Source organism: Haliotis asinina, chromosome 12 (assembly GCF_037392515.1).
Source record: "Haliotis asinina isolate JCU_RB_2024 chromosome 12, JCU_Hal_asi_v2, whole genome shotgun sequence".
Classification (NCBI taxonomy): Eukaryota; Metazoa; Mollusca; class Gastropoda; order Lepetellida; family Haliotidae; genus Haliotis; species Haliotis asinina.
In genome coordinates this window covers 6,245,724-6,383,046 of record NC_090291.1, presented here as the reverse complement: position 1 = coordinate 6,383,046, position 137,323 = coordinate 6,245,724, and the positions used below count along the sequence as shown (strand labels likewise).

The following is a 137,323-nucleotide window of genomic DNA, read 5'->3' as shown; positions in this document are numbered from 1 at the left end:
GAGACCAAGACTGGAGAAATACCACACCATCTTGGCCATACTGTTTCGAGCACGGGTTTTTTTATGAATATCGCAAACATGCCAGCCAGCAGCAGCACGTCATATAGAGGTCGTGGTAGTGGCCCACAGTTTTGCAGCCCAGTGTGTCCCACACTGGTTGGTGGTTTGTGGATCACTTTCAAGCTTCAGGATGCATGCAACATTACAAGCACCTTGGTACTGAACGGTAACGTGGCAGTGATCTCTCATGACATTCCCGTTCAAGGGTTCGTTGGACAAGTGACCTGTTGTGAGCTCGCCATTTGTTCGAGGGCATGAGAATGGAGACTCGAATGTCCGAACCCGTAAGCTTTGTGTTTCTGCATCTTGTGTGTGAAACTTCGTTGAGGGGAGGCAGCGATGGTGTCAACAAGTTCGATTATGACACAAGGCACTGGTATTTGATGTTTGTGGTTGACGAATTTTAATATATTGTTGTCATTGTTGGGCATGTCAATTCGAACATCCGTCTGTCACACGCCGTGGCAGTCCTCCAGGTGTAGACATCTCTTTCAGTCTTTCAATTGGCCGGACAACAGTTGGCTAAGACTTTTGATCTATGCGTAGTGAAACAGTGTCACCTTTTTATATGAGCACATTGATCGTCATAAATCCAATCGTCGAGCTGATCCTGTGTTTCCTTCGTGTCCAAAGACGTTGACGTCTATGTGGGCATTCTGTTTGTTTCAGTTTTGGTGATCTAGGAGAGGGGTGCGTTGACAGGAGGTTCGAGACATTTGCAGGTGTGCAGGTAGTATTCTTCCTTGTTGATGCCGTCGGTGGCAGTGCCAACAGTGCTGCTGGTGCCGGTTTGAATTTGTACAGCAACGTGTTAATGACAGTGATGCATGCTGCTGCGATGGTGTACGGGTTCCATAGAAGAATATTTTTGTTCCGCTTTTTTACCTAACCAGGCTTTGCGACCTGAAGCTCCTTTTTGAGGATTTTTTTTTCAGGTGACGGTATCAATCACCGGTCGCGATTGTTGCCGATCCCACTCAGTTGATGCTTGGTGTACCGGTAGAACCTCTTACTCCATCATCGTCGTCGACCTGTTGTCTATTATGGTTATTATTAATTTTTTCTATAACTCGGCAAAACTTCGCCATGGTGAGTCCTGCTCCACCACTAGCATCCCGTACTGGTGGAGCAGGTCACAACTGACCAACGTCAAAGCGTCGTCGATGAATGTATCTTTCTCAAGGTCTTTACACCTGTACAGGCAACGTTCTGGCAGAATGAGAGGGAAATACGACGCGATGCCGACGTAGACGTACGTCATGGCCAATCCGATGGTTTTCGTCATTTCGGCGCCTAGTCTGGCTTCACACCTCGCGTACAGCTTGTTGATGTCCTCAGTGGACATTTTGTGAATTTTGCAGGAAGTGAGGTTCCCACCAAAATAATGTTTGGCTTTGCTGCAGATTGCCAGCACCATCAGCCTCTCCCGCTTGCCTTCCTTAGGATTATCCTCCATTGTTTGCTCGAGCAGTTCGTTGCACTCCATCTTATTATATAGCAAACAATATTTAAACTTAATCAAGTAAAATCCAAAACGTGCAATACACACTGATATGATACTCTGGTGACAAGCCACGAAACATGCTTCAGTGTAGCAGTTATACTTACATGTGCTAAAGTTGTGTTTGAATTTTGCTTAAACTAGTGGATTGAATGCTATGGGTTGGTCTGTTTTCATCAGTAGTTTGGCGTGTTCCAATTCAGCGAGTTTTGTTTTCACATGGTCTCATTCTTAGTTGCTCAGAATCACGTTGTTTTCTCGCAAGCATTCCTAAAAAATACCCCGTACCTGCAGTGAAACAAGGCGACCCATCCCGTCTGTGAACGTCAGCAGCCAAACCCTGTGCTTCATGTCCCGGCCCGCGAGGCCAAGTATGATAGCACGTCTCATTTTTCACGATTTCTTTGCGAGCGCTGCAGTCGACCAGGATAAACAACACCGACTCTCCTTCAAACTTTGTTGTAAAGATGCTCGCAACCAGTTCTGCAGACGCGTTACCACATCCACTTTGTGCACACCCGAGTTCATCATCACTCATGCTTTATCCGTGTACATCTCGTTCACTTGCAAAGTCAGAGAGAGTATGATGATGTGGTCGAGGGGTCCCAATAGCAAACTCCAGCATATCCAGCATGAAAGCCATTATGCCGCATCTCGTCTGATCGCACACAGTGGTGCAGTACAGGTCATGAGGTAAATCAATCTCATTCGAAAACGTCTTAATGAATGGCTTGAACAAATTCTCCATTGTCTGCACTAAACTGCGCATCCATACATTTAAATAAACATAAATTTAAATTACCAGCGGTTTAAGCTTTCTTGATGATTTGGATGATGGTCCATTCCTTCATTGCTGTTGATGATGCATTGTATGCTGCCATGCAGTCAATTGTCCAGCCACAACGCATGCTTGGTGGTCACGTATTGCCCTAGCGCAATTGCAGCAAATCCAAATGCATTTGACACAGCCTCGTACACGAACTGGGCTACCCAAATACTGGTGGTGAATCAGCCGAGTCAGTTTATGATACCTGACCTTGTCGAACTCCAGTGAAAGACTGTCGATGGTGTAGTCCAGCACGGCTTGGAAAAATGGCAGTTTTAAATAGAGTGGACTGCAAAATTGCTTCCAGAACGTCTTGGCGTTATGTGTCTTCTCTATAGCAGAGAGATCAGCTTCGCTGAAAGCATACCCCACGTGCAACCGAGTGCACGGTCATTCTGCTGGACAAATGCCCAGCCGCCATATCGTTGGAATATTGCTGTGTTGCGGCGTAAAACTAACTCATCCTGGTATTTCAAGTTTTCTCACACACTTGCAATTCTCCAGAGGTCCATGTAACTGAAAACTATGTCAGTGCTCAGGATCTCGTTGCCACGGCTTTTGATGGTGTTCTTTTTGCAGGATAGCGTGACCCTGGTTCTATACGATTTCTCTTTCAGCATCAATATATTCCAAATTAATCTGAAAAGACAGGCGATTCTTCCTAATGGTGTTCTCGATGCAAATACAAATGCATATGTCTATTAGTCCCTTACAGTAGGCACTGGTTATCGCTCTCATCCCTTTTATGTGTGTGTTTTAGGTGATCATATTTCTTTGCTGAACTTGTTTAAATTGTATGCCTCACTGTTGTATGAACCCCCTTGCTCAATGCAAAAACATAGGCGATACCCTGTTAAAGACGACCGTGGATGATCACTTCAGACCATAGATCAAAAGGAAAATCTCCACGCACCTCCCACCTTTACCACCGTATACCTTCTTCATCTGTGACCAGTTAAATATTATCGGTTTTCAAAACTGGTCTATCATTCAGACATTACAAAAGGTGCGGGCTGAGGGGAGTCCTGCGGCGAGTGTGACCAACCGTAACGATAATGTGAGAGACTCACATTGCACTGTACTCATGAAGCACCTTAAAAGATGCCCCATTTAAAACACCGGAGCTGGAATTTACAGTTCGGGGACTCTAAGGGCTAGACCGTGAATGATTATTTCCATGCCATAAAGCAACAGGAAAATCTCGCTCCCCTTCACCACAATTGTTCTAGTTTTTAAATCGATGCTAGGGAGATATCGTGACTGAAAAGTCCTCCAGACCTCAATCTCACAAATTAGCCTTAGCTGCAGGTTGCTCGGAGCCATGTATAACCTCATGCCGAACATGTAGTCGGGAGTATTGCAACATGCCTTGGTATTGCTGGATGGCAGTAAGTAAATGCACCAGTCTGGCGATGGCATCCTTCACGTTGGCCACGAACTCTGTTTGCGCATTGTAAGCCATTCCTTCACCAAACGTGTTGGATGGCATTTGTGCATGCACACCCAGGACAGCACGTTCGAAATGAATCATTCAACCGTGTCGTACCTGTAGTGTATGGCACCTAAGAGTATATAAAGTTAACAGTCTAAGGGAGACAACTCCGTAAGAAAACCCCCTTGACGAATCCAAAATAAATATTTTCCAATTTTCTTCAACGTATTGAGACCGTCCCACCTTTGAAATGGTGAAAGCGACACCACCTTTCAAATTCACAGACCATCTCACCATTCATTGCTCAACAGAGCAAAATCCCAACCCAGTCAAAGCCAGTGATTGCTCCACCACATGGAATCCCATACTCATGGTTTGTATCCGGTATACGCCAGTCCATTGATGTCAAATTCACAGCAGATCCATTCGTATGAACGACGATCAAAAGGATTGTTTACTGCATTCCACTCTTTGTCCCTTGGAAGCGGTGCACTGAATTCTTTCAGGATGCTTCTGATCTGGTAGTAGATGTGAAACGAAACAAGGATCAACTCATTGCTATGAGTTCATCACGAGGAGTGTCATTCAACGTCACAACACACCCGGTTGTCATGCGCCACACAGCAAAATTTAAATGGTTTGTCAGAACTACATCGGGTTGTTAAACCAAGAATGCAGGACTTTCACAGTCGTGACCGAAAGCCTATCCCTTTGAAATAAATTTATATCAATAAAGTCGAGCACGAAAGTGGGAACCATCACTGGCATACACCACAAACTTCATCCGCGGGGGTAGACAAATTCAATATATATGGTACTGTCGTGTATATGTGTAACATGTACATCACGCTCCCAGAATCACGTGTGGTGAACATTCCACTGCTGTATGTGATTGCTAACACGCCGGGGGAACTCAAATTCGCTTTCTGCGATCTCACCTTCTATCCCGCGATGTGTAAATATCGCCCATTGTCCCACCATCTATTCATTGATGGACGTGGCCGTGAATTATTACATTTTTAAACCTATCAGAGCCAACCGCAAACTAACTAATGGAACGCTGACATTAACGGCGGGTGAAAAACCCACCAGTCTCAGGATACCCTTGGCGAGAACTTTCGGGTTGTTATCGAATGAACTGCAACCTTGTGACACCATCATGGATTCAAAATGACCGACCTCGTCATCTATCATGAGCGGTGCATTCATCTCAATCAGTTAACCACGACTCACGTTCAAGGCGAACGTTGAACGTCGAACACGGAACTCAACATAACCTTTTTAGACATAAACCGATGTATATGGTGGTGGCGAGTGGTCCTGTGCGTAGTGCTCAGGTCACCATCAGTTGAAGTTAAGCACCGTCGAGCTCGGACAGTCCTTGGATGGGTGGCCGTGTTTGGCAGTTTAACTCCTGAGAGTTTCTAGGACTTCGGTCCTGCCCCACAACGAAACCACATGGGAAACATGTGGTCTCACCTTAGGCAAGTGAGTTTGTTCAAATTTGCCTCTGTTCACCCAGCAGAAAATGGGTACCCGGTGAGATAGAGTCTTGTGACTATAACCTTCTAGCGCTTAAGAGGGCAGCTTGGGTTATCCGGGGTAATGATAATCAGATTCTGATTAGAGCGTCCAGTGAGCAACTGGTCAGATGGATACTAGGCGCTATATAAGTGAATTATTATCATTATCATATCGGGAATATCTTTAACGATGTTTGAGACCACGGTCATTGCCGGAAACAAGCAGTACACAACAGGATCAATGGCCACGTTTCCAAAGCACTAACGGACTGAAAAATCTCTAACGGAGAATTTCGTCTAGTGTCAGTATCACAAAATGAAACGAGATTCGAACCAGCACTCGGAAAAGTTCAGCGAAAGTCAGTTAAGGGGCCGGAAGGGTGCCTATGCTGAAAATTGCACCGTATTCATTACCTAGACCCCGTCTATACTATCGCAAAGAAAGTTTGGAACCAGTGTTACAATATGCAAATGAGGTCGCTCACTTCAAAAAACGTTTGTTGCATTTTTAGCTCGAATAAAGGTCTAATAACAAACACGATACCTGTAGGTAATTTCAACAACGCTATTCACGATGTGTGGGTCCATACACGCTGAAAACATTTTTAAAAGCCACAACCCATTATTTCAGAATACAGCGTGTCAGCCAGTAAGACAGATATTTATTACACCACAGAAGAAACAGCCAGTGCGCTGGTGTAAAGGAAACGAACTGGAATTTGGACAGGCTTAGCGTTCCAATCCTTTCAAACCAAATCATATTTTCGTACTGAACCAACAGGTTCATCTTGCAGGAAGACTTATTTTCAAAAATATAAGCCTTGTTGTGATCATCGTTTACGATATACATTTATAATACACCTCACTAGACAGTGTGGGGTTCACGTCGCAGGTTTTCCGGGCATCAATCTGACAGACCAGCGAAGAAGACGGTATTTATGTGGGCCATCATCTCATATAACGGTAAAATGGATTTGGTGCGTCATACCGTTACACAATTGAAATTCTGAACACCACTCTTGCGTTTCTTTTTTGTAGAGTATACATTCATAAAAAGACAGAATATTGCCACTCGAACATACATAACAAAACCGCTAACTATTTCTGTAATGTATTGCTTTCCTTTTCAGGATCTCGGGCAAAATAAAACAGCTGGACTCATTTATTCTGTAATAAATTGATGATTAAAATTGCATACATCCTTATATTGTAATTGAATCGTTATTAATGTGTTTCGGAACAAAATGGAGAATGAACAGCCATGAACGTAGGGTCAACAAACTCAATCCAGCATGAATTGTTATTCGATATACTTAGATCATCGAATGAATGGTGATATCTCCATGTGGTATAATTTGGTCTTTGGACAGAATCATGGCTTTGTTTTGGACTAGTTTCAATAACACTGCGGAAACAAAAAGTACGACAAAGCAAATCGTTTAACATCGTGTTCTTACTTAGAGCTGTCAGAAACACCTGTGCTACAAAACGTGATAATACACGAGGGAACGATGTGATTAGTTTGAAGGTGTCGACGGGTCGTTGGATGCCACTTTCATCGCTGATCTGTACAAAATTGTTGAAGTTTTTTGTTTTTGTTTTTGTTTTTTTGCGTGTGTGTTTTTTTGTTGTTGTTTTTGTTTTTTTGTTTTTTTTTGGGGGGGGTCGTTTTCTTTTAATTGTTGTTGATACAAAGCCTATGTACCGCACAAATTATGGGCTTGTGAGTGTGAGTTATGACTGAATGACTTTATTTAGTGTGAGGCCACAGACCCCTTATACAGAGTAATATATATCAGAATACTGTAGAAAACAGCAGGAAGCGCCAGTATATAAGAGGTACATGTGCAAATGACAATATGGGTAATAGCTGTCTATGGAAAATATCAACACGCGAAGGGATCATGGCGATAAACATATTCTGCAATTTAAATGCAAGAAATGTGTACTTTCCAGGATTAGTTATATTTTCATTATTATTAGACAACAGCAGCTGCTTGATCTTAACGAGATGGAAATTCCCACAAATGCTTTTGAATAACATGTTTGCTGGGATAAAAATGCACCGTTTTTATCAACAAACAACGTTCATCATAACATCGCAAAATGAGTAAAATGTAACCATAAAAACATGACTACTAATCCGATCTAACGTAATCTACGTATTTCATTGAAAGATTGTACAAAAACTCTTAACTTCTCCAGATCTTCCTCATGCTGTTCTTCAATGGAATAGGAACAATGTGAGCAGGGCGTGTGCGTACCTACCGTCATATAAATCAGCAGCTGACATTCTGGAACGAACGACAACCCCTGTGACACCATCATGGGTTCTGGAATCTGGATTCACCCGCTGTGTCAAATAAGTGCTCCCCTGTTCGGAATTCGGACAGCGAACCTGTTACTGACCTGTCAGCAACGAGATACAAAAAGTTATATATACCGTTTTTTTTAATTCAGGCAGCGAACCAGACAAAAAATAATCCATAGACAACAGAGAACATCTTATGATAGGTTAGCCTGTCATTGTGTTTCACCATAATTCTGCCAAGCTAACACCCATTCAGTTGTTTTGAGGGTACCCTCCAACGTGTAAATGACCATTCACGTGGATTGCCCAAAACCTTCGGCGTTACATAAATCATGCAAGACGCCATTTTGAAACATTTTTGTGTATTTTTCTATCGTATATCGTTTTTCGATAACACTGACCAACTGACGACAGGGTAATTGCCTTACTGTGGTTCTCTTACCGATTCGGACAAAATCATCCCTGAGTAAAACATGCGCTGAGGAACATCAAATCATGTCCCCATGCCTGTTAAAGCATGATCACATGACTGCTCTTAGTATACCAATCATTCCACCTGAAGAGCTGTCCCGGGGCTGGTCAGTCGGTGGTTGCTGAGTGTCCGATGCAAGGTTTCGATTGAGACGACACCATCCCACAAGTCCACTTGTCTGGGGACTTAGGATTAGTGGACCCGTCAAATTTGCGCCTGTTGTCCCATCGGTGATAAGCTGTGAAATCTGGGCACAATGTTGTTTGGCATGTTTAGTACCTGAAGACCTGCTTCGCCAGCAAAAGAACAACGACAGGGCGTGAAGTGTTGCCAACGTATCACAGGTCAGTCAAATGCCCATGGACAATAACTACACTATTCAGAGTTCGTCATCTGTTCACTGAACTAGAACATTAAACATCCCAGGTGACAGACGTCCGTGGGCAGGAGCTTCACTCCGTCAGCACTACATGGCCTGCGCTAACTCCCTCTGCATATGTTTTCTACCAAAACACTCTGACACTCACGCATGTGAACTCGAAATCACCAACACTGACTTACAAACACCCCAGTTTTCATTAAAGTCAGACTTAGAAGGTATTAACGCTTCATATAATCAATACCTAGTCAATATTGCTACAGATGGAACAGCCAGTACATCAAGGGCTCTCATGTCCAATGGTTCTCATCATCTACCCTGAATATAGCGAAGTCTGTGTTGCAGACCAAAATGCGGTGTGTCCCGATGCTATTGACACTATTAGTGGTAAAAGTGGTGATGTTGATAAAATTATTAAAATCGATAACAAAATGAAAAACATCCACAGAAGTGTAAGCAAAGATGTTTCTGAAATTTATGGAAGAATGAAACACATCAGCAGAAGTGTAAGTAAAGATGTTTCTGAAAATGAAGATGTTGACACAAATGGTGTAGATGATCATCTTGATATAGCCGATGAAGTACTGATGATGATATTTTGAACTTCTTAAGTATTAATGTATGTGGCCTAAGAAAAAGAGCATTCGGATCAGTTAAATCTGGTTGCAGCTTTTATTGCTACTTTACGCTGATTTGGTCTTTATCCTAATGCCTTGCAAAAGTCTCCTGATTCCTTTTATGAACATTGCACCACTTTGCAACTCAACGTAAATGTATCAAAAACAAAAGGAACAGCATCTGGTTCAGGCCCAGCGGCTAAATCGAAAATAGTGTATAAAACTACATAGACAACAATGCAAACCAGCGTATATGAGTTCTGACATGCTATATACCAACGCATTTTATCCTTTTGGTGCAAGCTATCATATACTGATACACTCAAATTATCCCATGTGCTAGATAATTACAGCTACAATGAAAACTTTAAGTCCGGCCCTTGGATTCATTTTTGCAAAGGTTTATTAGATAGCACTGGATTATCAGAAGTGTGTGTAAATTCCCCGGTATTATACGACCTCCTTTCAAGTTTTGAACGCTAAACACATTTTAACATGCCAGTGTATTCAACAGTGAAAGGAAAGTATCCAATGACCCGCGAATGGAACGTACTATTAACATTATAAACAATCACATCCTTTTGAAAAGTGCCGCTTTTTACCGAAATATGTTTCTATTCCTGAATTCCTGAAGTTGGAAGCTGGAATTGAAGCTGGAAGATGGCGAAGATACTGGAGACTTTGTTTATGAACTACACAGTGACTATATTCTTAAATGTCGAGCACTAAATTCACATCGTGAACAATCAGGAGATAAACATCATATGTTGGCCGATTTGAAGCTCGGGAATTCATTTGGAACCGACGGCGTCAGCCAGAGGTTTCAAATGAAATATTCCCGTACTTCACATACTCAATAACACCCGGAAATTGGCCCACACATGATATTTATTGACATTGTAAACAAAAAAGTAAACCAATGGGTTTTACTGTCCGCACTCGTTTACATCGACTACGTGTACAGTAGTGAAGTGTCATCAGCTGGCCGTTTCAGCTGATTCCCGTGGTAGCATCTGGAGTTTGTCATTTGTGACGTCATTCCTACTTTACGTGACAATATGATTTGGATGACGTCACCACTGTTGATGACACAACTAAACAATTGTTTGCGATTTTTCTATGTGTCAATACGCTGTGAATAGTCTTGCAATGTCTGCAACACAGAGCACAGTGACTTTTGGTTTACAACATATACCAACACAAAATGTCTTAACATCAAAATTAGTCTTTGTTCTGTCGCCAGTTTTGTCAATTTTTTATCAGACACCTACAGAAAATGCTCAAATCTTCAATAGGCATTTGTATTTATCCACCTGTTAATATATGCACCGTTTATGTATAGGGAACTGTATATAAGTATGCGAAAAATTTACTGACTTGTCAACAACGCATGCATATGAACTGACGGATGACCTGCTGTTATTATATGATCTTTTACCACCGCTGCCTGTTTTGATTTGTAATTCTCCTCTGAGAAACATTTTTCCAAGCATAACAGATTGTTTCTAATACCGTGGAACCACCCATCGGGTATTCTCGAGGGTTGACTGACCATGTTCCTTTACATGTAATATTTTAAAGCGTTACCTATCTGTCTTCAGCACGGTTTATCAAACATACATGCAGTTTACAGTTTACAAAAAGTTACAGTATTACATATATGCGAAGAACGTCAGACGAACATGATACTTAATGACTAAACATACACACACTTTTACCAATACTTATTCCAGTGTTCATAATAGTGAGTGATTAAGTGAGTAAGGATGTACGCCGCTTGTAGCACTATTCCAGCACTATCACGGCCTGGGAACACCTAAAAGGGACATCACCAATTGTACTCATGTGAGGAATCGAACCCGAGTCTTTGGCGTGACGAGCGAACACTTTAACCGCTGGGCTACCCCACACATCGTAATACAACAGTAAACAATGTAATGTAAGCAAACAGGATTGGGATAAGAGAATGTAGACCAACATTTGACATGTTCCACATAGGTCTGAAGGTGGAATCATGGTTCCCATTGTGAATACTGATTGCCTGACGTCCGGAAATTATTTCTATCACACTTAAAGGCTGATCAAACTGAACATAGGGATTTTACCCGACAGAATTATGTAACTGTTTCGATCTCAGCTTTTATTGAAATTTAATTTATTAGAATTTAATTAACTGACAAGTTGTTAGCTTGCAACGAATGTGCCCTAAGCCGACAAGGCAGGAAAATAGGAGATATAGATAGCAATAATGTATTGCATCATGGATCTGTTATCTTAACTGTATCTGACCAGCTCATGATCAGTTCGAGGTACTGTTCTTGAATTATCACTTGTGATCAATGGCAGGTTGAAGATAGTAGAAGATGACGCCTGTATCTGTAACATTTAGAACTCCCAATCGCTTATAAAGTAACGGCGAAATGAAACGATACCAAATCGAAATCCCTGACATTGCAAAACGACAAAGCACCATTGTGAAACATGAAAGTGAATTTTCGCAACATGGATGTGGATATCAGTGATTTCGACTTGATGCCCTTATTTATTTATTTATTTATTTATTTATGAAAAATAAATGATGGTGGAGGAGGGGTAAACTTTTGTCGATCGTCCCCATGTCCATACTTTTATGTAAGTAATAACAGGATCTGGCTCGCATGCCTATTGAATGAGACGATGTAGTATTGTAACAATTATCGTTTTCTTATTTGTTTTCTAACAGTTAGCTATAAGTTGAGTTTTCCGTTGGTTTTATAACACACAGCAACTGACACCTGGTGTCTTATATGTATTTCTTAATATTGGATAGGAAGTTCAGAACCAATCTCAAGAACGTAAATAGAGACAAAGGTCTTTCTCGTTGAAAGAAGCAGGCATTACTCAGAACTGCAATATATTGCGATTCCCAAAGCAAAATGTTATCTGAATTCATGATCCCGGACTATTTGTAACTTTTTGAAGTTTTCAGAACAGGATATTGAGACTACACTGTCAGAAATGTCATCAAACTGAAACAGAAGCAACTAAATCTCTCTCCAAAACCACAGGACTGATACAGTCTGTTGTAAAATGACACCATGACTTTGTTATTCACTTTCAAACAGTGACTATACTAGATGCATGGGTACGAACCCGTCAATGGTATAACAAACCCTCAGGTCTCTAGTTCACCAGAAAACGCAGCCATAGTTCACCAGAAAACCCAATACTCCTTGGGCTGTTTCTCATATAAGACTTAAATCTAGAGTTGCTGCACCCCTACTCCAACAAAGGTTTCATTGTGTGTTCTTCTAGTTTGAACTATAAATTATCGATTTGAAACTTTGACCAAAAACAAATCTGCCCGTCCTGTTTAAAATCCGTGTTTATTTTTGTTGGGTGTCGTAAAATTATCAAAGATCAGCAATGCATAAAATGTGCAAAACAAAAGATGACTTCATGACAAATGTTTCCTTAATATCATGTGCTTCATATCGAATATAGCTGACAACTATTATGCATTTACTTGTGCTTCTATATTATGATATTTTTATGTTGGTATATATAAATGCTATCAAAGACAACACCACCTCGTGATGCTAATACTGGCTAATGTCGTGAAATTTTATGCCATGCTTACTCACAAAATCCGGAAAAATTGGAGTGACTGACACCAACATCATGGAAAGACTCTGTTTACATTAAGATGAAGTAGTATGTTGATGATGAAATTGAGTTACCCAAGGCTGTGACTGTGTTGGTGATGCATCACGACTGTTACGCTGTATACACCTACAGCAAAAGTATTGAACTCTGAATAGAAACACCAACAACCACTGAAACAGTCAAACATCAAAGATTAGCTCAAGCTGTGTGGCTTATGTGATAATAACACCATAGACACGATCCAGTGTTTCTCAGATATATTGATGTGTGTCATTTGCCATAAGGATAAACGTCTGCGTGGAGACAGGCGCAAATCAGAACGACTCAGCTGTTTTAACATTGCGGCACGCTGCAACAGTTAACATTGATGAAAGGGTCCTCATGCAGTTGTCAGGAGGTGCAAGAAATGGAACCGACAGTAGTGTTGGTGATGTGAGTGAGTTTAGTTTTACGCCGCAATCAGCAATATTCCAACTATATGGCGGCGGTCTGTAAATAATCGAGTCTGGACCAGACAATCCAGTGATCAACAACATGAGCATCGATCTGGGAATTGGGAACCGATGACATGTGTCAACCAAGTCAGCGAGCCGGACCACCCGATCCCGTCAGTCGAATCTTACGACAAGCATAGTCGCCTTTTGTGGCAAGCATGGGTTGCTGAAGGCCTATTCTACCCCGGGATGTTGGTGATGTAATTGTGCATAGATCATGTCGTAGTTCGAGTGGGGAGATGTCAATAGGTGGTGACCCTCACCAAGATAATGACGTAAATGCAGCCGTCTTCATGTTTTAATTTTCTACATACAATATCTGTCAACCTCCGGCAAATTGGTTTGCTATCTACCAGCCTCACGATCCCCATTTTGTTTGACTTTATATCTGGGTACCCCCGGAAATCTGCAATAAATGCATCACAAACTTCAGGGAAAAAATGTGCAAAAAACATTTTGTGTGCTTGAGGTAGATGGACGTCCGCTAGATCAAACTTATATGTTAAAGTGCGCAAAAAAGGCTTGTTTGACTTTACTGACAGAGCTTGCTTTGGAGACACTGCCCACCTCTTACTAATGAGTTCATCAGGACATAACTGATCCTAATGTTTTCACTGTTCATACATGATGCCAAGGGTTTAAGTTACATACTGAATGGCCACACAAGCACCACTTCTCAATACTATATTATAAACGGTGCCAACTTGAGTATGTGAACACTATGTTTGTGAAAGATCAAAGTAGGGCTGTCCTTAATAACAAACGCTGATTAAATCTAAAGCAAGCAATCAAATATCTTGGGCTGTTGATTATGACGGGAATTCATCCGATACCATTCTGAACATATTTCATGTGATATTAGCTGAGGACATACCATTATCCAAGAACTACCAAATGACATATCGGTTTCTTTTCCTGCGATTATTTTGCAAGATGTATACCCCAATGTGATGTGATGACTCATATCTAGTGGACTTCAAGACAAAATGGAAACTCTACAAACATTGGACATCGAGAATATAGTCAGGCTCATTACATTTGATACATCCCCTGGCACACCTAAAAGTCTTACCTTTGTCCAAGAAAAGACGTCCATAGACAATACCTATGATGAGTCATTCAAATGTTTTTCAAATGAAATTAAAAAAGGAATCAAGGATGGTTCTTTCAGTTTGCAAGATGTCTGATGGCAGAGATAGATTTATTGAAATTCTGCAGGATGTGGACATCGCTCAGCCAAATTACAGGTCAGAAAAAAATCAGGAAACGTGTAAACTAAGGGGTCTTAGATGTCAGAGATTAGCAGAAGCAAGATATAGAAGATAATGTTGGACTACATCTTGATGAGAAATCTGAATAAATCTGTGCATCAGGTATACTTAGTATAACAAAGTTGGTTCACCATGAGGTACAAACAGTAAGAGACATGTCTTGGCCACCATCACTTTAAGGCATTGCGCAGTGTGGTTCCTGTGATTCTATTCAATCTTTTGGCATTGAATATTTTTGGAGCCGTAGATGATAAAATTGACACACTGGTTATGTAACATCGCTGTAAAGTTCCAGAGAAAGTCAGGAGGCACATTCCCGCAACAGGACATTACAACCGCATAGATAAAATACGTCACGGTGCTATTTCAGTGCACCATCTCACAGGTAGTATTGAACTAGTGTCTACATTAAACCACTTCGGACACTGCATTTCATAAACAAAGATCCAAGAAATTGAAAGTGCTCTAGCAGAAATGCGCCTAAAACATCAAAGGGTTGCAGTGGTGCCGGCAAACATGTTTTCAAATGTGCAATAAAAGAAACAAAAGACAAAGAACAAGAAACACAAATTGTCATGAATTGTCTTTGCCTAATTATGTTAACTGCCTAATCACCAAGTGAGACATAGTCCACTCGAAGAAACACAAATTGTCATGAATTGTCTTTGCCTAATTATGTTAACTGCCTAATCACCAAGTGAGACATAGTCCACTCGAAGAAACACAAATTGTCATGAATTGTCTTTGCCTAATTATGTTAACTGCCTAATCACCAAGTGAGACATAGTCCACTCGAAGAAACACAAATTGTCATGAATTGTCTTTGCCTAATTATGTTAACTGCCTAATCACCAAGTGAGACATAGTCCACTCGAAGAAACACATACAACGTAAAACACAACTTTGCAGATTCTGATACCTTTCGGTATGCACTTACCGAAACAAATCATCAAAAATGCCAATTCAACCTATAAAGTTGAAAAAAAAGCGAGGAAGAAAAGCCCGCGAAATCAGAGTTCAAACGATTAACTAAATTTGCGGGGGAAAAGTGGTTTCAAGAGCTGTGCTGCGCTGCGCCCTTAACGCATGCGCAGTGAATAGGTTCGCGGAGCTTCAAACAGAATGCATGCCCGGAGTATGAGCAGTAGTCTAATCTCGGTTGTGCACACAAACAAGTAAATAATCTAATCGTTACACAAAAAAACTTGTTGATTGTGGTAAGCAGCCTCTGTCACAGAGAAAACTCAATGTCTGGTTTATTGACACCCTTATGTCTGCCTTCCTGTCTGCTAAAGACAATTTGCAATACCAGCTTCAATCATTGACCACGGGCAATTTGAACGTAACACCTATCAGGCTGTACGCCTTAAACAAAATGAATTGATTTATGACTCGTGCACCCGAGTCCTGTCTCTGCCACATTATGTAATTAGGCAGGTGTGATACTTGTACACATGACGTGTTTTTATGTCTGTGGGTTTCAAACAAACTACATCCATTTTTCTCTGATGACTGGATCTGACGGAAACTGGTACAAACTCTTGTAAGTTTCAGGTCCTGCTTTGTACTTGGACGAATGACAGTTTCCAGCCACGCAGTAGTTCACCATCTCTACTGAGATGATTTTTGATTGGATCGAACGCAAATTCAGAGAACATGTATTTACAAAACCCAACATCTCTATATACATTCTTTATGGATAACAACTTCTTCTAGTTTATATGATTTTGTTTGACAACAGTATATGAATCCATACTGAAACGACACATCAAGTACAATAAAAGAAGTTGTTATCCATGAAGAATCTTACATACTTCTAAAATGCCCATCAAACACATCATCTTTCTGTAAACACAATGAGCCCTCTGCGTATCAGCAAATGAAACAGCCAATCGGAAGCCGTCGTTACCCGCTATGACTTGGTTCGGTCTTCCTCTTCGAGGAAAGTAAGCCCAAGTACACAATATTGCACTTTTGAATCGCGATTGTACGCTTAGATTTGTGTTTATTTGTTCTTTTACAAGCAGCAATGTATATTATATGTCGTGGATAAGTGATACATGTGTTTTAATTATGTTTGATTTTTTGGTTGCATGTGACCTTTAACATCAGATATATTTGTTCAAACTCTTTATGGCATCACTGGGTCCATTTGGAAAGTTTTGGTCATCATAACTTGTACTTGTCTTATTGCATATGCAATGTCTGCAAGAGATGATGCTATGATTTGTTACATATGACAGAAGAAATTATGCACGACACTTGCTTGTATACGTCCTGAACATGCTAACACTTCCGAAATGCCACCCAGATGCACATGCACAAACTATGGAACGGGAATTTGCAGTCCATAGATCAACAGGAAATGCATTTGGGCGTATTCAACAAGACCAAACAATTGAAGTGACTGCAAATCGTAACATAAAATATAGGGGTGGAATATTTGGAATCTCGCTGAATCCTGGGGCAGTCCTCAAGTGGGTGGTTCTACGATCTGATCGTGGTGAAAATTTGCTTGCATGCAGTGGGTAGACTGAATCAGATGTCAACCAAATACCAACTGATACTGGAAAAAGAGTGATAGAGATGACGAAGTTGCTTTACAAAGGATTGAGGAATGTATCAGTTATTGGATCAATCCATTACTAGCACCTAAAATGAATCGTTGTCATCTTGTACCTGGGCGAAATTCTAGGCACTTCTGTGCACCTCTGCCAAGACGAAGCCTAAAATCTTTTGCTTTTTTGGACAAGGAAACAAGAAAGCCTAGTGGAAAGCTGCCAGCCTTGAAATTAATACGTGGACTTCTCGGACGCTTGGTAACGATTGGTTACCTCTAGCCGAGCTCTTCGTGTTGGTACCACGTCCTCTTTCTAGTGCAACACCAGCGGAGAAAACAATCAAATCCTCACTGCTGAGAGAGCTCGAGAAAGATTCTGAACCTGTCCATGTAGTACCGTCTGATAGTAAATGATTTATGGATGCAGTGGCCGTCCTAGAGGCACATAAACTGGATACAACTATGACCTACAAGGAGTTTTACAGATGGTTTTGAGCTATATTCTGAGAGATGTTTGAGTCTCATTGAGGATTGACTGGTTTGTGAACCCATCTCTTCCCATCAACAACGTAGGGAGAACATAGAACTGCATCTAACCAATGATAGCAAGGGTCATTAAAAAATCACGGAATCAGAACACCGATCATCAGTTCAAAGGTTTCAAAAAATATTTTTCAGATATTTAAGTTAAAACATCTCTGTAAATGTTATTATGTTGCAAGCTTTCTGTTAAGTTCTCAATAGATTGTTAGTAAACTGATTTATGTTTTACATATGATATAGTGGTTGTTTTTCGTCAGTTGGTGATTTGTACTGTACCTTCGATAATAAAAGTTGTTTTTTTTAAACAGAACAGATATTATTTCTTTTGGGTAATGTTTCAAAATCATATAATATTTACACTCCAAATATTATGAAAATGTCAAGGAATGTCATATTTTCTGGAACAGCCCTAGGACTAATATAAGCTGTATCATTACAGGGATCGGTCGCATGGCGTATTACTGTCTTGTGAGTATGCGATTGCTTCATCTTAAATAACGACTTCTGAAATTCCTCAGACGATGGGAAAAGGAACCGCTTTATAATATGTGCGAGTTTAAAAAGGCATTTAGACCCGAAGTTGAAAATACTACGTTAAACACACGATTACCACAACGAAAACGGTATGATGGGGTTCTTTATAGGGGTCCTGTATGATTGCAACTTGTATAACTGGGTTGCCTTTTGTCTGTATTTATTACGGATATTCCCCATGGTATCAACCTCTTAAACAGTTGCTATCATAACTATATCCAGAATAGTGCTTTTCATAATATCAGTTATCATACGATTCTGCGACACTGACAATCAAAGGACAGTGATCGACTCAAGTGAATATAAATGCGGACGTTGCCCGATGCACGACTGTGGATGTTCAGCGTTTAAGCACGTGAAGTATCTGAACCACATTATTGACCTCAAAAAATCAATAATCCCTTTATCAAATCTTGCCTTATCCTCTAATCAGTGCACATCTGCCTTCATTGACTTGAAGGAACATTCATCACGCACAGATTAGTCGGAGACAGATAATGGGAAAACTTATATGCACTGTACATTTCTATTCCAAAGACAGTTTTGCAGAAGAGAAGGTAGGGCATCCTTATCACACTTAATGAAATATATGATACCTGTTTGTTTTCATCAAGAACGAAGCCATCATAGATGCTCATTGCAACACCTGCTAAATCATGCAGAGTTGAATGAGTTGAGAGTAAATTTGATCTTGTTACATTCCGTGACCATACACTACAGCAGAACGTATTTGATCTTTGACAGTGATGGCAGGTATATATCAAGGATGGAAAAACCTGTTGTTGCTGTTGCTGTTGCTGAATCAGGCCCAGGACGTCCACACAGGTAAGTATATTTACCTCTGTATATTTTACAAAAATAGATAGAAGCGACAAAAACATTTCCGCATTCACTGGAAGTCTCTGATAGACGTAGAGTCGATTGTACAGTTGTTTATACACAAAATGGATCTAAACCAGTCAATTGGGGGATCGCGATGCAATGTGATACTTTGGCAAAATCTTCATCCACGATATATGATTAGAGTAATTATTCTCTCTTCAATTAAAACTGGGTTAAACGTTTTCAAAGGAATAGATGTGGCTCTGTTATGAATTCGTGTGCATTATCAGACATTATCACTTTAGGGCGTGGTTGCCGTCAAGGTGACCGGGTCAACCTGTACATCTTTCTTGATTTTGTCGCATTATTAGGCATAATTGTAATTACATCAAATAAGAATATAGAAGGAGTTAAGATACAGGATATGGAATACCTCATTTTTACTACGCAGATGATACCAGCTTACACTTGAAGTACCTGAAAAGGGATCTTCTGATCTCATCTTATGTATGATGTTGAAAAAATTAAATCTCAGCTTTGATAAAACCATAATACTCTATATTTTCATCTTCAAACAGATCTGTAACTTTGTAGAAGCAGAATTTTGATAATCAAATCGCAGATTATCCTCCTTTTTACACACCTTTTCATGGCGCTTCCTAACCCATCTAAGCGCTCCTTTAGACTTTTGAATACGATCCTTTTTAAGTTTATCTGAGGCGGCAAACGTGATAAAATTCAAAGAAATGTGTTCATATAGGACTCTTGAAAAGGGGGCGGGGGTGTGAAAATGATAGATGTCATATCTTTCTGCAACCATGAGAAGATTAAATGGATCAGAAGCCCTTTCAAAGCAAATGGATTATGGCAGCACTTGGCATTTCAAACACTATCGCCTTTGACGGGACATTGATCATTTTAACTTTCAAGGAGATAAACTCTAATCCTACTGCAAAACCTTGAATATTAAAACTTTTTTTTTTTGAAGATGTAATATGCGACAATTTTATCAGTAAAGCACATATTGAAAGCATTAGAGAACATAAATTCCTACCAATTTTGAATTTTGCAACATATACTGGTATAGCTTTGTTTGTCTCGTGGTATAAAAAAGGAATGTGAAATATGTGAGATATTATGACAGATATTGGTGTTATGAAACCATTTCTAGTACTGAAAGGTCTCCTACATTACCGATGTTTGAAGTACATACCTAAACAACACCTTAATCTTCCTTAGGCAACGCCTCGTTATGATGAACTGGTCGAAACCGTTGTACTATCCTTAAACAAATATGTAACTCAGGTGAAAGTAAATTTGTCTATTCACTGCTACAGGACAATCACATAATATCATTGGATAATCTTTAGCTCAAGTGGGAAACTAAGCTGTTGTACGAGATACTTATCTTGGTGACTGTATTAGAATGATTAACGCTGTTATCATAGAGAATAGAAATTGTCAATTTAAAATGATGCACAGAATATTTTCATCGAAGTCAGTTCTTTGTAAAATAGGTATTAATCAGGACGACCGTTGTACTTTGTGTGGCAGAGAAACAGAAACACTCGAGCGCTTATTCATTTTATGAGAAAAACTAAATATAATCTCTTAAATTGCAAACTGGTGTTCTCCTCGGTATCGATATCGCAAACTTTTTACTGGGAAACCCTGAAGCAAGTGTATTAAAAAGTATTTGTATCTTTACCAAGCAATACATCAATGAAACTAGATATACGTCTGCGGAATTAAATTTCGATCAACTTCACTATTTCATTAAACATTACTACCATTTTAAAAATATATGTTTGGTGAAGATCACTCTGATTTCAAACGAACATGGTTATGTCTTTCTCGAAAGGACTAAACCAACAAATTGACATAGAGACTTTTTCTTCGCTACACCCTGCAGTCTCTTATCATTCCTTGTATCTCTTTCCTTATCTCTCCTTTCCTGTCCATCCTTGTAAAAATAGAATGGCTTATCTTGTGTATGGTTGCTAGATACATAAAACACAAACAAAAGAAAACAACAGGATACAGACTTCCGCCATATAACATGCACATGAATAATGTAACCCATGAACATTCTGTTCTGTAGACGGAGTAAATTAAAAATTAAAAAATAAAAAAAAAATGCCCGGGACCCATCAGCATGTCAAAGTTCCAGAAACAAAGATTATAAACTTGATTAACTTATAAACGTTACAGAGATTCACTTTCAAGGATGGTGAATTCGTTCTGTGAAGTAGAACTGACAAATTGTTGTCATGGAGAAAAACATGCCTGTCCGGACTCTCTCCGAACACCCGACGAGTAGGAGATCATTAAAAGACTAAATCACTGCTTCAACGAGTCTATGCATGCAAACTTAGGAACATGTGTATGTGAACACATCTCTCACATTGTATTTACCATTGAAATATTTGCAGCGCTGTTTTTGCCGACTTCGACATTGTACATAATGACTGGCCCCAACTTCGTCAGGGAAGGTGACGGATCCTTAGATGTCACAGTCTCGCGATTCGCACTTTCATTAGCACAGTCTGCAACGATCCATTACTCCATTGCAAGAACCGCGACAGCTAGTAGCAACATTGTCCAGACATCTGTGGTTACCAGAGGCAGCGTCATGGCAGTCTTCCCGCCAATGATCTCAACCGTCACTATAAGCGTACCCCTCATTGACGACTCGGTGAGGTCACTGTAAACAGCAGCTACATACCTAGTTAGCGGTAACAAGTACTGGAAGGGTTGTATTCTCAGAGCCTTTTGTTTCGACAATAAGCGTTTTCACAAATATATAATACATGTCTACCATCCATCAAACGTTTGAACTCACTGGTGTAAATGCAGCCACTTACTTCAGTGAAGGATTCTACACTAGATTTTGCAAAATATTTGATCCTGTTAAAAGGTACTGTTTACACATTCGTAACAGATTCGTAAAGTTGAGAATAGTATTGCAATGATTTCAGTAAACTCGAAATTGACGAATTCTTAACACAACTTTATACCAAAACGCATCTGTTCACATGAACGATATTTGCACATGTTTTTCATTAAGTTGATGCATGTTCCTCGTGCAGTTTATCTGCATTAGGTTTGCTCTTAGTTTCCCCATGTTAGTGGAGAAATTTATCTTCGATGTAACCATATGTATGTACATAGCATATAGTGAGTACTTAAATTGAATCTAAACTTTTGATGGAATGTATAAAAACCATAGAGGTTTTACTTACATGAATATGTTGAGATATGTTTTACAGTCTAAGTGCATTTTCAATGTTAGCCCTCCTTGCCCTGCAATACATGTCTGTATGAGCCGAACAAAGTTTGCAGTAAATCATACGACTGCGTTCTCCGTAATTCGACCACTGTTGTGCCTTTACTCTGCCACTCACTGGCTCCCATACATTCTCAATAGGGTTAAGGTCTGACCTGTAATTGGACAAGTCTAAAAACTTGAACACATTGAACACCAGTGTGTTTCGGGTCGTTACCATGCTGCAAAATCCAACTGTCATACAGTTTCCGGCCGGTGGGAGGAGTTGACCGTTTAAGATGACAACATACTGTTATTTCGTCTAATTTTCAGTGAAAATACCAAGCGTGTCTCCATTATGACATCCCACCCCACATGTGAATTTTTGGGCTATATATTGGCATTGGCAGCTAAGTTTCACTGTATCTTTATACAAATTTTCACACCAAGACAGAACTTTCATCATAAAAGAAAACATTATCCCGTTCTTGATTTTCATTACCACTACACGTCTCAGAGGACAGCTGCCCTTAGTTTTACAGATTACTTTTTATGCATCAAAGTATTGATATAATACTCCTTTAAAGTTGAGAGTGCCAACCCATCCCTATTAAGAAAAACACGACCTTGAACATAACTCAGATGGAATTACTGAAGGTAAAATTAATCATTTTACTGACTGATCATCTTTGCAATAATGCCGATGGTTATGCAACAGGATCAGTCCAGGCAGAAGAGACGCATTTAACCTATTCGCATTCAGTCCCCAATTTTAAGTAATTTGCCTCTTGTATTTTACAGACTGCCCAAATCTTTACAGACAGAGAAGTGACTGTATCTATTGCCACCTTGTGTGGTATCAAATGCCAGGCGTTTAGCCAACAATGTCTGTTTCGCTTAAGCTAGATAGGTTGCAAAGATTTGGATAGTATTGAGAGCTTGCTCCACATTTCTGGCAACAATCGTGTGTAAGCTCTTGCTTTGTTGATAATGGTAGCTATGGGCCTGAATGCCCCTCGACTAATCCATATCCCAACCTGACGAACTACTGAATGTTGACTTGAGAGCCACCGTTGTAATAACTTGTTGCATACAAGTCCTCAAGGTAATGTGACATTACTACCGTCTGCTATGAATTCCCCACTCTCGGTATCCGGGGTAAACTTTATCCCCAGTACACCGAAGTTGGTCGTAAATGACACAGCACTGTATGTGTACATGTAGTTATTATGTACAGGAGATACATGAGATTTTATTGGGCAATTTATGAGTGTAAGTGATTGTCGATAGGTACTGAATAGTAAGAGTAAGTTGTCACATACAAAAGCCTGTACAAGTCCATTCTGGTTCACTCTGTTGTTGAAAAAAAAGGATTGCAAATACCTTTAACTGTTCAATTTAAACAATATCAGGTTTTGCATCTGAGACCGAAATTTCTATTTGGATGTTAAAGCAGTGCAATGATGGGTAGATGAAGCAATGGTAATATGGTTGATTTGTGTGTCAGATTTTCGAAGGCACGGAATCTTTTCACATCAGGATCTTGACTACCAGTACAGGAAGCCCTGGGCCTGAGGACACCTTCACGTTTACCGTTATCGATGATGATGGAAGTGAGTGAAGTAACATCCACCGTTGATATCGGTGATGTGTATGTTATCACTATTGTCACTCTTATTTCGTGGACGCATACATCTTCTCCGTTAGCGTAGGGTGAGTGAGTCTTAGTTCTACGCCACTTGTAGCAATATCCTAGCAATATCACGACGGGGGACAGCAGAAATGGGCTTCACACATTGAACTTATCTCGGGAATCGATCCCGTGACGAGCGAACGTTTTATCCCTTGTCCTATGGAGCGGGCTCTAAGCGGACACCAAGGCTATAAATGTTGTGACAGAATCGCTCGATGGTAAGGGATCTTAATGGGACGCTGGGTAAACTTCAACTTACCATATGTCTTTTAGAAACAATCAGGTTTAAGATTTTAGAAAGAAGTTCCATTATAAACCAGTTGATGTGTTCTTGCACACTCCCTACTGACGACTGATCGGGTCCATGCAGAGCCCACTGACAACTCTTTGATCAGAATTTAGAATTGCTCAAGGCAATCAGATTCATTCAACCTTTTTGGGTTGACTTGTGGACCTAGAGCACATTCTAAATGGATTATCAAAACTTATTTGAACATATGTAACGGGGACTCTCTTTTGAAAAGTGATGGTGGATATGTTGAAGATTATCAACCATCTCACTGATCTGAAAGCACAGATTCTCACTGTGACCCAGAAAATGACGGTATTTCCTGCTCTGTATGTGAGACTGATGTACAATGACAAACACCTGGCAAGTATTACAGCAGTTATGGAAAGCACAGCAAGACACGTTCAAGGACCCAATGCCATTACCGCGAACGCATCAGAGAAATATTATTTGCCAGCTGAATGGAAAGGGAGAGTAGTTTCACCTCCTATTCCACCTATTGGTGCCCTTTATTTGAAGATTCAGCTTCACGCAATATCTTAAAGTCATGTCAATATGTGCTAGAACCATTATGGACAGTTGATGCCAAAACGTTCTACCCATTGAAGGCGTACCCCTATATTGGTAGTGTACAAGGTGGCCTTGGGGAAAATTTGTCATGGATCTAGCACAACCATATACCCATTCTGGAAGAAGTAGCACTGTGGACCACTATGTTACTTACTAATCAACCTCGGGCCACGAACCTGCAGAAGGAGCAACCTACTCTTGTAGCATTTGTTCCAGCCGAATCTCTGCCGAAAGGTGCACGAGAGGTGGAATCTGTTTTCGGCTCTCAGAAAACGACGACTATAGTGTTGTATGTGCAAAGGAAGTCCAAAGTTGTCATGGAAATGATACTGTTATACACTGAAAAAACCAGGTGTGGATTCCGCAGACCAACTTGCACACAGATATACTGTCCAGAGAAGAATCAACAGATGGACTATCGTGTTTTTCATCAATATGGTTCACATAGCTGCCATTGCCGATTGAAATCCTCTCAGCACTAAATGCCGATCTCAGTTTAGCTTCCATGATTCACCGGGTATATGCTTTGGAGCCAGGAACAACATGAACTATAAATCTTGGGGCTTTTTTCAGCTGGGGCCCAAACCAACGTTATGTAACGTTTGGGCTTCCATTGGACAAGGACTAAGTGCTAGGTTATCCCACCGCCTCCGAAACGCGGGATTTCTGAGGAGCCGCATAACAGCTATGTGTGTTTGCAGTTCCACGCCACACTCAGCAAAAGTACAGCTATGTGATGGCGGTCTGTAAATATTTGAATCTGGACCAGACAATCAAAGAGCATCGGTCAGCTGGGTCGTGATGTCTCAGTCAAGTCAGCGGGTCTGATCGCATCATACTTGGTAATGGTACTTAGCATATCCCAGGTTTTAGCACCATGTTTTGGTTTTCATCAAAGTAGGTAAACATCCTTGAGCAGCATTTCGGGCATTACTGCTGACTCCGCCGTGGCTGAAGACTATGAACTCCATCAATCTGACTTAATGTGTGTATGATGTTTTAGGAATCACGGAGTGGACAGAATGGGTGCAGGGAGAGTGTACGGGGGAGTGTGGGATTCAAGTGAGGGAGGACACAAGGACAAGGATGTGTGACACAGAGCATCAGGATAATATCCGTATGTGTCTGCCATTCGTCCCAAGTGAAACTAGAACAGTCAGTTGTATCTCACTTAGGTGTACCACAACAACAACAACCACAACGACTACGATAAATCCAACAACCACAACAACAACCCCAACAACAACAACTACAACCACAGAGATACCAACAACAACCACAACCACAGAGATACCAACCACAACCACAGAGATAACAACAACCACAGCGATACCAACCACAACCACAGAGATAACAACAACCACAGAGGTACCAACCACAACCACAGACATAACAACAACCACAGAGATACCAACAACCACAACCACAGAGGTACCAACAACAACCACAACCACAGAGATATCAACAACAACCACAACCACAGAGGTACCAACAACAACCACAACCACAGAGGTACCAACAACAACCACAACCACAGTGATACCAACAACAACAGAGATACCAACAACATCCACAGAGATACCAACAGCCACAACCACAGAGATACCAACAACAACCACAACCACAGAGATACCAACAACAACAACAACTGCAACCACTGAGATACCAACAACAACCACAACCACAGAGATACCAACAACAACCACAACCACAGAGATACCAACAACAACAACTACAACCACAGAGATGCCACCACCAACAACAACAACTACAACCACAGAGATACCAACAACAACTACAACCACAGAGATACCAACGACAGTAACGACCACAAAGATACCAACAACAACCACAACTACAGAGACACCAACAACAACCACAACCACAGAGATACCAGCAACAACCACAACTACAGAGATACCAACAACTACAACCACAGAGATACCAACAACAACAACTACAACCACTGAGATACCAACAACCACAACCACAGAGATATCAACAACCACCACAACAACAACTGAAATACCAACAACAACAACCACAACCACAGAGATGCCAACAACTACAACCACTGAGATACCAACAACAACCACAACCACAGAGACACCAACAACAACCACAACTACAGAGATACCAACAACTACAACCACTGAGATACCAACAACAACAACTACAACCACTGAGATACCAACAACTACAACCACAGAGATATCAACAACCACCACAACCACAGAGACACCAACAACAACCACAACTACAGAGATACCAACAACTACAACCACAGAGATACCAACAACTACAACCACAGAGATATCAACAACCACCACAACAACAACTGAAATACCAACAACAACAACCACAACCACAGAGATGCCAACAACTACAACCACTGAGATACCAACAACAATAACCACAGAGACACCAACAACAACCACAACTACAGAGATACCAACAACTACAACCACAGAGATACCAACAACAACAACTACAACCACTGAGATACCAACAACTACAACCTCAGACATACCAACAACAACCACAACAACAACCACTGAGATACCAACAACAACCACAACCACAGAGTTACCAACAACAACAACTACAACCACAGAGATACTAACAACAACAACTACAACCACAGAGATACCAACAACCACAACCACAGAGATACCAACAACAACAACCACAACTACAGAGATACCAACAACAACTACAACCACAGAGATACCAACAACAACAACTACAACCACAGAGATACCAACAACTACAACCTCAGAGATACCAACAACAACTACAACCACAGAGATACCACCAACAACCACAACCACAGAGATACCAACAACAACCACAACCACAGAGATACCAACAACAACAACAACCACAGAGATACCAACAACAACAACTACAACCACAGAGATACCAACAACCACAACCACAGAGATACCAACAACAACAACCACAACCTCAGAGATACCAACAACAACCACAACCACAGAGATATCAACAACAACCACAGCAACAACCACTGAGATACCAACAACAACAACCACAACCACAGAGATACCAACAACAACAACAACTACAACCACAGAGATACCAACAACAACAACTACAACCACAGAGATACCAACAACAACAACAACCACAGAGATACCAACAACCACAACCACAGAGATACCAACAACAACAACTACAACCACAGATATACCAACAACAACAACTACAACCACAGCGATACCAACAACAACAACAACCACAGAGATACCAACAACCATAACCACAGAGATACCAACAACAACCACAGCAACAACCACTGAGATACCAACAACAACAACAACCACAGAGATACCAACAACAACAACTACAACCACAGAGATACCAACAACAACAACTACAACCACAGCGATACCAACAACAACAACAACCACAGAGATACCAACAACCATAACCACAGAGATGTCAACAACAACCACAGCAACAACCACTGAGATACCAACAACAACAACCACAACCACAGAGATACCAACAACAACAACTACAACCACAGAGATACCAACAACAACAACAACCACAGAGATACCAACAACCATAACCACAGAGATACCAACAACAACAACCACAACCACAGAGATACCAACAATAACCACAACTACAGAGATACCAACAACAACTACAACCACAGAGATACCAACAACAACCACAACAACAACCACTGAGATACCAACAACAACAACCACAACCACTGAGATACCAACAACAACTACAACCACAGAGATACCAGCAACAACTACAACCACAGAGATACCAGCAACAACCACAACCACAGAGATACCAACAACAACAACTGCAACCACTGAGATACCAGCAACAACCACAACCACAGAGATATCAACAACAACCACATCAACAACCACTGAGATACCAACGACAACAACCACAACCACAGAGATGCCAACAACTACAACCACAGAGATACCAACAACAACCACAACCACAGAGATTCCAACAACAACAACAACAACCACAGAGATGCCAACAACTACAACCACAGAGATACCAACAACAACCACAACCACAGAGATACCAACAACAGCTACAACCACAGAGATACCAACAACAACTACAACCACAGAGATACCAACAACAACTACAACCACTGGGATACCAGCAACAACCACAACTACAGAGATACCAACAACAACCACCACAACAACTACACTGATACCAACAACAATCACAACTACAGAGATACCAACAACAACCACAACCACTGAGATACCAACAACAACCACAACCACACAGATACCAACAACAATAACGACCACAGAGATACCGGCAACAACCACAACCACAGAGATACCAACAACAACCACCACAACAACTACACTGATACCAACAACAACCACGACTACAGAGATACCAACAACCACCACAACCACAGAGATACCAACAACAACCACACCCACAGAGACACCAACAACAACCACAACCACTCAGATACCAACAGCAACCACAACCACTGAGATACCAACAACCACAACGACACCCATTACAACTACGACGACCTCTCAAACAAGCACAGCAACATTCCCTTCATCAACAACATTCCCAACACTACCAACATGGACAACGTGGTCAACACCGTCAACGTGGACAACGTGGTCAACACCGCCAACGTGGACAACATGGTCAAGGCCACCCCTAAGCTGGACACCATGGACTAATCCACAACCCGGTAATTTAGGATTCTGTTTAGAATAAAGAGAATACTCTTGAGGTCTCGCTACATATGAATTACACGGAACGAGTGTCTTTGCTATGGTATCTGACAGAGCGTCACGAGTTTCGTATAATTCGCATGTAAGAAAACCGAATGTTGTATTTCATTCATTACCCACATCTTACACTAACAAAATAGCGAATTCTTGTTATTTGTGTGGTTTCAAACCGAAACCGGTTCCATAAAGAGGTTGCGGTGGAATTTTGTACTCCTGTGCACTTTTTACAGACGTCACACTGTAATGACGTGGGTACGCCTGCACTTTGGCTACTACAGTTACGATGCATGTCACTTGTCATCGCTTCGTACAGCCGCCTGCAGTAAACAACTTCGTAGCACCCTGTCTCTTTTACAGTTACTATTCTCGACTATCATCTTGATGTTTTTTGACGGATATAATGTCACACATTTAAGCGACACGGCAACGTTCGCAATTGTTACATTCTCACAATGCATATAAGTTGTAGAATGAGTGAATTTATGTATTTATTATGAATGAAAAATTAGTTCCGTCACAACGTGACCTAAGTGAGAGATCACCGGTTATACAATAAAATCTTTCGAATCTCAGGTCAAGTCGTTAAGACACAGGTCTGCACGATATGGCATTCGTGTGACGTACGAGATTACTATACTACTGACTATACGGTGACCACGTGGGTAACAAATCCATTAAACCCATACCAACAATGTTGTGTCAAATTATGTCATGTTTACATAAACAGAACGTGGATCGTGGAGCGACAGCGCCCACCAGTTCCCGTATAGGTTTTTGTAAAAGCCAACAAGCTCTGTTGTTCTTGTTAGTGCCCCTAGACAAATGAATCTGTGGCCTGGTTCTACATGCAGAGTATCTTGTGGACGTTTACTTCTTGTGGTGATGAGTAATGGGTTTTTTAATATTCTCAAAGTGTTTTTTCGAATAAAAAGTTTTGTGTTACTATTGCTTAACGATCACGACAACGAATAGCAACATGTCTAAAATATTGCAGATGTGACTGTCCTTTTAACTTTCGTCTTTTTAACTTTCGTGTACATGTATCAACCATGTGTGATGAAAGGTTATAACTGATTTGTATAGAAGCGGGGGAAATATGTGTGTCCCATATAAAGTGGGGGAAATCTTGAGAGTGACAATAGCATGTCATTCGTCTGTTTGATATTGTATAATTATTAGAAATTCATTCCCAGAAAACATACCTGTTTACAGAAAACAGAGCAGCAGGCTCTACAAGACGCCTTGAGTAACACCTTCGTTAACTCTATCGTTAAGATGTCGTCAACAGCCATTTGCATTGATACAGACTTGGCGGTGGCATACCGTTGAAGACTCCAAATGACAGTCTTCTAAATGGTTTCCCAAATGTCAGCCAACGGTTGGTTCTAGTGATCTATCTGAGTTAGTTCTGATCCAGTCGTGGTGGTTCTACCATCTAATGCTTGGCATGTGGAGGATAGCTGCAATGCAATGCAATGTTTCTTAGCCTCAAACCCTCGCACAATTACACTTCCAGTCCGAAAGATTTAAAAACGTAAACGTTTCTTGAATCTTGGACTCATCTGAATCTGTGGATGATGTCTAGTTAGGCATGCCTGACAGTGACGTGAAACAAAACTGTGTGTATAGATGGACGTTGACCTCTCTCTACCAGCTGACTACGACTTGAGTATCAATCCAAGCCGCAGAAGCTGCTGAAGAAGCAGTACATCCATCACGCGATGTCAAACGTGGACAACGAGCTAGTGTCTTATGATAGGTTTTGCCGTGCCGAAGAGAACATTACCAAAGACATAATATCGAGGAATAGTAAAGTGTAAACTTCTTTCGGCGTCATTAACACATAGCATTGACCATGTTCAGCAAACCATGGTCCAGCTTTAGCTTCATTTACAAGAATAATTTTTAAGCGTTTCTGACGTGTAAACAACGTGTTCATTAACATGTGCGTGCCAATTGTGAATCACAATTAAAAACATTCAGACAATATCGTCATGAATAGGTTTTACGTTCTGAATAATTTGTTCCGTGAACTTGAACGTACTATCGGTTAGCATTAATGTCCACTAAATTCTATTGGGTTTATTATTTCAATTTCTTTATTCAGGGTAATGAAGAGGCCACGGGTCTATAGTACAGTACAAGTGTGTGCACATATTATTTCAAACAGATTTTCTTTTGTTGATCAAAATGATAGTTGTATACTGATAGACTTTTAACAATTTTCAATAATAACTTTAATATATATTCACAATGATTAATGCGGTAGAATGGAGGGATACATAACAGCCTTAATTTGTGAGAACTATGGACAAACTAATATAAAATGATCTTCTAATCACATGACATCCGCAGTCTTGTTGCTAATATAACATTATGATATCTACCATTTTCTATATTTGATTATACATTTAATTCGTGGAATGTACATTGTAAACTGTTCTACTGTTTTTAATGTCCACGTCAAAGAGATAATGCTTTGCTATAAGATCTGATTTAAATGTGCCATATAATGATGTTTGTGGTGATAGAGTTAACGAGGCAGTCCGAAGTTGCAAGTACATATGTTTTAACCTTTGTGTTACAGATTTAATAAATACATTTGGCAAGCTAATGTAATCAAGTTGAAGAGCATAATAATACCAAATCCACATGTTTCATGCACATTTCTCACATTTGTTACCCAATGTATCTCACCATATCTATCATATCTATCTATATGTATCTCACCATATCTATCATATCTATCTATATGTATCTCACCATATCTATCATATCTATCTATATGTATCTCACCATATCTATCATATCTATCTATATGTATCTCACCATATCTATCATATCTATCTATATGTATCTCACCATATCTATCATATCTATCTATATGTATCTCACCATATCTATCATATCTATCTATATGTATCTCACCATATCTATCATATCTATCTATATGTATCTCACCATATCTATCATATCTATCTATCACCACATCTTACTGTAACATTTTTGGAATATCGTGACTGTGGCATATTTACTAACCTTATCTAATATCTTCAAATGTATTCATATGCTTCAAAATATAAAGACTAACGTCCACATTCCCCATAAACCACGCAATTCGGAGGACTGACCTTAACACCTAAACATCTTTTACAAACATAAAGATGAACCCTTTCTAAAACATTAAAATGTGTAAAAAACCCAAACATCAGAGCCATATAACAAAGCAGGTTTCTATTTTAGAGCTAAATATTTGAAACAATGTATTATAATTTACTTCACCAACCTTCTTAAAATTATTAAATGCTCCCATACGTATTTTCTTACTGTTATTTGCATGCATGTTCCATGATAAAGGTTTTGGAAAATATACACCTAAATATTTATCACCCTTTGTTACTTCTAAATAAATGCCATTTGATGTCCATTTCTCAAACTTGGATAATTTTCAACCATTCATAAAAGCCACTATCTTACTCTTATCTCTATTGGTATTTGACACAAATGTGTCACAATGATCCTCTAAAGAAACAATTTGACGTTGTGAACCTTTAACAGTACTAGGAAATATGCTAATGTCATCGGTAAACAATAGTTAGAATAACTTCACAGTGCCAGTATATGCTTGTATACCATCTTTACAATTTTGATCCAGATTCTCATTTGTAAAGAATGAAAACGGGAATGGGCTCAAAATACACCTTTGGCAAACACCAATATCACAATCAAAACTTCCGTTAATTCGAATTCACGCTTAGAAAGTGCTGCTAATGACACCCATAGTTTAATTCTATAAACAGAACCAAAAGCTTCAGAAAAATCGGCAGAAAGGACATGAGACTATGCTAACTGCCTCCAGGACAACTGGTCCCCGCACAACTGTCCCACATTCTCAAAACGCCCTGACTCCAGCTTATGTATGAACACATTTGGTTCAGTATCATCCCCCTAAACTTATAAACAAATGCTTTGGATTCCGTATCTCCATGACACTATGTATGAGGAAGCGTACGTAATGCCACCCTGAGCGGGAGATGTGATGATGGTGTGCGTGAATTCATCAAATGTTTTACAGTCGGAAAATATGGCGGTGGAGCATATTGCGTGATCAGTTAGACTGGCCCCTTTATGACCAATGAAAATATAGTCATTTAGGCCCTGATCACCACATCTACCATTCATATCCATGTATATGGGTATTTAACATTGGACACATGTTCAATACACACCTACCAAACATATTCATATAAATATCAACTGAGTATCTCTTCAGAGAGAAGTTCTCTAAAAGAAAATCACAAAGACAGCTTTTATTATTTGTAGAGTGGTCTGACTGGTCACCTGTCGGACCTTGTTCCACTACTTGTGGCCTGGGCTGCGTCTCGCGTGAACGGACAAGGCCTTGTCCAAGTAATGACCCTACCTGCAATGGGCAGCAAGTTCAAACAGAGTCACTGGAATGCAATCTTGGAATTTGTCCAGGTATGTAGATCATTATAGGTAGTCATGACAACGGTCCAGGTGTAGTGCAGAACAGGCTAGCTTTAACACTTGTGCATGTGCGTAGTACACGACGAGGTGTCAATGTCCCTTGTCTTTCGGTCAAGTCTATTAGAAGATAGCCAAGACAGGAATAAGGCGAAAATGAATTGTGTGTTGGTTATTACAGTGTAATCTTTATAGTCATCCAGGCATGCAATCTATAGTCAAGGTAACTGGTCTAAGAATTATGAGTATGAAGCTTGGCACACATTGGCATCACATATGTTGCTAGTATATAACATCTCCAAACATGTATATAGTGATTCTAGAACAAGGAGTCAAGATGCAGAATCATAACACCTCTTATTAGGTCAGTGCCGCTTGCTAAGGAAATTGTTTTGCCTAGAACCGTTGTTACGTAGCACTGACATGTGAGAGGTTACACCGCTGATATTATTCAGTAGGTTCTTATGAGTATTCGAGTCACGTTTCAAATTTTTATCAACTTGTTAGCAACTTAACGCAAAGGGCCTATGCTGTTTCAGCCATATGCTCATGGTATGTGTGTTGTGTGTGTGTGTGTGTGCGTGTGTGTAGATTGTGAAGTCGTGTAGTGTATTACAGGATGAAAATTAAATTTGTCTGGTCACGTGGTCAGTTACAGGTTAGCCGTGCTATACTGTGTCCATGTGTGTTTTAAGATAAGACAAGGAAAGGATTTACTCTCAAATTTATGGTTTTCTTGGGTTTGGTTTAAGAAGTAGTTACAGGGTTCATAAACGGCATTGGAAGCAGATTATTAATACTGAAAGAACGATCTTCTTTGTAAGTAAATTACCTGAATATTCACCAAGGTCTCCGTTTTAAGGTGTGATTAATAATGGACACTGGTACAGTTTGAATAGTGCCTCCGTCCACAGTAACTGTTGCTTTGTCTTAAGTCTTCAACGCACTGGAATATTTCGGACTCACAACTCCAGCGTTTGTGTAAAAAACAACTACATCACAGATATACAGATATTTAATTCCATACGTTGACATCGCTTGGGATGAAGAAGGAGGATGAGACGAGTGGTGTCTATCAGGACATCCATGACACCAGTTAGTGACTGGGTTAACGTTTTACATCACATCGGCAATATTACAACCATATAGCGATGAAAACAAGGTAATCAGTTTAAAATATCTGTCGACAAAGGGCAGTAAAACTAACTAGACTATCACAGATGTAAACTAGTAATGGAATCTAAAATACTTTAACTGTAGAGGACGATACAAGGTTCGTTACATTTTGTGCGTGTGTGTGTGAGCGTGTGTGCGTGTACGTGTGTGTCTGTTTGCTAAGATATGAAGGTAGTGGTACATTTTCATAACCGGTCTACTAATAGCTATTATCTTAACAGTCGTAGCCCTTCGAACTTGTTAAACCCATTCTTAACGCCTTGACTACGATGAAAGTTAAGAATTCATAAAGCTACGACCTTTTCGAAACTAAGGCCCCAGATTTACACATTCTGTTGTACAATAATGCAAACTTCAATGCATACATTTCCTCGGCGCATATAAGATTACTTGGACACTTTCAGAATGGGGACACTGGCATGAGTGGTATCTTGATGGCTGTTGCTCGGTAACCTGCGGTGTGGGCGTGATACGGAGACAGCGACAGCGAATCTGCGATACCACTAACAGCTTGAGTGGTGCCTGTGATGGCAGCGACACCGACAACGACACACAGTCTTGTTTTGAAGTCGGTTGTTAACTACCATAGCTGGGTCTTGTGAAGGTAAACTAGCAGGTGGTATCCTGGCAACAGGGAAACAGGGGAGATGTCACCTAAACGTTGGCCATAATATTCGTCACGTTGTCTGATCTGCTGAACATAACTTCCATAGGCAGAAGTAGATATCTGTAATAAAAACACCAAAACATTCTCGTTGTGAAGTGGTCAGATTTGAATGATGACTGTTGCGATATAGAGTGAGTGAGTGAGGTTGTACGCCGCTTTTTAGCAATATTCCAGCAATATCACGGCGGCGTGCACTCTCCATATATGAGAATATATGATGTTTCATTGACTATTTCATTAACAGATGTCCGAGGTTCTGCCAACCCTGCACCCAGGTGCCCGATGTAACGTAACCCTCAGCGGACATAAACACACTTGATGCGATGTGCAGTTTTGGGTTTTATTCACTTTTTATAAAGCATTTTTGTTTCTGACTGATCAGGACGTATATGGGTGACGCGGATCACATGCTCCCGTCATAAAGGTAACATTTAGTATCAACAAACCATAAAAGCTGGACATCCTTTGCATGTTTAGTATAAACAGCTCACAACGATTAAATACAAGCAATATAACCTATCAAATCCATTTAGCTGGGATAATGAATGTTTCAGTTACTTTGTCTTCGGTGGTTAGTAATTTATTATTGGGTTTGCTGTTAAGAATACCTGTGTTGGGTGCATGTAAGTTCCTAAAAGAACAATTCCTGGATGCACCGGTTTCTCTTAGCCATTTTACAGCACATGCACTGTGGTGTCTCCAACAAGAACGAAAGCGATAATTTTAAATCGTCGTTTTCATAGTACAGCAATAGCTTTGTAAACTTGGTGTCCGTCATCGCTGCATCTTAAGTCCCCTCTTGTTTAACTTATTTATTAATGAGTTAGCTAAGGAATAATAACCACAATGATTAAAGACAACCCCAATCAACACTAGCAAGGGTTACAAATCATGAGCAAATATACATGTTGATTAGCTGAGAAAGGCCATAACTGACAGTTGAGACATTTCTCTGCAAAGACAACCGACACACTAAGTCATCCCAGACCCACCATGGGATTTGTTAACTCAGTATGATAGTCCATAGAGCGAGTAATGCAGGCTTGGGAAATGCGAGAGAAATGCGACGGATTTACTGTCAAAATATGTCTCTAAGAAACTTCAGGCCGAGCGAGAGCGCTGACAACCTAGTCTTACAAAGTAAAATTACTGGACTGGAAAAAGAAATTCCAGTTTTCTAAAAGATACAGGTACTTGTTTTTAAGTGTAAATGTAGATCAGTCATTATCAGTATTATCAGTTGTCTCCTGTTACTTAGTTCATTACGAAACCAAATGACGTAAAGACAGTGTTTGAGTGAATTTTGTTTTACGCCAGACTCAACACTATTCCAGCTGTATGACGGCGGCCTGTAAGTAATCGAATCTGGACCAGGCAATCCACTGATCAACCACATGAGCATTGATCTGTGCAATTGGGAACCGATGACCAGTGGGAAACCTGACCACCCGATCCCGTTAATCGCCTATTACGACAAGCATAGTATGGCAAGCATGGGTTGCTGGGGTCTATTATACCCCGGAACTTCACGGGTCGACATGAAAACGCTTTGCGATTACAACAGAAGTTGTTCAGTGGTCGCGACGGGGGCATGGGCTCATGTACCCTCAAGGTGTGTTTATGTTCCCCGAGCCCATGGACCCCGAGGGACCAGTGAACAGCGTATTTATCTTGCCGAACACCTGAATTTTAATTTTGAACTCTTTAAAGCACTTCTGTTGAAGACGACACAAGGTAAACAGATTTAGAGTTATCTCCCTTCCATCGATTTTCAATCGCAAAACATCGGTAAGTTCCGTGCTTCATACGTGATTCAATGTTATTCGAGATAAGAAAAACTACTACCATGAAGCACCTGAAGAGTTCGGAATTCCCAGTGGTGTACATTGAAAATAACGCATCCCCTGTAAGCGGGGTACATTGAAATAATAGAATAGGGCTTAGCCAATCAGAAAGCGACATTCATGTGTGATGTAAAATAAACACACTTATACAGGAATACACCTTCACATTTTGTGAATAAACACCTGTAAGCAATACCTGTTGTGAGAGTAGCGGATGCTACCAGCTTCGAGAAAACGGTGTCAATAGCAGAAATTAACATTTTTTATGCTACTTTTCCTTTCGCGGCCAATGTAATTCGTTTCGTCGGATAATATCGACACGTTTTCCACTGACGTTGTCATTTGATCGCCATTCAGAAAGGAGAGAAATAAATGTGTTACTGAAGGTCTTTATTCTAACCATGACCTGCAAGATTGCCCTTAACTAATCTTTCGGGGTTGTATATAAGTGTTTCATTGAGTCTCTTTTGTTCTGATGTTTAGTGTGTAATTTTGTGATTGCTCAGGATACAAACGTCTTTTCACCAGCGCGTGGTCACAGACGCTCGTGTCATCGCTAGGAGTAAAGATTTGGGGGTTTTATACGAAAGTTTTGAGATGACCCCTGACTTGAAACGCTTCACAGTGCAATATATCTAGACAAGGCCGGACACTTCGGTGTATCCCACCCACCTGCTTTGACGATCGCTACGCCACCATCGCATGGAATCGGTTAAAACTTCATCTAAACTTAGTCATGGATGATAGGACTATCGATCACCACTCATAGCACTTACTTGTTCTTTGTTGTTTCCTCTGCCAGTCCACTGACGGCCGATTTTGACCTTCAACTAAACGATCTTGACACAAATGGCGGACGATAGCAAGGACGTAAGGCTGCATAAAAGGGGTGTGTGGTCAAACCAAGCCCTCTCATTGGTCGACGCAAATCGCTTGACGAAGGGTCATTATTGATTATCGTGTTTATATATCGCTTTTCATTCACACTTAAGCACCTTGATCTGACCTTTCTTTATTAATGGGCTTGCGTCTGAAATACAGAAGTTGTGCTAGGTTCTGTATACGATTACACTTGCTATGTAAAATGCTCCAAAATGATATATACTGAACCACAAAACAAACGTCACTTTTCAAAACCAAATGCAAGATTTTGTTCCTACAAAATGGTGTTTTTGTTATGATTTTATCGGTTTGTTAACATGCATTCGAACCAGGTTGATAGTTATTACAAACATTCATGAGCTTAAAAAGCATATCCACCAAACGCGCTCAAAAAGCAGGCGTGGTAAAAGGTTCCGTATCATTTCGTGAAAATAAGAATGCACGTGCATATCACGACAACCCTACCAATGAAAGGAATGAATCACCTGAAATCATTTTTGCTTTGACACAAACGCCATGACACGAATTTCTAGAGATCAGAGCAACCAAGCCTTGAGACGATAACAAGTTGGCCAGACTGCCAGTGATTGTAATTGTTCATGTTAGGATAATCTACTGACTCCAGGAGCGGTATCAGGTTACTAACAACATCCTAGACCTTCAACGCAGGTCCTTCAGCAACATCACAACGTCATGACCGACAGATATCCTCCACCATTTGCAGGCTCGCTTCCCTAGAGCGACTGAAAGTGCACGACAGACAATTGGAACTTACAACAGATCCATCAGTGCTGATACAGTGCACCGACGTTTACACGGAAGAAACCTTTGCTGCCACAGACCATATCGTAGTCCTGTCCTCACCGCTTATGGCCACCCCCCATGGACATTGGAGACATCGACGCACAGTGGAGAACTGTACTCTTTTTCTCATGAATGCGTTTCAACGGTCAATGACGGAGAGTATAGCAAAGGAAAGAACTGTTTTCCAAACAGTCTATTGGTCAGAGACTTGTGGGATGGTTCAAACATCACGGTGTAGGGTGCAATCGATCTGAAACACCTAACTGGCACCGTAGTGTTCCAGAATCTCGGTTCAGGATGAGGAAATGACGTGACAGCTGTTCGATATACTGACCAAGTCATAAGACCCCACGTTGTGCCAGATTTTGGATATTACAGGTATCGCAACTACGTATGCCATCCAGAGTAACACTGGACGACCAAAGACTACATGGCATCCAAACCCTAAAATGGTCTGCACTCAGTCTTGATCTGAGTCCAGTAGAAAGCATTTGGGATGAGATTCAAAGAATGACCTCCACCCAAGGCCGAGAACTGTTGTTGCTGGACTCGATCAGGCATTTCACTGAATGTGTACGCAAGTGCCTATGGCCTTCATCAACCGGCTAATTCTTTCCATGTTCCGACGATGAAATACTTTTATCGATGCCCACGCACAATACTGACTTTAGGGTATCTTCATGGTACCACTTTGATTATTCCCCAATATATCTTAATCCTAACTGTCAAGTTTGAATACGAACTTCCGTTTCGATACTGAATCGGAGTGAATAAAACTCCATCAGTGTGGCATTTCTTGTGTTGTTCAGTATATAATTCCTCACTGTCCATGCCCAGGTTACATGACTTCGTACTATCAAAAGTGACAGATATCAAATGATTCTGCATTCTGCACCGGAGGTACGATATGTGTTGAGCAGGATGTCACTGAGTGTGTATGTATGAATCACCATAAACAGTTGTGACTGTGCTGTGTGTGTGTCGTGATTGACATGCACACAACTATCATTAGCACTGATACACATGTACCCAATAAATGCACCACAGCGATACTATATAGATATACTAGCTCACCATTTACTCACCACTAGTATGTGTGAATATGATACGTTACAAACAGGAATAAAAGCTTCAAGATTCCATCAGTAGTACGCTACAACGGGTGAAAGAGACATCGCCTGCTTCTATGTCTATGGATGTTCGGTCCTTTGGTTTTCTGGCCTACAATTCTCAACATATCTTGATGTATCAATATACATCATCTTTTGCCTAAGTAGATCCGTTGGGCGAAAACTGTTATTTATATATTCTGTTAGATTGCTTAATTCACCCATCCGGTCTTGTCGTAAGAAGAAACAAAAGAGATTGTGTGGTTAGGATAACTTACTTTGTTTATGCTTGTCTTCCTATCATGTTTACTTTGGCCGATGCTTATGTCAAGAAGTAGGACAGACTCGTTCACTTACATTCATTGGACTATTGCGTATCATTGAGCAACAAACATACCAATAATACAGGACATCCTGTTGTGAAACACATTTGTTGCAAAAAATATTAAAAATTTATTAGACATATTTGTAAAAAGATCTGCTATAGGCAAAAGTGCAGCACAAACAATATGCAATCCTTATCATCAAATGCCAGGAGAAGAAGATGCCCCGGCCAGATCCGACATCATCTAGCCACTGTAGCCACAAAAACCTTAATCCAATCCCTTGTCCCTTTCGTGGCTAGACTATGCCAACAACCCTCTCTTTGGGCTCAAGGAAACGTTACAACACAGCCACCAGAAAGTACAGAACACTGCAGCAGGGGTGGCGTCAAGAGTGTCCAGATTCTCGGTCATTACGCCAGTTCTGCAATCACTGCACTGGCTTCCTGTAAACTCCAGACTGAAATTCAAACTTCTGTGCCTGACAAACAAGTGCTACCATGGATTGGTTCCAGCATATCTACCCTGTCTACTCAATCACTAATCCCAGCGTTCACTGCTCTCAGATAATCTCCAACTTACGTCAATTCCTTACTACAACTTCGCAACTTTGGTGATAAGTTAAAATTAAGCATTAAGAATCTGGAACAGTCTGCCTCTACACGTAAACCACTCTCCTTCATTTGACTCTTTCAGATCCCAACTGAACATCTTTGAAATATGTGCCGCTTTGAACACGAATGAACGGAGTGTAGCGGGATGCAAAACTGTTTCATTGTCATTATGCTTTGTTTACAATTTGAAACTCAATAGTTTCAGGGAACGTCCATAATCAATGGTTAGGGGTGAGTGATTATGAGCTTAGTGTAGAAGCATGTACGATGTGAATGACACAACCACCCTCACACCCACCCCATCCCCTAATAGTTAAGTACATAGTACGTGACACCCCCTACCCACACCACACCCAGCATGTTATGTACACGATCACTAACCAGCACCCATCCCCCGCACTCGCATAATATTTAAGCATTAACAAAATTGCTGACCAGCTAATACACGTGTACATGCTTCTCCATGAAACTCACACACACACCCCTCCCTCCCTCCACATCATCAAACATAAGTCATAACTCCAACATAAGTCATAAATCATGAACGACTCCTTACCTTTGGTGCTTTTGTCAGTATGGGAATAGGCGAGAGTGCAGGAACCTTCATACACGCGCAAGCATATGTAACACGTGCCACTTTGTTCCGTTGTCTCGGTAACAACTATTTCAAACAGTCTGATATAAACGTATTTCAGTATATAGTGAAGTGTCCAACATACATGGTTCACAGCTTGCGTAATAATGATATCGTTCCGCCATTGGCAGTCACCCTGCACATCATGCAGAATCATGACCGTTTTGGTAATTAACATGTTAAAGATGGGGATCTTCTTGAAAACCTGAAGGAGGATTGAGCCAAGTTGTTGATACTGCAGGAAACATATGGGTATAAAGATGTTGTGTGTATTAACAAGTAAGTGTAAGGCTATCACAGAGACAAGATGGGACTTTTATTCAAATATCTGAAAAACATAAATTGTACAGTAAGTCCTTGAACACTCGCTCAACTTAATTTCCATCTTCCGAACTCATAAAACTCGTCCCATAAAATTGTTGCCCACTGTGAAAATGTTTGCATCTAATTGCATCTAAATACGATATGCCAAATAAGTATTTGGGCGGGACGCCACACAGAGGATAGACTCACGGCTGAATTAGCAAGGATGTGCAGTGACACAATGTACACCCCTGCTTCTGGTTTTCACAGAGGTAGTGTTTATCTGCGCCTTTTCGACTTGTCATGTAAATACAAGATTTGTATGGGCTACACATGGGTACATGTGTTTCAGGGTGTCTATGGCAGACTACACATAAAACACAGATATAACAATAATCTTGCACAATATCATGACTTCGTGAACGCATGTTATGGGACGCATTACTCTATATGTTTCCACAGCTGATTACAACACTGACAGTTTTGGAGGTTAATTAACAATGGGGACGAAACGATTTTCAACTCGAAAGTGGCATGCCCGAATGGTCGAAACGGTCCTCAGCCAATTGCTTTGGACGACCGGGCCTAAACGTGCCTTCTTCAAGGAATACTATACTTGGAACACCTCTAACAGTTTATCATAGCAGTGATAAGTCTAAGATTATAATTACGGATCCTTTTGATTTTAACCCGGAACTCGACTTGTCCAAGGATAAAAGCATGGTCACAAAAGGCTTACGAGCGGGTTTTAATGGTACAAAACATTGCATAACGATATGCAACAAATACTTCAGAAAAAAATACACGGTTTGACTTTTTTTCATTATGATAGACGTCCTGATGCAAATTACGTCCCTTCGTCATTCTATGTTGTTACTCGTCATGACTCGTCAAGAACAGGAACAGTGCACGTCAGGTTGGTATCGACGATTCATCCAGGAAAGGACTTTGAGCCTAAAGTCATATAAAAAGGTATTATATATGAAAAACTTATCATGTGTGCAATCACTCACAACCATTACTCACAACTATAACTCACAACCATCAGTCACAACCATCACTCACAATCTTCACTTACAGCCATCACTCACAGCCATACTCAAAAACGTCACTCACAAACACCTCTCACAAACATTACTAACAAACATCACTCACAGCCATCACTCAAAACCATCCCTAACAATCATCACAACCATCACTAATAACCATCACTAACAACCATCACTAACAGACGTCACTAACAGACACCATTCAAAACCATCACTAACAACCATCACTCACAACTATAATTCACAACCACCACCCACAACCATCACTAACGCCCTTCGCTCACAACCATCACTAACAGACGACACTAACAGACATCATTCAAAACCACCATCCACAACCATCACTCACAACCACTATTCATAACCATGACCCACAACCACCAATCACAAGCATCAATCACAACCATCACTCACAACCACTATTCATAACCACGACCCTCAACCACCAATCACAAGCATCAATCACAACCATCACTCACAACCACTATTCATAACCACGACCCTCAACCACCAATCACAAGCATCAATCACAACCATCACTCACAACCACTATTCATAACCACAACCCACAAGCACCAATCACAAGCATCAATCACAACCATCACTCACAATCACTATTCATAACCACGACCCACAACCACCAATCTCAAGCATCAATCACAACCATCACTCACAACCACTATTCATAACCACGACCCACAACCACCAATCACAAGCATCAATCACAACCATCACTCACAATCACTATTCATAACCACGACCCACAACCACCAATCTCAAGCATCAATCACAACCATCACTCACAACCACTATTCATAACCACAACCCACAAGCACCAATCACAAGCATCAATCACAACCATCACTCACAACCACTATTCATAACCACAACCCACAAGCACCAATCACAAGCACCAACCACAACCATATACACGGCATCATACACCCGCATCGCTCACAAGCACAGTACGAGGCATCCCTCACACAAGCATTCCAGTACAATAAAGTCATTCCCTCTGTTTGGTACCTGTTAACCATTCACATGGCCAGGTACTAAAATCAATCTCCAAAGTTTGACCTAATACATAAATATGTATAGAACGAGATACGTGTCTACGAATTTAATACAGTAAGTGATATTCAACAATTTCTACAATCTATATACCTTTCTGTTCTTCTCTGTGATGAGAGAGTCACGGTGAAGCATATCCTGCTTGACTGTGTTGAATCTTCCATCATAAGGGATGAGCATTTTACTGTAAAAACCGTTAAGAATCTTTATAACACAGTCACAGCTCATTTATTTTTGTTTTTTGTTTTTTAAAGGAAATTGATTTTATTATTGAATTTTGAGTAATATGTTCTGTAGGTAGATTGTTTTAATGAGTGGTAGTTTAAATTAGTAACTAGAAATGTCAGCGGCTGTACCCTCAAAGGGGGTTGAAGTATTGTAAACTCATTGTCTTCCTGAGAGAGTACGTAAGTCCCAAAACTTTCAAGTCAATGTAAACTTACCAGGCTTTTTTAACGTAGTAGTTTCGTTGTTCTAATTTTGGCTAGCATTCTATACACTCGCCGCCGGCTGAAGGGATGGTATAAATCCAACCAGGGTTTGTGTAGGTAGCAAATGTACTGAAGTCCCTGTGGTCCCTAGTATGGTAATCTATTGCCTGTTTTTATAATGATATTAGCTTTAACTTTCCACGCTAATTTTAATGCTAACTGTGACATTCTAGTTGTTTTACTGTCCTTTGTGGACAGTTTTGTATAATACACATACATTCCATTTCAGTATTAAATGTTCTGAAATATTGTCGATTGTGACGTTAGATATTAACTCACTCACTCACTCTGTTCTTCTCAGATATTTTCCTGTAATATTGATATCGTCAACAACTGGAGTAGGCAGGCTTCACACCGAAGCACACATTCGGCGACCCGTTTCGTGGCGTATTCAGCAGTAATATGCACGGCTTCACAAAACCAGTCTGACTTGTAGAGATGGTAATTTTCAACAACAATAACAACAACATGCTACCCATACATTCGCTCCAGTGCCCGCCCCACCATGTTGTCAATGTGAAGTCGACGTGACACGAGGGGCCTCGCGCATCACATACACCCTTACATCATGCATGGCTGGTCGTCAGCTCCAGTACGTGACATACACAAGATGGCGCTGGATCTCCGTTCACTGTGTGTATGTATGTCGCTGTTATGTCACGTGTATACATCCGAGCCTGCCATTCCCCAAGGTACGTGTGTATATTTTGTCAATATTGTGTGGGCTGTTATTTTAGGGCAACACTGCACAACATGTGACAGCTAACTACATTGAATGAGGTACCTGTTTACATTGCTGGATTCTTACGTCACAACAAATCAGTGCTACGTTGAAATTCAGGTGATGCCATTAAAACTGGAATATATGGGTGTAGATGCCCTTTGCGAAGGGGGTAGTTTATGGTCGTGTATATTCCGAATCAACAACAGGTAGGCAGATCTACTCCCACCACCCCAAGTCTGCCCTGTGATACCAGGCCCCCCGTAGAACTCTTGAATGTCTGTTCAATAACGTTGTTCCTATGTAGGGTGGCGAGGTATAGCCCAACTGGTTGGTGATCCAGAACTAATTTGAACATGAGTGTGATGTGATCATAATTATTTTTTTTCATTCAGGCGGAGCTGGTCTCTACTTTCAAAACTGTCATAACTGTTCGCCTAGCGAATGAAGCCTATGATACACAGTCACTGACAAGATGACACATGAGATCAAATAAAGTAACTGACAAGATGATACAACAGTTCAAAAAAAGTCACTGACACAACCATAGATCGTATTGTAGTTAGCAGTGAATATTACGTAATATTCACAGCACCGTGAACTGATGGCGGAGCAAACCATTATATGATATTTCGTATTCATTAGCAGACATGGTAAGCATTTCACTGACGAGATGACACAACAGAGTGAGTGAGTTAAAATTTATCGTCACATCGGCAATATTAATTATAAAATACATATTAATTAATGGTACATTGTAACAACCTGTCAACAAAGGAGAGTAAAACTAACTAGAATATCACAGAGAAGAATGCAAAACTAGTAATTCGATCTGAAACAGTTTAACTATAAAGGATAATACAATGAAAACAATGGGCTATAGATTACCAACTACTGAAGATGGATCACCACGCTAAGGACTTACAGGACATTTGCTTCCTGCATGGACCCAAGCGTGATTTACATCATCCTTTCAGCTGTCAGCAATTTAGATATATCAAGACAAACATTAAAAATACACATATTCTACGATCAAACAAGGAAAGTTTCGAATTTACCTGTTACGTACTTTCTCAGGGGGACAATAATTTTACGGTACTTCAACTCCCCTTGAGGATACAGCCACTAACAAACTTAGTTATTAATTCAAATGACACAACAGATCAGACAAAGTCACTGACAGGGTGGCACAACAGATCAGACAAAGTCACTGACAAGATGACACAACAGGTCAGACAAAGTCACTGACATGATGACACAACAGGTCAGACAAAGTCACTGACAAGATGACACAACAGGTCAGGCAAAGTCATTGACAAGATGACACAACAGGTCAGACAAAGTCACTGACAAGATGACACAACAGGTCAGGCAAAGTCACTGACAAGATGACACAACAGGTCAGACAAAGTCACTGACAAGATGACACAACAGGTCAGGCAAAGTCACTGACAAGATGACACAACAGGTCAGACAAAGTCACTGACATGATGACAATTAGACAATTATCATGGAATAGGGCTTCCTGGAGAGACTAGGGTTTTCTGAATCTATAATTCAGAATGTCTGTTTGAAGACGCATATGAAAAGAGAGCACAAATCCTAACCAGCCACGCCCATTCCGCACTCTCTACACATAGCACGTTCGCTATCCTATGTTCAAGGGTACCATGACAATGTACCATGACAATGTATCATGACAATGTATCATGACAATGACAATGTACCATGACAATGTATCATGACAATGTACCATGACAATGTATCATGACAATGTATCATGACAATGTACCATGACAATGTATCATGACAATGTATCATGACAATGTACCATGACAATGTACCATGACAAACTTGTAAATATTACACGACTAACATCTAGATACACAGGTTGTCACTTCACGTTGATTGTCCTGGCCTGTCGGTATGGTCTGCAATGAAAGACATATACATAGAAGAGCAAAACATGTATCAATGGTCTAGTCTACAAAGAAAAATAAATTTGTCAGACGCGATGGCCTTAAGTGTGGTTTCTTGGGTAAGTTGTTGCCTCGCCTCGCTCCAGTAATGATTGATTCGAGGACACTGAAGACGCCTTTAGTGTAGTAACAAAGCAGTGTGCTTTTTCTCGTGCTGGGCGTCCCGACCGGTGGAGCACAACGTGACGTCATGTGCCGAGTCATGCTGGAGGCGACAGACGGTTACGGGTGATTTTCTCTTAAGCGCTAAATGATAATACTACAATATATTCAGAGTCAGGTAAATATGCAAGTCAATACACAGTCATCAATACGTTTGAAAAATCGTAGAATTAACCGTTCTGTCCAGTAAGCATACAAGTAATTATACGGGTACAACGTGGCTTGCAGTATTCGGTACAGATACAGATACAAGTACACCGACAATAAAGGTAATCATACAAAGACAGGTTCAAGTAACGGTATGAGCATAGGTACTTTAAACATGAAAATAAACACACAAGTAAAGGTACTCGTGAAGGTACATTAACATAAAGACAAAAATACAAATGTGGGTACAAATACAACCGTATGTAAAGATGCAGGTAAGCATAGAAGTAAAGCACAAATAAAGGCAAGAGTAAACATACAAATAATGGTAAAAGTAAAGCAGATAAATAATGGTTCAAGTAAACATAGATTAAATGTACATGTAAACACAGAAGTAAAGGTACAAGAAAACATTGAAGTAAAGGAATAAATAAGCATGCAAATAAAAAGGTACAAGTGAGCATACATGTAAACGTGCGAATAAAGATGCAAGTATACGTGCACGTATACACTTATATTTCACTTTGTGGGACTGAAATTACAATGAATATTCCCAAGGATTCCATCGAGTATTCAGCTACCAGGACGATCACATGTATGTCAACCACCCCACCTCCTGGACCCTCAACCCACCCCACCCCACCCCGGTGTTCAGACTGTTTGCCTGTAAATGATATCTAAAGACGCGTCGTTTCCTCAATTAAACCTGTCACGCAACTTCTTTCGAGACACATTTTTGTTTGTGAGATCATACTGAATAACTGAAATGGCTTACTATACAGAATGGTGCCGTTTATCTTCAACCTGTATACACAGATACAGGGAACTAGAGAACAATCCCTTTACACACCCAGACTGTTGTGGCAGGGAGATTGTTGAATGAGATTACGTCCAATGATCCACGTGAACCCTTTATATAAGTTTCCTCACTCGCTATAACGCAGTCAATCAGCAGACCTCTAAGACTTGTTATTCTATGCTGTTGTGTTGTGTTGCATGTCCGGGATCTTGCTGTAAATGTTTACATGATCATCTCATGCGTGCAAACATGCAAGTCCCATAGTTCGAATCCCATAGTTAGAGGCTCATGCTTATCGTGGCACTTGAGAATTATTAATCCAATCTGATCTTAACCTGGATTATCATAACAGAATATAAAATAAGAAAGCATTTAACATGTTAATTAGCTTCTGATTAAGAGATACGTGTTCTTATTTCTGTCTAAGACACACTGTGTTTTTTCTTACCTCAGTTGCCATGGATGAGAGATGTGGAAGAAGGTTGGTCGTGGAGGAACCGTTTGTGTTAGCACTGACCGAAAAACTCTACTACCAACCGTCAATGAATTGTGACCTGATTCTTCAAGCTAGGCCAGGACATCGGTTCATGCTACGCTTCATCCATCTACAGATTCACACAAATAGCATGATGAAACAATGTGAAGACTTTGTGGTCATAAATTACGGACAAAAAGTCCCTTATGCATGTGAGTTCATCTGTCAAACTTACAAAATTATATCGTGTTCCCAATTACATATGCGGGACATCCAAGTTCAGATGCAATCCTGCAGGAACTCAATTTCATTTACTATGGCACTAGACTGAGTGGGTGAGGTAGGGAGGGTCAGGAAGTCAATGTCAATGGAATATTGTTGACGTGCACATATGGTAGTAATAATGGTATTCATCATATCCGTGGCGACTGAATCATACTGCAAACAGGTTCCAGTGAAAATTTGGGTAATTAGCAATACCTTGTGTTTTCGGTTAACATTAAGCAGGAGTACCATGTAGGTAGCATAAAAGGACACAGGGCTAATCGTCATGATTGCCTTGATTTTAGCAAAGTCAGTTTGTTTAATGCGAGTATAAATAGCGTTTTCCTTTTAAAACAGACCAGAACAGACGTGTACTCTACGTATTTGTATTTGATAGATTTCTACTTTCAGCCGGCATACCGGTTATCTGCCGCACAAAGCCCGCTGAATCACTGGTCACCTCAAACACCACCGCTGTGATTCACTTCTACAGCAACGCATATGGTGAAGATCGTGGATTTCGACTTCTCGTAACACCCTTCCACACAGGTTAGTACACTCACTCATTCACTCACGAACAATCATCACTAGCAACAATCACTCAACACCATCACTTACAACAGTCACAAACAACCATTATTCACAACCATCATCCACATCCATCATTCACAACCATCACTCACAGTCGTCATTGACAACCACGAACAACAATTATCACTCACAACCATCACTGACAACCATCTCCTACAACCATAACTCACAACCACCACACACAACTATCACTCACAACCGTCACTGACAACCATCACACACAACTATCACTCACAACCGTCACTGACAACCATCACCTACAACCATAACTCACAACCACCACACACAACTATCACTCACAACCGTCACTGACAACCATCACACACAACTATCACTCACAACCACCACACACAACTATCACTCACAACCGTCACTGACAACCATCACACACAACTATCACTCACAACCATCACACACAACTATCACTCACAACCGTCACTGACAACCATCACCTACAACCATAACTCACAACCACCACACACAACTATCACTCACAACCGTCACTGACAACCATCACACACAACTATCACTCACAACCGTCACTGACAACCATCTCCTACAACCATCACTCACAACCACCACACACAACTATCACTCACAACTGTCACTGGCAACCATCTCCTACAACCATCACTCACAACCACCACACACAACTATCACTCACAACCGTCACTGACAACCATCACACACAACTATCACTCACAACCGTCATTGACAACCATCACTCACAACCATCACTCACAACCACCACTCACAACCGTCACTGACAACCATCACCTACAATCATAACTCACAACCACCACACACAACTATCACTCACAACCGTCACTGACAACCATCACACACAACTATCACTCACAACCGTCATTGACAACCATCACTCACAACCATCACTCACAACCACCACTCACAACCGTCACTGACAACCATCTCCTACAACCATAACTCACAACCACCACACACAACTATCACTCACAACCGTCACTGACAACCACCACACACAACTATCACTCACAACCACCACACACAACTATCACTCACACCAGTCACTGACAACCATCACCTACAACCATAACTCACAACCACCAAACACAACTATCACTCACAACCGTCACTGACAACCATCACACACAACTATCACTCACAACCACCACACACAACTATCACTCACAACCGTCACTGACAACCATCACCTACAACCATAACTCACAACCACCACACACAACTATCACTCACAACCACCACACACAACTATCACTCACAACCGTCACTGACAACCATCACACACAACTATCACTCACAACCACCAAACACAACCACCACACACAACTATCACTCACAACCACCACACACAACTATCACTCACAACCGTCACTATCAACCATCACACACAACTATCACTCACAACCATCACACACAACTATCACTCACAACCACCACACACAACTATCACTCACAACCGTCACTGACAACCATCACCTACAACCATAACTCACAACCACCACACACAACTATCACTCACAACCACCACACACAACTATCACTCACAACCGTCACTATCAACCATCACACACAACTATCACTCACAACCATCACACACAACTATCACTCACAACCACCACACACAACTATCACTCACAACCGTCACTGACAACCATCACCTACAACCATAACTCACAACCACCACACACAACTATCGCTCACAACCGTCACTGACAACCATCACCTACAACCATAACTCACAACCATCACACACAACTATCACTCACAACCATCACACACAACTATCACTCACAACCACCACACACAACTATCACTCACAACCGTCACTGACAACCATCACCTACAACCATAACTCACAACCACCACACACAACTATCACTCACAACCGTCACTGACAACCATCACCTACAACCATCACTCACAACCACCACACACAACTATCACTCACAACCGTCACTGACAACCATCACACACAACTATCACTCACAACCGTCATTGACAACCATCACTCACAACCATCACTCACAACCACCACTCACAACCGTCACTGACAACCATCACCTACAATCATAACTCACAACCACCACACACAACTATCACTCACAACCGTCACTGACAACCATCACACACAACTATCACTCACAACCGTCATTGACAACCATCACTCACAACCATCACTCACAACCACCACTCACAACCGTCACTGACAACCATCACCTACAATCATAACTCACAACCACCACACACAACTATCACTCACAACCGTCACTGACAACCATCACACACAACTATCACTCACAACCGTCATTGACAACCATCACTCACAACCATCACTCACAACCACCACTCACAACCGTCACTGACAACCATCTCCTACAACCATAACTCACAACCACCACACACAACTATCACTCACAACCGTCACTGACAACCACCACACACAACTATCACTCACAACCACCACACACAACTATCACTCACACCAGTCACTGACAACCATCACCTACAACCATAACTCACAACCACCAAACACAACTATCACTCACAACCGTCACTGACAACCATCACACACAACTATCACTCACAACCACCACACACAACTATCACTCACAACCGTCACTGACAACCATCACCTACAACCATAACTCACAACCACCACACACAACTATCACTCACAACCACCAAACACAACTATCACTCACAACCGTCACTGACAACCACCACACACAACTATCACTCACAACCACCACACACAACTATCACTCACAACCGTCACTGACAACCATCACCTACAATCATAACTCACAACCACCACACACAACTATCACTCACAACCGTCACTGACAACCATCACCTACAACCATAACTCACAACCACCACACACAACTATCACTCACAACCACCACACACAACTATCACTCACAACCGTCACTATCAACCATCACACACAACTATCACTCACAACCATCACACACAACTATCACTCACAACCACCACACACAACTATCACTCACAACCGTCACTGACAACCATCACCTACAACCATCACTCACAACCACCACACACAACTATCGCTCACAACCGTCACTGACAACCATCACCTACAACCATAACTCACAACCATCACACACAACTATCACTCACAACCATCACACACAACTATCACTCACAACCACCACACACAACTATCACTCACAACCGTCACTGACAACCATCACCTACAACCATAACTCACAACCACCACACACAACTATCACTCACAACCGTCACTGACAACCATCACCTACAACCATCACTCACAACCACCACACACAACTATCACTCACAACCGTCACTGACAACCATCACCTACAACCATAACTCACAACTACCACACACGACTATCACTCACAACCGTCACTGACAACCATCACACACAACTATCACTCACAACCACCACACACAACTATCACTCACAACCGTCACTGACAACCATCACCTACAACCATAACTCACAACCACCACACACAACTATCACTCACAACCGTCACTGACAACCATCTCCTACAACCATAACTCACAACCACCACACACAACTATCACTCACAACCACCACACACAACTATCACTCACAACCGTCACTGACAACCATCACCTACAACCATAACTCACAACTACCACACACAACTATCACTCACAACCGTCACTGACAACCATCACACACAACTATCACTCACAACCACCACACACAACTATCACTCACAACCGTCACTGACAACCATCACCTACAACCATAACTCACAACCACCACACACAACTATCACTCACAACCGTCACTGACAACCATCACACACAACTATCACTCACAACCACCACACACAACTATCACTCACAACCGTCACTGACAACCATCACCTACAACCATAACTCACAACCACCACACACAACTATCACTCACAACCGTCACTGACAACCATCACCTACAACCATAACTCACAACCACCACACACAACTATCACTCACAACCGTCACTGACAACCATCACCTACAACCATAACTCACAACCGTCACTGACAACCATCACCTACAACCGTCACTGACAACCATCACCTACAACCATAACTCACAACCACCACACACAACTATCACTCACAACCGTCACTGACAACCATCACCTACAACCATAACTCACAACCACCACTCACAACTATCACTCACAACCGTCACTGACAACCATCACCTACAACCATAACTCACAACCACCACACACAACTATCACTCACAACCACCACACACAACTATCACTCACAACCGTCACTGACAACCATCACACACAACTATCACTCACAACCACCAAACACAACTATCACTCACAACCGTCACTGACAACCACCACACACAACTATCACTCACAACCACCACACACAACTATCACTCACAACCGTCACTGACAACCATCACCTACAATCATAACTCACAACCACCACACACAACTATCACTCACAACCCTCACTGACAACCATCACCTACAACCATAACTCACAACCACCACACACAACTATCACTCACAACCACCACACACAACTATCACTCACAACCGTCACTGACAACCATCACACACAACTATCACTCACAACCACCACACACAACTATCACTCACAACCGTCACTGACAACCATCACCTACAACCATAACTCACAACCACCACACACAACTATCGCTCACAACCGTCACTGACAACCATCACCTACAACCATAACTCACAACCATCACACACAACTATCACTCACAACCATCACACACAACTATCACTCACAACCACCACACACAACTATCACTCACAACCGTCACTGACAACCATCACCTACAACCATAACTCACAACCACCACACACAACTATCACTCACAACCGTCACTGACAACCATCACCTACAACCATCACTCACAACCACCACACACAACTATCACTAACAACCGTCACTGACAACCATCACCTACAACCATAACTCACAACTACCACACACAACTATCACTCACAACCGTCACTGACAACCATCACACACAACTGTCACTCACAACCACCACACACAACTATCACTCACAACCGTCACTCACAACCATCACCTACAACCATAACTCACAACCACCACACACAACTATCACTCACAACCGTCACTGACAACCATCTCCTACAAACATAACTCACAACCACCACACACAACTATCACTCACAACCACCACACACAACTATCACTCACAACCGTCACTGACAACCATCACCTACAACCATAACTCACAACTACCACACACAACTATCACTCACAACCGTCACTGACAACCATCACACACAACTATCACTCACAACCACCACACACAACTATCACTCACAACCGTCACTGACAACCATCACCTACAACCATAACTCACAACCACCACACACAACTATCACTCACAACCGTCACTGACAACCATCACACACAACTATCACTCACAACCACCACACACAACTATCACTCACAACCGTCACTGACAACCATCACCTACAACCATAACTCACAACCACCACACACAACTATCACTCACAACCGTCACTGACAACCATCACCTACAACCATAACTCACAACCACCACACACAACTATCACTCACAACCGTCACTGACAACCATCACCTACAACCATAACTCACAACCACCACACACAACTATCACTCACAACCGTCACTGACAACCATCACCTACAACCATAACTCACAACCACCACACACAACTATCACTCACAACCGTCACTGACAACCATCACCTACAACCATAACTCACAACCACCACACACAACTATCACTCACAACCGTCACTGACAACCATCACCTACAACCATAACTCACAACCACCACACACAACTATCACTCACAACCGTCACTGACAACCATCACCTACAACCATAACTCACAACCACCACTCACAACTATCACTCACAACCGTCACTGACAACCATCACCTACAACCATAACTCACAACCACCACACAGAACCATCACTCACAACCGTCACTGACAACCATCACCTACAACCATAACTCACAACCACCACACACAACTATCACTCACAACCGTCACTGACAACCATCACCTACAACCATAACTCACAACCACCACACACAACTATCACTCACAACCGTCACTGACAACCACAACTCACAACCACCACACACAACTATCACTCACAACCGTCACTGACAACCATCACTGACAACCATCACCTACAACCATAACTCACAACCACCACACACAACTATCACTCACAACCGTCACTGACAACCATCACCTACAACCATAACTCACAACCACCACACACAACTATCACTCACAACCGTCACTGACAACCATCACCTACAACCATAACTCACAACACCACACACAACCATCACTCACAACCGTCACTGACAACCATCACCTACAACCATAACTCACAACCACCACACACAACTATCACTCACAACCGTCACTGACAACCATAACTCACAACCACCACACACAACTATCACTCAAAAACCGTCACTGACAACCATCACTGACAACCATAACTCACAACCACCACACACAACTATCACTCACAACCGTCACTGACAACCATAACTCACAACCACCACACACAACTATCACTCACAACCGTCACTGACAACCATCACCTACAACCATAACTCACAACCACCACACACAACTATCACTCACAACCGTCACTAACAACCATCACCTACAACCATAACTCACAACCACCACACACAACTATCACTCACAACAGTCACTGACAACCATCACCTACAACCATAACTCACAACCACCACACACAACTATCACTCACAACCGTCACTGACAACCATCTCCTACAACCAAAACTCACAACCACCACACACAACTATCACTCACAACCGTCACTGACAACCATCACCTACAACCATAACTCACAACCACCACACACAACTATCACTCACAACCGTCACTGACAACCATCACCTACAACCATAACTCACAACCACCACACACAACTATCACTCACAACCGTCACTGACAACCATCTCCTACAACCATAACTCACAACCACCACACACAACTATCACTCACAACCGTCACTGACAACCATCTCCTACAACCATAACTCACAACCACCACACACAACTATCACTCACAACCGTCACTGACAACCATCACCTACAACCATAACTCACAACCACCACACACAACTATCACTCACAACCGTCACTGACAACCATCTCCTACAACCATAACTCACAACCACCACACACAACTATCACTCACAACCGTCACTGACAACCATCACCTACAACCATAACTCACAACCACCACACACAACTATCACTCACAACCGTCACTGAAAACCATTACCTACAACCATAACTCACAACCACCACACACAACTATCACTCACAACCGTCACTGACAACCATCTCCTACAACCAAAACTCACAACCACCACACACAACTATCACTCACAACCGTCACTGACAACCATCACCTACAACCATAACTCACAACCACCACACACAACTATCACTCACAACCGTCACTGACAACCATCACCTACAACCATAACTCACAACCACCACACACAACTATCACTCACAACCGTCACTGACAACCATCACCTACAACCATAACTCACAACCACCACACACAACTATCACTCACAACCGTCACTGACAACCATCACCTACAACCATAACTCACAACCACCACACACAACTATCACTCACAACCGTCACTGACAACCATCACCTACAACCATAACTCACAACCACCACACACAACTATCACTCACAACCGTCACTGACAACCATCACCTACAACCATAACTCACAACCACCACACACAACTATCACTCACAACCGTCACTGACAACCATCACCTACAACCATAACTCACAACCACCACACACAACTATCACTCACAACCGTCACTGACAACCATCACCTACAACCATAACTCACAACCACCACACACAACTATCACTCACAACCGTCACTGACAACCATCACCTACAACCATAACTCACAACCACCACACACAACTATCACTCACAACCGTCACTGACAACAATAACTCACAACCACCACACACAACTATCACTCACAACCGTCACTGACAACCATCACTGACAACCATCACCTACAACCATAACTCACAACCACCACACACAACTATCACTCACAACCGTCACTGACAACCATCACCTACAACCATAACTCACAACCACCACACACAACTATCACTCACAACCGTCACTGACAACCATCACCTACAACCATAACTCACAACCACCACACACAACTATCACTCACAACCGTCACTGACAACCATAACTCACAACCACCACACACAACTATCACTCACAACCGTCACTGACAACCATCACTGACAACCATAACTCACAACCACCACACACAACTATCACTCACAACCGTCACTGACAACCATAACTCACAACCACCACACACAACTATCACTCACAACCGTCACTGACAACCATCACCTACAACCATAACTCACAACCACCACACACAACTATCACTCACAACCGTCACTGACAACCATCACCTACAACCATAACTCACAACCACCACACACAACTATCACTCACAACCGTCACTGACAACCATCACCTACAACCATAACTCACAACCACCACACACAACTATCACTCACAACCGTTACTGACAACCATCTCCTACAACCAAAACTCACAACCACCACACACAACTATCACTCACAACCGTCACTGACAACCATCACCTACAACCATAACTCACAACCACCACACACAACTATCACTCACAACCGTCACTGACAACCATCACCTACAACCATAACTCACAACCACCACACACAACTATCACTCACAACCGTCACTGACAACCATCTCCTACAACCATAACTCACAACCACCACACACAACTATCACTCACAACCGTCACTGACAACCATCTCCTACAACCATAACTCACAACCACCACACACAACTATCACTCACAACCGTCACTGACAACCATCACCTACAACCATAACTCACAACCACCACACACAACTATCACTCACAACCGTCACTGACAACCATCACCTACAACCATAACTCACAACCACCACACACAACTATCACTCACAACCGTCACTGACAACCATCACCTACAACCATAACTCACAACCACCACACACAACTATCACTCACAACCGTCACTGACAACCATCACCTACAACCATAACTCACAACCACCACACACAACTATCACTCACAACCGTCACTGACAACCATCTCCTACAACCAAAACTCACAACCACCACACACAACTATCACTCACAACCGTCACTGACAACCATCACCTACAACCATAACTCACAACCACCACACACAACTATCACTCACAACCGTCACTGACAACCATCACCTACAACCATAACTCACAACCACCACACACAACTATCACTCACAACCGTCACTGACAACCATCACCTACAACCATAACTCACAACCACCACACACAACTATCACTCACAACCGTCACTGACAACCATCACCTACAACCATAACTCACAACCACCACACACAACTATCACTCACAACCGTCACTGACAACCATCACTGACAACCATAACTCACAACCACCACACACAACTATCACTCACAACCGTTACTGACAACCATCACCTACAACCATAACTCACAACCACCACACACAACTATCACTCACAACCGTCACTCACAACCGTCACTGACAACCATCACCTACAACCATAACTCACAACCACCACACACAACCATCACTCACAACCGTCACTGACAACCATCACCTACAACCATAACTCACAACCACCACACACAACTATCACTCACAACCGTCACTGACAACCACCACACACAACTATCACTCACACCAGTCACAAAGAACTATTATTCATTACTATCACTCACAACCATCACTCACAATCAAAATTACACTATTAAAAAAAATAAATACATCCGAAGAGACAATGTGTATCTCAGTTATGCATAGAATCCAATCAGAACGTGATTTTAAAATCACACATCACATGTGTATAGGAAAGGAAAATCCACATGTTAATATCCTGGAACTTAATCTACAATTGAAATTACTTCACTTTTCCAAAATTTCACTAAATGGCACACTCACAAAGTACCATTATTCCGTTCCAATATTCCTTCAATTGGACATATCTATCACAATTACAGTTTGTTTACTGACAGTACATATATTCTGAATTAACACGTCTTCACTTTCCTCTGTGTTGATCAGGACGTTGCTATAGTGGCGAGTTCAGGTGTAAAAACGGCAGGTGTATCGACAGCAGCATGCACTGCAACACCTACAACAACTGCGGGGATAATAGCGACTACTGCGACATTTCCGACGTGAATTACAGCTCGACCATCTACATGGCTGCGGCTATCATCCTGTGTCTGATTCTGTTGGTTGTCATCGTCTCCATGTGCTGTTGCTGCGCCACATCGTCCCGGAAACGCCGCAGAAGACGGGTAGAGACTTTAGGTTCTTCCATATCCTTGCTCTGGGTGGCTGACAGCATCGAGCAACTATATCGCTATGTCTAATGGGTGTAGAGCTGTGTCGTATAGAGTGTCCGAATGCTATGTTGGAGTTCTCGAATCATGTTTGTATTTACTGATTAGCCAAAGCCATACACGTGGATTCATCAAGTCGTAAATATGTGAGACCTACCTCACTTGAATTTTTTCTGAAAACCCGTCCACAGACTTACTTAGACTTAGACTTATGGTTATATACTCTTCAAAAAGAAGTAAGGGAACCAAAACTTTGAAGTCTGGTAATAAGGAAGACCCATTGAGGAACGTTACAATGACATTCATCTTGCGTATGCAGCACCATTTCAAGTCATCACCACACGCAAGCACAATGCATGGAGAGCACGTGCATAACGTGAGAGCCTCCTACATGTGCGTGTGGTGTCATTATGAATCTTGACATTTTTCAGGAAGGTCGATAAATCACTGTAAACCATTTTTCTGATACTTTTCTTATGTACAAGGTCAGGGTTTCCAATGCCAAATCACACACTAGTGACTGAAAATTGTAATTTTTGAAAGGAAAACAACCATTCGTCACCCCTCGCCCCTTTCCGTGACCTCCACGAAGACTCGTACCCGTGTCGATATTTGTTTGTGTGTGTGAAAATACCACAAACCAGTCAGAACTAATCCATGCTTTGATAAAATAATCCATATTGAAAGTAAAAAGAACGTAGCTAACGGCCAGGATAATGCCATGGGCGGTGAAAGATGCGCAAGTCTTTTCTTCTTTGTTTTCCTTTTAGTTAATATTTATTCATGTTTGTATAGCAGCGATTTGCGGACATGTTTTGGAGATAGATTCTACGAGCGCTTCCCACACCTTAGTCATCTTTATAACATATAACCATGAGTTGCACAGAAATATTTTTATATATCTCACCAACTTTTAACTCGATCCCTGTGCTTGCATTTCACATCATTTGGCATATTTTAGTTCTTCGGTCCTTCATGTTTTAAGCGTGTTCATCATAAATCCCCCGTGGGATTTGGCAGCAAGCTAGGTTACATGCAAGTTCACATAACAGGTTGGACCGGCGTACATTGATTTATATTGCTCTCCACAAATTCCTCACTTCGAGATGTATGTTAAAGTAATTTTTGAGTATTTTGAGTATATAAATTTGAGTATTTCTCTTATCATGTCTAAACGTTATTTTGATTGACTATTCAGGATGAAAAAAACAAATGAGCGATTCGTAAGCCGTGTTTGGGAATTACAGTGAAGAGCTGGTAATAATTATATAAGAATCTGTATTCAGCAAATCATCTTTATTATTTAACAGTTTAAAATCTATACAAAAATTAAATCAGGAATTTCAGAGTGCCTCTGTAATGTTTAGCAGAGCTGGAATTGAATTGTTCCAGTTTAAAGGAGTTGTGAGATTCATCCGTCAATATGAATCCTTTCCACGGGGTACGAGTCGCTATTCGGCTTGTCCCGGAGTAACAAGAGTTGGTAACGAAAGGGAAACAGTGTATGGCTGTGATACTGAAGCTGGATCACTCATTTCTATCATGGGATGTGAATGTGCAGTCTGATAGAGGGCATATGAGACAGACTCCACACAGTGCTGAAGACAAGGTGGTGTTCACAAGGTGTGATATGTCTAACATTCAGCCAGATTTTCTTATGTCGGAGGCAGACAGGGCGATGATAACAGAATTGATTGTCAAGTTGGATTCTTCTGTTAAGGAACGATGTGATGTCAACTCTGCATATGATATCTTCACAGACTATCTTGTAAACACTATGCACTCCCAGCTACCGACCAAGCGAGTGGAGTACAATACTAGTGGAAGAAACGGAGACATCGCAGCAAGCAGCTGTGGACTCCCAGTCTGGACCAGCTCTGGAAGAATATGTGTCAGGCGGAGAGGAACTGCACTAGGCGCCGAGGAGCCATCAAGCATGTGTTGAAAGCAGTCTACGTTCAGAAAAGAAAAAATCTGGACAGACAAGTGCAAAAGGCTAAGCGATCCCATACACAGAGAGTAATTGAAGATCTGGACAGTTTATGTAAGTCAAGCAAACGGGACTTCTGGGGAGAGATCGGTAGAGTAGTGGTGGCATGGGAACGCAGGAAAGGTATACCAATGGAAGTACAGTCGGAAGATGGATCAGTAAGTTCAGAGCGCAGTGAAGTTTTGGAGACGTGGAAGAAGGCATATTCCAACCTGTTGAATGCTAATATTGACGAGGGAGACGATTCGCCACTCGTGAATAATGAAGTTGGGGATGCAGATCTGAACAGTGACATTAGTATGGAGGAAATTAGAGCAGCCTTAAGTCAAGCAAAGAATTGAAAAGCATGAGGTGTGGACAATATACCCGTGGAAGTCCTCAAAAAAGAAAATGCAGAACTCATTTTGCACAAACTTTTTAACTTATGTTTTAAATCAGGGATCATCTCATATATGGTGTAAGGTTATAATAAATCCAGTTGCGAAGTCATCCACATGTAACCTTGAAGACCCATTATCGTACAGAGGGATCACTTTAGCATGAGCTTCATACAAGTTCTACTGTGGAGTGTTGAATTCCAGACTTACTAAATTCAGTGAAGAGCGTGAATTGATCAGTGACCTACAAAACGGGTTAAGACAGGGCAGATCAACAACGGACCACATCTCCAGTCTAACTTCCATCATAGAAATACGAAAAGGCATGAAGAAATCGACGTTTGTAGCATTTATTGACTATAGTACGGCCTACGATTGTATTGATGGGAATCTTTTATGGAGAAAGCTTCTCGATCAAGAAGTCAGAGCTATTCACTCATTATACAAGAATGTCCAGTGTGCTGTGCGTATAAATGGTGCTTATACCCCCTGGTCAAGTGTGGTTTGAAACAAGGGTGTCTACTCTCCCCACTTTTATTTAATATATTCATAAATGACCTTTTAAGTACAGTTGCCTCTCTTGATCTCGGTGTGTCTGTTAATGACTCAAAAATCGGAAAAATGGCCTATGCAGATGATATAATCCTTTTGGCAGAATCAGAATTGAATGAAATGTTGAAGTGCAACCAGTCAGTATTCATGCATCACTGCGGTAGAAAACAGGGCCAAACGTTTCTTCCTTGGACTGAGAAAATTTGCTCCAAATGAAGCGGTTGCAGGCGACATGGGTTGGACCCCGCCCATCGTAAGACAGTGGTGTTCTGTCAGTAGACACTATATGCGACTAAGGAATATGGACAGTGGTCGTACGACACACCAGATCTGGCCCTGGTCCCAGCAGTGGGATGTAAGACGGAAACGTAACTGGACTTACAAAGTTCAACACAAGTTCAGCGACCTCGGTCTCGGCCACTTTATACATCACAGATACTGTCCCCGACACGTGGTGAGAAGTGTAGTGAGGGAAGGGAACAACCTGAGATTGTACGCCCGCTTCAAGGACTCTTACGTCACAGAACCTTACGTCACAGCACAGATCCCCAGATCACATAGGAGTGCATTAGCCAGGTTCAGAAGCGGAGTTGCGCCTCGAAGAGTAGAAACCGGCCGATACACAAGTACACCACTCGAGGAAAGAACATGATCTATTTGTACAGATGAAGTCGAAGACGAATGTGATGGCCTTTTAAGATGTATACTATGTGATGATATTAGACGTGAGCTAATGGAACGCTGTGATGCACTAGACAACTTCCCTCAACGCCAGGATGCAGAGCGTGCTAGTTTTATACTTTCAGATCCTGTGATATTTCCTACAGTTGCCAAAACCTGCGCTCATATTTTAAAGCGTAGAAAATCATTCTTTTATCACTCTTAATGTTTTAGAAACTTTTATATATTTATTGTACATATATATTTCTTATTCCGTCTATTCATTTAATGTCTTCTTATGTTTTATAATGATCGTCTCTCATAACTCTGTACAGAGTGGCTCATTACCTTTTAAACACGTGTCTTTTTCCAATGTATCTGTATGCATTTTACTATAATGAGGTGAGACTCAAATAAACTGGCTGGCTGGCTGGCTGGCATATTCCCACCTACAATCACAAAACAAAATGTGTGTGTACGTGTGCGCGCGTGTGTGTGTGTAACAGTGAGTGACTGTGTGTGCGTGCGTGAGTTCGTGCTTACGTGTATTTAGTTAAGTTTGTGTGTATATGTTTGATATGAGTGTGTATGAGTGCGCGAGTGATTCGTCATACGAGCTGTGTTGATATGAACCTTACACTTGCATTACCATCTTGTCATTGTTGTTTACATTCGTCATTTCAGAGGAGTCGGTTAGCAAGACGTTCCCGACAACAGGCTCAGGAGCGGTGCGAAGCCTATGATAACCCCGTAGGAGTATTCACCCTCAATGATCTCCCCCCGTACGTAGACATTCCCTCGTACCCACCCCCGGCTTACTCCACGTTACCTCGGAGACACACTCAGTCTGAGAGTAGCGGCACCCCAGTTGAAGCAACTTCTGGTGGGACTGTAGTCCCTGTAGACGAAGGAACATACACATCTCTAGATATACCGGCGGAGGAGACTAGCACACATGTAAACACACCTGAGGAGGGGACCGGTGTACGTGCGTCAATACCTAGTGCTCAAGGAGACAAACCTGAGGATGGTACACCTGGACACACATCTGACAGGGATATACCTAAATGTACACCCGGATATACCTGATTTACACCTGGGGATAAACCTCATTATAAATCAAAGACTTCTCAATGAGACATCGAAATGAAAAGATACAGTGCAATCATAATGTTTTCACCTGTTTTAGTGATCTGTATTTAACAAGATGAATTCCCATTTTATTAATCAGCTTGTTATTAACAATATAACAATTTTAAGCTACTTAGTGCCAACTACAATAATTATTTAACTTTTAATAAGTGCAATGCTTTCACACACCATACCCTTAAAGTATACACACACATACACACATGCATACAAAGACACTAGATTACACACACACAGACACTAGATTACACAAACACATGCACACATGCATACAAAGAAACTAGATTACTAAATACATACATACATACATACATACATACATACATACACACATACACACATACACACATACACACATACATACATACATACATACATACATACATACACACATACATACATACATACATACATACATACATACACGCATACACGCATACATACATACATACATACATACATACATACATACATACATACATACATACATACATACGATACGTGTTTGTATGAACTATTTATGTTGTAAATAAAGGGTTGCTGTTATTTATATAATAGACACTTCGTTATTTTTTTATATCAGGGTATGGTGTATCTTTCCCTATGAACATTCCCAACCCTGTCGCCTGCGTCTATCTTCAAAACACAGCTGCTTTGGTGTTAGGTTAATGCACGCCTTCACTTCCAAATGTCACCATGTATTGTCACAAAAGCAAGAATTCTCCCATGTGTTGATTCTTTTTTAATTTGGGGTCTACTCAGTTAACGAAAAGTACACAACGTTTAAATTACAATATTATCTAACTAACCCAATAAACTGTCAGTTCACGGATACATTACGCTTGAGTTATGGAAAAGTGATGTTTTGAAATGGAAGCCAGTATTTAACCATCACACTGTTGATGAAACCCGTTATACGTTTCACGCTGTGGTACCAGGGTGGTGAAGAATCTTGACGTAGACGTATGTCATGAAATCGGGTTATTGCTACAGAAAACGAACGAGTAATTCTCATAAATGCAGCCGTAGACGAAACAGTGTAACCCAGTGATGAGCTCGTGCCTCATGATAGTCTGTAAATGAGTTATGAAAGACCTATTCTGCGGTAATTCAAACAGACCATATCACGGCACTATAGCTGAAGCATATATGCCGAGGTGGACGTCTGTTCAACTGAATGATTTAACTGGGAAATCACAAGCACCTTACCAAACTGTGGCACGGCATTTGGTGTGTCCAGAAAGAACATCTCTGCTTTATGGACACGATTCGACACTACTGAAAGTGTTAATGGACCGTCGCCGCTCAAAAAATTATACACATGGGAAAGTCATCTTCGAAATCGAACCAAAACAGTTACACCCACAGCGACACACACCCTTGACCACGCAGAATTAATTCGAAACTGGTTGATGGAGACAGACAAAAGACCTGCGCAACGTAATATACTGCGCACAACGTCCACGCGTTATCTAGGCCACCATGTTTGTCACCGCTGTGTTACTCTCAATCCCGTGTTCATGGTTCAGGTGGTTTCTAGGCCGTACTGTTTCGGACATATCTAATGTTATCCCCTTCCCATAGCCTTTTGTTCTTTCGTTGCGTGTATCAGATCTACTGGTTTGTTATTTAACTCTAAAAGTCAGTGTCGAGTTGTTTGTCCTAGTTCCGGTGTTTCCGGTTGATGTAAGGGTAGACTCAAGGTGGTATACTGCCAAGACGAGCACCAGTCTGGTATAAGAATACTGAAACATACGTGATCATAATTATCTTGAATTCGAACCCATGTTTCTACACATTAACGTGCTCACATAGTTGTGACAACATTATTATACTCCTACTATACTGTAGCTGTTTCAGGGCAGTTTTGTTTATTTGTCCTCCCGACTTTAATAAAAAAGGCACCGCCTATTGACAGGTGGACCTCGATATGATCATATTACTCACTGTGTGTTGGTTATTGTTAAAGGTATATATTTCATAAAAAAGCAGATAGTTTGGGTGAGTTTAATATGTCTTTAACCTATATTGAGAAACCCGATACACTCAGTGAACTAATGATACCAATTGTTACCTCAACAACCATTGTTCTTAAATCATGGCGATGGTCATTACACAGCTGTGTAGGGTCGTGCTCACCTTACATTTGTGTATCAATGGGAGAGTGAGAGAGAACGGTTCGACACTGCTTTTATCGACATTCCAGCAATATCAGCATGAAGTGCAGCAGCGCACAGTCCATTGATTATTACAACCACGTTTTGTCCCATAAAATTATGTTCGTCGTTCATGGCAGGAAACTGATAACATAATCCTAATGATAACCCCCTCTTGTTTGCAGAGGGAACGCTGTTAAACACAGATTTTATCAACACGCCAGCACTGTCACAGTAGAGGATACCAAAGATTTGCTTCAACTATAGCTAGGGCTGTGTATTCACATATTTTGTATTGTAACATAATACGACTGAGGTACCTGCATTGCGACATATTGGGAATATTCGCGTTGACAGTAAGTGACACTAATTGTACATGTCGGTCCTATATTCATAATTTCTATAAAACCCTACATATACATGTTATGGGTCTGATAACAGCAATCTAAAAAATAAATTAGATTGCATAGTCATGGATTCAATATTCTTTTGTATACAAATTTTGAATTACATATACGTTGTGCCGTTTTGTCATTGAATGACACAAGAAAATGAAAGTGTGTAGCTTTGGAAAAAAATATAAAAATCACAAAAACATCATACATGTTCTTTCCCAAAGTATACGGGTCCTCAAAAAAAATATTGCAATCCGTGTAGAGTCGTGCGATATACAGGTAATACCGTGCAATCTACCTATTGTAAACATGAGAGTATTCAGACTATCCAAACCCCAGCAGATCTCCTTTGTCTGATTCGGTCTTTGTTCAGACTGGAAATATCATGTTAAAGCATCACAAATGACCCAGACTTTAGTCTGTCATATTAAAGCTGATGTTAATGTTTGTCACGTTAAAGACAGCCTGACACAGACGCATATGACGCATATGACGCATAATCTATTGCAGCCACCTGTCTTGTATACAAAAGGGGTTTACGTTGACATCGCAGTGCAGATGAGTCATAGGGAACTAATCTCTTCTGATACTCTATTTAACGGTATCAAATCGCAACAACAACCTCTGATTGCAATTGACCATTGTTTCATCATTTTATTATAATCTGATCTATGCGTCTTTAACAATGCTTTGGTATTTTTCCATACAAGCAATATTAAACACATGTGGCATGACGTTTCGTACACGCATCTAAACATGACTGACACCTGAGGATTGAGTGTATTCTCGGGGACACCAGAGTGAGTGACATGTAACGCTGCTTTTAGCAATATGCCAGTAATATCATGGCAGGGAACAAAAGAAATGGGTTTCATACATTTTTGTCTATGTTGGGAATCGAACCCTGGTGCTAGGCGTGACGAGAGAACGCCGAGGCTACCCTACAGCCCCCGGGCACACCGAAAAGATAGAAATTTGTACATGCCTTTGGCATGTACTGAGCGGCGTCATTACAGTCGGGATCAGTGGCGACACAACGTATGTCTAATTTGCATATTATGTGACAAAGGATATTATTTTGTTTGTAACAAAGGTACTTGCTACGTGATGGTGTCCGTGGCATGCTTCGACAGCAGCACCGAGGGCCATGCAACCAAAGTAGGGGTGCGAGTTTTGTTTTACGTCACACGCAACAATGTTCTAGCTAAATGGAGGTGGTCTGTAAATAATCGAGTCTGCAAAAATATAGTGATCAACAGCATGAGCACCTACTCAGCTGGCATACGTTGATATGTGTCAATCACGTCAACAATCCTGGCCATTATAGGAGTGAGTGAGTATGGTTTTACGCCGCTTTTAGCACTATCCCAGCAATATCACAGCGGGGGACTCCAAACTTTAGCGACACAAATTGTACCCATGTGGGGAATTGAACCCGAGCCTTCGATGTGACGAGCCAATGCTCTATCCATTAGGCTAACCCACGGCTCGTCAATGCAGGAAGAAAAATGAATTGGAAAAATGTTTTCAGGCTTTAGGACATTTTGTCACTTAAAGTTAAATATCCTCTGAAATTTTCATCTAGAAAAGCAAACTCAAATCCCAGAAAACACCTTGAATGTGTAAGATGTGGCGAAACTGGTCAGTGGCAGGCACTTTTCAGTTGTTCACTGGTCACGTGGTCATAAGGACATTGGTTGATTTGGCCCCGAGGCCCTCGATCTTACCGAACACCTCAATGTTAAGCTTGGAATGTGTGAAGCACGGGTATAATTTTTGTGTTGTCATCCCTAGATTTTCCAGACAAGAAAAACATCGACTTGCATTCGCAAAACATAGGTAATTTCCGTACATTGTGATTCAAAGTTATTAAAGAAGAAGAATTACGACCACGATATACCAAATGAGGATTTCAAAGCGGGGTACATAGAAAATGTTACTCCCTTGTAACAGAATGAAGTTTTGCAAGACTTGCTCCTTCCTCACGAGGAGTAATAACTCACGAAATATTATTCTACCCACTGTCTGTACTTGCTGTGTACGCGATTCTAGAATAATGATCTGAAAAAATCAAACAGTGTTCAAGGTCCAGAAAATCCAAAGTCGGCATTGCCCGTATAAAGACTATGACCGATTTTCCGAAATGAAACCATCACCTCCATTCCAAAGAACATACAACCCATGCCGATCCAAAAGACTTTACTGATGACGATAACCAGTGCCCTTTTGAAACAAAGACCCAGTTCCACTCAGATGGCACACGGCAAGAAGTATAATTAAGAATTAACTGGAATATATCCTCAAAGGCAATAGTTATTGTGACACTCAAACTGCACACAGAATCAGTATTAAACTTTTACTGCCGCGAGTGAAATGGAAAGACAAATATTTTAAGGTATGGCTACAAACAACAGTCAACAAGAAAACTGTTTCTCGATGTGCAAATGAGTCACCCATTTTTATTCATTTCGAAGCACAATATCCTTGGTTGCGTTTCTTCGACCACTGAAAAACACATTTAATCTGGATTAAATGCAAACCTTCATTCTCAAGACTTCCAATTAAAACATTAATATGTCTCCATGAAATAGACAAAGTCCACACTGGGTTAGTATATGTCGACATAGAACGATGAAATATATCATATAAATGTGTAATCTATTATACATACCACAAATAATAACTGACGTCTTGTCATATCATTAATACAAACAATACCGAACACGTGTTATTATGTGATGTTAAACAATAATAACTTGAGTCATTGTAAGTGTTAAAATGTCCATACAGAGGTGTGTTCAAAATGTGAATGAAAATCTAACAAGATAAGTAACAGGTATTGTACCAAAGGATTGTAGTGTTAAGATGAGTACTTAAGACTTTAGGAACAAGAGATGTCATGCAATATATCATTTGCAAATCACATGGACACTAACGGCGCCATCAGCCCCTTTTAAATAATTCTTGAAATGTTTCATTTGCACACGCTTCCATTTGCCATTTGCTTCCAGTGTTTTAAGTTGTCTTTTCAGTTGTTCTGCTTTACCATCGTCATGGGTGTACATCTTCTTCCACCCGGTGTTGATGAAGTAGCCGCCTACAGAAGAATGAATGAATATATATAAGTAGGCGTTCATGTTTATGTCTTCCAATTGACAATCAGCCAGAGTTGCGTTTCTTTTGCAGTTCAGTACATATGTTTTTTCAGTGTAAGAAAACTGAAGCAATGCAGTTTGCCATTTGGAGAAGAATATCAACTTTCCATGATAAGTTAATCTGTATACTCTTCCAATAAACGTGCTCTCTGAAAAGCAACACTGGGTGTTTGTCAAATAGAAGACATAAACATGAACGCTTACTTTTATGAAATTTCATTTCTAGGAAATGCTTAAGCGGGAGATCGTAAGTAATCAACAACCACACAAATAGGGCAATGTAAACCAAATATTCAGCAGTTATGTAAACTGTGAGTGAGTGAGTATGATTTTAAGCAGCTTTGAGTAATATTCCACCTTATCAATGCATTGTACCCATGTGGGGAATGGAACCCAGGTATCCGGCGTGAACCACTACGCTACCCTCATCGCATAAAAGTACAGCAGAGCGAGGTCCGAGGTTTATTGGGGTTTTGTATGATGCAGTATCAACGAAAGCAGGCTGGACTAGCCTCGCCTTTTCTGACAACGGCTTAGGAACCTAAGCGGTTATAAAGTAGTCTTTGAAATAAGTCAAAAGCCCAGCCAGACATCATTTGGTAACATTGTGAAGTTGCCAGCCCAAAATGGATTTAACAAGACAGGAAACAAAGATACGATGTATTTCCTCGGATGTATGGACCATCTAAAAACGTTACCAGGCCATCGGGCTGGCAAGCTGTACATTTAGACCATTCGTCAGAAATCTAGACCGTTTCGAGTGAGGGGACGGACCTTATTACATACATTGTTTAAAGACGAAATGATGAGGTACGAGGGGCCTGTTTAACTGTGCCATAACAACGAACCTGGTTTGACTATCCTTATCAGTTCTTCGAAAGCTGTCATAGGTAATCTTTGCAGTATTTCAATACTGAATCCACACATGACAACGGCGTCGTATGTATCTGTAAAATAATATGTACAATAAAACACAACTACCGCGTTTACGGACTGTCTCTTGCATTCTAGATCACACATGTGTTGGTAGATTAATATGGAATACAGACATGTGATGATCTCAGCATGATAAAGATTATTTGAAGCTCTTGACATGTTTTACTTATACTTCATCCCAGGTTTTTCATGTCACCAATATCATATATCATTTTCATAGAAAAAAACATGCGATATGTGTGCCAAAGCAGAATCACTGAGCAATTCACAAGCATGTATTTATGAATCAGTACCAAAGACAGATGGCGCTAGTACTTTCTGAAAATGTACCGTTTGATTTTACTCCCCTGGACCAAAAAAACCCCCATGATATCAGTAGTCATTGGACCGAATTTGTATAGCAGGCGATTCTTATTTCAAAACAAACGTTTTAAGGCATATGGTCTCACCTCATGCATAAATGCCTCTTTGTGATTGGCTCAGCCCTCTCCAGTTATTTTCAATGTAAACCGCTTACAGCCCTGTAACATTTTCTGTTGCCCTCTGGGAATACCTAACTGTGGGAATTCATTTGGCAAGGCTTTATCTCGAATACTTGAGTCCAACAAGACGGATATTACCGATGTTTTGCGAATGCAAATCGGTATAAGAGAGAAGACCCTCTTCGGTTTGCTTGTTGTCTGTCAGTTTGACTTACAGGAGTGTTATAGATAAGATGGTTTCTTCTAAATGTGGCCATTGCAATTTTGAGATGCCTGAAAATATCGACCATTATCGTATTGCATGCCCTCGGCATGATAACATAAGACATAATCTCAGAAGTGCTAGGCCTCCTTTTACAAAGCACTATGGTGATCGTAAGTCACTAAGGTAACCTTAGTGAAGTGTTAAAGAATGGGAGTTAAGGTTAACCTTAGTAAAGGTTGCTTAGTGAAAGATGTCTCTGTACTTGAGGTTGATGATGTATTTTCTTTAGAAACAGTGTTGGACACTAATATCATATATGGGTCTGTGCAAAGGACAATTCTAGCTTTTGTCACGTCATCTGGAAAATAGGATGTAATCTAAACGGGCTCTTGAATGGCTTAGACAGACTTAGTTCTGTGGTTTCAAATCACTTTGCCAGCTGAATCTACCGCTTTTGTAATGAATGAGTATTTCATGTTTCAGAAACTAAATTGAGTACTTCAGGTTTTTAATCCGTAACACAAAACAGTGGTTACTCGATATATGTATACATCTGTCTAAATTGATTTTGATAGTGTTGTCTTTTCTTTTATCTAAACAATTGCTTGTGAAACTGTAATGAAATTACATATGATTGTTTCTTAAATCAATTCAATGTGTTTGGTGCAAATAAGCCTCTTATTGGCGAGAGTCGCCCTTAAACTATAAAACCAAACCAAACCTTGTCATCTGTCGTTGTCGATTTTGAATAATTGCCAAACTCTGGTACTCCTTATCATGATCCCATATGACGGTGGGGACACCAGAAATGGGTTTCACACATTGTGGCCATATAGGCAATCGAACCCGGACGTTCGGCGTAACAAGTTAACACCTGATCCACTTTGTCGTCATATTGGTATGTGCTCACGTTTAATGAATAACACAAAACCGTTTATATATTTATAAGATCTACCCACCTGTTGAAATGTCAAGCGTATTTTCTCCTAATATGTCAATGATGTATTGGCCGTACAGTCCTTTAGCTTTAGCTTCTTCCAGCATCCCCGGACTGGCATCCAAGGCGTCCATCTTCAGGAACCCATATTTACGGAGCTAGTGGACATATATTCTTTTGGTATTATTCTAGAAATTAGAGATACTGTAGTATTTAGGATATCATAAACCCATCTATAAACAAAGTCATAAATTTTCATCAAATTTTGTGAGCTAGCTCCTCGTGGAAAGGAATGAATGAAATGCAGTGTCATTTTACCAGTACTTTTTACCATGATTTCTTTACACTGAAAAAGTGCGTTCTAAAAATGGACGCGACAGTTTACAGGGACCAATGCATCTTATATACCTCCACAGCACAGAGACCAGTGCCAGCCGCGACATCCAAAAGACGCACGTTTTCTCTGTTCTTTGGGAAATATTCCGCAACAACGGCAGCCGTTTCTTTGGGGCCATTGTAGTCGCAGACGACCATAGCCTGTCAACAATAACCTTATTGTTCATAAAAAACAAAAGTGCATGGGATAGGAAAACTGAATTAAGCAATGTATTTTGCGTTTTTGAGGCGAATAACAACTTTCCTCGGTACTTTAAGCTGTATAATCTTCCAATAAAAGTGCTGAAAGTATAAACTCCGAAACATACATGTAGTCGTCGCCGAAAGGTGTCGGTACAACGGTGAGGACAAAGATTGTCATTCATTCATTCTTTGCCGCCGAAAATACTGTGTCTCTTAATCGTACTAATCGAACGGTACATACGTATGAACATGTGTGTGTGTGTCTGTGTGAGCCTTTGCAACACTGGTGAAATATGAGGAGGTCGTTTATGTAATGTCACTTGATTTCATACCTGACAAAGCAAGCAATATACACTTCCATAAGAGGTTAAAAATTAAGATTTAAAATTGTTCAGGAAATGCTGACCAAAACTCAGTCTAAACCGATATTTGGATGAGTGCGGTGCGGTGCGGTGCGGTGCGGTGCGGTGCGGTGCGGTGCGGTGCGGTGCGGTGCGGTGCGGTGCGGTGCGGTGCGCAGCGCTGCGCTGCGGTGTACGTTGTGGATGTGTGTCTTGGACACGAACGTGCTGCCACGCTACTGCCGCAGCTGCAACCTACCGTATCATACCGCTCGCTTGTTTCCGAGTAGCGGGAGTATATAACTGTATCCTTTACATTCTTGTCCGCAATCTTATCCAAGAGGTCCTGTGCCACAGCCTTCTGTTCTTCCGTGGCATCTGGAGAATATCCGTCACTCATTCTTAGCTGGAAATACAAAAATAAATATCAATAATTTGATGATGGATTGAGGAGTTCAAATAAATCGTAAGTTCAACTGAAAACATCTTTGTGAGTATCATCTGAAGCGGTCAGGAATCAGATGTAGATGGAATGACATGTCGTAGATATACAACAGCGGCCTTCAGTTAGGCTGAGGAATAGGTTCGACAATAAATGCTATGCATTGACGAATTCAGAAATATTGGGAGTTCTCGAGCGGCCATTGTGAGCCGCTAACAAACATTTTATGCAAATTCAGTGTATTTTGTGTTTATTCTTTATAGCATAAGAATTCTGTTTCACCATAACATCAGAATGCATCTACAGACCCATGCAACAAGTATTCGGACACTTGACGTAATTTTAATTTACATTTTAATTTAGTGTGTACGTCAGCGTATTGGGGCCACGGTGAACAATTTCTTTCGTGTCACTATCCTCTACGTCGGACTTAATATCTCCTACGTCATATTACGTAGGACTTAACATCACCTACGTAGGACTTACTATCACCTACGTAGGAGATAGTAAGTCCTACGTGGGAGATAGTAAGTCCAAAGTAGAAGATAGTATTCCTAAGTCCTAAGTAGGAGATAGTAAGTCCCACGTAGGAGATAGTAATCAAATAGTAATACTAATAGAGATACTAAGTCCTACGTAGGTGATAGTAAGTCCAACGTAGGTGATACTAAGTAGGATAACTGTACATGGATGACAACTTCTTTAATACTGGAACACGACGTTTCGATACAGGTTCTTGTATCGTTTTCAAAGTGTAAATGATACAGGGAGAGAACAGGCGATATATATACATAAACTAATTAACAGGTGATGATAAAGACAACGGGTAAAAAGGATAACATGGAAGCCAGTAGTGCACAGAGCCTAGTATGAATATAACTTAACAAAGTGATGATAACTAAGGAAGCCAGTGAGTCAGCTGCGAGTATCAGGTAGGTTTGTAACTCAACCATGAACCATCCCAGTGGGGTGCAAATTCCGGAGTTATCCTAAAAAAGAATACCTACAAATACGGTTTGACACGTATTGCGGAGCTGCTACAGTAATAGTGGTATGCACTGATGGAGCAGTTCTATGGGAGGTGTTCCATCTGAATCGATCTCAGGCGATTTGACATGTGTGACAAGATAACGGCGGGTTTGAGATATTAAGCAGAGTCAGTGTTAAATTTTAAATGTCTCAGATTTCCATACATAAATTGTATTCTGTTTAATGTATTTTAACAATACTTTATTTGTGCAAGAATAATAACAATGTATGATTTGAGTGATTTCACGACCTAACATGCAGAAATGTTATAATTGTGTCCTCGTTCATAATTGTCAAATGACAGAATGATACTAAACTCTTAACATAAACCAGTGCCCAAAAGAAACTATATACTGCAATGAAGTGCAGTGTACCCAAGCAGCTGCCATCAGCCTGAAACAACGACTAAGACAAACAAGCAACGCGTCAGACAGGTCTTGCAGTAGTCCACCAAGTGTGACACGCCCGGTGATGATTGTCAGAAATAATTTCAAAAATTGTTTTGCAGCGGCGATGTCAGTGGCAGTGACGACACTAAGACACCGTATAAGGCGTTACACAGTGTATCGGCGACTACGAGAACATGGTATTGTAGCACGTCGACCATACCTGTGAATGTATCTGACTCTTCAAAACCGACATCATTAGGTGACATGGGCCAGACGAGTTCGATGCGTGCCAGATGCGTGATTGGTGAGGTGTTATGCTCACCGACGAGAGCAGGCTTTATCAGTTGGGTTCGTGTTTCCACATGAGTAGGTGAACATTTAGCGCCGAATTGCATTTAACAAGTCCGACCGTTTGGAACCAGTAGCGTGATGGTGTGTGTGTGTGTGTGTGTGTGTGTGTGTGTGTGTGTGTGTGTGTGTGTGTGTGTGTGTGTGTGTGTGTGTGTGTGTGTTCGTGTGTGTGTGTGTTCGTGTGTGTGCGTGTGTGCGTGCACCGGTGATTATCTATCTATGCTCGATGATACAGGGATGAAAAGCTGCCACCAATTATGTTGCAAGTGATCCAACAACCACATTGTCTACAAGAACATAATGCAGGGCTTCATTCAGCAAGACTGGCCAACTGCTTTCTGCATAACGCTAACCTCGTTGTTTTGCTGTGACCAGCATGTTCTACCGACACGAATCTGATAGAACACTTATGGGACTACATATACATGGATCCACAAATTAGAAGGCTACCAGCGACTCCTGTCGACACTCAGCTACTGGAACAATGTCTCCGACGGGAATGGGAACGGATCACACCTAACGTCATTCGTTGCCTTATGTCGTCCATGCGTCGACGTGTTTTGACGTGTATTGAAGTTCACCCTCACTATCGATTCACCAGCATTTGATAATATGTTTTTGGAAAAAGGGGTTATGTTGATTTGTGCAAAGGTTCAGACTATGATATCACACATCTATGAGGATCAGACAAAGTACTTTCGACTTTGCATGAAATGAAATTGTGTACATTAGCTGTCACATCCAATAGCCTATTGAAATTCTTTTCAAGTTTGGTCTAACAATGCATACTTTCTTTTGAGCACTAGTTTGATCAACTTGAACGCAGTATTACAATGACACACCATGTGTAATCGTTGCATAATTTGTAGTTTACATGATGTCAGAATCATTGAGAAATACTACTGTGTCGTGCTTCTGTATTTACAACTCTTCCTCTTCATCTTCTGATGACAGTATTATGGAATATACTCATAACAAGATTATGGATTGGCAAAATACGCCAATGTAAGTGCCACTCCATCAGATATAACGCTATATAGTCAATAATTAATGTCAAACGAATCACGGAAACAATTATTTCCACTAAGACATAAAATGCATAATCATAGCAAAAACTCTACAAGTTATATGAAATGGTGCATTGTAATTGCGTACATAAGCGTTTAGAATAATTTGAATATATTTGAAAGCAGTGTGTATTTATGAACCATTGAGTGAAACCCATTAGTGTAGAAATACTTATCTGATTCTTATTAAGTAATACCAAGGGCAAGAAAATGATTAATGCAGATAATCTTCCAATGGGTACCCACATGCACACTTTGGATTATGTGCATATGTACAAGGTATGTCAAATCAATGAGTGTTAAACCAAGCCTGAGGCGATTACGAAGTATTTGACAAAATCTAGATCCAAAGGTTTCATCAAAGAACATATTTCCATATTTGGTCTGTTATCTTGTTTTGACCGAATCTACTGATTGCGAGTGGACTGGTTCCATAAACGTATGGTATTTTTGGTAAAAAGGACCGTGCATACGTGTCTGTATGACAACGAATTGTGCATATACTACTAATATTTCTCAGACTGTAAGAACCTAAAACTGAACATGTTCTGGAATTAAATCAGAAAAATAAGCAGTTTGGAGTAAGGATAGGAGGCTTAGTTCTGATTAGGAATCAGAGTAACAAACATTTCAGTTATCAGATTGGGGGCAATTTGTTAAATATAATCTCAGTTACTCAAATTTGCTGAAAATACCATATGTTAAACGTTGCACTTTCTCATTGATATAATCTGTGTACTATTTCTAAACAGCACACTGCATTTTCATTGGGGTATAGGTCAATGGTTTAACCTCACTGTGCCCGCTCCCTGGTTCTTGTCATAAGGATGTAACAAGAGATTAGCTGTCGTCCAAGAGTAGTTTTCAGTTATAGTCTGGTCTGGATAAAGATGAGATGTGAACACGTTTCATGCCAATGTTCATAGCTGAAAATAATCTATAAGCGAATATTCAAGATTACATATTTAAGATACTGATTTGCGGAAAGGCCATGTGACCAAAGGTACAAATGATATAACATACAATTCAACAAAGTTACTTTCTTTTTTTACACATTCAAATACATGTTCAAGATTTGTTGCCAACTTTCAAGGTGGACAGACACAGTTCGTATTAACGCCAGGAAGGCTTCAAGAACCTGTTGTGAAGATTCAGCAATTCCATTGTTTCATGCAAAAAAGGTTGGAATTGTGATCCCTATTATTATATAGGCTTTTGTTATTTTGACCTCTTTGAATGTTTATGCACGATTCTGTGCAACCTTGGCCATGGCGGGTGGGGAATCCAGTGGACGCCATGAATATACCTCAGATCTGTGATCTGTGTTTTGATTTTGTAAACCAACCAGAAAGTCCCATTTATATCTATTTATATCTCACACTTTCATCTATTGAGATGTCTAGAATATGAACCCTTTGATTACATAATTCGCTGGTATACATGCATTTCCATGCATTCTCATTATCAACAATTTCAAGAACTGGAAGGCATGCTTTCTAACTATTATAGAACAGCGAATTGAATGACGCAGATGAATATATGTCTTGTAATATGCAATACAATAAAGCTATAATGATATCTACATGTAAGGCCGCCATATAGCTGGGGTGTTAATGATTTAAACAACGAACATCACCAACGAACCTGTGTATCAGCCTAACCCATATATTACACTCGTATAGATAAGTCAACGTACGAGAACACTATCCCGCTCTGCTTCACATACACAACCACTCGTCTTACACGGTCACTGCAATAGAATGCACACCTGGAATGATATGTCTAGCAAACAGCAAATATGAACTTACCTTAAAACCCCGTAGCAAACTGACTGAGCTGTATACCCGCTCGGTACTTTACACCACCCAATGTTTTACACTGATAAGACCTTCTTGTTGTTGTGATCTTCAAAGCTCCAATTCGAAGCACAATCGTTTCATCAGAGTCTATTCAATCCCCAGCACATACTAGCAAGCGAAACCTGTCACTCAATCCATAACATATAACTATGAAACGGACTATAAGTTAATGCTGTTTTTACAAATATGTAAATCTAAATTCATAGCTTCGTGCATAGTTGGATTTTGACAGACTGCACATTAATTGCAGTAAAGTAAAGCAGCGTTGTCACGACCACGACTGTGCCGTGAGCAAGTAAAACAGAATAAGATTGATTAATACTGAATTTGTCAACCGTGAGAAATTACCAGCGACGTGTATAGACAGAGACACTAACTGAAACTAACTAAAAGTATTGAGTATCCGAGATGCTCAGTAAATAATGTAACGAATAGACAAAGGTTGTCGTTACACCGTACCTCAAACTGATCCCCGGATCCATATTCACGACACTACCGAAGGGTGCAAGATTCAATGACTGTAAGCTAATGCGTTCCTAATCATGAACTCAACTCCGATTTCTTTCACATCTGCAGTTTGAATAACGCTGAGGCCATGACACACATGCCGTGTTGTATTCCCATACAGAATAGCAATGTCGTACCGTCATTGCGTTTGATTTTCATTTCAGAATACGTCGTCACAGAAAGAGTTAAAGTTTTGATGGTCAGGTTAAAGTTATGTAAGTTATCATCCTGTCGTTCAAAAACACTATTCGGAAATTTGAACCTATTTGTTTAATATTGTTCAATAGGCAAAGATATTTGCCCAGTCAGGCATCTACACGCAAAGTCAAATCTTATAATAGAGTATGTTTCAAATGAATTCCCAGAATATGATTTATACAAAAAGTAATAATTTCTGAAGAAACATAAGCTCATCTAACCAACCGTAGTGGTAGAGTAGGCTAGAAAGCACCGGTTTAACCCATTCAGCCACTTTCCGCGGCTGAAAAAATAAAGAATAGTTAAAAGTAACAGGAGAGATAAAGATAACTCCAGTACTTATGTAGTTCCATATATCCTGCTCCAAGGTCATCTTGAAAAACTTAGTCTGGTTCAGTGAAATAATCAGTAGCATGGCTCCCCTCACAGTGGCACTTCCACCCTCATATCGGTCAACCTGAGCGACACAGGTTCATTTCGACGTGATAAACAGGTACTCTTCGTCATGTCTCTTACTCATGCACGTCGCCAGTTTTGTAGAGTCTAGAATGGTACGCTATTGTATCTCTGGCCCCTCAACGTCGATGTAACCGTTGCAACACAGGACCAAAACAGGGTCTTCTGGCGCGACGTCCATGTTCTCGTACACGATTACGGGTGGTTCACGCCTCACGCCTCACGCCTCACGCCTCACGCCTCACGCCTCACGCCTCACGCCTCACGCCTCACGCCTCACGCCTCACGCCTCACGCCTCACGCCTCACCCTTCACGCCTCAGGCCTCACGCTCAAACCAGACACTGCAGTTCCTCAGATGAAGTACCCTGATGTACGGTTTTTTCAGGGGGGATTTGTTGATGTTGATCAGATAAACGACTGATGGTGAACATTGATGTGACGTGCAAATGCAGATGTGAGACTCCCCAGTGTCCTGACGTCCTATGACAATTTTTCGATTTACAGCAGTAAGTCGCAGCATGACGATATTCTTTCATGTAGCTAAAGATGCCACGGCGTTTCTTTGGGGGAGAGTATAGTTCCTCATTAGACGTGTCATATGTTCTGTCCCACACAAATAAACCAATAAAAATACCCGCAACATGGACCTTCACCAGCTTTGTATTACAACAACAGTTATTATATCAACAACTGCTAACATTATGTATATGCACAAAAGGCTTCTATTTGGCTAGTACTAATCGATGCCGGTGACTAAGTACATTACAGAGTAAATGATGTTTCGACAGAACTTGATCAAAACTGGAGAGTTTTTGTTTCCAAGAAACTTATACATATGCCTTAGATCTACATATTGATGGTTTTACATTTCATATCAAACATAGATATGTAGCTTATATAGGCCACGGGCTTGTAGTGGGTATAGCGTTTCCAGTTATCCTCAGATGTGTACATAATACTGCAGTAACCGAGCATAGTAACGACTACATTTCATAGATTAGTATTTCAAATGAATATAATTTTTAAGCATATGTAAACTGATACATCTAGGTATAGATATTGTGTATTAGTCAAGCCGAATGTTCAAAACGTGATTGTAACGACATGGCTATATTGATAGAAGAAACAGTCATGGACAGTTTAACACTTGGTATGTCGCATTGTTAATTTTATAATAAAGGTGAATTTTGACTGGATAATTGTGAAATGAAAACAGAAATTGTTACGGTTAATAATTTGCCCTGACAAAAGATGTAAGAAATCACCTCAGAACCAGCAAAATATAACACTGACAAGTCTAAAGTATTTAATATTTTACATTAAACAGAGAGCAAAGGCAAGATACAATGATTCACAACAGAGGTTTCATGTAAAATGCAACTGAGTCAAATCTAACGTAATGGGTCACAAATATAATGTCAACTCACCAAAGTCTTGCTTTGAGAGTGAAAAACAGTTATGCTGAATGTAACGCAGGCAGCGGTCATGTAGATCAAGCGTTGACAAAGACTGGTGATGGTCAAATGATGTACTCCAGTTAATCCATGTGTGTGTCCGTGTCGTCAATACTACAACCAGCCTTTATATACAAATCACTGATTCATGAACATTCGAGCACAATACGACCTTCTCGTAGTCTCCCGGAAGTACATATAGCTACTCAAAACACATACTCAAAGGGAAGTAACTCTAAAGCGCTACCTTAAAGCCTGCTGTCAAAGTACGAAAAGCAATGAACATACGACCATAGCCAGTAACTTAGAACCTTCTTGTAGTGTCCCGGAAGTACATACAACTAATCAAAACACATACTCAACCATGACAAAATGTGACCCATGATGATTATCACTCACAACTCTGAACATTGTGACCCAATAACAAGTATCACTTAATCAACAACACAATTTACCAAAAATGCACACTCATAACAAAACGAACATAGAATCGACTTAAGTCAACCTTGATTTCCCAAAGATAGACATTCGGTGGATGGTAAAAGCTAGTTATACGGTCTAAAGCTCACAGGAATCTGAATTTGTTCGTTTGCAATGGTCAAATATATAAAAAATAGATACATTGGCATAACTATATGGAACATGCAATCAGACTTTCATGTTTAAGTGTTTAAGTGTTTGCTTTCAGATCTTCAAATGAAAGAAGTTCCTTTAACGGCCTGGAAATGGCCTCTGCTGTGTAGTGGTTGGAGTGTCCAGTGTAATGTGCCTTAGTGGGGTATTTACGCCTAATTGTGGCATGGTATCTCCATGGCATGAGCTAGCACTATAAAACCAGCTGAAGTCTGGGTTAGTACAAGCACCGCACATACACACGGAGGCACGTCGTCATATGCGCAAAATATTCTTAAGTGCAACACTTACCTCTCCCCACACCTTCAAATGCATGATCATACAAACACATATTTTCATGTACATTCCCCTGCCGTTTATACCTAAGTTCTCACAGATCAAAGGATGCACTGATATGACTGGATATTCTTATCATAAGCTAGTAATTTCTGTAGCAACATTACCATAAATGAATGTTTGTGTGAAATGGTGTACTCACCAGGGGAGGGCGCAGATGACTGTGACAGGAATGCCAATGATATCGCTCACGTGATACGTGAGGCCAAACGCAACAGCTGAGGGTTATGGAAATGAACACCAAAACACATGAACTTGGGGAAATATAAACCTTGGTTTAATTGCGAATGTTGATGTTGTGAGGAATAATATCATAACAACCATCCAAAAATAATTACAACCTTAGAATTTAGACTAGATAGGAACTTAATCATACACACTCTGTATTTAAGCAAATATCAACACGTAGATTATGTAAAACTTCCCACGGTGACCACGTTGGAAAAACATGAGTTTTTCTGGTCCGTGTGATAATTTGGCTCATAAAAAGGTCAAAATGACTGGAACCAAAATATGTATTTATATTTATGAGAAGTAGTGTGACAACACCCATCGAAAAATGGGAAACACAAGAACAATGAAAACTTGACTACCATTCTCAAGCTAAATATGATGCACTGATAAACATCCCAACTTCTCTAGAAAAAGGACGGGAAAAATGCTTATACACAATCAAAACTAAAAACGTTCTGGGAAATGATGACTATGACAAACAGAGCTGAATGTTGAAATAATGCTAAATAAAATAGAAAAATCTATCAAAAGATGGAAATGAAATAGGTCACCACCAATAGATCCCCGAAACATCACAGTCAGGACAGTATCGAGTGATGCTGGTCCCAGAGAATACGAATCAGATTTCATTCACATCTGCCGTTTGAATATAGTTGATTGATATACTGAATTTCATGGTAAAACACTGTCACTGTTGTGCGTTGATACTCCACTTAGACACTCTCCGTGGTGACCATGCCAGGCAGACCAGGTCCCAATCCCTTACAGGATAACACTATGATACCATCCTTTTTATTTTGCGTTTTATTGAGTGTTGATTTTATCAAAGCACTGACAGGGTGAAATGTACCTCCATGGGCATCGATGAAAGCATTGCATTGTCGGTACATGGAATGAATTAACCGCCTGATAAAGACCCTAGGCACTTGGATCCATACTCTGCGAAATGCCTGATACATTTCAGCAGTTGTCCGCCTTGGTTGGAGGTCATTCAATCTTCTTTGAATCTCATACCCAAGGCCGTCTATTGGACTTAAATCCGGACTGATTGCAGGTCATTGTAGTATTTGGATGCCATGATGTCTTATGAAGTCCAGTGTTACTCAGGCAGTGTGGGTACGAGCGTTGTTTCACTGGGAGAAATGATTTCTGTAACGTCCAATATGTGGTAACGTGGACAATATCAGCTTCCGTGAGATAAAAGCAGACTTTTCCAATGTCGATAACGTCCATTTCGATGGTGAGTTGCCCATGGGAGTCAGTTTGGGCGGTGATGAGTGGTGAGGACAGGACCACGATATGGTCTCTTCCCCTCAAACGTCGACGAACTGTATCGGCACTAATGGACCTGTTATGAGTCTCAATAATCTGTCTCTCTGGGTAAATGATCAAGCAGATGGTTGCTCGCAACCAGTCGGTCGTGATGTTGTGACGTTACTGAAAGTCGACCACTGCAATGGCGGCCGTGGATTGTCCTAACATGAACATTAAAATGAGCGGTTACCCTGCGTCCAGTCTGGACAACTTGCAGTCGTCCCAAGACTTGATTCCTCTAATCTCTCGTAGGTCATGGCATTGTGATTGTATCAAAACCAAATGATTAAGAATACAAAACAATCCAGTTCTTCTTGTCCGTTTGATGGAAAGTGTTCGCTGTCATTTGGTAATATTGAGAATGAGACAAAAGGAATTATTTGCCGGCTTACCCGCCAAGAACTGTAAGCACCTATGTTAAACGTAGACTGAGACACCTACCGACAGAACATATTCGTTCATGCAATACTGTAGGCGTTACATTATACTTCACCACTCACAATGACTTTAATATGAGGATCGAGTCGTTTATATTCACGTCGAATGAATCATCACTCCAAACCTTGAATGCGCCTAGTGGCTGCAAGAGTTGTATGGTTCCCAGGGAGTTGATATTGATAATTGTGCCGTTTGAGATTGATATCCAATGGTTAAGAGGAAAACAAAGTGACTTTGATCAGGTGATCTGTATATTGGGGATAAGTAAATACAAATAAGTAAGAAAAATGCTAAAATATAAACAAACAGCTTAGTATGTTACTAGGCGTAGTCAGCGAGACTGACCACGTGATCCCTTTGGTCGCCTTTTACGACAAGCATAGTCGCCTTCTATGGCAAACATGGGTTGCAGAAGGCCTAGTCTACCCCGGATCTTCACGGATCATTATTTCCAAGAAACCGATTGCGTAGACGGTATTGTGATTGCAGTTAGAGACAGGTTAGCATATTATGTCATAAAGTCCGAGCATAGTGACGGGTGAACTTTGGTCCTTGTGTGTAATCTGCAGTATCTCACAATACCAGCAATGCCCTGGGTCACTTTGAGTTCACCATAAAATATCTGACGTGATATTAAATATCCGAAGCGGTTTAAAATCATCTAGTCCTTGCATCCTTAAACAGTCATGAGTGAAAGGCAAGGTCATTAGTGAGTGCGCATTACGCAGTTTTAGCAAGTCTAGCAACATGACTTCGGGGACTCCTGAAATGCGTTTCACACTATGTTCCAAGGTGGGGAATAGAACTCCGGTCATCGGGGTCACGGGCGAACCGCTTGGCTATTTCACCGCTCCCTTACACGAAGCATGAATGCCAATACCAAGCTACCTTCCTGTTAAATACCAGCTATGTCTCGTTCTTGCCTATATTTGTACGTCACACCGAAGACCTGGGTTCGATTCCCCACATGGGTACAACGTGTGAAGGCCGGTGTTCCCCGACGTGACAGTGCTGAACTATTGGTCGAACCGGCATAAAACTGTTTACATTCATGGTATCGTGTGATATGCTGGGCGAGTGGGTGAGTTTAGTTATCGCCGCACTCAGCAATATTCCCGCTATATGGCTGCGGTCCGTAAATAATCGAGTCTGGACCAAACAATCCAGTGATCAACAACATGAGCATCGATCTGTGCAATTGGGAACCGATGACATGTGTGTGAACCAAGTCAGCAAGCCTGAACACCCGATCCCGTTAGTCGCCTCTTACGACAAGCTGAGTCACCTTTTATGGCAAACATAGGTTGCTGAATGTCTATTCTACCCCGGGACCTTCACGGGTCTGATATGCTGTGTATCAAAAACAGCCAGGGTAAAGAAAAGTACGCACTTGGAATTTCACCTTGGTGGAAAATGCGTCAACGGGGATATCGGTGGTTCTGGTCCATATTTGTCACAACATACTTTTCTTATAGATGTATATAATATGCTTCTCAACACTTGAACGGTGCGATAAACGAGGTGTTCTCCATGAAGTCGTATGTTTTATTAAAGACCCACCAATTTCTATAATGCCTATCAAACAGTTGGGTCATCAGTGCACCATGATTTTTGTAAATGACAGTGGTTGGAAAGTACACTCTCAGTGGTGGCGTTCGCACGTCGCACCATTGACCTAGTTCGATTCCCTACATCGGTGCTTACTTTGAAGTCAAATCCTGGTGTTTGGAATGATATTTTCAGAAACATACTCACTTGACAACTCTTAGCAATAAGCGGTAATAACGAACGAACACAATGCACATATAAGAAAGAAATATCCTCCTAAAGCACATGATCAGCAAGAAATCGGAAAAGATGTGTTTATTCAGAAGGTAAAGGGATGAAGATATGTATCTTCACCTGCAAAATTCCGTCTACACATAAACATGTGTTTACCAATCACCATCAGATGGTTAAAGGTGGGTGGCAAATCCGTTGTTTAGGTGACAACAGAAACAAGGAACATACGGTATCAGTCCAAGTATGGAAAAGACATCAGACATTAGACTGTAGAAGGTCAAGAGGTAAAAATTCGAATATGATTAAGAAAGATAACGGAACGTTAATGAAACACGCTCATTTCATAAAATAGTACGGTTTCCGGTAGCACGATAGGATTACAACTGGTCCCATCATAACAAGTTCCATTCTTGTCCAAGACGAACGAAACGCATATTGTCAACTCTGTGCACTGACTGGCGCACGTTCCGATACCTCCCGCCATCTTGGAAGTGTCAAACAGTTCGGTGTTTCCAGATCGTAGGACATCTGTCTGGTACAAATATTGAAGAACACTGATTGTATAGATCGCAACCATCATGTTTCATTTGTCAAAATGCACCCAAAAGCACTGGTACGTGTTTTGCACGCATTTTCGCAAAATTGTGATTATTGTCCCATGTACTAACGCTTTATGTTCCCGTTCCTGGGAAATCTCACCAGAGAAAGCCAAGATTGACGTCGGCGCAACGAGAACCAGTCTTTGATTTAAACTGACCATTGTTTCGTCATTTTATTATAATCTGATCTATACTTCTTTTACAGTAATTGGGTATTTTTTACAAAATAAGTTTTCCGTGCAAGCAATATGCAACACGTGTGGCATGACGTTTTGTGCACACAGCTAAACATGACTGACATCAGAGGAGTGAGTGTATTCTCGGGGACACCAGGATGAGTGATTTAAAACATTTAAGACAATATTTCAATAATATCACGCCGGTGTACACCAGAAATGGGTTTCATACATTGTGCCCATGTGATGAATCGAACCCTGGTGTTAGACGTGACGAGCGAACGCCTAGTGTTCCCTACTGTCCCCGGGGACACCAAAAAGATGTCTGTGGCATGTACTGAGCGGTGTCATTACAGTCGGGAGCAGTGGCGACACATCATATGCCAAATTTGCACATTACGTGACAAGGATATTCTTTTGTTTATAACAAACGTACTTGCTATCAACACAGATTAGCCCAATGCAATGCAGTGCACGTTTGTTTAGCATGATATGATAGACATACTACTACAACAGCATCGCTGAGATGCATACTGATATATAGCAATACATGAACGTGATGGTATTGACTTGCATTTGCAAAACATAAGGGGCGAGCTGGCTAAGGCGCCAGGCTAGTGATCCAGCGAGGTTGAGGTGTCGGGATCGAGCCCACCTGTGACCGGGTGTGAAAACCTTGGAGTCAACTCTGTGTGCTGACTCTTTCAGTGTAGTAACAACCCCTAGTGTACAGTACACAACCCTGTGCACTTAACAGAGCCCACGAATCCGTTGGTATATGACCAGATGTTGGCCACATGAATACGTGCAAACACCTATTGCTAGTTGCGTGTACAGCAACGTGCGGTGAACTTGGACAAAGTATTGTGACTATGTGTCCCAGTCCACCCAGCTGAGAATGGGTACCTCGTTAAGATAAGAGAGCCTTAAAAAAACTCTGTGCGCCAAGTGGCGGCAAGAGTTGTATAGTCCCCAGGGAGTTGAGATTGAAATATGACGTGCTGTTGACATTGACATCCGGTGATCAAGGAAAAAATACCATACCAGACTACTGCGTGGATATGTGCGCTATATCATTATCATATCATATCTTTTCTGCACATAGTGATTCAAAGTTATTCAAGAAAAAGAATTACGACCACGAAGTATCAAATGCGTTCGGCATTCCCAGCCGGGTAGATAGAAACTGTTACTTTCTTCTAAGCGGTGTACAGTGAAAATAATAGAAGAGCACTGGGCCAATCATAAAACGACATTTCTGTGTGTGACAAGATAAACTGTGATGAGGGCTTGTTGTGCCACAACATAAGAGTGACATGTAGTAACAGAATGAAGTTTTGCAAGACTTGCTCCTTCCTCACGAGGAGTAATAACTCACGAAATATTATTCTACCCACTGTCTGTGCTTGTTGTGTACGCGATTCTAGAATAATGATCTGAAAAAAATCAAGGTCCAGAAAATCCAAAGCCGGCATTGTCCATATAAATACTATGATCGATTTTCCGGAATGAAACCATCACCTCCATTCCAAAGAACATACAACCCATGCCGATCCAAAAGACTTTATTAATGGACGATAACCGGTGTCCTTTTGAAAAAAAAGACCTAGTTCCACTCAGATGGCACACGACAAGAAGTATAATTAAGAACTAACTGGAATATATCCTCAAAGGCAATAGTTATTGTGACACTCAAACTGCACACAGAATCAGTGTTAAACTTTTACTGCTGAAATGGAAAGACAAATATTTCAAGGTAGGGCCACAAACAAGAGTCAACAAGAAAATTGTATCCCGATGTGGAAATCAGTCACCTATTTTTATTCATTTCATATATTCATTTCGAAGCACAATATCCTTGGTTGCGTTTCTTCGACCACTGAAATACACATTTAATCTGGATTAAATGCAAACCTTCATTCTCAAGACTTCCAATTAAAACATTAATATGTCTCCATGAAATAGACAAAGTCCACACTGGGTTAGTATATGTCGACATAGAACGATGAAATATATCATATAAATGTGTAATCTATTATACGTACCACAAATAATAACTGACGTCCAGTCATATCATTAATACAAACAATACCGAACACGTGTTATTATGTGATGTTAAACAATAATAACTTGAGTCATTGTAAGTGTTAAAATGTCCATACAGAGGTGTGTTCAAAATGTGAACGAAAATCTAACAAGATAGTTAACAGGTATTGTACTAAAGGATTGCAATATTAAGATGAGTACTTAAGACTTTAGGAACAAGAGACGTCATGCAATATATCATTTGCGTATCACATGGACACTAACGGCGCCATCAGCCCCTTTCAAATAATTCTTGAAATGTTTCATTTGCACACGCTTCCATTTGCCATTTGCTTCCAGTGTTTTAAGTTGTCTTTTCAGTTGTTCTGCTTTACCATCGTCATGGGTGTACATCGTCTTCCTCCCGGTGTTGATGAAGTAGCCGCCTACAGAGGAATGAATGAATATATATAAGTAGGCGTTCATGTTTATGTCTTCTAATTGACAATCAGCCAGAGTTGCGTTTCTTTTGCAGTTCAGCACATATGTGTCTTCAGTGTAAGAAAACTGAAGCAATACAGTTTGCCATTTGGAGGAGAATATCAGCTTTCCATGACAAGTTAAGCTGTATACTGTTCCAATAAACGTGCTCTCTGAAACGCAACACTGGCTGTTTGTCAAATAGAAGACATAAACATGAACGCTTACTTTTATGAAATTTCATTTCTAAGAAATGCTTAAGCGGGACATCGCTTGTAAGTCAACAATAACAAAAAATAGGTCAATATAAACCGAACCTTGAACAATTATGTAAAGTGTGAGTGAGTGAGTGAGTGTGATTTTAAGCAGGTTTAAGTAATATTCCATCTTATCAATGCATTGTACCCCTGTGGAGAATGGAACCCAGGTATCCGGCGTTGTGAGCGGTAGTTTCAACCACTACCCTGCCACCATGGTATAAAAATAAAGAAGCGCTAGTTCCGACGTCTATTAGGGTTTTCTATTAGGGTATAATGCACTATCAAAGAAATCGTGCGATATTAGCCTCACCTATTCTAACAACGGCTTAGGAACCCAAGCATGTTTTAAAGCAGTCTTTGAAATAAGTCAAAACCCATCCAGACATCAGGGCTGGCAACTTCAAAATGTTACCATCTCTAAACAGATATAACCAAACAGGGCACAAGGGTATGGTGTATTTACTCAGATGTATGAATATCTAAAACATTGCCAGGCCATCGGGCTGGCAAGCTGTAAATTTAGACCATCCGTCAGAAATCTACACTTTATTTCATACACTGTTTAAAGACGAAATGATGAGGTACGAGGAGCCTGTTTAACTGTACCATAAGAACGAACCTGGTTTGACTATCCTTATCAGTTCTTCAAAAGCTGTCATAGGTAATCGTTGCAGTATTTCAGTACTGAATCCACACATGACAACGGCGTCGTATGTATCTGTAAAATAGTGTGTAAAATATGACACAACCACCACATTCACGGACTGCATCTTGCATTCCCCTAGGTCACACATGTGTTGGTGGAATAATATGGAATACAGACATGTGATTACAGGAGTATTATAGATAAGGCGGTTTCTTGTAAATGTGGCCATTGCAATTTTGAAGCGCCTGAAAATATCAAGCATTGTCTTTTTGCATGCACTGGGTGTGATAACATAAGACATAATCTCAGAAGTGCCAGACCTCCTTTCACCAAGCATTAAGGTGATCGTAAGTCACTAAGGTAACCTTAGTGTAGTGTTAATGGATGGGAGTTATGGGTAACCTTAGTAAAGGTTGCTTCGTGAAAGGAGTCTCTGTACTTGAGGTTGATGATGCATTTTCTTTAGAAACACTTTTGGACACTAATATCATATATGGGTCTGTGCAAAGGACAATTCTACCTTTTGTCACGTCATCTGGAAAATAGGATGTAATCTAAACGGGCTCTTGAATGGCTTAGACAGACTTACGTGGGGATGTCAATACGTTTTGAGCCTTGAGCATTTTTCATACCCAGGTGTCACAGCCTATGGTACGACATTGAACCTTGGGGTGTAGCTGATGTGATATATAAGTTTTGGTATCCTACCCACAGAAGTTATTGAACAGCTCACATTGACAGAAAGAGACCCCCCTCACGGCAGTGAAAATGAATAACATTGAGTATAGAGCAGTAATTAAGTTTTTAGTTCTTGAAGGAAACTCGGCGAAGAACATTGAAGAAAGGCTGTCAGCAGTTCATGGGAAGTCTTCCCCCTCATCTGCTACCATCAAACGATGGGTCAATGAATTTAAGCATGGTAGAGAAAGTCTTGAAGATGACCCCCGTCCAGGTCGCCCAACAACAAGCACCTGTCAGGAAACCAGATACAGCAAGAATTCAGAAGATTTTCACTTTAGGCTAGTAACCTGTGATGAAACCTGGATCCACTACTATGATCCTGAGAGCAAACAAGAATCCATGGAATGGAAACATGTCACTTCTCCCAGGACCAAAACGTTAAAGCCTCCAGATCAGTGCAGAAGGTAATGGCGACAGTCTTCTGGGATAGAAAAGGCGTCATCCACGTAGATTACTTACCAAAAGGAAGAACAGTAAATGAGGAATATTACGCCAACTTGTTGAGGCAAGTGCTACAGTCGATCAAGGAGAAGCGCCGGGGCAAGATCAGATGTGGTATTCTTCTACATCAAGACAATGCTCCAGTACACACCTCTCGCGTTGCAGCCGCTGCTGTCCAGGAATGGGGGTACGAAATCTTGCCGCATCCCCCCTACTCTCCAGACCTGGCACCAAGTGATTACCATCTGTTCCCAAATCTCAAGAAACACTTGCGTGGTCGTACATTTCAGGATGATAATGAGCTTATTGCTGCTACTGAGGCTTGGTTTGAGGACCAAAATGGCGCCCTCTACAGAGATGGCATCAGCGACTGGCACTAAAGATGGAACAAGTGTCTTGACTCACAAGGGGACTATGTTGAAAAATAAATGTGGTTCATACCAATATTTTGTGTTTTTCTGTGCAAGGCTCAAATCTTATTGACATCCCCTCGTAGTTCTGTGGTTTCAAATCATTCTAAACACATTGCCAGCTGAATCTAAGGCTTTTGTAATGAATGAGTATTTCATATTTCAGAAACTAAATTGAGTACTTAAGGTTTTTAATCCGTAACACAAAACAGTGGTGACTCGATATATGTACCCATCTATCCAAATTGATTTTGATAGTTTCGTTTCTTTTATCTAAACAATTGCTTGTGAAATTGTAATAAATTTAAATGATATATGACGGTTTATTACATCAGTTCAATGGTTTTGGTTTGGTGCAAGTAGGTCTCTTATTGGCCCACGTCACCCTTAAACTATAAAACCAAACCAAACCTTGTCATCTGTCGTTGTCGGTAGTGAATAATTGCCAAACTCTGGTACTCCTTATCATGATCCCATATGACGGTGGGGACACCAGAAATGGGTTTCACACATTGTGAACATGTAGGCAATCGAACCCGTTCGTTCGGCGTAACAAGTTAACACCTGATCCACTTGGTCGTCATATTGGTATGTGCTCTGTTTTAATGAATAACACAAAACCGTTTCTGTATTTATGAGATTTACCCACCTGTTGAAATGTCAAGCGTATTTTCTCCTAAAATGTCAATAATGTACTGGTCATACAGTCCTTTAGCTTTAGCTTCCTCCAGCATCCCGGGACTGGCATCCAAGGCGTCCATCTTCAGGAACCCATATTTACGGAGCTAGTGGACATATATTCTTTTGGTATTATTCTAGAAAATTAGAAATTAGAGATACAGTAGTGTTTAGCATATTATTAAATCATCTATACACAGGGTCTTAGATTTTCATCAAATTTTGTGACCTAGTTTCTCTTGGTACAATATGAAAGGAATAGGATGTCTTTTTACCAGTAAATGGTATTCCATACCTTCTTTACACTGCTATAGTGCATCCTAAAATGGGTGTGACAGTTTACAGGGACCATTGCATCTTATATACCTCCACAGCACAGAGACCAGTGCCAGCCGCGACATCCAAAAGACGCACGTTTTCTCTGTCCCTTGGGAAATATTCCGCAACAACGGCAGCCGTCTCTTTAGGACCATTGTAGTTGCCGACGACCATAACCTGTGCACAATAACCGTGTTCTATGTAATTACAAAAGCACATGGCATAAGAAAACTGGAGCAATGTTTATTGCAATTTTGAAGCGAATAGCAACCTTCTATATATATGTAGGCTGTATACTCTTCCAGTAATAAGAATGCAATTTGCTATTTTGCCAGAAATACCGTTTCTTATAATCGTGCTAATCTAACGGTACATACGTATTAACATGTGTGTGTGTGCGTGTGTGTCTGTGTGAGCATTTGCAACACTGGTGCAATATATGGAGGTCGTTTATCCAATGCCAATGATCACCTGATTTGATACCTGATGAAACAAGCAACATACACTTCCGTAAGAGGATGCAAATTAAGATTTAAAACTTTTTAGGAAATGATGACCAAAACTCAGTCTAAACCAATGTTTGGATGAGTCTATATGGTTTGGTTTTTGGTTTTGGTTTTTGTGCGGTGCGGTGCGGTGCGCTGCGCTGCGATGTCGTGTCGTGTCTCGTGTCGTGTCGTGTCGCGTGCGTAATATGTGGATGTGTGTCTTGGGCATGAACGTGCTACCACGCAACTGTCGCAGCGGCAACCTACCATATCATACCGGTCGCTTGTTTCCGAGTAGCGGGAGTATATAACGGTATCTTTTTCATTTTTGTCCACAATCTTATCCAAGAGATCTTGTGCCACAGCCTTCTGTTCTTCCGTTGCATCTGGAGAATATCCGTCACTCATTGTTAGCTGGAAATACAAAAATACATATCAATAAGTTCAAATGAAAATATCTTTGTAAGTACCATCTTAAGCAGTCAGGACTCAGATGAAGATGGAATGACATGTCGTAGATATACAACAACGGCCATAAGTCAGGCTGAGCAATACGCTGTGAATTGACGAGTTCAGAATAACGGGAGTTCGTGGGCGGCCATTGTGGCCCACTAATAAACATTTTATGCACATTCAGTGTATTTTGTGGGTTTTTTCTTTATAGCATAAGACATCTGTTTCATACGAACATCAGAATGCATCTACAGACCCATGCAACAAGTATATCCATAGACTTACGTGTTAATTTTGTGTAGCATAAGTAAGTTTCCTGAATTTAATTTTCGTAAGACAAACGTCAAATTTTGAACATTTGTGGGGAATCATCTTACCTACAATCGCATAATTTCTGTTGCGTATTTATCGAATGGCGACATGTGGCCAATGCCCTGACATCCTCTAACATGGCGTGCATGATGGAACCATACGTAAGTTGATAAATGTGATATCATTAGTGAAATAGTAGTCGAAAAAGTGAACTGAAATTGTGTGAGCAGAGCAGAGATAATTTCCATTTTGCCAGTCAAAGTTTACGAAGATCCATCCTAAACTCACTTCATGGAAATAATTTATGCTACACTGATATAACATGTAAGTCCATGGAAATTACTAGTGTCCGAATACCTTTTGCACGGGTCTGTACCTGTAAGCGTCTCTGTAAGGGGTGCTACCGTCAGGACAATCTGGAGAATCATGAATTATTTCCCAATGAAAGGTATCATGAAGCTTTAGCATGCTGTTAGTACATGGTGAGTATGTATCTTATTGGTATATTCAAACAATATCACGCCGGGGGACACCAAAACTGGGATTCACATATTGTACCAATGTGGGGAATAGAACCCGGGGCTACAGCATGACGAGAGGATGATTTACCCACTGGGTGAACGGCGCCGTACAGGGTGAAGGACACCACAAAGGTCAGCAATGAACTACAAGAATGCGTAGTACGTAATGTCTGTTGCCAGAGTTAACGTATCGGGGGAAATATTCTTTCTGCTATGTAGTTCACAGGTATGATCCCTTTTTTTTTTTTTTTTTTTTTTTTCGGGGGGGGGGCACATTTGACTTGTCTTTGCATGTGCTCGTGATGTTTGCCACAAGTGGTCAGGATACGCTCACCCTTTCAAGAACACATTATCAGTTGTTCACTGGTCACGAGGAGAGCATGGGTTGAGGTACCGTCCATGTTAGTTTATCTTACCGAACACCTCAATCTTGCTGGTTCTTTTGCCCGTAGATATTACCTTAGTAAAGTCGCCGCGATATAATTTTTGTTTGTTAAAATTTATTTATTGAAAGAGAGTCACCCTAGCCATCGCTAGATTTTGCGGACGATACAAGAAAAACAGATTTAGAATTATCTCCCTTCCATTGATTTTCATTCGCAACACAAGATTTAAAAAAGTAGCTACTACAAAGTACCGAATGAGTTGCTAGTGGCAGCGGGTGTATAGCAATGTACAACGCTTGTCAGCGGGCTACATTAAAAATAACAAAAGACCGCTCAGCCAATCGGAAAACGATATTTATGTGTGACATAAGATAAAATGTCATCACTGCTTTAAACTGATCACTGAATAATTAATTTAGTGGATACCGCTTTGGCAACAATTTGACAAGTATCGAAGAGTGTTTGCCGATGCTATTTTCAAAACTCGACAAGTGCTTGTACTTAGGTACTTGTAAATTGTAAAGCGTTTTGGAAGTGACACGAAAACATGGCCATGCTGAAGTTGAACATATTATAGCTAATTAATGTCCCATTTGATAGCGTTTCTTAACCGTGAAGTAATGTTCAAATGATTGATGAAATATAAAGCAGAAAGTGTCGAGTGTTGTGCAGTGTTGCGTTTGATTTTTAATTGATTCTACATGACGCCTGTTTGCAGCAAGTTTATCTATATAGTCAAGAACAGTGCACATCATCATGATCAAGGAAATGATCCACTTTTGGTGGATTAGATGCTTGGAAGTATGGACATAAATCTCACTGCACACGGTAGCTCATATATAGCCATCGAATTTATGCTGGTGAAAGTCATGCCTTTCCTTTTATCTTTTTCCGATAAGAATCATATGTCCCTTACCTAATGTCCATGGATCCTCAACAGCATTTTCATAAAAAACAATCATAATATTAAAACTTGGTGCTATTATGTCACAAGTACAATTGTCACCATGTTATATTACCAGTTATCCAACAACAACAATGTCTACAAGAACATAATGCAGGGCTTCATTCAGCAACACTGACCAACTGCTTTCTGAATAAGGCTAACATCGTTGTTTTGCTGTGACCAGCATGTTCTACCGACACGAATCTGATAGAACACTTATGGGACTACATATACATGGATCTACAAATTAGAAGGCTACCAGCGACTCCTGTCGACACTCAGCTACTGGAACAATGTCTCCGACGGGAATGGCAACGGATCACACCTAACGTCATTCGTTGCCTTATGCCGTCCGTGCGTCGACGTGTTTTGGCGTCTATTGAAGCTCACACTTACTATCGATTCAGCATTTGATAATATTTCGTTGGGAAAGGGAGCCATGTTGTTTTGTGCAAAGGTTCAGACAATGATATCACGCATCTGTCAGGGTCAGAACAAGTACTTTCGACTTTGTATGAAATGAAATTGTGCATATTAGCTGTCAAATCATATAGCCCATTGAAGTTCCTTTCACGTTTGGTATAATACTGTATACTTTCTGTTGTTGTTTAATGTATAGTGTACATGATGTCAGAGTCATTGAGAACTACTACTGTACAGATGTTTCTATATTTACAACTCTACCTAATAATGTGACAGTCTCCTGATCTTAGTAGTGACAGTGATGACGTATGAACAACTGACAACATGAGAGGTTGATGTTCCCATGCTTAAATGAATTGCTAAAATCCACCAAAACCTCCTAAAACTAAATATATAATAACGTATAAATCTTAAATTGATCTGAATGAAGAAGGGAAAATAAAAATTCACAAATATACCCAATACAACTTGGGGACCTTGACCCCCATGCACCCTAATCGGTTGCAAGAACGTATTTTGCAATTTCTGAAGAAAATATGCAAATACACCGAAAACAATACTCAATTATATTTATTATAACCTAGAGGCAAAACTATATTTGACAATATGCAATGTTTAGAAAGTTGGAGGTTAATGGGTTGTAGGGAGGATGTAAGGTTGGTGAGTCCGGCTGTGGGTAGATAAGTGAATGAGTGGGTAGGTGAGTAAATAAGTGAGTCAGTATGTATGTGAGTATGCTGTATGAGTGAGGGAACAGCTGGTAGGTGAATATGCACATGAGTCAGTGAGTTTTCAAAATTATCAAAGCGGGCAGATTTTATTCTTGAAATATATTCGTAACATAAATATGGATTCGCACAACACGCCAACAACATATGTAAGTGCCGCACCATCAGACATAACGCAATATAGTCAATATTTAATGTCAAACGAAGTACGGAAAAATATTTCCACTGAGACATGAAATGCATAATGATAGCAAAACGTCTACAAGGTATATTAAATGGTGCATAGTAATTGCATACATAAGGATTTAGAATAATTTGAATATATTTGAAAGCAGTACGTACGTATGAACCATTAGGCCAAACCCGTTAGTGTAGAAATACATATCTGATTCTTATTAGTAATAGCAAGTGCAAGACAAGGATAATTGCAGATAATCTCCAATGGATATCCACATGCACAATTCGGAGTATTTGTATATGTACAATGAGTGTTAAACCTAGCATGAGGCGATCACGAAGTATTTGACAAAATCTAATCCGAAAGTTGTATCGAAGAGAATATTTCCTTGTTGGGTCTGTAATCTGGTTCTGACCGATTTTGCCGATTGGGAGTGGAATATTTCGGATGGCAAATGGTTCCATAAACGTATGGTGTCTGGTAAAAAGGACCGTGCATACGAGTCTGTATGACAACAGAGTGTGCAAATACTACTAATATTTCTCAGAATGTAAGAACTTAAAACTTAACACGGTCTGGAATTAAATTAGAAAAAGAAGCATTTTGGAGTAAGGTTAGGAGGCTTAGTTCTGATTTGGAATCAACGAGTAACAGACATTTCAGTTATCTTCGCTGATTGGGGGCAATTTGTTAAATATAAACTCAAATTTCATTTGAAGTTTGCTCAAAATATCATACGATAAACGCTGGACGTTCTCATTGATATAGTCTGTGTACTATTTCTAAACAGCACACTGCATTTTCATTGGGGTATAGGTCAATGGTTTAACCTCACTGTGCCCGCTCCCTGGTTCTTGTCTTAAGGATGTAATTTTCAGTTATAGTCTGGTCTGGATAAAGATGAGCTGTGAACACGTTTCATGCCAATGTTCATAGCTGAAAATAACCCATGAGCGAATATTCAAGATTACATATTTAAGATACTGATTTGTGGAAAGGCAATATGACCAAAGTACAAACGATATAACATACGACTGTACAATGTTACTTTCTTTTGTTTTACACATTCAAATACATGTTGAAGAAGTTTAGTAGCTAGATTTAATAATCAACTTTGCTTTTTCCTCCCCAAAATGGACAACATATATAAACATTTGAAAGCATATCTTTGGCGTTTCAATCTTCATTAACGTATCCAATACTTAATACAATTAAGGCAGACAGACATTTTATTCAGTAGTACTGGCCACATGGCTTATAGTACAACTGAGGTTGATTGTCGCATAAACAGTCACGTGTTACTATACTTTTGAACAACTTTCGTGGATTTTAAATACATGTTTTAAATACAAAGCAAGAGAACGCACTCTACGCATATTTTTTGTGAGCTTAAGATATTTGCTATTGACTGCTTACAACAGGTAACAGTTTTTAATTCTGGAAGGTATTTCAGCCTTAACTGTGCATATTTATCACACTTAAATAATATATGTAGCTCACCTTCCAAATCACCTGAATTACAATTTGTACAAACAGCATCTCTAAGTTCATTGCATTTTCTCTGACGGAACGAGGTAATTTTAAAAGTGTGCAATGATATTCTAAATTTACACAATGCTCTTACAAGTGATATGTCCTGAAAATTATGTGTGTACATTTCAGTCTGAAATATTGATTTAATGGAACTATAGTGGCTGAGATAGGTGTAAGTACAGATAGATTCATGCCAGGTTTGAATATATACATCTTTAAGTCTTTGTTTAAGTATTGACAAAACCATATTATCATCACCAACACTCTGGAACATCCAGACATGAGCAAAACCACATAGAAAAAGAAGGTGTCGAACATCTGAAACCCAACACTGTTTTCCATTATCATCGAGCTTCTTTCATATACGGTAACAATGATAGGGATAACGACAAACATCCATTTTAAGTAACTTTAACCAGTGTTTGATAACTCTTACTTGGCTAGAAACAAACAATGCTTAGCGGCCTGTTTCCCCTATGACAGTTTTGTTTGAAGGAAATTTCCCTGTTCCCAGAAACGTCTTAAAATAAGTAAAATGGACTTTTTCAATAGCTTCATAATACTTGACTCCCCAAATTTCGGAGCCATATAGGAGTATCGGCGATATTTTACATTCAAATATTGAACATGCTGATGAAAAAGAAATAGATTCATTTTGCCTGAATAACTTTAAAAGTGGCATAATTGCTTTATAAGCCTGTGGGGCAAGATTTTTGCATGCTGCCGACCAACGTAATCTTGATGAAAACATCAATCCAAGATATTTATAATAAGTAACAGTTTTCAAAAGGGAGCCATATAATGTCCAGCTTTCGTACCTATTTACTATGCCACCACTTCTAAATACCATTTCTTCGAGAAACACTCCAGCACATTTAACTCTTTTTGAAGACCGACGACTGTGTAATCAAACAAAACAATATCGTCGGCAAAAAGCAATAACATAATACCTTCAATTTCAGCAGACACAAAAATACCACGTGAACAATCAGTATGGATACAGCTGGCTAATTCATTAATGAAGATAATATATAAAAAAGGACTGAGAATACATCCTTGGCGAACAACCCTACTGGTACAAAAACTGGGCGTGACACCAGACATGGTCTTAACACATGATTTCACCCTCGTATTCATACGCTTGAGAATGTTGTAAAATTTACCATGAAAACCTTTAATAAGTAATTGATATAGTAACTTTTGTCTATCTATAAAATCAAATGCTTTCTTCAAGTTAATAAATGCGCAATAAAAGCGACCTTTTGGTTTACATAGATATTTTGTGCAAAGAGACTGAAGAGTAAATATATTGTCTATTGTTGAGTATTTTGGCCGAAATCCTGCTTGTGCCCTTCAGTAATAAGGTTGGTAACATCTAGCCATACCCGAAGTCTTCTTTCTATTATGCTAGTGAACATTTTCCCAGATACATTTAAAAGCGAGATGCCCCTGTAGAAGGGTCAGAAAGTGATCTTGATTTATATAGAGGTATAATCATTCCCAGATTCCATGCGTCTGGAAATGTGCCAGTGTCCATTATTTTATCAAAGAAACATTTCAGGTACGGAATGATAAGATCAGCAGAACATAAGAAATTTTCTGCAGGTAAACCGTCCGATCCAGGGGCTTTTCCTCGCTTTATATCTTGAATTGCTTGCTTGATTTCCTCACAAGATATTTCATCTGACAGCAGCTCATCAGCTATATGAACATCAGGGCATTCTTCACAAGAATGCTACTTAACACAATCAGACACGTGTTTGTCAAAGTCATCTTCATTCACCACAACATCAGGGTTTAACAAATTATTAAAGTATTTAAACCACACATCAGGAGAAATAGAGTTTCTGGAACAGTATGTCCCAACAGCATGTTTTATCGTTTTCCAAAAGAGTTTACAGTTGTTACTTTTAGCAGCTGCATCTATCTCATTTAATAGCTTGGTGTCATATTGTTGCTTTTTCAATGCACAACATTTCTTAAATTTTGATTTTGATTGGATGTATCGGCTTAAATTTCCATCACAAGTGTATCTTCTAAACTTATTGAGATACATATACTTTCCAGTTTTACGCTTCTGACAGTCACCATCAAACCATGGTGGCTGTACCTGTCGATGTTTCAATGTTGTGGTAGAGCGCCTGATACCAGTGTTATTTCCGAACAAACACAGGATGTCTGTTAATATCAAAACAGCTAGATTCATGTTGTTTTTATCCAGAAGAGCCATAACATCATTCCACATCAGCTCAGTGTTATAATCGATAATCGAATGTAAAAAATCAATCCTCCGTTCATCAGGTAAAATGTATCTGGGTTGTATTAACAAAGGCATGGTGGTAGAGTCAACGGTTTCCAATTTCTGAGTAATTATATTCGTAAATGAATATTCAATAGGCATATGATCGGATTCCGTCCATGGAACAACGGACATGTCAACAATGTTAGGAAATAGACAGGTGGATACTATAAAGTAGTCTACAATACCGCAACCAGATGTAGACACAAACGTGAAGTTGCTTGGAATATCGGATTTCATTCTGCCGTTCACAATATGTACATTCAATAACTTACACATTTCCAGTAAACACTTTCCATAGTTGTTTAACATACTGTCGCTGGAATGACGAGCAATATTAAAATCATCAGCTATGTACTCATTACCAACAGGCAGATAGTCTGAATTATCATCTAAAATGTAGTCTGGAACGTTTGTAGTTATTGAATCGAAGTCACCACCCAGAATAAATCTGCAGTTTTCACCAAATTTAAATGACAAATGCAAGAGTTTATTTTGTAATAAATCAATACCATTGTCTTCTTTTAATGTATATAACGCTGAGCTTTCTGGATGCACATAAACAGAGCATAAAAGTAGTGGGTGAGACAGTTGTGCATTGACAACTCTGATGAATATCCCATTTTCCCAGTGGTGAAAGATCCTCTCAAAATATAATTCTAACTCCCTTTTTATACATACAACTAGACCGCCGGAATATCTGCCAAGAGCACCCAGTCTTGAAGAATCACATGTATAACACTTGTATTCTTCAAATATATTACCAATCACAGCACCAGCATCATTACTCATAGTTTCAATAAGGCAAAATATACCGTATTGTTTACAAAAGGAAATGAAGTCCTCATTTTCTAGTTTAGATATCAACCCGTGAATGTTCCAGACAAAGAATTGAGAAATATATTCTGTATAAACACATCGTGGAGAGGATTCAACTGAGCCACGGCCAGCTTCCTATTTCCTTGCTGTGATCTCTGTACGACGCGTTGCTGAATCCGCGGTGGTGATCAGTGTAGTCCCAGGTGAAGACGTGCGTGAGGTTATTGAACCTCGTCGTACCCAGTTACGTCGTCGCCCGACCTGACGAATGTCTCCTTCAGCTTCATCACAGACGTAAATATCCCCCTCTATGATCAGTTTATCATACCTGAGAAAAGATATGTCATTGTTCTTACGGGCTGATTTCAAAAAGGGAAATAACTTGGTTCGTAACCCTCGTACACGCTCGGTGAAGTCTTCTGACACTCGATACTCCGTAGTTTTAGCTTACGGTTACTTTTCACTGCTTCAAGAACAGAGCATTTGTCCTCGTAAAAAGTAAACTTCACAATAGTGGGTCTGTTAGGCCGATTTCGAGTTGAGACGATGAGCTCTCTCAATTCGACATTTGAAATTGTAGTTATATTTAATGAGTCCCTCATAAAAGTGCTCACCTTGTTCTCGGTTTCAACCCATGTCTCGCCTCGTTCATCCTGCAGACCATAAACGATTAAATTATTTCTTCGTGATTGTGCTTCCAGATTGTCACTTTTTATCTCTACGTTTAGTACTTTTTGTTTCAGGTCATCGTTTTCTTCACTAAGAGCTGATAGCTTTTTATCATATTCTTGGGTAAATGTAGAAAGTTTATCATTTACTGCGGCAATTTGTACCTGTGTTTGTATCAGCGTTGTAGCGAGATCATACAGGGTGGCCGGGTCATCATTAATTCCTGCAAGCAAACATTCGCCAGATACATACAGTCTTGTCTGTCTGCCCTCATCTGCTAGTCGTTTGTCTAGTTTAGGAGACCCAGGGTTGGATTCAACGTCACCAGCTACAATAATAATGCCAGTGTCACAATTGTCAACCGCAGTCCAACACGGATCCCACTGGGTAGCCTTATACCGGGATATATCCGACCATGCTTCTTGCCTCGGGTACAAAACAGTCCAACTTTACCCCTCCAAGCTTCGATTCCTATCCCCATTGTTCAGCAACCAAATCTGGGCTATCTTAGGAACACCCAAAGAACAATTGCAACTTCACACGTACTATTCAAGTCCTGGAAATTCATTTGTTGCTCCGGTAAACAAACCACCGCCATTTCATTAATAGTCACGTGACGTAGCCACCATTAATTTGGTAGAGAAAATAGGTGGAAATCTTTCACGCTCCCCGTAGATACAGCGTTCGTCGATTTATACTAGTATCTAAAATTCTAATGTGAGATTTCTTGCCAACTCTCAAGGTGGACAGATTTCAGTGTATGATGGACATTTGGTATCAACAGCAGGAAGGCTACAAGTATCTGTTTTCAAGACTCAGCAATTCCATTGTTTCATGTAAACAAGGACAAGCCTCTGGCTGGAAGAAAGACTTTCTTTGCATACGTTTTTATTGTCTGTACTTTTGTAGATCTGTGTATTTCTGCATGTAAAAGACAAACGACTTTAACTAATCTCTCCATTGTCTGCCTGTAACCATGTTTGATTGCACTAGTAACCCAAACAAAGGCAGCGATCACAATGAAGTGTTCCCAGTAGAATATGGAAGGTTGGAATTTTGATCCCTATTATTATACAGGCTTTTGTTATTTTGACCTCTTTGAATGTTTGTGCACGATTCTGTGCAACCTTGGCCATGGCGGGTGGAGAACCCAGTGGACGCCACAAATATACCTCACATGTGATCTATGTTTTCATTTTGTAAACCAATCAGAAAGTCCCATTTAAATCTATTTATATCTCACACTTTCATCTATGGAGATATTTAGAATATGAAGACCCGTGATGGTCCCGGGGTAGAATAGGCCTTCAGCAACCCATGCTTGCCATAAAAGGCGACTCAGCTTGTCGTAAGAGGCGACTAACGGGATCGGGTGGTCAGGCTTGCTGACTTGGTTGACACATGTCATCGGTTCCCACATGCGCAGATCGATGCTCATTTTGTTGATCACTGGATTGTCTGGTCCAGACTCGATTATTTAGAGACTGCCGGCATATAGCTGGAATATTGCTGAGTGCGGCGTAAAACTAAACTCACTCACTCACTGAAGAATTTCGATTACTTCCATGCATTACCAATTTCAAAAAAAGGAAGGCATGTTTTTTAACTATTATAGAATTGCGAACTGAATGACGCAGATGAATAAATGTTTTGTAATATGCAGTACAATGAAGCTACAATGCTGTCTACATGTAACGCCGCCATATAGCTGGGGTGTTGTTGATTTAAACAACGAACATCACCAACGAACCTGTGTATCAGCCTAACCCGTATATTACACTCGTATAGATAAGTCCACGAACGAGAACACTATCACGCTCTGCTTCACACACACAACCACTCGTCTTACACGGTCACTGCAATAGAATGCACACCTGGAATGATATGTCTAGCAAACAGCAAATATGAACTTACCTTAAAACCCCGTAGCAAACTGACTGAGCTGAATACCCGCTCGGTGCTTTACACCACCCAATGTTTTACACTGATAAGACCTTCTTGTTGTTATGATCTTCAAAGCTCCAATTCGAAGCACAATCGTTTCATTAGAGTCTATTCAATCCCCAGCACATACAAGCAAGCGAAACCTGTCACTCAGTCCATAACATATAACTATGAAACAGACCATAAGTTAATGCTGTTTCTACATCTGTGTTAATCTAAATTCATAGCTTCGTGCATAGTTGGATGTTAACTGACTGCACATTAATTGCAGTAAAGTAAAGGAGCGTTGCCATGACCACAACTGTGCCGTGGGCAAGTAAAACTGAATAAGATTGATTAATACTGAATTTGTCAACCGTGAAAAATTACCAGCGACATGTATAGACAGAGAAACTAACTGAAACTAACTAAAAGTATTGAGTATCCGAGATGCTCAGTAAATAATGTAACGAATAGGCAAAAAATGTCGTTACACCGTACCTCAAACTGATCCCCGGAACAGCATATTTACGACAGTATGAAGGATGCGAGAGTCAATGACTATAAGCTAATGCGTTCCTAATCATGAATTCAACTCCGATTTCACATCTGCAGTTTGAATAACGTTGAGGCCATGACAGGCAGGCCGTGTTGTATTCCCATACAGAATAGCAATGTCGTACCATCATTACGTATGATTTTCATTTCAGAATACGTCGTCACAGAAGGAGTTCAAGTTTTGATGGTCAGGTTAAAGTTATGTAAGTTATCATCCTGTCGATCAAAAAAGCTCGGTTCTATTCGGAAATTTGAATATATTTGTTTGCTATTGTTCAATAGGCAAAGACATTTGGCCAGTCACATCTACACGCGGAGACAAATCTTATAATAAAGTATGTTTCAAATAAATCCCAGAATATGATTTTAATTATAAAAAGGTAATAATATCTGAAGAGATATGCTCATCTAACCAACCGCACTGGTAGAGTAGGCTAGAAAGCAGCAGTTTAACCCACTCAGCCACTTTCTGCGGCTAAAAAAGTAAAGACTAGTTAAAAGTAAACAGGAGAGAGGGTAGATAAAGATAACTCCAATACTTATGTAGTTCCATATATCCTTCTCCAAGGTCATCTTATGATCGCAAAGGCCGCTGTTGACCTAGTTGTTCTAAAAGAAAACTTAACCTGTTCCAGGGAAATAATCAGTAAGTTGATGTGTCAGAGGGTAATGAAGAACAATCAGGTGACATCGGTAGACTCCTCCGAAATCAGCCAAACGTTCGGGGAAACACTCCTAATTCAGCGTCTTGGACCTTTCAGTAAGGGTGATTTACCCGGAATTAAATGTGTATCGGTAAGTCCAGAAATAATGGCAATTCGTAACGGCTATTAATTAATCCTATGTGTTGCTGGAGGACAACTTGCAAGCATTTCATCCAACATGAGTGTGTTTTGGGTCTTATCTGCGAGATGATTGCCATGTTCATATCAGTCAAATTGTCAAGGTGTAGCACATGGCTCCCCTCACAGTGACACTTTCGCCCCCATATCGGTCAACCTGAGCAAGGGTCCATTTCGACGTGATAAACAGGTACTCTTCGTCATGTCACTTACCCATGGACGCTGCCAGTTTTGTAGAGTCTAGAATAGTACGTTATTGAATCACTGGCCAATCAACGTCGATGTAGTCGTTGCAGCACAGGGCCAAAACAGGGTCTTCTGGCGCGACGTCCATGTTCTCCTACACGATTACGGGTGGTTTACGCCTCACGCCTCACGCCTCACGCCTCACGCTTCACGCCTCACGCCTCACGCCTCACGCCTCACGCTTCACGCCTCACGCCTCACGCCTCACGCCTCACGCCTCACGCCTCACGCCTCACGCCTCACGCCTCACGCTCAAACCAGACACTGCAGTTCCTCAGATGAAGTACCCTGATGTACGGTTTTTTCAGGGGGGATTTGTTGATGTTGATCAGATAAACGACTGATGGTGAACATTGATGTGACGTGCAAATGCAGATGTGAGACTCCCCAGTGTCCTGACGTCCTATGACAATTTTTCGATTTACAGCTGTAAGTCGCGGCATGACGATATTCTTTCATGTAGCTAAAGATGCCACGGCGTTTCTTTGGGGGAGAGTATAGTTCCTTTTTAGACGTGTCATATGTTCTGTCCGACACAAATAAACCAATAAAAATATCCGCAACATGGACCTTCACCAGCTTTGTATTACAACAACAGTTATTATATCAACAACTGGTAACATTATGTATATGCAGAAAAGGCTTCTATTTGGTTAGTACTAATCGATGCCGGTGACTAAGTAAATGATGTTTCGACAGAACTTGATCAAAACTGGAGAGTTTTTCTTTCCAAGAAACTTATATATATGCCTTAGATCTACATATTGATGGTTTTACATTTCATATCAAACATAGATATGTAGCTTATGTAGGCCACGGGCTTGTAGTGGGTATAGCGTTTCCAGTTATCCTCAGATGTGTACATAATACTGCAGTAACCGAGCATAGTAACGACTACATTTCATAGATCAGTATTTCCAATTAATATAATTTTTAAGCATATGTAAACTGATACATCTAGGTATAGGTATTGTGCATTAGTCAAGCCGAATGTTCAAAACGTGATTGTAACGACATGGCCATATTGATAAAAGAAACAGTCACAGACATTTTAACACTCAGTATGTGGCTTTGTCTATTTTATAATAGGTGAATATCGACTGGATAATGATGAAATGAAAGCAGAAACTGTTACGGTTAATAATTTGCCCTGACAAAAGATGCAAGAAATCACCTCAGAACCGGCAAAATATAACACTGACAAGTCTAAAGTATTCAGTTAATCCATGTGTGTGTCCGTGTCGTCAATACAACAACCAGCCTTTATTTACAAATCACTGATTCATGAACATTCGAGCACAATACGAGCATAGCCATTAACTTAGAACCTTCTCGTAGTCTCCCGGAAGTACATACAACTAATCAAAACACATACCCAAAGGGAGGTAACTCTAAAGCGCTACCTTAAAGCCTGCTGTCAAAGTACGAAAAGCAATGAACATTTATGATACAAAATGTGACCCATGATGATTATCACTCACAACTCTGAACATTGTGACCCAATAACAAGTATCACTTAATCAACAACACAATTTACCAAAAATGCACACTCATAACAAAACGAACACAGAATCGACTTAAGTCAACCTTGATTTCCCAAAGATAGACATTCGGTGGATGGTAAAAGCTAGTTATACGGTCTAAAGCTCTCAAACAAATAAAAAACAGATACATTGGCATAACTATATGGAACATGCAATCAGACCTTCATGTTTAAGTGTTTGCTTTCAGATCTTCACATCAAAGAAGTTCCTTTAACGGCCTTGAAATGGCCTCTGCAGTGTAGTGGTTGGAGTGTCCAGTATAATGTGCCTGAGTAGGGTATTTACGCTTAATTGTGGCATGGTATCTCCTGTGAGCTAGCACTATAAAACCAGCTGAAGTCTGGGTTAGTACAAGCACCACACGTACACACAGAGGCACGTCGTCATATGCGCAAAATATTCTGAAGTGCAACATTTACCTCTCCCCACACCTTCAAATGCATGATCATACAAACACATATTTTCATGTACATTCCCCTGCCGTTTATACTTGGTTTAATTACGAATCTTGATTTTGTGAGGAGTAATATCATAACAACCACCCAAAAATAATTACAACCTTAGAATTTAGACTAGATAGGAACTTAATCATTCATACTATGTATTTATACAAATGTATATTATCAACACGTAGATTATGTAAAACTTCCCACGGTGACCACGATGGTTTTTCTGGTCCGTGTGATAATTTGGCTCATAAAAAGTTGAAAATGATTGGAACCAAAATATATATTTATATATTTATGAGAAGTAGTATGACAACACCCATCGAAAAATGGGAACCACAAGAACAATGAAAACTTGACAACCATTCTCAAGCACAATATGATGCACTGATAAACATCCCAACTTCTCTAGTAAAAGGACGGGAAAATGCTTATACACAATCAAAACTAAAAACGTTCTGGGAAATGATGACTATGACAAACAGAGCTTAATGCTGAAATAATGCTAAATAAAATAGAAAAATCTAGTAAAAGATGGAAATGAACTAGGTCACCACCAATAGATCCCCGGAACATCACAGTCAGGACAGTATCGAGTGATGCTGGTCCCAGAGAATACGAATCAGATTTCATTCACATCTGCCGTTTGAATATAGTTGATTGATATACTGAATTTCATGGTAAAACACTGTCACTGTTGTGCGTTGGTACTCCACTTAGACACTCTCCGTGGTGACCATGCCAGGCAGACCATATCCTATTCCCTTACAGGATAACACTATGATACCATCCTTTTTATTTTGCGTTTTATTGAGTGTTGATTTTATCAAAGCACTGACAGGGTGAAATGTACCTCCATGGGCATCGATGTAAACATTGCATTGTCGGTACATGGAATGAATTAACCGCATGATAAAGACCGTAGGCTCTTGGATCCATACTCTGCGAAATGCCTGGTACATTTCAGCAGTTGTCGGCCTTGGTTGGAGGTCATTCAATTTTCTTTGAATCTCATACCCAAGGCCGTCTATTGGACTTAAATCCGGACTGATTGCAGGTCATTGTAGTATTTGGATGCCATGATGTCTTATGAAGTCCAGTGTTACTCAGGCAGTGTGGGTACGAGCGTTGTTTCACTGGGAGAAATGATTTCTGTAACGTCCAATATGTGGTAACGTGGACAATATCAGCTTCCGTGAGATAAAAGCAGACTTTTCCAATGTCGATAACGTCCATTTCGATGGTGAGTTGCCCATGGGAGTCAGTTTGGGCGGTGATGAGCGGTGAGGACAGGACTACGATATGGTCTGTGACAGCAGAGGTCTCTTCCCCTCAAACGTCGACGAACTGTATCTGCGCTAATGGATCTGTTGTGAGTCTCAATAATCTGTCTCTCTGGGTAAATGATCCAGCAGATGGTTGCTCACAACCAGTCGGTCGTGATGTTGTGATGTTACTGAAAGTCGACCACTGCAATGGCAGTCGTGGATTGTCCTAACATGAACATTAAAATGAGCGGTTACCCTGCGTCCAGTCTGGACAACTTGCAGTCGTCCCAAGACTTGATTCCTCTAATCTCTCGTAGGTCATGGCATTGTGATTGTATCGAAACCAAATGAAGCTCACTTTCATTAGTAGTGTTGTCACGACATGTACGTGTATTTTCACTTTCACGAATGTCATAGAGAATCTTTCCCATGTCTGCCTTTTTGGGCGCGTTTTATCGAGATGCATTTTCATCAGAAAACACATTGATGATGGTATTATCTGTCAGTTTGGTTTGAAAAACATATTAACAATACAAAACAATCCAGTTCTTCTTGTCAGTTTGATGGAAAATGTTCGCTGTCATTTTGTAATATTGAGAATGAGACAAAAGGAATTATTCGCCGGCTTACCTGCCCAGAACTGTAAGCACCTATGCTAAACGTAGACTGAGACACCTACCGACAGAACATATTCGTTCATGCAATACCGTAGGCGTTACATTATACTTCACCACTCACAATGACCTTAATATGAGGATCGAGTCGTTTATATTCACGTCGAATGAATCATCACTCCAAACCTTGAATGCGCCTGGTGGCTGCAAGAGTTGTATGGTTCCCAGGGAGTTGATATTGATAATTGTGCCGTTTGAGATTGATTTCCAATGGTTATGAGGAAAACAAAGTGACTCTGATCAGGTGATCTGTATATTGGGGATAAGTAAATACAAATAAGTAAGAAAAATGTTAAAATATAAACAAACAGCTTAGTATGTTACTAGGCGTAGTCAGCGAGACTGACCACGTGATCCCTTTGGTCGCCTTTTACAACAAGCATAGTCGCCTTCTATGGCAAACATGGGTTGCTGAAGGCCTAGTCTACCCCGGATCTTCACGGATCATTATTTCCAAGAAACCGATTGCGTAGACGTTATTTTGTTTGCAGTTAGAGACAGGTGAGCACATTATGTCATAAAGTCCGAGCATAGTGACGGGTGAACTTTGAACCTTGTGTGTAATCTGCAGTATCTCACAATACCAGCAATGCCCTGGGTCACTTTGAGCTCACCATAAAATATCTGACGTGATATAAAATGTCCGAAGCGGTTTAAAATCATCTAGTCCTTGCATTATTAAACAGTCATGAGTGAAAGGCAAGGTCATTAGTGAGTGCGCATTAGGCCGTTTTAGCAAGTCTAGCAACATGACTTCGGGGACTCCTGAAATGCGTTTCACACTATGTTCCAAGGTGGGGAATAGAACTCCGGTCATCGGGGTTACGGGAGAACCGCTTGGCTATTTCACCGCCCCCTTACACGAAGCATGAATGCCAATACCAAGCTACCTTCCTGTTAAATACCACCCATGTCTCGTTCTTGTCTGTATTTGTACGTCAAACCGAAGATCTGGGTTCGATTCCCCACATGGGTACAACGTGTGAAGGCCATCTTCGGTGTTGCCCGACGTGATAGTGCTGAACTATTGGTAAAACCGACATAAAACTGTTTACATTCATGGTATCATGTGATATGCTGGGCATGAAGTTGTATTCTTTATTAAAGACCCACCAATTTCTATAATGTCTATCAAATAGTTGGGTCATCAGTGTACCATGGTGTTTGTAAATGACAGTGGTTGGTAAGTACACTCTCAGTTGTTTAGGTGACAACAGAAACAAGGAACATACGGTATCCGTCCAAGTATGGAAAAAACATCAGACATTAGACTGTAGTAGGCCAAGAGGTAAAAATTCGAACATGATTAAGAAAGATAACGTTAATGAAACACGCTCATTTCATAAAATATCACGGTTTCCGGTAGCACGATAGGATTACAACTGGTCCCATCATAACAAGTCCCATTCTGGTCTAAGACGAACGAGACGCATGTTGTCAACTTTGTGCACTGACTGGCGCACGTTCCGATACCTCCCGCCATCTTGGAAGTGTCAAACAGTTCGGTGTTTCCAGATAGTAGGACATGTCTAGTAAAAGTATCGAAGAACACTGATCGTATAGATCGCAACCATCATGTTTCATTTGTCAAAATGCAACCAAAAGCACTGGTACGTGTTTTGCACGCATTTTCGCAAAATTGTGATTATTGTCCCATGTACTAACGCTTTATGTTCCTGTTCCTGGGAAATCTCACCAGAAAAAGCCAAGATTGACGTCGGCGCAACGAGAACCTGTCTTTGATTTAAACTGACCATTGTTTCGTCATTTTATTATAATCTGATCTATACTTCTTTTACAGTAATTGGGTATTTTTTACAAAATATGTTTTCCGTACAAGCAATATGCAACACGTGTGGCATGACGTTTTGTGCACGCAGCTAAACATGACTGATATCAGAGGAGTGAATGTATTCTCGGGGACGCCAGGGTGAGTGACGTAAAACATTTAAAGCCGCTTTTAGCAATATTCCAGTAATATCACGGCGGTGGACACCAGAAATGGGTTTCAGGGTTTCATACATTGTGCCCTTGTGGTGAATCTAACCCTGGTGTTAGACGTGACAAGCGAACGCCTAGTGTTCCCTACTGTCCCCGGGGACACCAAAAAGATGTCTGTGGCATGTACTGAGCGGTGTCATTACAGTCGGGAGCAGTGGCGACACATCATATGCCAAATTTGCACATTACGTGACAAGGATATTCTTTTGTTTATAACAAACGTACTTGCTATCAACACAGACTAGCCCAATGCAATCCAGTGCACTGTTGTTTAGCATGATATGATAGACATACCACTACAACAGCGTCGCTGAGATGCATACTGATATATAGCAATACATGAACGTGATGGTGTCCCTGGCATGCTTCGATAGCAGCACAGAGGGCCATGCAACCAATGCAGGAGTGTGAGTGAGTTTTGTTTTACACCACACGCACCAACGTTCTAGCTAAATGGAGGTGGTCTGTACGTAATCGAGTCTGCAGCAATATAGTGATCAACAGCATGAGCAATCGGGATGCGTTGACGTGTCAATCACATCAGCGATTCTGGCCAATGTAGGAGTGAGTATGGTTTTACGCCGCTTTTAGCAATATTCCAGCAATACAACAGCGGTGGACACCAGAATTGAGCGACACACATTATACCCATGTGGGGAACTGAACCCGAGCCTTCGACGTGACGAGCCAACACTCTATCCATTAGGCTAACTCACGACCCATCAATGTAGGAAGAAAATTGAATTCGAAAAATTATCCTGTGACATTTTCATCTAGAAAAGCAGACTGAACGATGAAAATCCCAGGCAACACCTTGAATGTATGAATGTATGAATTATTTGGAGCACAGGTATACATGTTTGGGGGTGGGGGGGTGGGGGGTGGGTTTGTATTGATTTCCATTTGCAAAATATAAGGGGCGAGCTGGCTAAGGCGCCAGGCTAGTGATCCAGCGAAGTTGAGGTGTCGGGATCGAGCCCACCTGTGACCGGGTGTGAAAACCTTGGAGTCCACCCTGTGTGCTGACTCTTTCAGTGTAGTAACAAGCCCTAGTGTACAGTACACAGCACTGTGCACTTAATAGAACCCACGAATCCGTTGGTATCTGACAAGATGGTGGCCATATGAATACGTGCAAACACCTATAGCTAGTTGTGTGTACAGCAACGTGCAGTGAACATGGACAAAGTATTGTGACTATGTGTCCCAGTCCACCCAGATGTGAATGGGTACCTCGTTAGGATGAGAGAGCCTCAATAAACTCTGTGCGCCAAGTGGCGGCAAGAGTTGTATACTCCCCAGGGAGTTGAGATTGAAATATGACGTGCTGTTGACATTGACATCCAGTGATCAAGGAAAAAATACCAGCGCCTTGAGCAAGGACTACTGCGTGGATATGTGCGCTATATCATTATCATATCATATCTTTTCTGTACATAGTGATTCAAAGTTATTCAAGAAAAAGAATTACGACCACGAAGTATCATATGAGTTCGGCATTCCCAGCCGGGTAGATAGAAACTGTTACTTGCTTCTAAGCGGTGTACAGTGAAAACAATAGAAGAGCACTGGGCCAATCATAAAACGACATTTCTGTGTGTGACAAGATAAACTGTGATGAGGGCTTGTTGTGCCACAACATAAGAGTGACATGTAGTAACAGAATGAAGTTTTGCAAGACTTGCTCCTTCCTCACGAGGAGTAATAACTCACGAAATATTATTCTACCCACTGTCTGTGCTTGTTGTGTACGCGATTCTAGAATAATGATCTGAAAAAATCAAACAGTGTTCAAGGTCCAGAAAATCCAAAGTCGGCATTGTCCGTTTAAAGACTATGACCGATTTTCCGAAATGAAGCCATCACCTCCATTGCAAAGAAAATACAACCTATGCCGATCCAAAAGACTTTAATGATGACGATAACCAGTGCCCTTTTGAGAAAAAAGACCCAGTTCCACTCAGATGGCACACGACAAGAAGTATAATTAAGAACTAACTGGAATATATCCTCAAAGGCAATAGTTATTGTGACACTCAAACTGCACACAGAATCAGTGTTAAACTTTTACTGCCGCGAGTGAAATGGAAAGACAAATGTTTCAAGGTAGGGCCACAAACAACAGTCAACAAGAAAATTGTATCTCGGTGGAAATCAGTCACCTATTTTTATTCATTTCGAAGCACAATATGCTTGGTTGCGTTTCTTCGACCACTGAAAAACACATTTAATCTGGATTAAATGCAAACATTCATTCTCAAGACTTCCAATTAAAACATTAATATGTCTCTATGAAATAGACATACAAAGTCCACACTGGGTTAATCTATGTCGATATAGAACAATGAAATATATCATATAAATGTGTAATCTATTATACAAGCCACAAATAATACTTGACGTCTTGTCATATCATTAATACAAACAATACCGAACACGTGTTATTATGTGATGTTAAACAATAATACCTTGAGTCATTGTAAGTGTTAAAATGTCCATATAGAGGTGTGTTCAAAATGTGAATGAAAATCTAACAAGATAAGTAACAGGTATTGTACCAAAGGATTGTAGTGTTCAGATGAGTACTTAAGACTTTAGGAACAAGAGACGTCATGCAATATATCATTTGCAAATCATATGGACACTAACGGCGCCATCAGCCCCTTTCAAATAATTCTTGAAATGTTTCATTTTCACACGCTTCCATTTGCCATTTGCTTCCAGTGTTTTAAGTTGTCTTTTCAGTTGTTCTGCTTTACCATCGTCATGGGTGTACATCGTCTTCCTCCCGGTGTTGATGAAGTAGCCGCCTACGGAAGAATGAATGAATATATATAAGTAGGCGTTCATGTTTATGTCTTCTAACTGACAATGAGCCAGAGCTGCGTTTCTTTTGCAGTTCAGTACATACATTTCTTCATTGTAATCCAACTGAACCAATGCATTTGGCCATTTGGAGTTGAATATCAACTTACCATGACACGTTAAGCTGTATACTGTTCCAATAAACGTGCTCTCTCAAATGCAACACTGGCTGTTTGTCAAACAGAAGACATAAACATGAAAGCTTACTTTTATGAAATTTCATTTCTAAGAAATGCTTAAGCGGGACATCGCTTGTAATACATGTTCTAACAAGTCAACAATAACAAAAAAATAGGTCAATTTAAACCAAACGTTGAACAATTATGTAAAGTGTGAGAGAGTGAGTATGATTTTAAGCAGGTTTAAGTAATATTCCACCTTATCAATGCATTGCACCCATGTGGAGAATGGAACCCAGGTATCCGGCGTTGTGAGCAGTCGTTGCAACCACTACGCTACCACCATGGTATAAAAATAAAGAAGCGCTAGTTCCGACGTCTATTAGGGTTTTCTATTAGGGTATAATGCACTATCAAAGAAATCGTGCGATATTAGCCTCACCTATTCTGACAACGGCTTAGGAACCCAAGCATGTTTTAAAGCAGTCTTTGAAACAAGGATATGGTGTATTTACTCAGATGTATGAATATCTACAAAATTGCTAGGCCATCAGGCTGGCAAGCTGTAAATATAGACCATCCGTCAGAAATCTAGACCTTATTTCGTGCATTGTTTAAAGACGAAATGATGAGGTACGAGGAGCCTGTTTAACTGTGCCATAACAACGAACCTGGTTTGACTATCCTTATCAGTTCTTCAAAAGCTGTCATAGGTAATCTTTGCAGTATTTCAGTACTGAATCCACACATAACAACGGCGTCGTATGTATCTGTAAAACAATGTGTAAAATATGACACAACCACCACATTCACGGACTGCATCTTGCATTCCCCTAGATCACACATGTGTTGGTAGAATAATATGGAATACAGACATGTGATTACAGGACTATTATAGATAAGAAGGTTTCTTCTAAATGTGGCCATTGCAATTTTGAAACGCCTGAAAATATCAAGCATTATCTTTTTGCATGCGCTGGGCGTGATAACATAAGACAAAATCTCAGAAGTGCCAGACCTCCTTTCACCAAGCATTGAGGTGATTATAAGTCACTAAGGTAACCTTAGTGCAGTGTTAATGAATGGGAGTTAACCTTAGTAAAGGTTTCGTGAAAGATGTCTATGTACGTGAGGTTGATGATGCATTTACTTTAGAAACAGTTTTGGACACTAATGTCATATATGGGTCTGTGCAAAGCACAATTCTAGCTGTTGTCACGTCATCTGGAAAATAGGATGTAATCTAAACGGGCTCTTGAATGGCTTAGACAGATTTACGAGGGGATGTCAATACGTTTTGAGCCTTGAGCATTTTTCATACCCAGGTGTCACAGCCTATGGTACGACATTGAACCTTGGGGTGGAGCTGATGTGATATATAAGTTTTGGTATCCTACTCGCAGAAGTTATTGAACAGCTCACATTGACAGAAAGAGACCCCCCTCACGGCAGTGAAAATGAATAACATTGAGTATAGAGCAGTAATTAAGTTTTTAGTTCTTGAAGGAAACTCGGCGAAGAACATTGCAGAAAGGCTTTCAGAAGTTTATGGGAAGTCTTCCCCTTCATCTGCTACCATCAAACGATGGGTCAATGAATTTAAGCATGGTAGAGAGAGTCTTGAAGATGACCCCCGTCCAGGTCGCCCAACAACAAGCACTTGTCAGGAAAACATTGACAGAGTGCATAGACTTGTGCTGGAAAATCGTCGAATCACACTCCACGAGTTAGAGGAGACCACAGGCATTTCACACGGATCCATCGAGACATTTCTTCATGAACATCTCGCCATGTCTAAGGTGTACGCAAGATGGGTGCCAAGAATGCTTACAGATGAAATGAAGCAAACAAGGGTCACCATAAGCAAATCCATGCTAACCAGATACAACAAGAATCCAGAAGAATTTCACTTTAGGCTAGTAACCTGTGATGAAACCTGGATCCACCACTATGATCCTGAGAGCAAACAAGAATCCATGGAATGGAAACATGTCACTTCTCCCAGGACCAAAACGTTAAAGCCTCCAGATCAGTGCAGAAGGTAATGGCGACAGTCTTCTGGGATAGAAAAGGCGTCATCCACATAGATTACGTACGAAAAGGAAGAACAATGAATGAGGATTATTACGCTAACGTGTTCAGGCAAGTGCGACAGTCAATCAAGGAGAAGCGCCGGGGCAAGATCAGACGTGGTATTCTTCTACATCAAGACAATGCTCCAGTACACACCTCTCGCGTTGCAGCCGCTGCTGTCCAGGAATGCGGATACGAAATGTTGCCGCATCCCCCCTGCTCTCCAGACCTGGCACCAAATGATTACCATCTGTTCCCACATCTCAAGAAATACTTGATTTCAGGATGATAATGAGCTTACATTACTGAGGCTTGGTTTGAGGACCAAAATGGCGCCCTCTACAGAGATGGCATCAGCGACTGGCACAAAAGATGGAACAAGTGTCTTGACTCACAAAGGAACTATGTTGAAAAATAAATGTGATTCATACCAATATTTTGTGTTTTTTCTATGCAAGACTCAAAACTTATTGACATCCCCTCGTAGTTCTGTGGTTTCAAATCATTCTAAACACTTTGCCAGCTGAATCTACCGCTTTTGTAATGACTGAGTATTTCGTGTTTCAGAAACTAAATTGAGTACTTCAGGTTTTTAATCCGTAACACAAAACAGTGGTTACTCGATATATGTACCCATCTATCCAAATTGATTTTGATAGTTTTCTCGTTTCTTTTATCTAAACAATTACTTGTGAAATTGTAATGAATTTAAATTACATATGACGGTTTATTACATCAGTTCAATGTGTTTGGTTTGGTGCAAATAGGTCTCTTATTGGCCCACGTTGCCCTTAAACTATAAAACCAAACCAAACCTTGTCATCTGTCGTTGTCGGTAGTGAATAATTGCCAAATTGTACTCCTTATCATGATCCCATATGACGGTGGGGACACCAGAAATGGGCTTCACACATTGTGACCATATAGGCAATCGAACCGGGGCGTTCGGCGTAACAAGTTAACACCTGATCCACTTTGTCGCCATATTGGTATGTGCTCCCTTTTAATGAATAACACAAAACCGTTTCTATATTTATGAGATTTACCCACCTGTTGAAATGTCAAGCGTATTTTCTCCTAAAATGTCAGTAATGTACTGGTCATACAGCCCTTTAGCTTTAGCTTCCTCCAGCATCCCGGGACTGGCATCCAAGGCGTCCATCTTCAGGAACCCATATTTACGGAGCTAGTGGACATATATTCTTTTGGTATTATTCTAGAAAATTAGAAATTAGAGATACAGTAGTGTTTAGCATATTATTAAATCATCTATACACAGGGTCTTAGATTTTCATCAAATTTTGTGACCTAGTTTCTCTTGGTACAATATGAAAGGAATAGGATGTCTTTTTACCAGTAAATGGTTTTCCATACTTTCTTTACACTGCAATAGTGCATGCTAAAAATGGATGTGACAGTTTAGAGCTGCCATTGCATCTTATATACCTCCACAGCACAGAGACCAGTGCCAGCAGCTACATCCAAAAGACGCACATCTTCTCTGTTCCTTTGGAAATATTCCGCAACAACGGCAGCCGTCTCTTTGGGGCCATTGTAGTTGCAGACGACCATAGCCTGTCAGCAATAACCTTATTTTACGTAATAGCCAAAGCGCATGGCGTAAGAAAACTGAAGCAATGTTTAGTGCAATTTTGAAGCAAATATCAGCTTTCTATAATAAGTTAAGCTGTATACTCTTCCAATAATAATAATGAAATTTGCCGCCAGAAATACCGTTTCTTATTATCGTGCTAATCTAACGGTACATACGTATTAACATGTGTGAGCCTTTGAAATACTGGTGCAATATAAGGAGGTCGTTTATCTAATGCCATTGATCACCTGATTTGATACCTGATGAAACAAGTAACATACACTTCCGTAAGAGGATGCAAATTAAGATTTAAAACTTGTTAGGAAATGATAACCAAAACTCAGTCTAAACCAATGTTTGGATGAGTCTATATGGTTTTGTTTTGTTTTGTTTTGTTTTGTTTTGTTTTGTTTTGTTTTGTTTTGGTGCGTTGCGCTGCGCTGCGCTCCGGTGCGGTGCGCTGCGCTGCGCTGCGGTGCGCTGCGCTGCGCTGCGATGTCGTGTCGTGTCTCGTGTCGTGTCGTGTCGCGTGCGTAATATGTGGATGTGTGTCTTGGGCATGAACGTGCTACCACGCCACTGTCGCAGCTGCAACCTACCATATCATACCGATCGCTTGTTTCCGAGTAGCGGGAGTATATAACTGTATCCTTTACATTCTTGTCCACAATCTTATCCAAGAGGTCCTGTGCCACAGCCTTCTGTTCTTCCGTGGCATCTGGAGAATATCCGTCACTCATTGTAAGCTAGAAATACAAAAATAAATATCAATAATTTAATGATGGATTGAGGGGTTCAAATAAATCGTAAGTTCAACTGAAAACATCTTTGTGAGTATCATCTGAAGCGGTCAGGACTCAGATGTAGATGGAATGACATGTCGTAGATATACAACAGCGGCCTTCAGTTAGGCTGAGGAATACGTTCGACTATTAATGCTGTGCATTGACGAATTCAGAAATATTGGGAGTTCTCGGGCGGCCATTGTGAGCCGCTAACAAACATTTTATGCAAATTTAGTGTATTTTGTTTTTATTCTTTATAGCATAAGAATTCTGTTTCATTATAACATCAGAGTGCATCTACAGACCCATGCAACAAGTATTCGGACACTTGACGTAATTATCATAGACTTACATTTTAATTTAGTGTGTACGGCAGCGTATTAGGGCCACGGTGAACAATGTTTTTCGTGTCACTATCTCCTACGTCGGACTTGATATCTCCTACGTCATATTACGTAGGACTTAATATGTCCTACGTAGGACTTACTACTTAGTATCTCCTGCATGGGACTTAGTACTTAACACCACCTACGTAGGACGTACTATCTCCTACGTAGGAGTTAGTATCACCTACGTAGGAGATAGTAACTCCGAAGTAGAAGATTGTATTCCTAAGTCCTACGTAAGAGATAGTAAGTCCTACGTAAGAGATATTAAGTCCTACGTAGGAGATAGTGACACCAAACAAATTTCACCGTGGCCCTATACGCTTCCGTAAGTGGATCATAAACAATTTTCATGAATCTAATTTTCGTAAGACCAACATAAAATTTTGAACATTTGTAGGGAATCATCTTACCTACAATCACATAATTTCTGTTTGATTTTTCGTTGCTTATTTATCGAATGGCGACAATTTAATCAACATGTGTACAGTGCCCTGAAATCCTTTAACATGGCGTCCTATGGGAAATTTGCATGGTGGATCCATACGTAAGTTGATAAATGTGATGTCATTATTAAATTGTAGTCGCAAATTTGAACTGAAATTATGTGCGAGGAGCAGAGATGGTTTCCAATTTGCCAGTAAAATTTTACAAAGATCCATCCTAAACTCACTTCATGGTAATTACGTCAAGTGTCCGAATACTTTTTACAAGGGGTCTGAACGTGTAAGCATCTGTGTAATGGGTGCAAACGTCAGGACAACCTGGACAATCGTTAACTATTTCCCAATGAAAGGTATCATGAAGCTCTAGCATGCTGTTAGTTCAGGGTGAGTATGTATCTTATTGGTATATTCAAGCAATATCACGGCGGGGGACACCAAAACTGGGGTTCACATATTGTACATGTGTGGGGAATAGAACCCGGGGCTACAGCATGACGAGTGGATGATATACCCACTGGGCTACTTCATCGCCCCCAGTACTGGGCGAAAGACTTGGGGGGTGTGTGCATGGGTTGAGGTACCGTAAATGTTAGTTTATTATCACCTTACCGAACACGACAACGTTAACTGTGAACTGTTTGAAGCTTAGGTATCGAATAGTACAGTTCAGCCAGCCTGTGCAAATCAAACGATTCGAATCTTGCATCTTGCATCTTGCATCTTGCATCTTTCCCTGTAGGTACTGTCCTAGTAAAGTCGCCGCGATATAATTCCCTTGTTCAAATCCTCAGTGGGACAACATTAAACGTTTTGTTGAAATTTATTTAATGAAAAGAGTCAAATGTTTTCGTAGCCATCGCTAGATTTTGCGGACGATAGAAAAAAAAACGATTTAGAATTATCTCCCTTCCATCGATTTTTATTCGCAAAACAATCTGTAACTTCCCTGCCTCATGCATCATTTAATGCTATTCGAGATTTAAAAACAGTAACTACTATGAAGTAACGAATGAGCAGCTGTTGTCAGCGGGGTGTATTGCAATGTACAACGCTTGTCAGCGGGCTACATTAAATATAACAGAAGAGCGCTCAGCCAATCAGAAAACGACATTTATGTGTGACATAAGATAAAATGTCATCACAGCTTTAAACTGATCACTGAACTCTTATTTTCAGTGGATACCGCTTTGGCAACTTTTTAGTGGATACTGCTTTGGCAACAATTAGACAGGTATCGAAGAGTGTTTGCCAATGCTATTTTCAAAACTCGACATGTGCTTGTACTTAAGTACTTGTAAATTGTAAAGCGTTTTGGAAGTGACACGAAAACATGGCCATGCTGAAGTTGAACATATAATAGCTAATTAATGTCCCATTTGATGGTGTTTCTTAACTGTGAAGTAATGTTCAAATGAATGATGAAATATGAAGCAGAAAGTGTCGAGTGTTGTGCAGTGTTGCGTTTGATTTTTAATCGATTCTACATGACGCCTGTTTGCAGCAGATGGATCTATATAGCGAAGAACAGTGCACTGCAAAACATCATCATGATCAAGGAAAATGTATCTGCATGTTCATGATGATTTTATTCAGTTCCAATGCATTACCTTTGGTGGATTAGATGGATATGTATCATAATGTACTTGGAAGTATGGACATGGGGTATAACGCTCACTGCACACGGTAACTCACAGCCATCGAATTTATGCTGGTGAATGTCATGCCTTTCCTTTTATTTTTCCGATAAGAATCATATGTTCCTTACCAAATGTCCATGGATCCTCAACAGCATTTTCATAATAAACAATTATAATATTAAAACTTGGTACCATTTTGTCACAAGTACAATTGTCACCAAGTTATATTTCCATTTATCCAACAACCACATTGTCTAGAAGAACTTAATGCAGGGCTTCATTCAGCAAGACTGACCAACTGCTTTCTGCAAAACGCTAACCTCGTTGTTTTGCTGTGACCAGCATGTTCTACAGACACGAATCTGATAGAACACTTATGGGACTACATGTACAAGGATCCACAAATCAGAAGGCTACCAGCGACTCCTGTCGACACTCAGCTACTGGAACAATGTCTCCGACGGGAATGGCAACGGATCACACCTAACGTCATTCGTTGCCTTACGTCGTCCATGCGTCGACGTGTTTTGGCGTGTATTGAAGCTCACACTTACTATCGATTAAGCATTTGATAATATTTTGTTGGGAAAGGGAGCCATGTTTATTTGTGCAAAGGTTCAGACAATGATATCACGCATCTGTCAGGGTCAGAACAAGTACTTTCGACTTTGTATGAAATGAAATTGTGCATTTTAGCTGTCAAATCAAATAGCCTGTTGAAGTTCCTTTCAAGTTTGGTCTAATACTGTATACTTTCTTTTGAGCACTAGTTTAATGAATTTGAACACAGCATTACAATGAATCGCCATGTGTAATCGTTGTTTAATGTATAGTGTACATGATGTCAGAGTCCTTGAGAACTACTACTGTGTAGATGTTTCTATATTTACAACTCTACCTAATAATGTCACAGTCTCCTGATCACAGTAGTGACAGTGATGACGTATGAACATATGACAACATGAGAATTTGATGTTGCCATGCTTAAATGAATTGCTAAAATCCACCCATCCTCGATATCTGCAGGGTATACGTTCCGACAAGTCTTTACTATACCCTGGACGCATCTACGGGTCGGCCCGATAATTTTATTACCTCCCTTTGCTGACTCCGCATTCTCACAATAGCCAATCAGCTAGGCCGTCGAGCTTGCCAGTGTCAAGAAAGGTAGCGGGTGCGAAAGTTTGCTCGTAGTGCATCTCAGATTTTGGGGAATTCATACAGACATATTTTTAGGTCCCAGAAATGCATGTGTATGTGCAAAAAACTCTTTCTACCTCTTTCAGAGAACCTCTGCATGGTTTGCTTTGCAAACTTTAATCGGTTAGATTATTTGAAAAGCGAAAGCGAGTTGTGATTGGTTCGCTCAACTTCCCAGCGTAGAGGCCTGATTGAATAAAGAGTCAGTCAAGGGAGGTGATAAATTTATCGGGCTGAGCCGTGGATACATCCAGGGTATAGTGGAGACTTATCGGAACGTATACCCTGGAGATATCAAGGATGAAATCCACCAAAACCTCCTAAAACTAAATTCATAATAACGTATAAATCTTAAATTGATCTGAATGAAGAGAGAGAAATATAAATTCACAAATATACCCAATAAAACTTGGGGACTTTGACCCCCATGCACCCTAATTGGTTGCAGAAACATATTGTGCCATTTCTGAAGAAAATATACAAATACACCAAAAACAACACTCAATGATATTTATTATAACCTAGAGGCAAAACTATATTTGACAATATGCAATATTTAGAAAGTTGGAGGTTAATGGGTTGTAAGGAGGATGTAAGGTTGGTAAGGCTGTGAGTGGGTTTGTAGATAAGTGAATGAGTGGGTAAGTGAGTAAATAAGTGAGTCAGTTTGTATGTGAGTATGCTGTATGAGTGAGGGAACAGCTGGTAGGTGAATATGCACATCAGTCAGTGAGTTTTTAAAATTATCAAAGCGGGCAGATTTTATTCTTGAAATATATTCATAGCATAAATATGGATTACAACACGCCAACCGCATATGTAAGTGCCGCTCCATCAGACATAACGCAATATAGTCAATAATTAATGTCAAACGAAGTGTAGAAAAGTATATTTCCACTACGACATGAAATGCATAATGATAGCAAAACGTCTACAAGGTATATTACACGATGCATAGTAATTGCATACATAAGGATTTAGAATAATTTGAATATATTTGAAAGCAGTACGTACGTACGAACCATTAGGTTAAACCCGTTAGTGTAGAAATACTTATCTGATTCTTATTATGTAATAACAAGGGCAAGACAGGGATAATTGCAGATAATCTTCCAATGGATATCCACATGCACAATTCAGATTATTTGTATATGTACAATGTATGTCAAAACAATGAATGTTAAACCTAGCCTGAGGCGATCACGAAGTATTTGACAAAATCTAATCCTAAAAGTCGTATCAAAGAGAATATTTCCTTGTTTGGTCTGTAATCTGAATTTCTGAATCTGAATCTGTTTTCACTGAATTTACCGACTGCGAGTGGAATATTCCGGGTGGCAAATGGTTCCATAAACGTATGGTGTCTGGTAAAAAGGACCGTGTATACGAGTCTGTCTGGCAACAGATTGTGCAAATACTACTTGTGTTTCTCAGAATGTAAGAACTTAAAACTTTAAACGGTCTGGAATTAAATTAGAAAAAGAAGCATTTTGGAGTACGGTTAGGAGGCTTAGTTCTGATTTGGAATCAACAAGTAACAGACATTTCAGTTATTTTGTTAATAATTTTTTGTATAATTTGTTAAATATAAACTCAAGTTTGCCGAAAATACCATACGTTAAATGCTGGACTTTCTCATTGATATAGTCTGTGTACTATCTCTAAACAGAACGTTGCATTTTCATTGGGGAACAGGTCGATGGTTTAACCTCACTGTGCCCGCTCCCTGGTTCTTGTCTTAAGGATGTAACAGGAGATTAGCTGTCGTCGAAGAGCAGTTTTCAGTTATAGTCTGTTCTAGATAAAGATGAGCTGTGAACACGTTTCATGCCAATGTTCATAACTGAAAATAACCTATGAGTGAATATTCAAGATTACATATTTAAGATATTGATTTGTGGAAAGGCAATATGACCAAAGTACAAATGATATAACGTACGATTCTACAAAGTCACTTTCTTTTGTTGTTTTACACATTCAAATAGATGCTGAAGAAGTTTAGTACCTAGATTTAGCAATCGACTTTGCTTTTTCCTCCCTAAAATGGACAACATATATAAACATTTGAAAGCAAATCGTTTCAGTCTTCATTGACGTATCCAATACTTACTACAATTAATATGATAGGGACAATAGGTGGAAATCTTCCACGCTCCCCCTATAGCTAGATACAGTGTTTCCTCGATTTTTATCCTAGCATCTAAAATTCTAAATCTCAGATTTCTTGCCACCTCTCTAGGTGGACGCACTTTAGTTTATGATGGACACATATTTGGTATCAACACCAGGAAGGCTACAAGAAACTGTTGTGAAGATTCAGCAATTCCATTGTTTCATGTGGCTGGAAGAAGGAATTTGTTTGCATACGTTTTTGTTGTCTGTACTTTTGTAGATCTGTGTATTTCTGCATGTAAAAGACAAACGACTTAAACTAATCCCTCCATTGTCTGCCTGTAACCATGCTTGACTGCACTTAGTCTAGTAACCCAAACAAAGGCAGCGATCACAATGAAGTGTTCCCAGTAGAATATGGAAGGTTGGAATTGTGATCCCTATTATAATACAGGCTTTTGTTATTTTGACCTCTTTGAATGTTTGTGCACGATTCTGTGCAACCTTGGCCATGGCGGGTGGGGAATCCAGTGGACGCCATGAATATACCTCAGATCTGTGATCTGTGTTTTGATTTTATAAACCAACCAGAAAGTTCCATTTAGATCTATTTATATCTCACACTTTCATCTATGGAGATGTCTAGAATATGAACCCTTTGATTACACAATTCGCTGGTATACATGTATTTCCATGCATTCTCATTATCAACAATTTCAAGAACTGGAAGGCATGTTTTCTAACTATTATAGAACAGCGAATTGAATGACGCAGATGAATACATGTTTTGTAAAATGCTGTACAATAAAGCTACAATGATGTCTACATGTAAGGCCGCCATATAGCTGGGGTGTTAATGATTTAAACCACGAACATCACCAACGAACCTGTGTATCAGCCTAACCCGTATATTACATAACCCGTATAAGTCCACGTACGAGAACGCTATCACGCTCTGCTTCACATACACAACCACTCGTCTTACACGGTCACTGCAATAGAATGCACACCTGGAATGACATGTCTAGCAAACAGCAAATATGAACTTACCTTAAAACCCCGTAGCAAACTGACTGAGCTGTATACCCGCTCGGTACTTTACACCACTCGATGTTTTACACTGATAAGACCTTCTTGTTGTTATGATCTTCAAAGCTCCAATTCGAAGCACAATCGTTTCATCACAGTCTATTCAATCCCCAGCACATACAAGCAAGCGAAACCTGCCACTCAGTCCATAACATATAACTATGAAACGGACTATAAGTTAATGCTGTTTTTACAAATATGTAAATCTAAATTCATAGCTTCGTGCATAGTTGGATTTTGACAGACTGCACATTAATTGCAGTAACCATTAGGTTAAACCCGTTAGTGTAGAAATACTTATCTCATTCTTATTATGTAATAACAAGGGCAAGACAAGGATAATTGCAGATAATCTTCCAATGGATATCCACATGCACAATTCAGATTATTTGTATATGTACAATGTATGTCAAAACAATGAATGTTAAACCTAGCCTGAGGCGATCACGAAGTATTTGACAAAATCTAATCCTAAAAGTCGTATCAAAGAGAATATTTCCTTGTTTGGTCTGTAATCTCGTTTTCACTGAATTTACCGACTGCGAGTGGAATATTCCGGGTGGCAAATGGTTCCATAAACGTATGGTGTCTGGTAAAAAGGACCGTGTATACGAGTCTGTCTGGCAACAGATTGTGCAAATACTACTTGTGTTTCTCAGAATGTAAGAACTTAAAACTTTAAACGGTCTGGAATTAAATTAGAAAAAGAAGCATTTTGGAGTACGGTTAGGAGGCTTAGTTCTGATTTGGAATCAACAAGTAACAGACATTTCAGTTATTTTGTTAATAATTTTTTGTATAATTTGTTAAATATAAACTCAAGTTTGCCGAAAATACCATACGTTAAATGCTGGACTTTCTCATTGATATAGTCTGTGTACTCTCTCTAAACAGAACGTTGCATTTTCATTGGGGAACAGGTCAATGGTTTAACCTCACTGTGCCCGCTCCCTGGTTCTTGTCTTAAGGATGTAACAAGAGATTAGCTGTCGTCGAAGAGGAGTTTTCAGTTATAGTCTGTTCTAGATAAAGATGAGCTGTGAACACGTTTCATGCCAATGTTCATAACTGAAAATAACCTATGAGTGAATATTCAAGATTACATATTTAAGATATTGATTTGTGGAAAGGCAATATGACCAAAGTACAAATGATATAACGTACGATTCTACAAAGTCACTTTCTTTTGTTGTTTTACACATTCAAATAGATGCTGAAGACGTTTAGTACCTAGATTTAGCAATCGACTTTGCTTTTTCCTCCCTAAAATGGACAACATATATAAACATTTGAAAGCAAATCGTTTCAGTCTTCATTGACGTATCCAATACTTACTACAATTAATATGATAGGGACAATAGGTGGAAATCTTCCACGCTCCCCCTATAGCTAGATACAGTGTTTCCTCGATTTTTATCCTAGCATCTAAAATTCTAAATCTCAGATTTCTTGCCACCTCTCTAGGTGGACGCACTTTAGTTTATGATGGACACATATTTGGTATCAACACCAGGAAGGCTACAAGAAACTGTTGTGAAGATTCAGCAATTCCATTGTTTCATGTGGCTGGAAGAAGGACTTTGTTTGCATACGTTTTTGTTGTCTGTACTTTTGTAGATCTGTGTATTTCTGCATGTAAAAGACAAACGACTTAAACTAATCCCTCCATTGTCTGCCTGTAACCATGCTTGACTGCACTTAGTCTAGTAACCCAAACAAAGGCAGCGATCACAATGAAGTGTTCCCAGTAGAATATGGAAGGTTGGAATTGTGATCCCTATTATAATACAGGCTTTTGTTATTTTGACCTCTTTGAATGTTTATGCACGATTCTGTGCAACCTTGGCCATGGCGGGTGGGGAATCCAGTGGACGCCATGAATATCCCTCAGATCTGTGATCTGTGTTTTGATTTTATAAACCAACCAGAAAGTCCCATTTAGATTTATTTATATCTCACACTTTCATCTATGGAGATGTCTAGAATATGAACCCTTTGATTACACAATTCGCTGGTATACATGTATTTCCATGCATTCTCATTATCAACAATTTCAAGAACTGGAAGGCATGTTTTCTAACTATTATAGAACAGCGAATTGAATGACGCAGATGAATATATGTTTTGTAAAATGCTGTACAATAAACCCCGTAGCAAACTGACTGAGCTGTATACCCGCTCGGTACTTTACACCACTCGATGTTTTACACTGATAAGACCTTCTTGTTGTTATGATCTTCAAAGTTCCAATTCGAAGCACAATCGTTTCATCACAGTCTATTCAATCCCCAGCACATACAAGCAAGCGAAACCTGCCACTCAGTCCATAACATATAACTATGAAACGGACTATAAGTTAATGCTGTTTTTACAAATATGTAAATCTAAATTCATAGCTTCGTGCATAGTTGGATTTTGACAGACTGCACATTAATTGCAGTAAAGTAAAGCAGCGTTGTCACGACCACGACTGTGCCGTGAGCAAGTAAAACAGAATAAAATTGATTAATACTGAATTTGTCAACCGTGAGAAATTACCAGCGACGTGTATAGACAGAGAAACTAACTGAAACTAACTAAAAGTATTGAGTATCCGAGATGCTCAGTAAATAATGTAACGAATAGACAAAGGTTGTCGTTACACCGTACCTCAAACTGATCCCCGGAACAGCATATTCACGACAGTATCGAAGGGTGCGAGATTCAATGACTATAAGCTAATGCGTTCCTAATCATGAATTCAACTCCGATTTCTTTCACATCTGCAGTTTGAATAACGCTGAGGCCATGACACACATGCCGCGTTGTATTCCCATACAGAATAGCAATGTCGTACCATCATTTCGTTTGATTTTCATTTCAGAATATGTCGTCACAGAAAGAGTTAAAGTTTTGATGGTCAGGTTAAAGTTATGTAAGTTATCTTCCTGTCGTTCAAAAACACTATGCGGAAATTTGAATATATTTGCTTGTTATTGTTCAATAGGCAAAGATATTTGCCCAGTTACGCATCTACACGCAAAGTCAAATCTTATAATAGAGTATGTTTCAAATGAATTCCCAGAATATGATTTATACAAAAAAGAAATAATTTCTGAAGAAACAAAAGCTCATCTAACCACCCGTAGTGGTAGAGTAGGTTAGAAAGCACCGGTTTAACCCATTCAGCCACTTTCCGCGGCTGAGAAAATAAAGAATAGTTAAAAGTAACAGGAGAGATAAAGATAACTCCAGTACTTATGTAGTTCCATATATCCTGCTCCAAGGTCATCTTGTGATCGCAAAAGCTGTGTTGATCTAGTTTTTCTAAAAGACAACTTAGTCTGGTTCAGTGAAATAATCAGTAGCATGGCTCCCCTCACAGTGGCACTTCCACCCTCATATCGGTCAACCTGAGCGACACAGGTTCATTTCGACGTGATAAACAGTTACTCTTCGTCATGTCACTTACTCATGCACGTCGCCAGTTTTGTAGAGTCTAGAATGGTACGCTATTGTATCTCTGGCCCCTCAACGTCGATGTAGCCGTTGCAACACAGGACCAAAACAGGGTCTTCTGGCGCGACGTCCATGTTCTCGTACACGATTACGGGTGGTTTACGCCTCACGCCTCACCCTTCACGCCTCACGCTCAAACCAGACACTGCACTTCCTCAGATGAAGTACCCTGCTGTACGTTTTTTTGGGGGGTGTTGATGTTGATCAGATAAACGACCGATGGTGAACATTGACGTGACGTGCAAATGCAGATGTGAGCCTCCCCAACGTCCTGACGTCCTATGACAATTTTTCGATTTACAGCAGTAAGTCGCGGCATGACGATATTCTTTCATGTAGCTAAAGATGCCACTGCGTTTCTTTGGGGGAGAGTATAGTTCCTCATTAGACGTGTCATATGTTCTGTCCCACACAAATAAACCAATAAAAATATCCGCAACATGGACCTTCACCAGCTTTGTATTACAACAACAGTTATTATATCAACAACTGGTAACATTATGTATATGCACAAAAGGCTTCTATTTGGCTAGTACTAATCGATGCCGGTGACTAAGTACATTACAGAGTAAATGATGTTTCGACAGAACTTGATCAAAACTGGAGAGTTTTTGTTTCCAAGAAACTTATACATATGCCTTAGATCTACATATTGATGGTTTTACATTTCATATCAAACATAGATATGTAGCTTATATAGGCCACGGGCTTGTAGTGGGTATAGCGTTTCCAGTTATCCTCAGATGTGTACATAATACTGCAGTAACCGAGCATAGTAACGACTACATTTCATAGATCAGTATTTCCAATTAATATATTTTTTAAGCATATGTAAACTGATACATCTAGGTATAGGTATTGTGCATTAGTCAAGCCGAATGTTCAAAACGTGATTGTAACGACATGGCTATATTGATAGAAGAAACAGTCATAGACAGTTTAACACTTGGTATGTCGCATTGTTAATTTTATAATAAAGGTAAATTTTGACTGGATAATTGTGAAATGAAAACAGAAATTGTTACGGTTAATAATTTGCCCTGACAAAAGATGTAAGAAATCACCTCAGAACCAGCAACATATAACACTGACAAGTCTGAAGTATTTAATATTTTACATTAAACAGAGAGCAAAGGCAAGATACAATGATTCACAATAGAGGTTTCATGTAAAATGCAACTGAGTCAAATCTAACGTAATGGGTCACAAATACAATGTCAACTCACCAAAGTCTTGCTTTGAGAGTGAGAAACAGTTATACTGAATGTAACGCAGGCAGTGGTCATGTAGATCAAGCGTTGACAGAGATTGGTGATAGCCAAATGATGTACTCCAGTTAATCCATGTGTCTGTCCGTGTCGTCAATGCTACAACCAGCCTTTATATACAAATCACTGAGTCATGAACATTCGATCACAATACGACCATTTGGAGATAAACATCATGTGTTGGCCAATTTCCGGGTGTTATTGAGTATTTGAAGCACGGGAATGCATTTGGAACCGACGACGTCAGCCGGAGGTTTCAAATGAAACATTCTCGTGCTTCAAATACTCAATAACACCCGGAAATTGGGCAACACACGATGTTTATCGACATTGTAAACACAAAAGTAAACCAAAGGGTTTTACTGTCTGCACTCGTTTACATCGAGTACGGGTACAGCAGTGAAGTGTCATCAGCAGGCCGTTTCAGCTGGTTCCCATGGTAACGTCTGGAGTTACTCATTTGTGACGTCATTCTGACTTTACGTCACAATATGATTTGAATGACGTCACCACTGTTGATGACTCAACAAAACAATTGTTTACGAGGTCAATGCGCAGTGAATAGTCTTGCAGCTTCCGGGAATCTAATACCATTTGATCATGTTTTTCAACCAATCAGATTACAGAACACAGTGGCTTTTGGTTTACAATAGCCATTAACTTAGAACCTTCTCGTAGTCTCCCGGAAGTACATACAACTAATCAAAACACATACTCAAAGGGAAGTAACTCTAAAGCGCTACCTTAAAGCCTGCTGTCAAAGTACGAAAAGCAATGAACATTTATGATACAAAATGTGACCCATAATGATTATCACTCAAAACTCTGAACATTGTGACCCAATAACTAGTATCACTTAATCAACAATACAATTTACCAAAAATCCACTCTCATAACAAAACGAACACAGAATCGACTTAAGCCAACCTTGATTTCCCAAAGATAGACATTCGGTGGATGGTTAAAGCTAGTTATACGGTCTAAAGCTCACAGGAATCTGAATTTGTACGTTTGCAAAGGTCAAATAAATGAAAAACAGATACATTGGCATAACTATATGGAACATGCAATCAGACCTTCATGTTTAAGTGTTTAAGTGTTTGCTTTCAGATCTTCAAATCAAAGAAGTTCCTTTAACGGCCTTGAAATGGCCTCTGCTGTGTAGTGGTTGGAGTGTCCAGTGTAATGTGCCTGAGTAGGGTACTTAATTGTGGCATGGTATCTCCTGTGAGCTAGCACTATAAAACCAGCTGAAGTCTGGGCTAGTACAAGCACCACACATACACACGGAGGCACGTCGTCATATGCGCAAAATAGTCTGAAGTGCAACATTTACCTCTCCCCACACCTTCAAATGCATGATCATACAAACACATTTTCATGTACATTCCCCTGCCGTTTATACCTAAGTTCTCACAAATCAAAGGATGCACCGATATTACCAGATATTATTATCATAAGCTAGTAATTTCTGTAGCAGCATTACCATAAATGAATGTCTGTGTGAAATGGTGTACTCACCACGGGACGGCGCAGATGACTGTGACAAGAATGAATGTGTTCGCCAATGATATCGCTCACGTGATATGTGAGGCCAAACGCAACAGCTGAGGGTTATGGAAATGAACACCAAAACACATGAACTTGGGGAAATATAAACCTTGGTTTAACTGCGAGTGTTAATGTTGTGAGGAATAATATCATAACAAGCATCCAAAAATAATCACAACATTGGAATTTAGATTAGATAGGAACTTAATCATTCACACTCTGTATTTAATATAAATATCAACACGTAGATTACGTAAAACTTCTCACGGTGACCACGTTGGAAAAACATGAGTTTTTCTGGTCCGTGTGATAATTTGGCTCATAAAAAGGTCAAAATGACTGGAACCAAAATATGTATTTATATTTATGAGAAGTAGTATGACAACACCCATCGAAAAATGGGAAACACAAGAACAATGAAAACTTGACAAACATTCTCAAGCTAAATATGATGCACTGATAAACACCCCAACATCTCTAGAAAAAGGACGGGAAAAATGCTTCTACACAATCAAAACTAAAACCGTTCTGGGAAATGATGACTATGACAAACAGAGCTTAATGCTGAAATAATGCTAAATAAAATAGAAAAATCTATCAAAAGATGGAAATGAAGTAGGTCACCACCAATAGATCCCCGGAACATCACAGTCAGGACAGTATCGAGTGATGCTGGTCCCAGAGAATCCGAATCAGATTTCATTCACATCTGCCGTTTGAATATAGTTGATTGATATACTGAATTTCATGGTAAAACACCGTCACTGTTGTGCGTTGATACTCCACTTAGACACTCTCCGTGGTGACCATGCCAGGCAAACCATGTCCCATTCCCTTACAGGATAACACTATGATACCATCCTTTTTATTTTGCGTTTTATTGAGTGTTGATTTTATCAAAGCACTGACAGGGTGAAATGTACCTCCATGGGCATCGATGTAAGCATTGCATTGTCGGAACATGGAATGAATTAACCGCCTGATAAAGACCATAGGCACTTGGATCCATACTCTGCGAAATGCCTGATACATTTCAGCAGTTGTCGGCCTTGCTTGGAGGTCATTCAATCTTCTTTGAATCTCATACCCAAGGCCGTCTATTGGACTTAAATCCGGACTGATTGCAGGTCATTGTAGTATTTGGATGCCATGATGTCTTATGAAGTCCAGTGTTACTCAGGCAGTGTGGGTACGAGCGTTGTTTCACTGGGAGAAATGATTTCTGTAACGTCCAATATGTGGTAACGTGGACAATATCAGCTTCCGTGAGATAAAAGCAGACTTTTCCAATGTCGATAACGTCCATTTCGATGGTGAGTTCCCATTGGAGTCAGTTTGGGCGGTGATGAGCGGTGAGGACAGGACCACGATATGGTCTGTGACAGCAGAGGTCTCTTCCCCTCAAACGTCGACGAACTGTATCTGCGCTAATGGATCTGTTGTGAGTCTCAATAATCTGTCTCTCTGGGTAAATGATCCAGTAGATGGTTGCTCACAACCAGTCGGTCGTGATGTTGTGATGTTACTGAAGGTCCACCACTGCCATGGCAGTCGTGGATTGTCCTAACATGAACAATAAAATGAGCGGTTACCCTGCGTCCAGTCTGGACAACTTGCAGTCGTTCCAAGACTTGATTCCTCTAATCTCTCGTAGGTCATGGCATTGTGATTGTATCAAAACCAAATGATTTCTGGCGAGTTTACAACTCACTTTCATTAGTAGTGTTGTCACGACATGTACGTGCATTTTCACTTTCACGAATGTCATAGAGAATCTTTCCCATGTCTGCCTTTTTGGGCGCGTTTTATCGACATGCATTTTCATCAGAAAACACATTGATGATGGTATTAACTGTCAGTTTGGTTTGAAAAACATATTAACAGTACAAAACAATCCAGTTCTTCTTGTCCGTTTGATGGAAAGTGTTCGCTGTCATTTGGCAATATTGTGAATGAGACAAAAGGAATCATTCGCCGGCTTACCTGCCCAGAACTGTAAGCACCTATGCTAAACGTAGACTGAGACGCCTACCGACAGAACATATGTTTCATATTCGTTCATGCAATACTGTAGGCGTTACATTATACTTCACCACTCACAATTACCTTAATATGAGGATCGAGTCGTTTATATTCACGTCGAATGAATCATCACTCCAAACCTTGAATGCACCTAGTGGCTGCAAGAGTTGTATGGTTCCCAGGGAGTTGATATTGATAATTGTGCCGTTTGAGATTGATATCCACTGGTCATGAGGAAAACAAAGTGACTCTGATCAGGTGATTTGTATATTGGGGATAAGTAACTACAAATAAGTAAGAAAAATGCTAAAATATAAACAAACAGCTTAGTATGTTACTAGGCGTAGTCAGCGAGACTGACCACGTGATCCCTGTGGTCGCCTTTTACGACAAGCATAGTCGCCTTCTATGGCAAACATGGGTTGCTGAAGGCCTAGTCTACCCCGGATCTTCACGGATCATTATTTCCAAGAAACCGATTGCGTAGACGGTATTGTGTTTGCAGGTGAGGTGAGACAGGTGAGCACATTATGTCATAATGTCCGAGCATAGTGACGGGTGAACTTTGGTCCTTGTGTGTAATCTGCAGTATCTCACAATACCAGCAATGCCCTGGGTCACTTTGAGTTCACCATAAAATATCTGACGTGATATTAAATGTCCGAAGCGGTTTAAAATCATCTAGTCCTTGCATCCTTAAACAGTCATGAGTGAAAGGCAAGGCCATTAGTGAGTGCGCATTACGCCGTTTTAGCAAGTCTAGCAACATGACTTCGGGGACTCCTGAAATGTGTTTCACACTATGTTCCAAGGTGGGGAATAGAACCCCGGTCATCGGGGTCACGGGCGAACCGCTTGGCTATTTCACCGCTCCCTTACACGAAGCATGAATGCCAATACCAAGCTACCTTCCTGTTAAATACCAGCTATGTCTCGTTCTTGCCTGCATTTGTACGTCACACCGAAGACCTGGGTTCGATTCCCCACATGGGTACAACGTGTGAAGGCCGGTGTTCCCCGACGTGACAGTGCTGAACTATTGGTCGAACCGGCATAAAACTGTTTACATTCATTACATTCACCTTTTATGGCAAACATAGGTTGCTGAATGTCTATTCTACCCCGGGACCTTCACGGGTCTGATATGCTGTGCATCGAAAACAGCCAGGGTAAAGAAAAGTATGCACTTGGAATTTGACCTTGGTGGAAAATGCGTCAACGGGGATATCGGTGGTTCTGGTCCATATTTGTCACAACATACTATTCTTATATATGTATATAATATGCTTCTCAACACTTGAACGGTGCGATAAACGAGGTGTTCTCCATGAAGTCGTATGTTTTATCAAAGACCCACCAAATTCTATAATGCCTATCAAACAGTTGGGTCATCAGTGTACCATGATTTTTGTAAATGACAGTGGTTGGAAAGTACACTCTCAGTGGTGGCGTTCGCACGTCGCACCATTGACCCA

General features: G+C 40.5%; 4 protein-coding genes across 5 annotated transcripts; 1 reads left to right on the top strand and 3 right to left on the bottom strand.

Annotated features, from left to right (window-relative positions):
• Positions 1-45,496: 45,496 nt before the first annotated feature.
• Positions 45,497-66,052, top strand: LOC137258615 (uncharacterized). The gene is made up of 5 exons (XM_067796314.1): positions 45,497-45,735; positions 49,305-49,538; positions 50,002-50,139; positions 60,484-60,722; positions 65,031-66,052. The coding sequence occupies exons 1-5, from the start codon at positions 45,612-45,614 to the stop codon at positions 65,433-65,435; spliced, it is 1,140 nt and encodes a 379-aa protein (XP_067652415.1). The 5' UTR covers positions 45,497-45,611; the 3' UTR covers positions 65,436-66,052.
• A 4,421-nt stretch (positions 66,053-70,473) lies between these two features.
• On the bottom strand, positions 70,474-83,563 carry LOC137258892 (methyltransferase-like protein 27). Of its 2 annotated transcripts, none has more exons than XM_067796589.1 (6): positions 83,547-83,563; positions 74,941-75,087; positions 74,170-74,298; positions 73,784-73,919; positions 72,050-72,148; positions 70,474-71,143 (listed from the first exon to the last, which is right to left on the bottom strand). In XM_067796589.1, exons 2-6 carry the CDS (start codon positions 75,079-75,081, stop codon positions 70,956-70,958), a joined length of 693 nt encoding a protein of 230 aa, XP_067652690.1. In that variant the 5' UTR covers positions 75,082-75,087; positions 83,547-83,563; the 3' UTR covers positions 70,474-70,955. The 2 variants fall into 2 exon arrangements, with proteins under 2 accessions (XP_067652690.1, XP_067652689.1); XM_067796588.1 differs by lacking the exon at positions 83,547-83,563 and adding an exon at positions 79,768-79,935.
• Positions 83,564-89,494: 5,931 nt separating this feature from the next.
• On the bottom strand, positions 89,495-105,796 carry LOC137258893 (methyltransferase-like protein 27). Its single transcript, XM_067796590.1, has 6 exons — positions 105,616-105,796; positions 94,702-94,848; positions 93,995-94,123; positions 93,600-93,735; positions 91,332-91,430; positions 89,495-90,418 (listed from the first exon to the last, which is right to left on the bottom strand). Exons 2-6 carry the CDS (start codon positions 94,840-94,842, stop codon positions 90,231-90,233), a joined length of 693 nt encoding a protein of 230 aa, XP_067652691.1. The 5' UTR covers positions 94,843-94,848; positions 105,616-105,796; the 3' UTR covers positions 89,495-90,230.
• Positions 105,797-115,340: 9,544 nt separating this feature from the next.
• LOC137258891 (methyltransferase-like protein 27) lies at positions 115,341-127,560 on the bottom strand. The gene is made up of 6 exons (XM_067796587.1): positions 127,471-127,560; positions 120,454-120,600; positions 119,707-119,835; positions 119,311-119,446; positions 116,859-116,957; positions 115,341-116,013 (listed from the first exon to the last, which is right to left on the bottom strand). The coding sequence occupies exons 2-6, from the start codon at positions 120,592-120,594 to the stop codon at positions 115,826-115,828; spliced, it is 693 nt and encodes a 230-aa protein (XP_067652688.1). The 5' UTR covers positions 120,595-120,600; positions 127,471-127,560; the 3' UTR covers positions 115,341-115,825.
• Between the last annotated feature and the right edge of the window lie 9,763 nt (positions 127,561-137,323).

Excerpts from the sequence above, each read along its gene's own strand:
- LOC137258615 (XM_067796314.1), top strand. The coding sequence starts at position 45,612 with ATGCATGGCTGGTCGTCAGCTCCAGTACGTGACATACACAAGATGGCG. Across the intron at positions 50,140-60,483 it reads CGTAACACCCTTCCACACAG|GACGTTGCTATAGTGGCGAG; the intron begins GTTAGTACACTC and ends TGTGTTGATCAG. Across the intron at positions 60,723-65,030 it reads GGAAACGCCGCAGAAGACGG|AGGAGTCGGTTAGCAAGACG; the intron begins GTAGAGACTTTA and ends TCGTCATTTCAG.
- LOC137258892 (XM_067796589.1), bottom strand. The coding sequence starts at position 75,081 with ATGAGTGACGGATATTCTCCAGATGCCACGGAAGAACAGAAGGCTGTG. Across the intron at positions 72,149-73,783 it reads TACGCTTGACATTTCAACAG|ATACATACGACGCCGTTGTC; the intron begins GTGGGTAGATCT and ends ATTATTTTACAG. Across the intron at positions 71,144-72,049 it reads GATAAGGATAGTCAAACCAG|GCGGCTACTTCATCAACACC; the intron begins GTTCGTTGTTAT and ends ATTCTTCTGTAG.
- LOC137258893 (XM_067796590.1), bottom strand. The coding sequence starts at position 94,842 with ATGAGTGACGGATATTCTCCAGATGCAACGGAAGAACAGAAGGCTGTG. Across the intron at positions 94,124-94,701 it reads CAAGCGACCGGTATGATATG|GTTATGGTCGTCGGCAACTA; the intron begins GTAGGTTGCCGC and ends TATTGTGCACAG. Across the intron at positions 90,419-91,331 it reads GATAAGGATAGTCAAACCAG|GCGGCTACTTCATCAACACC; the intron begins GTTCGTTCTTAT and ends ATTCCTCTGTAG.
- LOC137258891 (XM_067796587.1), bottom strand. The coding sequence starts at position 120,594 with ATGAGTGACGGATATTCTCCAGATGCCACGGAAGAACAGAAGGCTGTG. Across the intron at positions 116,958-119,310 it reads TACGCTTGACATTTCAACAG|ATACATACGACGCCGTTGTT; the intron begins GTGGGTAAATCT and ends ATTGTTTTACAG. Across the intron at positions 116,014-116,858 it reads GATAAGGATAGTCAAACCAG|GCGGCTACTTCATCAACACC; the intron begins GTTCGTTGTTAT and ends ATTCTTCCGTAG.